Source organism: Setaria viridis, chromosome 3 (assembly GCF_005286985.2).
Source record: "Setaria viridis chromosome 3, Setaria_viridis_v4.0, whole genome shotgun sequence".
Lineage (NCBI taxonomy): Eukaryota > Viridiplantae > Streptophyta > Magnoliopsida > Poales > Poaceae > Setaria > Setaria viridis.
Genome location: NC_048265.2, coordinates 14166611 through 14306145, shown reverse-complemented (window position 1 = coordinate 14306145; position 139535 = coordinate 14166611). Strand labels below are relative to the sequence as shown.

At 46.3% G+C, this 139535-nt stretch overlaps 15 protein-coding genes and 1 pseudogene across 16 annotated transcripts; 10 read left to right on the top strand and 6 right to left on the bottom strand.

Moving 5' to 3' along the window:
• The first annotated feature begins 5287 nt into the window (after positions 1–5287).
• On the top strand, positions 5288–6630 carry LOC117850423 (uncharacterized). The gene is made up of 2 exons (XM_034732251.2): positions 5288–6199; positions 6310–6630. Exons 1-2 carry the CDS (start codon positions 5578–5580, stop codon positions 6357–6359), a joined length of 672 nt encoding a protein of 223 aa, XP_034588142.1. The 5' UTR covers positions 5288–5577; the 3' UTR covers positions 6360–6630.
• A 2973-nt stretch (positions 6631–9603) lies between these two features.
• LOC117850109 (probable sugar phosphate/phosphate translocator At2g25520) lies at positions 9604–11690 on the top strand. Its single transcript, XM_034731898.2, has 2 exons — positions 9604–11016; positions 11350–11690. The coding sequence occupies exon 1, from the start codon at positions 9619–9621 to the stop codon at positions 10981–10983; it is 1365 nt and encodes a 454-aa protein (XP_034587789.2). The 5' UTR covers positions 9604–9618; the 3' UTR covers positions 10984–11016; positions 11350–11690.
• Positions 11691–14405: 2715 nt separating this feature from the next.
• Positions 14406–16835, bottom strand: LOC117848020 (EID1-like F-box protein 3). Its single transcript, XM_034729323.2, has one exon. It carries the CDS (start codon positions 15649–15651, stop codon positions 14761–14763), a length of 891 nt encoding a protein of 296 aa, XP_034585214.1. The 5' UTR covers positions 15652–16835; the 3' UTR covers positions 14406–14760.
• LOC117847647 (uncharacterized) lies at positions 16821–18746 on the top strand. The gene has a single exon (XM_034728888.2). It carries the CDS (start codon positions 17977–17979, stop codon positions 18499–18501), a length of 525 nt encoding a protein of 174 aa, XP_034584779.1. The 5' UTR covers positions 16821–17976; the 3' UTR covers positions 18502–18746.
• A 24396-nt stretch (positions 18747–43142) lies between these two features.
• Positions 43143–51588, top strand: LOC117850790 (transcription elongation factor SPT6-like). Its single transcript, XM_034732657.2, has 18 exons — positions 43143–43364; positions 43546–43596; positions 43687–43782; positions 43983–44100; positions 44179–44263; positions 44367–44505; positions 44606–44741; positions 44837–45098; positions 45173–45361; positions 45436–45546; positions 45630–46016; positions 46157–46267; positions 46371–47165; positions 48082–48223; positions 48295–49460; positions 49561–49770; positions 49947–50391; positions 50784–51588. Exons 2-18 carry the CDS (start codon positions 43566–43568, stop codon positions 51326–51328), a joined length of 4968 nt encoding a protein of 1655 aa, XP_034588548.1. The 5' UTR covers positions 43143–43364; positions 43546–43565; the 3' UTR covers positions 51329–51588.
• A 1402-nt stretch (positions 51589–52990) lies between these two features.
• On the top strand, positions 52991–57379 carry LOC117847516 (protein ABA AND ROS SENSITIVE 1). 2 transcript variants are annotated; one of them, XM_072292717.1, is made up of 7 exons: positions 52991–53228; positions 53805–53904; positions 54934–55090; positions 55819–56242; positions 56624–56699; positions 56813–56859; positions 56962–57379. In XM_072292717.1, the coding sequence occupies exons 1-7, from the start codon at positions 53143–53145 to the stop codon at positions 57143–57145; spliced, it is 1074 nt and encodes a 357-aa protein (XP_072148818.1). In that variant the 5' UTR covers positions 52991–53142; the 3' UTR covers positions 57146–57379. The 2 variants fall into 2 exon arrangements, with proteins under 2 accessions (XP_072148818.1, XP_034584620.1); XM_034728729.2 differs by having other exon boundaries at positions 52998–53228; positions 55804–56242.
• Positions 57380–60314: 2935 nt separating this feature from the next.
• Positions 60315–64253, bottom strand: LOC117847518 (basic leucine zipper 23-like). Its single transcript, XM_072292718.1, has 2 exons — positions 63698–64253; positions 60315–63555 (listed from the first exon to the last, which is right to left on the bottom strand). Exon 2 carries the CDS (start codon positions 61375–61377, stop codon positions 60691–60693), a length of 687 nt encoding a protein of 228 aa, XP_072148819.1. The 5' UTR covers positions 61378–63555; positions 63698–64253; the 3' UTR covers positions 60315–60690.
• Positions 64254–64397: 144 nt separating this feature from the next.
• Positions 64398–75489, bottom strand: LOC140222159 (uncharacterized). Its single transcript, XM_072292362.1, has 2 exons — positions 75111–75489; positions 64398–70063 (listed from the first exon to the last, which is right to left on the bottom strand). The coding sequence occupies exons 1-2, from the start codon at positions 75487–75489 to the stop codon at positions 68940–68942; spliced, it is 1503 nt and encodes a 500-aa protein (XP_072148463.1). The 3' UTR covers positions 64398–68939.
• Positions 75490–80054: 4565 nt separating this feature from the next.
• LOC117850916 (large ribosomal subunit protein eL27x) lies at positions 80055–80698 on the top strand. Its single transcript, XM_034732802.2, has one exon. The coding sequence runs from the start codon at positions 80101–80103 to the stop codon at positions 80512–80514; it is 414 nt and encodes a 137-aa protein (XP_034588693.1). The 5' UTR covers positions 80055–80100; the 3' UTR covers positions 80515–80698.
• Positions 80699–86504: 5806 nt separating this feature from the next.
• On the top strand, positions 86505–92379 carry LOC117849959 (probable calcium-transporting ATPase 6, plasma membrane-type). Its single transcript, XM_034731712.1, has 7 exons — positions 86505–86769; positions 87692–87746; positions 87837–89773; positions 89861–90019; positions 90369–90540; positions 90717–91015; positions 91695–92379. Exons 1-7 carry the CDS (start codon positions 86575–86577, stop codon positions 91998–92000), a joined length of 3123 nt encoding a protein of 1040 aa, XP_034587603.1. The 5' UTR covers positions 86505–86574; the 3' UTR covers positions 92001–92379.
• Positions 92380–93333: 954 nt separating this feature from the next.
• On the top strand, positions 93334–96650 carry LOC117851013 (probable glycerol-3-phosphate dehydrogenase [NAD(+)] 3, cytosolic). Its single transcript, XM_034732914.2, has 5 exons — positions 93334–94375; positions 94994–95215; positions 95682–95929; positions 96043–96182; positions 96280–96650. Exons 1-5 carry the CDS (start codon positions 93733–93735, stop codon positions 96419–96421), a joined length of 1395 nt encoding a protein of 464 aa, XP_034588805.1. The 5' UTR covers positions 93334–93732; the 3' UTR covers positions 96422–96650.
• Positions 96651–107601: 10951 nt separating this feature from the next.
• LOC117850239 (putative glucan endo-1,3-beta-glucosidase GVI) lies at positions 107602–110916 on the top strand. Its single transcript, XM_034732046.2, has 2 exons — positions 107602–107843; positions 109715–110916. Exons 1-2 carry the CDS (start codon positions 107618–107620, stop codon positions 110689–110691), a joined length of 1203 nt encoding a protein of 400 aa, XP_034587937.1. The 5' UTR covers positions 107602–107617; the 3' UTR covers positions 110692–110916.
• Positions 110917–118871: 7955 nt separating this feature from the next.
• On the top strand, positions 118872–120943 carry LOC117847820 (uncharacterized). Its single transcript, XM_034729105.2, has 4 exons — positions 118872–119102; positions 119191–120190; positions 120369–120470; positions 120636–120943. Exons 1-4 carry the CDS (start codon positions 119086–119088, stop codon positions 120708–120710), a joined length of 1194 nt encoding a protein of 397 aa, XP_034584996.1. The 5' UTR covers positions 118872–119085; the 3' UTR covers positions 120711–120943.
• Positions 120944–125307: 4364 nt separating this feature from the next.
• Positions 125308–127912, bottom strand: LOC117849467 (phosphoglycerate kinase, chloroplastic). The gene is made up of 6 exons (XM_034731031.2): positions 127516–127912; positions 126883–126960; positions 126523–126783; positions 126048–126365; positions 125784–125942; positions 125308–125683 (listed from the first exon to the last, which is right to left on the bottom strand). Exons 1-6 carry the CDS (start codon positions 127705–127707, stop codon positions 125477–125479), a joined length of 1215 nt encoding a protein of 404 aa, XP_034586922.2. The 5' UTR covers positions 127708–127912; the 3' UTR covers positions 125308–125476.
• A 552-nt stretch (positions 127913–128464) lies between these two features.
• Positions 128465–131688, bottom strand: LOC117849468 (metacaspase-6). The gene is made up of 2 exons (XM_034731032.2): positions 131095–131688; positions 128465–129594 (listed from the first exon to the last, which is right to left on the bottom strand). Exons 1-2 carry the CDS (start codon positions 131441–131443, stop codon positions 128699–128701), a joined length of 1245 nt encoding a protein of 414 aa, XP_034586923.1. The 5' UTR covers positions 131444–131688; the 3' UTR covers positions 128465–128698.
• A 915-nt stretch (positions 131689–132603) lies between these two features.
• Positions 132604–135577, bottom strand: LOC117849469 (metacaspase-4-like; annotated as a pseudogene).
• Positions 135578–139535: the final 3958 nt, after the last annotated feature.

Genomic DNA, 139535 nt, shown 5'->3' with positions numbered 1-139535 from the left:
GGGGAGCCCGTTGCCTTCCCTCGGCACCGTCGCCATTGGACCCCTCGGAGTGCGCGTCAGCCATGAAGCACTCGCGCGAGGGGCGGGGATCCTCGTTACTGGAGCAAGTGTCGGAGACCATCCTTGCCACACCCACGAGCTCGTTGCTCGCGGGTGACGTGGCGAAGGACCGTGCTAGGAGGCTGCCGTGAGCCTTCGTGGCGTTGTGTAGCCCGAAGAGCCATCCTTCCGGTGAGGCCCTTCCGGCTGGCGTCCGGCCGCTCGTCGCTATCCTGGTGGTAGTGCCGAGGGCAGCGGGACGAGCAGGCAGGACGTGGACAGGGATCAGCTCGATCCCTTTCCCGGTGGCCAGGAAGTCCAGGCTCCCGAAACGGATCAGAGAGCCCGGAGCAAAACTGCTATCGCGATTGGCCATCTGAGACTTGGAGATGTACGCGCAAAGGTCCCCTACCTGGCGCGCCAACTGTCGTGGTCAAGATCAGCGGATCTAGACTTTAGACTAGTAAATTTCTTTTATGCGCGTGAGCCTCAGATGGTTGCGCGGGAGACACGGTTTTAGACTGGTTCGGGCAAGAGAGGCCCTACGTCCAGTGTCGAGGATGCTCGTGTTGCCCACGCGGGGGTTCTGTAGTAGGGGGTTACAGATTGGCGAGAGAGGGACAGGTCCCAAGTCTCTTTTGTTTTGGTGCCCTCCTCCCCAGCGGTAGTGTACAATTGTGTACTAGAGAAGAGGCTGGATGATCGATCTTGGATACCCCTCCTCCGGCTCTAGGTTCCTCCTTTTATACCGCAAGGGGCCGGCCGGAGTTACAATTGGGATCGGGTAAAAGGTCTGTAAGGGTAAAGAGTAAGATGGTAAAAAAGTACGACAGGGAGGAGGGGAGAGGTCTTTAGGCGCCCGATGTCCTGCCGACCCTAAACGCGTGCCGTCGTGCATGCCGGAGGAGACGGTCGCTGGACGCCAAGTGTTGCTGCTCCCGTAGGTAGCTCCTTCGATGTTCGTAGGTGCCAGGTTAGGTCATGATGAGGGGGTTTCGTCGTCACCTTGCCGTCCGTTAGGGAGGACGGTGGATACCGCTGCTCCGGCGATGGCTTGTAGAGAGGGGGAGCTTCACTCCTGTGCCGCCGTTTGCGCGGGGCCCGAGGGCGTGCGGGACCCGAGGACGGGGCTGCTCCCTCCTTTGCTCCGGTCGCCGCAGGTCATGAGTACTCTGCGACGAACAGGAGCCGGCCGCCGGTACTGTAGCTCGCACAGGACGGTCGTGCACGGGTACTTGCGCCGGGTTGCGTGAGGGGCGCGGTCGCCCTGCGCTCTGCCATCTCTGCGGTGCATTTATGGTGAGGCCGATGAGGGGACCCACAGGATTTGTCTTGTCTAGGCGGACCGCATCCGAGAGGGTTCCGGGACTTGTGGGCCCCAGTGCGCCCGACTCCTTTGCTCGGGGTCGGACGAGGCGGAACTTTCGTGGCACAGGGTCGGACGCCCCCGACCCTGGGGTCGTGGTCGGGCGAGGCCGAAAACTTTGCGGAGGGGGGTCGGGCGTCCCCGATCCTGGCGCTTGGGTCGGGCGAGGCGGAGAGTTGATCATGCTTTGGTGGGCCTGGGCCTTCATGTTTGTTTCTTTAAGCAGCGTATTAGGGGGTCGTTAATATTTCCCCCCAACAGTTTTGGAATAGGCTTTGGGTAAGAATAGATGCTAGGTTGTGGGAGAGGATTTCAAGGCTAGAAAACTTGTACGAGAGGCTCAGCTTCGACCCTACAGTAGTAGGAGCTGGTCAAGTTTCCTTATCTTGGGTCGGGGTGGAACTTGAGAGCTTGTACGACAGTTGGTCTATCCTGGTACTAGGGGATAGTACACATGACTATAGACGCAATCGGGCAAGATCAAGTGGAATAGAAGCTGGAGAGCTTGTACAACAAACACCACTTCGACCTGCCCCAATGCTAGGGGGTAGCACACATGGCAATGGGTGGGGCTGGTACAAGATCAGGCAGATGCGTGGTAGTGATAGGGGTTAGCAGCAATAATAGGGTAGCGAGGAACAATCAGCTGAGTGATGTTATAGTCGCGGGTAATAGTGGCTAAAGGCCGTATGGCACACTCGACTTCGACCCGGCCCCGCACCTAGAGGTTAGGGCACGGCGACAGGTGGAAGCGGTGCGGCATTTTTCCTTAAAAAAAAGTTGGGATTCTAAGACCTGAGTGATATTTGGTGTACACCTAATAGGGCTTTTCTATTATATGAGAGAATGGTAATTTGGAAAGGAGGCTATATGGGATGAACTATAGAAAATAAATACATGGATGGGCTTATAATATTTTGTAGTATTTTTGGAGAATTTTGGGGAACTTTTGGAACAGGGAAGTTCTCTAAGTAAAAGTCTGTGTGCACTTACTGGGTGCGCGTAGCATTTTTGAAGAGCCGGAATGGGACGCCAGGCGTACTGTGCCGTGCGCCGGGCCTACGAGCTGGTGGACCCAGCGTCGCGCGGGTCCGTGGTCCACTGGACCAGGACCAAGGAGGGCCAGGCGGGGGTGTGACGGAGGGAGGGGGTAACGCCGTCACCCCCGGGTGGGACCCGCTTGGCGGCATGGGAGGGAGCGGGTGGACGGAGGGACGTCGGGGGCAAACGGCGCCCCGGTCGTCTTCCACCTCTCGCCTACCCGCCATGGGAGGAGCGCGGATGAGCTCGGGAGCTCCCCGATCTTGGAGCTCCGGCCACCCCGAGTCAAGCTGAGGGCATGGGGAGCAAAAGGAGAACGCGGGCGACCGATTCTGATGATTGGGGAGGGACAGGGAGATTGGAGAGGCGCGGCCACCAGGGGATGATGGCGTTGCCCGCCTCGGGGATGTGGAGCTCCGGTGAAGGGGTAGCGCTCTATTTATAGGCGCGGGGAAGAGCGGTGCGGCCCCCACGTCGCATCGGGAGGATGAGGATGACCGGTTGCCGTAGCGACGAAGAAAGGGAGAGGGGGAACGTACGGCTGCCGATGGGGATAAGGATGGCCGGCAGCATCAATGGTGGCCGGGGTGAGGTGGCGGAGAGGATAAGGAGAGGGGGCGGGTTCCTTGGGGGCTAAGGCGACGAGGGGAGGGTGCACTGGCGCAGGCGCAGGGCGTAGCAGCGCGGCAGTGCGGCGGTGTGGCCGTGTGGCGCGGCAGGAGTGGTGAACGTGGGAGAGAGAGGGAGGGAGGGAAGGGAGAGGAGGGGATGTGGCCGGCTAGGCGGCGCCGAGCGCGGTGGCGCAGTAAATCCGGCGTGCGGCAGCACCGGAGGATCCACATGCCGGCGGCGGCGGCGCTACACGGGGGCGACGGGGGATTAGGCGCCGGAGCGGCAGCGGCGCTAGCGCGGTTGGTGAGGTGGCTTGTGGCCAAGGATAAGGCAAAGGGGGTGCGCACCTGGGACGGCGGCGTCGGGCGCGGTGGCGCGGGACGGCGTGCGACGGTGGGGAGGGAGCGGGTGCCGGCAGCGGCGGCGCGCGATGGCAGGGCATAGGGGTGGGCAAGGGGGCCTGTACCGGGCGCGGCGGCACGGTAGCAACATGGTGGTGGCGCGGCGGCGGCGTTCGGCGGCGGAGGGTCGCGGCGGCGCTGCGCGGCAGAGCCGGGGGGGATTGGGTGTGTAGGCGGGCTGGGCCAGCTCAGGCGTGGGAGGAGGTTGAGCGAGATGGGCTAAAAGAGTAGGTGGATCGATTGGGAGGTTGGCGGCCATGGAGATTGAGAGAATATGTGGGATGTTACAAAAGTGGAGCGTCGTCGACCACGGCAAAACAATCTGGCCAAGCATACAAGGGCAAGGTGAGACTTCGGCTGCGGCACATCGATCAGTTGCAAATCAAGCAAAAATCGAACACCGTCACTCAGGGCACGGTGACGATCGGAGAATCACAAGGTGACGGCAGATAGATACAGAAACGGTCAGGCCATGGCCACCCTTGCGCGCTGACTGCTGACCTAAGAAGATTGAGGTCGTCATATATCCCTCGCTAACAACCGGGACAAGATACCGAGCCTCCGGCCGGATAGATCAAAGCAGTTTAGCGAACTAGGGAGGGAGCTAGGTCCAGATTAGCGAAGCTGAGGTGATGGCGTGGTAAACTTTTGTAAGAGGAGCAAGGATAAGAATAGATTTGTGATAAATTGAGCGGAAGTCTCAACAGACAAAAAAAAGTATCCATAGACTTTGGTTTGTTTTCATCTTAAGTACATGAAAATCTACTCGCTCAGCAGGTTGAAAATCTTAAGTATTGATGACATGACAAATACAGACACGTCTTGAAGTGAAGTGCTCCCGTGCTCCACCCGCCAAAAATACGTTAAATAGTGCAAATGCTGGAGTGACATGCCGGCGCACGATTGTTGTCATTCGTGCACAGAAGAATGAGCACGTGTTTGTATATATGGACATGGCGTCCTGTTTGTGGGAGGATAACTAGAAGAAGGGCACAAGTATAGGATCTGGAATGAACAAGACTTTTCACATGTGGTAGTTACTACAATGGAGGTGAGCACCTTTTTTAACTGACCTATAGAAGATTTGCATGTTATATTAATTAGAAGAAAAAAATACTAGACAAATAAAATTACAAATGCAAGCTCAACAGCACAATAACTGCTGTTTTTAAGTTCATTGGTCTGTACCTCCGCAACATGCAAAATGGTGAAGTTATCTGAATTCTTTTAAATTTATACAAAACCCATTGTTTATTATGTTTTAGAAATCTTTTGATTTTTTAATGAGCCAAAAAAATACAAAAAATAGTTAATGTAAAATACTTAATATGCAAATATACACATAAACAGTTTTAAATGTTTACCTATTTAAACATTTAAAATGTAATCTATCCGCGCTATTTGCGCGGCCCCTGCTAGTTTCTTTTACTAGATAAGAGTATTGTAAAACCCAATCTTTGTGGAGTACAAGGCAGAACGGAGTGTCCAGGATGATCCACTAAAACGAGACATATCTCATTACATCAAGCTTCAAGCTTAGACATATCGACGCCAACATCGTTTCAAATCGAGCATCGGGCTCTGAATTTGAGAAACATCGGGCTCCTGCCCTGCAATCTTGCAATGTCTGAACTACTTGCGCAGAAACGTATTTGCGGTTCAGGACTCTACAGTCCGGTACATTTCACCGTACTTTCGAACTCGCGATTAACACGGACAGGCAGTGCTTATCTGGATTAGTTATAGTACAGTAGATCGTTACATCACCTCCAGCTTTATCTGTAACAAAAAAAAAGTTTACATATTTTATGTGCTTCGGATGAACAGGACTGCCGACTCCAAGCAGGCGCTTCATCGTCGTACAGACAAAAGAAACTAGAGACAGAGCCTCACACTCCTCGGCTCGTTTTAATCAATCAATCAGAAGCATAGGTAGAGGATAAGAGTCCAATCTTATTACAGGAAATGTCTGAATGCTTTATCTCGACGCTGTTAGCACTATAAATTGAAGGACAAACCCACATCGTCATCCACAACAATCACGCAAAGCGCCATAGAATCTTCCTAGCTCCCAAGTCCCAACTTCCAAGACCTCCAATTCCATCACCAAGAGAAGAGATGGCGTCGCCCAAGCTCGTCGCCCTGTTCCTCGCCTTCACCGTGGCGGCGGCGGCGCTGCAGCCCTCGGAAGCGGCGAGGGTCCAAGCCCAGCAAGGATCCAAGCCGGCGTCCACAAGCCTCGAAGCAGAGAAGGTGGCCGCCCAAGCTGACGGTGGCGTGCCAAGTGCGCCGACCCTGCCCGGCGTCGCTGCCGGCCAGCTCCCTCCGGGGCTGCTGCCCGCCATCCTCGGCCTGCTCTTCCCGCCGCTGGGCAGCATCATCGGCATGATCCAGCCGCTGCTGCCGCCGCCGGGGTCTCCACCCCAGCAAGGCGGCGTCCTGGGCGGCATCTTGCCAAGGACCTCGCCTTCGCCGCCGGCACCGGCGGAGTGCATGACGCCGCTATCGGCCATGATGCCGTGCACGGACTATCTCACCAACATGACCGTGCTGACGCCCCCCGGCGAGTGCTGCGACGGGCTCAAGACCATCATCAGGGACGCGCCCATCTGCCTCTGCCACGGCATGAACGGCGGCCTGAACCAGTTCCTCCCAAAGCCCGTCGACCCCCTCCGCATGAACGTCCTCCCGCTCGCCTGCGGCACCGTGCTGCCGATCCAAACCCTTTTCATGTGCAACTGTAAGTTACCGTAACATCTTGCATTGTTGTTTAATTTTCAACAGATTCTATATGTCCTTGCAAGGAGATAACGATCGATTGACCTGATGATATGCGTGTGTATTTGACAGCAAACCAGGTGCCGCCGATAATGCCGCCGATGACGCCTGCTACACCGTAGATAGTTTCGTCGAGATTATCTGCTGATACTCCAGCTAGTTTGTCTTCTTAGTTTTAAGATGGTTTAGAAATTGAAGTCATCGTGGATACTAGAGAGTAGATGGTATGAAGTCAAGTTAGTGCAGAGTGCAGTCGTGTAACAGCTCAGTTTCTTGCATCATATGTACATGATGATGCATCAGTGGATTGGATGGTAAAGGAATTTCTGCCTTAACGTTACCTCGATGTCTTGATCGTATGTAATGTAAGTGCATACGGCCGGTTACTATTTCCGTCCAGAGAATCAATACAATAATACCACTGAAAAATGAAAAATCAGCATAGGACAGTGTTTTCATCTTTTCTTCCAGCAGATTCTGAGAACAATCCGTTCTCCTTTGAAATTACTCCTCCTGTTCCAAGACGTAATTCGTTTCATTAGTTTTGACATATATCAAAATCTCTAATTTTAATCAAGTTAACTGAAAAATACACTGGTATGTATCTATAAAATTAAATTAGTCGCATTACATCCGTTAATAAATTTATTTGTAATTGAATATGTTAATGTATTTCTCTAGAAATTTGGTCGGCCATCGCGATGCCTATTTGGCGTTCAGGACTCAGAGAGTCAGAGGAGCATATTCGTTCTCTTCTCCCTGAACACGTGGTGCACCGTACACACAAGATGGGCCTACGAGCACGAACGCTTTACGCTTTAGCCCAACCAAACGCTTCCCCTGCATGCGGGCGGGCCGCACAAGGCACAACTCAAGGCCCAAGCTCCATCCTCCTCGCTGTTAGTGCAGCCCAGCCCAGAAAAATCCGAGACGTTCTTTCGTCGAATTGCGTGCTCCTCGCCCGTGCCCAAAGACGGCTGTCTGTCTGTTTGACGTTTGATGGCCGCAATGCAACAGTGGACTGTCTGTTTGAGTGCCGCGAACGAACGCGCGAGGACAAAAAAATATCGGCTAGAGGACCGCGGTCGCGATCGCGACGCCTCCGTCAGCACCGCGGCGAGGGCCGGTCCACGCTCCCTAGTCCCTCCCATGACCGGGCCACCCCACCGAACCGCACCCAACTACTACTAATCCGCCACTAATCTCCCCGGCCCGCGATGACCTGGAACGATTGTGGGATTTAGTGGCAGGCCCCATTGACTCGTTAAGCGCGCGCGCGCGCGCCGCGACACGGTCGTCGTCTTCGCCGCCCTTGCCGTTGCCGCGCCGGCGGCGGCAAACTTCCACGGCGGGACCGCCACCGGCATCGGTTTCCCACACACCGTTGGGTCGCGGTGCGAGTAGCTGCTGCTGCAACGGTGCCGGTCGGACGGTCCGACCGTAACATCGGCGCGTCGGGCCGCGGCCGCCGGTGACGTGACGACACGGCGAGCAGGTGGTGCTCGCCGCGCGTGGTGTTTAGGTGAGCTAGCTAGCGGCCGGGGTGGACGTTGGCGGGTCGCCCTCCACCAGAACCAGAATATCCGGCGGCGAGTATGCCGCACGGCGCGAGGCCGCGAGCCCTCCCCCGTGCTTTTCCTCGACGGAACCTGTCAAAGCGCTTTGTTTCCTTTCCCCTGTTGCCCGGATGCCCGGGGAGGAGGAGAGGGATGGTCCCGCGGAACATGACGGCTCCACGGAAGGAATCCAGGCCGCCGAGCCGGTGCGCCGCGGGGATATGTTTCCGGTGACGTACCCTTTCTTTTTTTCGAACTAGACGTACCATTTCCTCCCTTCGGTACTCTCTCTCTGCAACGTCATGATGATGTCAGCGTAGTAGCAGTACAAGAGTTCGTACGCACGTCCATCGTACCGGGGCAGTACTGTAGCATGGTCTACTCGGGTAGAGTTACGGGGAGCTTTTCGTACCTGCGGCATGAAGCTTCGTTTCTACGGGCAAAGGAGAAAGGTCTGACCGAGGCTTGACAGTCCAGGACACGCGGGTACGCAGCTTTCGATCTCTTCTAGTTAGGTCAGTTGATACGACTTGTTAGGTTTCTTTTTTCCCCCCAATTATTGATATACACGACTGGTTGCTGTCGTTATTGCGAACGAGTCGCCTAATGCATCCAAGCCGGCGCGATTGGCAGTCCGGGCATTCATGCTCGCCGCTAATCAGAGAGGGGGAAAAAAACAGTTTAAAACTCATCAGAGGGAAAATTGCCCTAGAATAAGCGAATAGATCCACCGACTGACCGACGCGTCGTTGCCCTCTGCAGGGACCCTGTCGTGTGCAAGGAAAATTGCACTAGCAACACGGAGCAAGGAAAATTTCTTTACCATCGTTTTCCTCCTGCGTGACTGGGCCAGACCGGTTCTAACATGTGCGCACGCGACATGGTGGTATGATCCAAGAAGGTGAGCGCATGTGGAAGCCTTTCGAGGCCTGGCCTGTCACGGTCGCTAGACAATAGAGGCGCACAAGCAAGCTACAATCCTGCAGCGAACGGGTAGATGGCACTTGTACTGTTATTTCCATTGCAGTTTACACCACCAGGATTGACTACCAAAAAATGGATTTTTTTGGGACACCCGTCTGAGCAATATGAGCAAAGGTCCTTTTTGGTTCTCCCCTTTGGAAATCCTGAGATGCACGCGAATGCCTCCCTTTACTGAGCATACGTGTAGAATGAAGTCACGCCGTAGGTCGACATGCCAAGATCTTTCCGACTTCTGAGCAATGGATCTACCAAGTTTGGCGATCTTAAGGAAACCTAAGCAAGTTTTTACTCCCTGCAATTTATTTTTGAAAATTTTACTCCCTGCTAATTGCTTCATGAAGCAGTAAGGCGGCCTTTATTTTTTGGCAGAAATTGATATATGCTCAATCACCAATCTATACGATTAACACTCTCCTAATGGTTGTTTGTCGCAAGAATGCACTCGAGTCAGCTGGATCGTTACAAAAAAAAGAACGCACTCGAGTGACTGTTCTAGTAGCATTTTTGAAATTTGCAATAAGCCTCTGGTTTAGAAGTGGTGGCAAATTTACGATTTTTTTTTCAATTTTTTCCCCGGCAAGCAAAACCTAAATCAGCCGAATTTGGAATTGGTCAGCCACCTGTACGAAGCACTTGTGCACTACCTTGAGTAGCTCACGTTGCACGATGTTAACCGATCCACCAGAAAATTATATATTTTTATTACGAGAAAAGAGCGAGAGCAAGCGAAAGACAAGTCAAAGCCCTTGATTAGAATTTGGGCGCAAACCGAGTCCTAAATCGCTCTTTCCCTTGTTAAAAAAGGGCAAAAGAAGTGAACATCCCCCACCGAACATGCTACATGCGAACACGAAGCGATTTTTCCACGTGGCCACCGCGCCCAGTCCACGCTCCCCCACCTAAACCCCCCGGCCCATCCCCCACCTCTTCCCCAAATCCTCAGATCCGCCTCCTCCTCCAGCACCTCCCCACTCCCGGCCCTTCTTCCCCCCTCGCGCCGCGCCTTCACAACCCAACCCTCGCCACCCCCGGATCCAGATCCGCCGCCGCCACCACCACCTCCTCCTCCTCCTCCTGCCTCTCCTCCTCCACCACCGCGTGCGGGGACCAGCAGGGAGGCGGCGGCGGCGGCATGGGGCGGGACGGCGGCGGCGGCGGCGGCGGCGGCATGTCGGAGTCGGTGCTCCGGAAGGTGCTCCTCTCCTACTGCTACGTCGCGGTGTGGATCTTCCTCTCCTTCTCCGTCATCGTCTACAACAAGTACATCCTCGACCCCAAGATGTACAACTGGCCCTTCCCCATCTCGCTCACCATGGTGCACATGGCCTTCTGCTCCTCCCTCGCCGTCGCGCTCGTCCGCGTCCTCCGCGTCGTCGACCTCCCCACCTCCCCCGCCATGACCCCGCAGCTCTACACCTCCTCCGTCGTCCCCATCGGCGCGCTCTACGCCATGTCCCTCTGGTTCTCCAACTCCGCGTACATCTACCTCTCCGTGTCCTTCATCCAGATGCTCAAGGCGCTTATGCCCGTCGCCGTATATTCCATCGGGGTGCTCTTCAAGAAGGAGACCTTCCGGTCCTCCTCCATGCTCAACATGCTGTCCATCTCCTTTGGCGTCGCCATCGCTGCCTACGGCGAGGCGCGCTTCGACCTGCGCGGCGTCGCGCTGCAGCTGGCCGCCGTCGCCTTCGAGGCCACGCGGCTCGTGCTCATCCAGATCCTGCTCACATCCAAGGGCATCTCGCTCAACCCCATCACCTCGCTGTACTACGTCGCGCCGTGCTGCCTCTGCTTCCTCGTCGTGCCCTGGGCTTTCGTCGAGCTGCCCAGGCTGCGCGCCGTGGGAACTTTCCAGCCAGATTTCTTCATCTTCGGGACCAACTCGCTGTGCGCCTTCGCGCTTAACCTTGCCGTCTTCCTGCTCGTTGGCAAGACCTCCGCGCTGACCATGAACGTCGCCGGAGTAGTCAAGGACTGGCTGCTGATTGCCTTCTCATGGTCGGTGATCCGGGACACAGTCACCCCGATCAACCTGTTCGGCTACGGGATCGCTTTCCTTGGGGTGGCCTACTATAACCACGTCAAGCTGCAAGCGCTCAAGGCCAAGGAGGCGCAGAAGAAGGCCGCGCAGGCTGACGAGGAGGCTGGTTCGCTGTTGCAGGAGCGCGATGGGCACGGTGATCGCAAGAGTGACAACCAGGCTTAGAGTGCCAGATCTGATACTGGCTTCCCCATATTGGTTGGTTCTTGATCCATTTGTGTTATCACTGTCTATTGCATGTGAAAGAAGTGTTTGTTCTTGCTTGAATTGTGGTAGAAGAGGTCATTTTGAGAAAGATGTGATTTTTGCAGCAGATTATATGTGTGAGATATATTTTGTTGCAACAAAACTTCAATCTTGCATTGTGGACCTTGTGAAATTAAATGGATGTTTTTGCTGCAACTAATGAAATCAAATGCTGCAAAAATTGTTGCCTGAATATGTTACCGCTAGTTTGAAACTAATATCTCTTTGAAATTTGTTGTTCTGCTCGGTTATCTTGTATTCTGATTATGATGGTATATTGTGCAGGGGATATGGTGCAAGGTGCAAAGGCTGTAGTTTGGTCTACGGTTGCTTTCATGAAGGTGTATGCCAGATTCTTGCACTTCTTTAACTTTAGTTGGATATGAAGAACGAATCAGAAGTATTTATTGGATTAGGAAATATGCACCTGCTTCCTGGAGAGCTTTACCCTGTTATTTATTTAGCTGTTTTTGTTCCACAGAAAGGCATGCCTTGCTACCTCTCTCTTGCCCATTGCCTAAATTTATTTGTTCTAAGTAGCTTAGCGACTAAAGATGTACTGCTGCAGATTGGTAATTTGGTGGTTATTTTCTATATATAATGAGCTTACTGTACTCTACACTTCACATCTTTCTATGTTGAAATTTTGTGATTTGGCGTTTTGTACGGATCATGTTTACTGATGGTAAGTGCCCTTTTTCACAATTAAGGTGCATTATTCTCTATACAATGCAGATGGTTACATTGATAGGATTACTGTATCTATTTTCATATGCATGTTACATCTTAGTATGTTACATTGCCTTTAAGAGTGTTTGCTTTAGGCATGCAACAGTTAGCCTCACCAACTTGCTGCAGCATGCCATTCAGAGTCATGTCATGGGGTTGGGGATTGTTGCCCATTACTTTTGCTTGCTCTTTGATAGAACTAGGTTGGAGATCAAAGCTCATTGATTTCCCTTGCTTGTTGAGATCGAGCATTGTAAAGCATTCATTTTGCATTTTGGCCCACTGATGATAGAGCTAGCTTGATTGGTGAACATGACATGGACATTTTGGTCCCGATTGATTTGTTGTACCCCCTCTTTCCATAGTTTTAGCAGCTTAAGCTTTCAATCCAAGCTGAAATTAGGTGCAGAGTGGTTGGGTCTTCATTACAAATGTTGCCTAGAATCATAGTTGCTTCAAATCCTGTGACAGCAAGGTTGGTAAACATGTGGTCACGTACTCGCATCTTTTATCAGTATGTGTTTAGTTGAGTGTATTTAGTTGCTCGAGTGGCAGCTTATGGCAGGGTTAAGTTGCTAAAGCAATCTGTTGCTTGTTGAGTTGTTTGTCCTGGACACTGACCTTGAGCTGTTGAATATGTTCGTTGGGATTTGCATTAGTACCTCCTTAATTGGTGTGGCAAATCAGTTTGTTGAACCAGAAACAATGAAAACCGTTGAACATTTGCGTTACAACATTTACCTGAAACAAGATTGGGCTCTCTTTTTTTCTGGTTGGGGTCAGGAGCTGTGCTCATGGTGAGTGCCCTGTGTTGATTTCAGAATTTGGGATTACGCGCGAGTGATAGGACATTAAAATAGTTGTTGGAGCGATATCTACGAGCTGCCAGAATAAGATTTTTTTTTATTTTAAACGTTACGTTTTATTAACTCGAACAGATGGTCTTTGAATTTGGGCCATTGTTTGTTGCTTTCAGAGCTCAAACGTTTCTTAGAATCGATCAGATTGCTTTGCTCAGTTGTTGCAACACCACGCAAGTCCTGATGATTTTGCATTTTTGTCGTTCCTCGTTGATGCACATGGAGCAGGACCATGTAGAGCTATAGTGGGTTATGCGAAGCATTATCGCTTCGAACACAAGGCAACGACCAACATGCACCTCTTGGCCGGGTGTTTGGTTAAAGCCTCAAATCTCAAGTGAGCCGGACTCTGGCTACTGTCAGCAACCTTCCTTAGGACCGGTCAGCCTCAAATCTCAAGTGAGCCGGACTCTGGCTACTGTCAGCAACCTTCCTTAGGACCGTTCTAAGACCGTTCGTTGGAAATTATAGGTCGTTTCTATACATAGACATACACGGGTGCTGTGCAATGTCATAAATACACAAGAAAAACGCTCTTACAGCTTGTACTGCATTTGTACCGTCCCTACGTGCTAAAATTTTACCCCCGTCACATCGAATGTTTGGATACTAATTAGGAGTATTAAACCTAGGCTAATTACAAAACCAATTTCATAACTCCTAGGCTAAATCGCGAGACGAATCTATTAAGACTAATTAGTCCATAATTTGACAATATGATGCTACAGTAAACATTCACTAATGATGGATTAATTAGGCTTAATAGATTCATCTCGCGATTTAGCCTAGGGGTTCTGCAATTAGCTCATATTTAGTCCTCCTAATTAGCATCCGAATATCCGACGTGACACGGACTAAACTTTAGCTCCAGGATCCAAACACACCCTAAGGGGCTGTTTGGATCCTGTTTGGATCCTCGAGCTAAAGTTTAGTCCGTGTCACGTCGGATATTCGGATGGTAATTAGGAGGACTAAACGTAAGCTAATTATAAAACTAATTGCAGAATCCCTAGGCTAAATCGCGAGACGAATCCATTAAGCCTAATTAATCCATCATTAGCGAATGTTTACTGTAGCATCATATTGTCAAATCATGGATTAATTAGGCTTAATGGATTCGTCTCGTGATTTAGTCTAGGGGTTGTGAAATTGATTTTGTAATTAGTCTATGTTTAATACTCCTAATTAGTGTCCAAACATTCGATGTGATAGGAACTAAAGATTAGTGTCCAAACATTCGATGCGATAGGAACTAAAGTTTAGCTTGGGATCCAAACACGATCCACACAACCGATGTCTGCAGCCTGCACGATTACAATATTCTCTCAATTTTTTTTAGGAACACAAATGGAAACTGCGAGCTGGTACTGGGCTCATGGTTCTGAAAATCTGGATACGGGATTGCAGCCGCGGCGGGGGGCCTCCGTCCAAGGCCGGGACGGGAGCCTCCCCATCCGTGACCCGTCCGTCAGCGGTCAGTCCGTCGCAGCCACGGGAAAGCATCGTGTGCCACGGCCGGACGGGACCATTCGGAGCAAGGGCTAATGGCGTCGCCGGGATGGGCACGCTCTGGCGAGCAGCTGTCCAGCTGCCAGCAGGAGGACCATCACCGGAACGCTGCGGCGAAGCGCCCATAAACGCATCAATTCGGCTCCGCGGGGGAACGCATCAATTGGGCTCCGCGGAGGAGTCAGATCGGTCGTCTCGAAGAGAAAGGCAACGAGGCATGGCATCAGAAAAAAGAAAGCGGAATTGAGCTTGCACCGCCGCACGCAGACCAAGTCCACTGCCGGTTTAAAGATTCTGCCATGGCCCATGTGACACACCGAAGCAGACCACGGTGTCGAGAGCACGGAGCGCGCCGCCGCTAGCTGCAAGGCTGGCTCGCGACTCGCGTGCCTCGGTGCCTGTCTGACCCGGTGGCATCACATCAGGCAACACAGAGATGCAATGGGCAATGCAACAGCGCCAGGCTGAAACAAGCCACTGCATCTACAAGATGAATGGAAGGGAGTAAATCTCAAAAGGAGAAGCAGAAAAAATTGCTAGGCTGAGGCTAACTATATGTACAGCTCGAATCCGTCGCGGCCGGCGGCCGGCGGGTCAGTCACAGCTTGTCTTCGTCCTCGTCGGCGGACGCGTCGTCGGCGTCGGAGCCGCCGTGCCCGGCGCCGTCGCTGTCGGAGAGGCGCGCGAGCCAGCAGCTGCCGTGGAGGTGGCCGCTGACGCAGACGAAGTACTCGAGCTGGCCCTCGTTGGCGCCGAGCCGCCGCGACGCGCTCCGCGGGGCGAGCCCCGCGGCCGTCATGCTCCAGACGCGCGCGCCGCAGTAGGGGCAGCGTACCCGGGGCTCCAGCGGCGCGCGGTGGCCCACCAGCCACGCCCGCGTCCGGGACCGCATGAACCCGCGGAACACGCCGCGGTAGGCGCCCACGTCGTCGGCGGCGCCGGCCACCGCGTGCTCGCAGGGGTCCGACACGTACAGCAGGTCCCCCGCGCACCGCCGCGACAGGAAGCTCCGCCCGGACGTCTTGGAGAAGCGGGACACGGGCGCGAAGTGGCCGGGAACCGCCGCACCCGCCGCGCCGCAGCAGAAGAGGAGCAGCTTCGCCAGCGCCGGCCACCCGCCGCCGATCCGCCCGGCCGCGGGGGCCGACGCGGGGGCGCCGCCTGTCAGCGCCGCCACCATCCGCGGCGCCCGGGAGACGCAGAGCTCCCGCCACAGCACGCGCTCCGCCACGGCGCGCAGCCGCCGGCTCACCCGCGCCACCACGCACAGCGACTGCGGGTCCCAGTTGAGCGCGCGGAACACCAGCTCCAGCACCTTCTCGTCCATGATCCCCGAGTTGACGCCGCGGATCCGCGCCGCATTGCCGCCGCCCTCCTCCCACTGCCCGGAGGCGGCGGCGCCGGAGCCCCCTCCCGCATTGCCGCCGCCGCCGCTGCCGCCGTTCGACGCCCCGCTCAGCCGCGTCATGGTCGGGCCCCTCTCGCCCATCCCGCCGCGCCCATCAACCCCACACACGATGGCGTGCGCCTCGGCGCTCGCGCCCGCCGCCAGCGACCACCGACCAGCGAGTGCTCCTTTGCCTAACTGGCGCTCGCGCGGTCGGTGCCGTCGGCCGGTAGCCAATTATATCCTGCCGCAGTTTTTCCCAGGGCGGAGGCGGTTATATACTCCCGCCTCCGTTTCCGGCGGTCAGGTGCGCGATTCCCCGGCCCGTGCCGTCGTGTCGCGGCGCCCGCGCGACAAGTGGAGCGGTCCCCGGCGTCTCAAAACGCTGAGTAAATTAGGTGCGCGCCTCGGTGCGGTTTAGAGTTCGTCTGGCCCGCACTTTCCCCGGCTAAATATCTGCGACGCTACGCGCTAATCCCTGCGCGATCGCGCGCCTGACGGTGACCGCCGGCCACTCGTGCCGCTATCCCTGAACTGAGCAAGACGAGGCGAAAAGCTTCCCGAACAGTCTCCCGTCGTCCCGATCCTGAACCGACCAGAGTCCACTCCGCCAAACCACCACCACCCATGAGCCTCGATCGCTCGGCGAGTTCAACGCCTGAGCAGCGGCACGCAACCGGACCTGCCGTCGCAGGAGGCGACGGCCGACGGGAGGTTCCCGGACACGTGTCCCGGCCCCCTCGGGCTACCGCGCTGAGCGCCCGCCACGTGCCGGCGCGGCGCTGGGTGGGGGACGCGTGTCCTGCGCCCCGGCGCTCGGCTTCGGGTTCGCGGGGGCCGCCGCGCCATCGGCCCGCACCCAATTACTACCGGCGGGCATCTTCCGGATCGGCTTCGGGTTGTTTCCCGCGGGGTGGCCGGGCGAGCGGGGGCGACACGTGTGGCGCCGGCGGGCGCGCTGGGAAATATCTGCGGGGTACGTGCCGGGCCGCGATTGGCCGGGGGACACGTGCCGCGACGGCCGGGCCGGGAAGGATTTCGTGGGGCAGGATCGGCCGAGGAGCCGAAACGTGAGGCGATCTCCGCCGCACACGTAGACAGTGGAGGACGCCCAGGGCCACTGGCTTGCCTTTCCTAGTTTCAGCTGATGTCCCCCTTTTTATTTTTCGTCGTACTTTTGAAGATTATTCGGAGATCTCATGAAAAGGGCTTTAGCGTTTTGCGAATGATGGGCGTTTTGTCGCGACAGGGTACTACGTTGGTGCCTGTCAGGCTTGGCTTGTCCGGTGGTGGTTCGGTGAAAGGTGAGGACAAGATGATTGGAAAGTGCTCGTCCGGCGATGGATCGTTGCTGTCAAACTGCAGCTAGTACGTTCACTTCGGGTGTACTGGGGTTTGCAAGGGAGGAAGAACGTGAACTAGTACAAGCACAAGTGCCACGTTTGGTACGAGTATAGGATATGATGATCCATTGTTCGGAGTACATTTGGAGTGTATAACAACAGAAGTCCAATGCATTTGTTGGGGCAACTAGTTTGGCCCAAATCAAGCCTAGTTTAGTTCTTAATCGGCCCGATAAAAAGCCTGGTATTGGGGAAAAAAATTAGTAGCCCGTGTATATGGCCTGGCTTTCTTCAGGTATGATTAGCTATGGAAATCTGGCCCATTAGTCCACTACTCTCTCAATGCAAACCTTAGGTTTTGCTGGGCCGATGCGAACTTCAAGTCACACCCAGTCGACAGTCCAGCAGCAGGCTTCATCATTGATTGAGCCCCCGAATCGGAAACTTGCAACGACCACTGTTCAAGCAGCAAATCAACATGTTCGGCGGCCAAACCTGTGCCTACCTATCTCCGGTGTCTCCGTTCATCACGTTCCACTAGCACAGTCAACTGGAACACTGCCACCAAACCCTGTGCAAGACCACCTCCATCAGATCTTTTTTGTTTCGTAATCACCTCCACGATTGAGTGCTTCGCTATGACGTAAAACAAGTACGCCGCCTTCAAGAAACCAGTGAACCCCTGCGTTGCAGACTTGTTTGGACTTTGCTGCCGCAGGCCCTCTTGGCCTCTTGTGCTAGCTCGCGTCGCCACTCGCAACGCCTCCTCGGCGAGGCCGTGCGGTCTGGACGGCGCCCGCTCGCACGCTGCGGCAGCGCCAACACGCGGTGGGCGAGCGCACGGCGCGTGAGTGCGGGTAGCCGAGCGCGCGAGCGGTAGCTCGCTTGTGCGCGCGTGACGCCAGGCAGCCCCTGCCCCGATCGAGAGGCCATGTGAGCGTGTCACCCATCTGACCGGCCCCCACTCGCCACCCACGCAAGCGAAGCGAGGCGCGCAGATCGGAGTCCCCCCGTCCCGTCCCCGTCCCTTCCACCGGGGTCCCGGAAATCCACCCGATCCGGAGCCGGCCGGGGGCGCTCGCGAATGGCGGCGGAGGCAGCGGACGGGCCCTCGCCCCCGCCTCCGCGGACCGGGGAGGCGGAGGCTCCCGGGGCGCCCGAGAAGCGCGCCCCGCCGGCGGACCGCGACGAGGAGGAGCACGGCGGGGAGGAGCGGCCGGAGCCCAAGCGGCGGCGCGCGCGGGCGCGCATCACGGCGCTCGAGAGCGTGCCCCGCGCGGCGGAAGTCGCGGCCGCTGCGGCTGCTGCCGCGGCAGCGGCGGTGGAGGCCGCGAGTAGGGAGGACGAGCCCGAGCCCGCGGGCGGCTGCGACGGGGGAGGAGAGTCCTTCTCGTTCCACGCGCGGGGCTTCTCCAGCGCGCAGACCACGCCCAAGTTCGGGTCCTTCAACCCCGGCGCCACCGCGGAGCTCGTGGCCTTCCACCTGATGAAGGCCTCCCGGCGCCGCGCGGACCCTCCGGGGACGGAGGACGCGGGGGATCACAGGACGGCTGCCGGCGGCGGCGACGAGGAGGCGGCGGCCGAGGGCAGCGATGGGAATTCACGCTAGAGCGGGGTAGGCAGGCGGCAGTCAAGTGGGCGAGTGTGTGTGACTCGGTTTTGACTTGGGCGAGTAACTGCTGCCCCCCGTGTTCATTTTGTTGAACAGCTCATTTTCTTCTTCTTTTTTGCTATTCCTTTTTCGCTGTTGTGTAGTATCTGTGTAATCTATTGTGATTTCAATCTACTGGGGTCGGTGTTTTTTTTGTACAATTAGCGATTTGTAATGAAAGAAATTAGGTCTTTGTTTCATAATACTCATGTTCATATCAAGGTTGTCCATGGCAAGCTCATCGGCATCGTACATTCAGACCGTAAAGCCCAAGAGTCAATTCAGCTCATTTTCGCGAGCGCCGTGTTGGATACAAATCCTAATCATTCTGCAAGTGTATATTTGTGCATCATGATAACTCGATTGATATAAGAGCATCTCCCCGCACTCATATCCATACCTACAAAAACCTACCATTTAGGAGATGAGAGAGAGCTCCAGCAGACTACTAATCACTTCCCCAGTACCAAAATCTTTTTGGCGTATGCTAAAAACTCACCTCCTCTCCTCTTGATGTAGGGGAGAAGCAGCCCTCTTCACCTCGTGCGGGGCCGGTCGAGCGAGCTCTGCCGTCGAGAGGGGCGAGACGGGTGTGGGGCCGGCCGGGCGAGCGACGACGGTGGAAGGAAGGAGGGGCGACGGATTAAGAGGAGAGAATGGAGGGGAGGTGCGAGAGCGCTGGCCAGCCGACCTCGCGCCGCCGTCAGGAGGGAGGTAGGAGTGCGCCGCCGGTAGAAGAGAGAGATGGGCATTGGATTGAGAGGAGAGGGAGGAAGGAGATGTGCGGGAGCCGGGAGGAAAAGGCAAGGGTGAGGGAGGGAAATGAACTCTGACTTGTGGGTCCCACGTGCTACGGATGTACTGGAGATTTGTTTTTGGTAGTCTGCTATAGTGGTGATTACAAAAATGCAAAAGTAACTATTGGAGAGGGTGTCGGTGTTTAAACCCGGCAACCTACCAAGGGAGTACCCGAGGTACAGTTTTGGTTGGTGGGTGTCAGCGAAATCAGGAGCTCGATGGTGTACGTAGGCATGCGATTTATACAGGTTCGAGCCGCTAGATCGTGAAATACCCTACGTCCTGTATGTTGTTTGCTTGTATTGGATTGAACCTATTTTGAGGGGGTCCTTGCCCGCCCTTATATACCGGGGGAGCAGGGTTACAGGGTAGTTGTTTTTACAAGAGTATTAGTCAGATACGACTGCAGAGTTCTACTCTAACTCGGAAGAGTAGTTTCCTTGTCTATGACTAGTCTCCTAGTAGTCCATGTAGGCTACGCCACCCTATATCGTAGTCTCCATGTCCTGGTATGTCTCGGTGTACTTCTCCTCGTATGGATCCGTACAAGCCTTCTGGTGGGTCCATGGATGTATGCTCGACAAGCCCCCGAGTACTTTGCAGACAAATGTAACAGCCTCATGTACTTTTGTAGATGTTGCTCGACTAGTTAATGGTGCTCTTCGAGTACTTTGGTCGTGGCCAAGTCTTCGGGTACATGAGTGCTATCATGCGGCTGGAAGGTACTCTTAGCCTCATCTGACATTGTTTGTGAGAAGTCTGTCTTAAAATCTTTATATGGAAGTGCGATGAAAATCACACTCCATATGGTGTAGTCCCCGAGCTTTAGGTTGAATCGAAAAATTAGGCTAAGGGTCAATCTGCATTTGTTCCGTTTTTGTCTTGATCTTTGAAGGAAAAGAAATTTTTATCCAACGGGCACAGTATACGCAGCCCCCGAGCCATTACCCGACTAGTTCCGAGAGGTACAAGGGTCTTTCAATCTGTTACCGTGACCTTTCTTCTTCTGCCAATTTGAAAAAATCTGTCTTGCGCGGATAAGGCCGTCATTGCCGCTAATTAGCGAAAACATCATCCCATTACCCACGGAGACTCTGCCGTGGTTATAAGGGATAGGGGAAAGTTATCCCCTCTCCTTTCGCTATCATTTGCATCTGTTAGCCTTTTTCTTAGAAAACCCTAACTTTTCCTCAAGCGCCGCCGCATACCATTTGCGAATCGCCCACGCCGCCTCCCCTCACTTAGCCCTCGAGCGTATACGCATGAAGCGGCTCGTGAAGACCAGGATGGGGAAGAAGCTTGAGGTTTCCAAAAAGGTGTCCAAGGAGGGTTCCAAGAAAGGAACTTCCAGGAAGGGCAAGGAGCTCGAACTGGCGGCGCCGAAGTATGGAGAAACCAACCAGACCTCGCCACCTAATCAGGCGATAGCCTGGAAGCGATCCACCATGAAGGATGCAGAAATCCAAGAGTTGGTAGACGCCAAGCTACTACAGGATCAGACAGTCGTGGGTTGGAGGTCCTCTTATGGCAATGCTTGGATGTTTGAAGCGCACCCTAATGGGATGGTAATATTTGCCCGGTTTGTGGAGCGCGGATTTGCTATTCCGACTTCCGACTTTTTTCGGGGCCTCTTGTAGTACTACTCATTGCAACTCGTCCATCTCAATCCTAACATCATTTTGCATATCTCCATCTTTGTTCACTTGTGCGAATCGTTTCTAGGGATTTCGCCCCATTTCAGTCTGTTCCGCAAGATTTTTCGCCTGAAGCTACAGACTAGTCAGGAGAATATGCAGGTTATTAGAGGTGCCGACTTCCAGATCTGTGAGCAGTACTTGGATCTGTATTTGGAGTATAAGCTGGTGGAATCTCATGTAAGTTGGAAGGAGAAGTGGTTTTATATTGAAGATCATAAGCCATCTTTGCCTAAGATTACTGGACATCATGCAAAGTACAGCAGCCGGTGGCTTGATGAACCAACAACTGCTGAAAGTATTCAAGTACCCCATCTGTTGACCAAGATTGCTGTGTTGAAGAAGCAGGGTTTGACTGGAGTAGTCATAGATGCCAGCTTTCTGAAAAGACGGCAACAACCATTGCAGTTTCGGCAGACTCCAGCATATGAGTACTCTGGGCTCGACGATCCCTCACGGATGTCACCCGATGTCTCTGATGAAGAGGTTGGGGGCCGACTGCGCCGGATGTTCAAAGAACTTGAGGGTGCACTCGGAGCGGTTGAAGAGTTCGACAGCCGAAACAAGCCGAATGAAGTAAGTATTCATCATTATTGTGCTTCGAGTACTTGTATTGTTTTGATCTGTTGTTTTCCGACTTGTTTCATCTTGTGCAGGCAGATGCACTCGTGTTTTATTCGCCTCCTCCTCCTCCCGGTGCGGATGACGCAAAGAACATAATGCCAGTGCATTCACTGCAATTGCTTGGGGATTTCTCAGAAGAGGAAGAGGAGGAGGGGTGAAGAGATCGATCCCATTGATAGGTCTAATTCCGACGATGAGGGTGACTTTGTATTGCAGCCACGCCCCCAAAGAAGGACCAGTCATCTTCTGTCGCGTCGAGACGCCGTGCTGACAACGTCGTATATGCTGATTTGGCGTCGCCGCCAAAGAAGTAGCAAACTGCTGTGCCCAAGAGGCGCACTAGGCGTGATCTTCGCATTCATGATGCGCCCCCGCCGGTAATAACTTTTGCGGAAGGGCAAGGCCTTGAGGGGCGAATACTCTTGTATTTGTTGTGTGTAGTTTTGACTACTTATCTTTAAGTTCTTTCTTCTGTAGGCTACTAGTGAAGTAGTCGAGGCCGTAGAGGCAGCTGCTGTTGAGGTTGTTGGTACCGCGGAGAGGGCTACCAATAATGCCGACGAAGTTGCAGAAATAGCGACCGACGACGGGACTGTTGCAGCAGATATGGCTGCCTGTAATGTGACGATGGCTCCGGAGACAACTACTCTACGCGTGATTGAGGAGGTAGTAGTGACTGCCGGCAGTGTAGCCGGATCAACAGAGACGTACATGAGTGAAGCAGTCAAGACGCCGAAGGTTGTGTCTGATGCTACACTGTCCGAAATTTCCGGAGGCAGAGAGCGCATGGATACCAGTGGCAATCCCGTGGTTGCTGCTGCCCAAGTATTGCTATGGGTATTGGCGACAACCCTAAAGCTCCGCTGCCTACCCCATCAAGTATGCCAAATCCTAGTACCTTGCCAATATTCTTGGTAGGGAAAGCTCCTCTGGTGCCTTATCGGTCTACCAAGTGAGTACCCTGGGACTGTGTTTGAGTACTGAAATTGTATCGAGTAGTTGCTCTCTGGTTCTTATGCTTTGTTGTGTGTAGGGCGTCTTCGAGTGTTGACCTTGGTGCGGCAGGGACAAACCCTGCAGCTGATGATGAAAGCCGCTCAACTACAAACCCAGCCCCCGCGCCTGTCATCGAATTAACGGAGGAGAACTTAGCGCCGGCAGTGGGGGCAAACGCTACGTCCTTGGCGGTTGCGTTGTTGTAGGACGTGATCGGTTCTCTCCAGGACGTAGCGTCGGCAGCCCCCCAGACTGCTGCTCCCGGACCGTTGCCTGAGGCCGCATCAGTTGAAGAACCATCTGCGTTAGATGTCTTGGACATCGTTCCTCTCAACTCTGCGGGTACTGAAGCCCCCGAGCTCGAGGCCGCGTGCACCCTTGGATTCGTTGCAGCGGCCATAGGGACATCGTCGGAGGCAGGGCCGTCATTTAGTCAGGAATTAGACTTGGTGCCCGGTGCAAAGAATGATTCAGCGGCTGAGCATCCGTCGCCGCGGAGGGAAATCGAGGCTTTTGAGAGCCCCCTGTTGGAGTCGCAGGCCATATGCTCCATCTTGGAGATGAACCAGCGTATCGTGGCGTATACTAAGGTGAGTTTAACTTTTGTACTCTTCTTGCTTGATTTGAGTGACTAGTTTTTCGTTGGGAGTATTGATTTTTCTGTACTCAGGATATGTTTAAGAGATCTCACCAAAATGTCCAACTTCTGCGGGAGCAAAGCGAGGTTGCGCATCGCGTCGAGCTTCTAGAGAAGGAAATTAGCGAGGAGTGTCGGCGGACTGCCCAGTTTTTGGAGCAGTATGATAGCGTCGTTGCGTCGTTCCAGGTGGAGCGACGGTAGTTTGAAGGTGAAAAGAGCCGCATTGGTGCGCGCAACGAGTCCTTGCATCATAAAGTTGGGGGCGAGTACTCGTGCATACAATCTTTGAGTTGTCTGTTGTACGTGGTCTGTCCTCTGACTACCCGTTGCTGTTTTGCAGAGTTGAAAAGCTAGGAGACTGTGTTGAAGAACACAATCAATGACTGGAATAATGCCTACTATAGGCTGATGAAGGAGCACGAAGAGCTCAAAGTCCGGTTGGAGAAAGCAGAGTGCGATCTGGAGAAGGAGTCTAAGATGCGCCGAGACGGTGATGTCAGCCTAGTTGGGGCCATGACTACTATCAAGGCGCAACAAGGACTTCTCCAGGAGTGGTCTGATGTGGTGCAACCTCTAGCCGACATGGTGGAGCCTCCTGAAGAAGGAGTAGAGCCTCGTCCCCTGCTGGAGAGGGTCAGGGATGCGCCGACGAAGATTAATAGCCTAGTCCAAGGCATGGCAAAGTAGGTGTCCAAGCAGCTGCTGGGATTCGTCAAATCGTTCTATCCCAAGGCTGACCTGTCTCCAGTGGCAGAGGGTGTTGCTGCGGATTGCTCGGACGAGACTTATCAGCAATACTTGGGAGAATTGAACCCTATAGTCGAGCAAGTAGCCAAGTTCATCAACCTGCAGTAGTCTTCTGGATTTCTTTTGGTTGTAACTGCTCTTGAATTTTTATGTCTTTGAATAATGATCTTTTGGAGGAACTGAAATATTGTATTGCAGTTTCTGACTAGTGCAGCCGTGATGATCCTTAGTACTTTGTTGAGCATTTGTTTTTTGCTGACTTGGCAAGAGTGGTATCTGCGAGCTACTTGTGAGCTCGGCTGATGAGTAGTATATAGTAGTTTACCACTCATAGCCTTGAAGTGGAAGTAGTCATCTATTTTCTTTGCATTATTGCGAGCGTACCCGAGAGGACGCATGAGAACAGTGTGCCTTGTCCTTTGTGCCTGCATTATTGCGAGCGTATCCGAGAGGACACACGAGAGTACTATGCGTACCTTGTCAGTTTTGCAGTCAGGGTGGATCACATGCGTTCGTTTACTTTGGTCGGTTGGCTCTGCACATGGGTATTGTACTTGTGCCAGGTGGTGGGGCAAGCTTAGCACTGTGTAGTCATGGGTGTGTGGTGGCGACTCTTGGATGGTAGCTTGGCTTCTTGGCTTTAAATAGAGCCCCATCTGACTCTGTGAAAGGCATGGCTTGGGTTATAACAGTAGTTGGCCTTAGGCTTCTTCTTTTTGCTGGTGGCGAGCTTCCAATGAGTGCCCTGGCGCTAGAAGATTCCTTGTATTGTGGTTCCACAGTCCCTCTACAAATCCTCGATCCGAGTCCGGTGACTGCGATGCTAGAAGAATCCTCATACAAGGAAGGACCGTGCGCCCCAGCTTTTCCCCTGCTCTCTGGATGAGAGGACGAAGGAGCTCGCCGGTGGAGAAAGATGAGCATCATGGTCTTTATCCAGCTATTTGGTTGAGGACGGTGGTGTGGTTCCATGGGTGTAGCTTTCGTGTGTGCCTTTGTTTCTTTTCATTACCCCTCGAGGCTTCTTGCTCCGAGGTGTATAGTAGTCCTGAGGCTGTCCAGACACGCTTGGTGTGATATTGTAAAAGCTTGGGACTTCTGTTGGAACCGCTAGTAGGTTGTTTCTTGTAGTCGTTGTTGAGCTCTTTTGTTGTACTCTTGACTTTCCGACTTCTTGAGGCGGAAACATTGATTTATCCTGCAAGATTCGTTAATACGAAAAATGCATATATGAGATAAGTAGTCAAAATGAGCAGTCTTGTGTACTCTTCTTGTTAACTTGTTGGCTTCTTGCGTCGTTCATCCGCATTTGCAGATCATTGGATGAGTTGAAATAACTCGCTTAAACTTGTGGATACAAGTCAAGTTAGGGCGTCATGGCCCAGAGAGCTTACTAGCTCATGGTTGCTGCTGACCCGCCTTTGCGAGCCACTAGGTGAGTTGAATAAGTCAAGTAGACTTGTGACTAGAAGTTGAATTGGGGCGCTAAGGCTCGGAGAGCTGAATTGACTGATATTGTAGTCGTAGTATTGAGTTGACTGATGTTACTGTCTTAGGTACCGCCTTAGGTGCAGCTCCTCACGCTGTGAAGAGTACTGAGGGTCCAGTACTCGGGCTTCCGTCTGAATCGGTAATGTTCCTTAGTTCCAAAGGTAACTGGAAGGACGACTTGTCCTAGCGGTATAGCTGTGTTTCCTGGTACGATGCTATAGAAGGGTGAATCTGTTGGAGTGGGCATTTCTGTGACGTCGAGGCACATCTTCCTTAGTGTTTTTGGCAAAAATGATGTTGAGTCCACTTCCGCCGTCGAGGAGTACCTTTGTTAGCTTTGATCCTGCCACAACGGGGTCGAGTACTAGGGGGAACCGGCCTGGTTCTGAGAACTTGGTCCATTGGTCCTTCCTGGTGAAGGTAATGGGTACTTCTGACCACTTTAGCGGTATTGGATCTGTTGGTTCGATGACCATGATCTCCCTGAGTACGAGTTTGCTGGCTCGCTTGGATGCGGTGCCCGGCATTCCGCTAAAAATGACGTTGACTGTCTTGGAGGCGGTCTAGAAGTCGCCTTCTTCTTCGTCGTCGTTGTGGACTTTGTTCTTGCCCTTATTCTTTTTCTTGCTGTATTCTTCAGGGGGTGGTGGTGCGGGTAAGTCTTGCATGACTCGGCGCATGCTGTAGCAATCTATCGCCGAGTGTTTGCTAGTCGGGTGCCCGGGGCACTGCTTTTTGAGTAGTTCGGTGAAGGTCGGTCCTTCATCGTTTTTGCGGGATCCCTTTTCCCCGGAGTTAGTCATGGCAGCAACGGTGTTGTCGGGCTTCCTTTTGCTGTTTTGATTACTCGAAAAGTTGTTTCGAGTATCATTGTGTCAAGTTCTATCCTGGTCATTGTTGTTGTCGCGTCCCCGGTTGCGATGAGAGCCGAACCGTTCTCGCTCTTTGTCCTCTTCATCCGCCCATTGTTGCACCATGACTTTGAGGTCTTTGACGTTAGCTGGTCATCGTCTACCGAAGTCTTGGTATGTTCGTCGATCGTAGAGTCCATTCTGGAAGCACTCGATGACGTCTGTTTCTAAAATGTCAACTATGGTTGCCTTCTTTTCAAAGAACCGTCGCAAGTAGTCGTGTAAGGTTTCGCCTTCTTTCTATTTTATTTGACTTAGGTCGATCTTGTTGCCTGGTCTAGCCATAGAGCCGGCATAGTTGTTGGTGAAAGCCTTTGTCAAATCTGCCCAAGAGTCGATTGATTTGGGCTTGAATGACTCGAGCCATGTCAGCGGTGCAGGTTCCATGAATATGGGAAAGTGGATGACTTTGGTATCATTATTGCCCCCGGCTGCCTGGACTACCAAAGAGTAGCATCGTAGCCATTGAATTGGGTCTTGTTTGCCATCATACTTGGTAATTCCTGTGGGTTTGAACTTCTCGGGTAGTCTTGTCTTCATTACATGATTTGTGAAAGCAGGAAAGTGGTTGTAGTTGTCAACTTCTCGCTCACGCCAACTGTTGATTATTTCTCGGAGATCACTGAAATTTGATACTTCCTGGTTTTTTTCGATTAGGGCGAATACTTTTTACGGAATTAGTGCAGCTGACTTCTCCAACATCCTTCTGGCGCATTGGGGCATTGTGTTTACTCGGACCTTGGCTGTGTTGCCGGGGTTGGTTGACGACTTCATTGTCGTTCCTTTGTACATCGTTGTTGTTGACTGCCGCACCTCTACTGCCTTCTTGATGAGCTGCGATGCGGGGAACAGACGGGATTGGTGATTCTTTGTCGAGTAGCTTGTAAGCTTGTTCTGCGAGTTGTGCGATTAGTCCATTGCCGCACTGTACGAGCTGAGCTGTGGCTTCATTGTCTCTGTCTCGGGGTATTAGCGTTGATATAAGGTTGATAGAGGCAATTGCTGCAAGTGGAGTATTGTGTTCTTGAGCCTGCACTGCGTCGAATGCTCTTTTCAGGTTTGTGATGGGGATATTGGTAGACAGCGTCTGTCGTCACTCAGCCCGAGTAGCATTGCGCATCCTTCTTTGGTTCCTTTGATCGGAAGTTTCGTCTTGTGGGGCGTTAGCTGTTGACTCATCTTCTGAGACGCTGTCGAGTTGTGCTAATCGCTTGGGGGTTCTGTTCTGGCTAGTACCCAGGTTGTTATTTTGAGTAATAACAAAGACTTCTCTATCTGGGTAGTAGCTTCTAGAGCTGGATGTTGCAATTTCTGTGGAACTTTCCTCGCGGCTTGAAGTGACTGGGACGCCCTCTTGATATGGGAGGTTGTCTATGTGAGCGACAAGTCGCGACTCGTAGTCGCGGGTGAGGGATGGTCTCATCCCCGGCCAGTGAACAAATCTGCCTTGCGATGTTGAAGTTATTACCAATCCTTGGGTTGGTCCTGTTAGTAGGATCTCTGGGAGATAGACCGAGTTGGAGTCGTTGTCTTCATCGTTCCCGAGTTTGAGTTGAGTTCGGGAGAGGGAACTTTGGAAGACTTTAGCTGCATTGTGGAGTCCGTATGGGATCCGCTTTGGAGTCGACGTCGATTTGGGATGTAACTGGGACCGACTAGTCCGAACTGAAGTCGAGTCCAACGCATAGTCGAACTCGAGGTTGCTGATCTTGAAATTTTGATTTTTCTTGACCAAATCCTCCGATTTCTTCTCCTAGGCGTTGACGATCTGACGCCGAAACGATCCAGCATCGTCGGCGATGCAGAGCCAGGATCCGAAAATGAAGGTTGCGCCCGCTTCGATGGTGAAGACGGGCTTGATTACGACTGTTGCCATTGAGCTCACGCTGAGAAAACTCGACGAGCTCCACTACCTGGGACGCCAGCTGTCGGTGTTTTAGACCGGTAACCCGCCTAGGGGGTACCCTAGGTGGTCTTTTATACAGCAAGGGCCGTCGAGAATCAAGGAGTCAATGGTGACGCAAGGAACACAATTTAGACAGGTTCGGGCCGCTAGATCGCGTAATACCCTACGTCCTGTGTGTTTGTTTGTATTGATCGTAGATGAACCTGGAGTTGTTCTGTTTGAGGGGGTCCCTGCCCGCCCTTATATACACGGGAGCGCAGGGTTACAAGTCTGAGTCCTAGTCGAGTACAATTACAGAGTCCTACTCGGTATGTCCCGAGTAGTTTCCATATACATGCTTGACTAGTCCGAGTGGGATAAGCCTATCCCCTTGTTTTGATCGTATCCGAGTACGTCCCTTAGTGGGCCGTTCAGGTCTACTCGTGGGCCTGGGGTGCATGCCCGACAGAATAGCTCATGGTTGCAGCTAACCCGCCTTTGCGAGCCTTGTGAGTTGAATAACTCAAGTAGACTTGTGATTACAAGTTATACTGGGGCGCTAAGGCTTAAAGAGCTGAATAGCTCATGTTTGTAGCTGACCCACCTTTGCGAGTTGCTTGGTGAGTTGAATAACTCAGGTAGACTTGTGACTACAAGTCGTACTGGGACGCTAAGGCCCAGAGAGCTGAATAGCTCGTGGTTGCAGCTGACCCACCTTTGCGAGCCGCTTGGTGAGTTGATTGTCGCCGAAAAGTAATTGCATTAGTATAATAAAAAGGTTGAGGCCATTGGCCTGTGTACAATGCCCCGTAGTCTACTAACTAAGGGTAGAAACGATAGAGATGCTCGATGTTCCACGAGTTCTCGACATCTTCGCCAGAAAGGTGTTGTAGCCTGTATGATCCTAGGCATGTGACCTTGGATACGATGTAAGGCCCTTACCATGGCGAATTCAGTTTGTGCAACCCTGTGGTGTCTTGGATGCACATGAGGACCATGTCACCGACATTGAAGGAACGTTCTTTGATGTTGCGATCATGGTAGCGGTGGAGTCCTTCAAGGTACCTTGCTGACTGGACAACTGCCGCACAACGAGCTTCTTCTAGACTGTCTATGTCTAGAAGCCTTATTTCTTCTACCGTGCCTTCATCACATTGTTCGACCATGGGAGATTTGCACATGACGTCTGCTGGGAGTATGGCTTCTAATCCATAAACCAGAAAGTAGGGTGACTGCCCTGTAGGTTTGCACGGTTGAGTACATAGCCCCCAGAGTATGTTGGGTAGTTCTTTGAGCCACTTGCCTCCTTTGGTGTTGCCAATGTCGTGCCGCCTTTTCTTCAGGGCATCAAGGAACATCCCGTTGGCTCTTGGGTGAGCGGCAGAGACATAACGAACGTCGATTCCGTTGTTTTCGTAGTACTCCAAGAATTCGTGGTTGTTGAAATTGGAGCCTAAATCCGTGATGATCCGATTTGAGAATCCATAGCGGTGGATGATCTCGTTGTGGAAGTCGAGTACCTTGTCTGCCTTGGGGCAGGTGACAGGCTTCACTTCAATCCACTTGGTGAACTTGTCAATGGCAACAAGTACTCGATTGAATCCTCCGGGCGCTGTTGGAAGTGGACCAATCATATCGAGTCCCCAGCATGCGAAGGGCCATGTTGGAGGTATCGTGATGAGCTTGTAAGCAGGAACGTGTTGTTGCTTTGCAAAGAACTGACAGCTTTGGCATTGACGGACTACTTCCTCTACATCGGCTACTGTGGTGGGCTAGTAAAACGCTGCTCTGAAGGCTTTGCCTACTATTGTGCATGAGGATGCGTGGTTGCCACAGATCCCTTTGTGTATTTATTCCAATATGTCATTGCCATCTTCTCGTGTGACACACTTCATGAGTACTCCTGAAGATGCGCCTCTTCTATAGAGTTTGTCTCCGATGAATACGTAGCTTTTGCTTCGTCATAAGACTTGCTCTACCTGCATTTTGTCCAAGGGTAGTTTGTGCACCTTAATGTAGTCGATAAAAGGAGTTCTCCAATCCACATCAATCATCATAACCTCTTAGTCTGGTTCTATGGGACCGCGATCAGTGGCTGCTGAGGGTGCCTGCTCCATTATGGACGGCTTGCGAAGCTCGTGGAATAAGATTCATGCTGGGACTTGAGCACGTGTTGAACCCATCTTGGATAGGATGTCTGCAGCGACGTTGTTGTTGCAGACAACGTGGTGGAACTCTAATCCTAAAAATTTATTTTTTGGCCCGCGAACTTCTTTGCAGTATGCGTCCATGTTCTCCTTGATTGATGACTACTAGTAAGTCGCCGTAGACTAGTAATCTCTTGATGCCCAAAGATACTGCTAGGCGCAATCTGTGTAGTAGCGCTTTGTACCCGGCTTCGTTATTGGACACCTCCCAAAGTATCTGGAGAACATATTTGAGTTATTCACTCTTGGGGGATATTAAGAGTACTTTTGCGCCAACACCTTCATGCTTAAGTCACCCATTAAAATACATGACCCAATGGTCTGTGCGTTCTGCTGGCGTTGGTAGTTGATTTTCTCTCCACTCTGCCATGAAATTGACTAGAGTGTGAGACTTGATCGTGGTTCTTGGCCTAAATTCTTGGGATAGCGCTTCGAGTTCTACTGCCCGTTTAGGAATTCTGCCCGTGACATCTTGATTGTGGAGAATTTTGCCTAGGGGAAATCAGTGACCACAGAGATCTTGTCTTACTGGAAATAGTGTCACAATTTCCGCAAGGTGAGTAGTATAGCGTAGAGCAACTTCTGGAACAGTGGGTACTGGGTCTTGGAGTCTTAGAGTACTTCACTAATGAATTAGACTGGTCTCTGGACTTTCTATACGTGACCTGGTTCCGACCTTTCAACTACTATTGCCGTGCTTACGACATGACTAGTAGCAGCGATGTATTACAACAAGTCCTTGTTTGGAGTTGGGGCTGTGAGGATCGGTGGCTTTGATAGAAAGTATTTCATCTGTAGCAAAGCTTTATCCGCCTCCTCGGTACATTGAAACTTGTCTTGCCGCTTGAGTAGTTTGAAGAAGGGGAGGCCTTGTTCTCCAAGCCTTGAAATGAATCTGTTGAGGGCCGCCATGCATCCCGTCAGCTTGTGAACGTTCTTAATGCCAGATGGAGCTTAAATATTGGTGATGGCAGTGATTTTCCCGGGGTTTGCTTCAATGCCTCTATCGCTGATGATGAACTCGAATAGTTTCCCTGACGGTACGCCAAAGACGCACTTTGTAGGGTTGAGTTTCCACCGGAACACTCACAGGCTGGTGAAGGTCTCTTCCAAGTCTGCGATGAGATCATCTGGATTTCTGGTCTTGACTACCACGTCAACCACGTACGCTTCTACATTGCGGTGGAGTTGTTTCTCAAAGCATATCTGGATGGCGCGTTGATACATTGCTCCTGCGTTCTTCAACCCGAAGAACATTATTTTGTAGCAGAAAGCTTCAAAAGGGGTGATAAACGCAGTTTTGACTTGGTCTTGTTCCTTGCAGGCTATTTAATGATATCCTGAGTAGCAATCCAAGAAGTAGAGTAATGCGCATCCAGGCGTAGAATCGACGACTTGATCAATCCTTGGGAGCCTGAAGGAGTCCTTAGGACAGAGCTTGTTGAGGTCTGTGTAGTCCACACACATCCTCCATCCATTGTTGTTCTTCATGCGGACCGGGACTGGGTTGGCGAGCCACTCAGGATAGAAAACTTCTTTTATGAAGCCTGCTGCGAGTAGTTTTACTAGCTCTTTCTTGATGGCTTCTCTTCTATTCTGGGCGAATCTGCGTAGTCGTTGCCTCTTTGGAGTAGCTTTAGAATCTACATTGAGTGAGTGCTCGATCAACTTCTTGAGCACACCTGGCATATTTGCCGGTTTCCATGCAAAAATGTCTCAGTTTGCTCGAAAGAATCTGACAAGCGCGCCTTCCTATTTGGCATCCAGCCCTGTGCCAATCAGGGCTGTCTTGGAGGAGTCACCGGTCTCAAGGTCAATGGCTTTAAAATCCACATCACCTGCCGGCTTGACTTTAGTAGGTCCCGACTTGTTCTCTAGGATTTCAAGTTCTGCCGGGGAGAGCTTTTTTGAAGCGGTGAAGATTTGTTGCATCGAACTGGGTACTTGAGTAGTCGTCGCCAACTTAACAACTTCTGTGTCACATTCATATGACCTTCGCAAGTCTCCACGGAGGGAGAGTACTCCCTTAGGTCCTGGCATCTTCAGGAGCAGGTAAACATAGTGTGGTATTTCCATGAATTTGGCAAGTGCTGGTCTTTCGAGGATAGTGTGATACGAAGTCTCGAAGTCCGCCACCTCGAACTGGATGTATTATGTCCGTTAGTGTTCTTTGGTTCCGAAGGTAACCGGTAGGACTACTTGTCCAAGTGGTATAGCTGCATTGCCTAGGACGATCTCGTAGAATGGAGAGTTTGTTGGGGTAAGCATATCAGTGATGTTGAGGTCCATCTTTTTTAGAGTTGTGGTGAAAATAACAATAAGACCACTTCCACCATCGATGAGTACTTTGGTGAGTCTTGAGCCAGCAACAACCGGGTCCACGACGAGGGGGAACCGTACTGGTCGTGAGAAACTTGTCCATTGATCCTTCCTGGAGAAGGTAATTTGTACCTCAGACCACTTGAGGGGTGTGGGAGTAGAGGGCTCAATGGACATGATCTCTACGAGTACTAGTTTCTAGGACCGCTTAGAGGAAGAGCCTGAGATCTTGCCAAAAATAGCATTGACGGTCTTGGACGGGGTCTGGAACTTGTTTTCGCCGTCTTCGCCTTCATCTACCTTGGCTTTTCCCTTGTCATTGTTATTGTTCAGGGGTTCTGGCAAATCTTCCATTACCCTGCGCAGGCTGTAGCAATCTATCGCGGCGTGTTTGCTGTGTGGGTGCTATGAGCACTACTCCGTTAGCAGCTCGTTGAATGCGGGCCTATCTTCGTTCTTGTTAGACCCTTTCTTACTTGAGTTTGTCATTGCTGCGACGGTATTGTCAGGCTTGCGCTTGCAGTTTTGGTTGCCCGAATAGTTATTTTGGTGGTCGCCGTTGTGGTTTTTGTCTTGCTCTTAGTTGTTGCTGTGATTATTGTTGTTGTTACGGCCACGATTGCGATTTGAGTCAAACCTCTCGCGTTCTTTATCCTCTTCATCTGCCCATGACTGGGCCATAATATTGAGTGCCTTGACATTTGCGGGATGACGTCTACCGAAGTCTTGGAACATGCGGTGATCATAGAGGCTGTTCTGGCAGCATTCTACCATGTGTGGTTCTGAGATGTCCACAATTGTGACCTTTTTGTCAAAAAAATGTCATAGATAGTTGCGTAGTGATTCATCTCGTTGTTGTTTGACTTGTGCCAAGTCTATTCTGTTACCGGGGCGCGGCATTGCCCCTGCGCAGTTGCTGGTGAAGTCTTTCTTCAAGTCTTGCCAAGAGTTGATGGAATTGGGGCTTCAAGGATTCGAGTTAGGTCAATGGCGCAGTTTTCATGCATATTGGAAAGTAAATGACCTTTGTGTCGTCAGTCCTCCTTGCAGCTTGGATCGCTAACGAGTAGCAATGGAGCCACTGAACTGGATCTTGCTTGCCATCGTACTAGGAGATACCCAAAGGTTTGAATTTCTCTGGTAAGATTGTGCTCCTAACCCGTTTGTAAAGGCGGGAAAGTGATCATTGTCATCACCCCTGCAGTCTTCTTCAAGTTCATGCTCTCGTCGCCGGTTGTTGATGATGTTGCATGCATCACGATTGCTGTTGATTTTATTACTGAGATCACCATCGATGAGCGAGGGTTCGGGGTCAGCTCTATGGTGGCGAGTGCCTCCCCTAGAAGCTGTTCTACTACCCTCAGGTGTTCCTCTGTGTTGTCTTGGGCTTTTGAGTATGTCTCTGTTTTGCCTCGGAGCCCCAATTGCGCCCCCGTGTTGTCTGGCGTCTTCGCGTGGTCGAGCTGAAGGTTCTGCGTGGTCTCTGCTGCTACCATGCTGACTACGCCCTGATGGGGTGTGAGATACCGATGGGATTGGAGTCGCTCTGTCGAGTAGTTCAGAGGCGTGTTCTTCCAACTGTGCTATCAAAGTACTGTACTTGTCTTGAGGCATAGCACGAGTAATGAGGTCGATGGAGGCAATAGTGGCGAGTGGCGTATTGTGTTGCCATGTTTGCACTGCTTCGAATGCTCTATCGAGGTTCATAATTGGGAGTTGGACGGCTAATTGAAGACGCCATTCTGCTCTTTGTGTGTTTCTTGCCCTCCACCGAGTCCTTTGGCTTTCAGTTTCTTCAATGTGTTGGCAGATAATTCATCTTGTGAGACATCACCTGGGTGACACTCTCGTCGGGAGGTTCTTGCTTGATGTTATTCACCTTCTTTCCCATTTGTGATTAAAGCGAAGAGTTCTCTTTCTGGAGTATAACTGCCAGAACTTGAGGTGATGACTTCTGTGGAGCTATTTTCTTCGTAGATTGGTGACATGGGTGTTCCTTCTTGGTATGGTAGGATCTCAAGGTTGGCGGTCAGCCGTGACTCGTTATACTGGTCAAGGAAGAATGGCTCATGCCTGGCCAGTAGATGAATCTGCCTTGAGGAGTTGAGGTAATCACCAGGACCTGCTGTGGTCCTGATAAAAGAATTTCTTTGATGGAATCCGAGTAGAAGTCGAGGTTGTGGTCTTCAATCATCTACAATTCAGATTGTGACTTGGATGAAGTTGCTTGATAAACCAAAGCCGCGTTTTGAAGTCCAAACGGGAATTGACTCGGAGTTTGATTCGGTCCGCACGATGGCTTGTTTGCCTGCTCGTGGGAGCTAATCCGAGTTGTTGTATAGTCCGAGTTGTACTCGAGCTTGTTGTTTGTCAGATTGAAAATTTTGTTGAGTTTCTTGACGAAATCCTTCATAGCTTGTCGACGAAGGGTGATGTCGAGTTGCTTTTTCTCCGGCGCCTTTGGGATGTAGCAGTGGAAACCTCCAACACCATCGGCGATGCAGACCCAGGATCCGAAGATGAACGTCGTGCCCGCTTTGAACGTGATCACAGGCTTGATGATGACTTGAGCCATCGAACTCGCCTGGAGAATTTCGACGACTTCCCCTACATGGCGCGCCAGCTGTCGGTGTTTAAACCCGACAACCTACCAAGGGAGTACCCGAGGTAGAGCTTTGGTTAGTGGGTGTCACCGAAATTAGGAGCTCGATGGTGTACGTAGGCACACGATTTAGACAGGTTTGGGCTGCTAGATCGCGTAATACCCTACGTCCTGTATGTTGTTTGCTTGTATTGGATTGAACTTATTTTGAGGGGGTCCCTGCCCGCCCTTATTTACCAGGGGGACAGGGTTATAGAGTAGTTATTTTTACAAGAGTACTAGTCGGATACAACTGCAAAGTTCTACTCTAACTTGAAAGAGTAGTTTTCCTTATCTATGACTAGTCTACTGGTAGTCCATGTAGACCACGCCACCCTATATCGTAGTCTCCATGTCCTGGTATGTCTTGATGTACTTTTCTTCGTATGGATCCATACAAGCCTTCTGGTGGGCCCATGGATGTATGCCCAACAGAGGGAGAGAGAAACTATTTTGATAGTGGGATATGAGCAATCTGATAGAGATGCTCTAAGATTTTGCGTGCTGATCATTCTAGAGGCGCTCACTCTACAAGGGCCTATTGCCTACTATACATATCTCGTGTCAGGAATCAAGCAGGCACTAGCTTGTTAAGACTCAAGCTAGTGAACGATCTAGTTAAAAAAAAGTTTGGCAAACAAATGACCTAGATATAGAACCAATAGTTCAAATAAAATAGTTACTCTCACTAAGTAAAATAAGTCAAATAGTGTTTAAATAGGCAAGATGCAAGTGACATATATCATATCTATGTGCATAGTAAAAACTATGTACTTAGAAAAGCAAAAGCGAATTATAATTTGGGATGGAGGGGTAACTTATAAGCCAAATAATCCGATGCTCAAGCATTCTATACAAAGCATTGGAGATGGAGGGGCAAGTGTTATCTACCAAATAATGCCATGCTCAATGTCTCAACCATACAATGTGTGTGCACAAGATGTATGTGCAAGCGTCATCTAAAGTCTAAATGAAATATGCTACGCTTAAGCATACACTGCATGTATAAATCTATGCAGATTGAAGGATCAATCTTCTATTGACTAGTTGTTGACACAAATTTAGGGCAAACATACGAAAGCACAGAGCGTGCGGGTCACGAACAAACCAAATGGCAGTGTAGCTACGTGGACCGGTCAAACCGGTTGAGCAACCCGGTTGGACTGGTTCCTAGGATTCTGTCTGGATCAATCGTTCGAGGGGATAACTACCATTCTTACATGATAGAGGACGGCTAGGTTTACAGGCAAACCAGCAAAGGGATAACCAACGCACTTACGTGGTGAAGAACAATTAGTTTACGAGCAAACTAGCAAAGGCCATCGAACCTCTCACCTGGGAGGGACCCCGTCAGGGCGTGGACGTCACCAGCGTGCCATAGGTCGACCAGCAAGCCTAGGACACCAACTGTGGTCATGGAGATCAGTAGACGAACAGCATGGAGGTTGGAAAAGGAGTTTAGGAGATAAAAACATAAATTCATAATCGATTAGTTCGACTGGATTGCCTTCAATCAGCCGTGTCCCTTTATATTTATAGGGTGGGGAGGTCTTGACCTAGTAGAGTCGAAAGTTATACAAATCCTGTATCAAATATAACTCCTAACTCCGATTAGGCTAGTCAAACCGGTCAGACCGCCCATCTAAATCGGTCAAACAGGGGTGAATCTTGTGAGAACCATAACTTTCTCATTTGGACTCCAAACTGGACGTTCTACATATGCATTTTGATCGTCTTGATGAGATCTACGCAATGGTGAAGTTCAATCAGAGATTTGACAATATTTGTCAAACCGGTTTGACTGGTTTGTATATCGGCTTGCCCAGATTCAGACAACAAACTTTTATGATGCCACTCGGACACATGCGCCCATTTCTTGGTAAATCTTGTGTACCAAGAAATGTTTATCAAAACCAAAACTGCACAGGAATAATGTAGAGCACAAATGCATCAACCATGTTCCACTTTTAAGGACGATAATGTCTATCAACCATATTACTTGATTCTGCCCAATATGAAGAATTCAGCTTGTTGCTGCTATTTATACATCTTGTGTGAGTAAGACAAGCCTGAGTATACACTGCCTCAGCTGTGGATTCTTAAAATACTAATTCAAAGTCATTCTCACACTTGTAATCTATTATGGATATATAAAGTGACCAAATTGCTATAATGTCAACCTGTCATTGCAATACTTATGAAGAAAAATAGAAAAATTCAATATTGCATCCATAAATTATTTGACCATAAATAAAGTAAGGTGAGTAATCAGCCCAAAAGATGAATATGACACAATTACCTTGGAATTGATGATGGCCAGATTACTCTTGAACCCCTCTTATTCGTTTTCGCTTGGTCTTTCAATGTATCTTGGATTATGCAAATATCCAACAACAAACTTTCTCCAACTAATAACCTCGGTTTCACCAAGTTCTAAAATTTCAATAGCCGAAGTAGTAGCCATACTGGTCAGACCGGTCTCAATGGCGGTCAGACCAGTTTGTCCAAGATGTGCCCTCCGATATTTGCTAAGCACCGGCCTATCTCATGTGAATGTCTTTTTGGACATTACAGCCTGATACTCCTCATTCCAGAGTGCTGATCCTGAATTTTGATGCTTTGCTAAATCTTTCCCCTGAGCATTGAAACCAGCACTAAGATCATAAGTGATCTCTAATCGGGAAGTTATCACTTTAGGACGATGATCAAAGAGATTCATCAGCCATATATGTTGCCAAGGATGATAACAAAGCATCATCCACAATGAATACATCCATAAGAATCTGTATAACCGAAGTAAATTTTAGAGAATGATACATATGAAAGAACTAAAAATCATCTCTAGGATCTACATATTTCGACTTTTGAAAATTAACATCAACATCTATTGCAATTGATCAATATGCACAACAATTTGCTGATAAACCTCCATGATATAAAGACCCATGTGGCATCCAAGGATCAAAATAAGAATACGAAGGATAACCAAATATATCTAAGGATGAATTCCAATACATAGACATATATGACATTTGTAAAGCAAATGGATGATGTAATGACCAATAATTCTAATGATTTGGTGCAAACCTTATATTTGAAGATTGTCTCTCAAACTTTCTCTTCTCCTTCAACTGTATTGCACCCTTTGGTTGAACATCATTCTTGTTTTGAATTTGGATGCTTCCTTTACAAACCCATGCTATGCCCTTCTTTCTCAGCTCTTGAGCACTAAGCTTCTATAGCTTCTTCTTCTGCCAATTTGATAAACCAAGTGGATGACTTGGCTGTATTTCAGTTTTGGACAGCAACGCTCTTTTTTTTATTTTTTTAACTTATTTTGTTCAGATTTAACACTTGGAGAATCAATGGCTGATTTTTCCTTTTCTTGCTATTAATAGCTGAAGTGCTTAACACACTAATCAGCTTTTCATTAATTAAATTTAGATTTGAACTCTTATCTTTGTGACCATCTCTTTTCACTCGATAAACTTGCTTGACAACCTTTTTCTTCTTTTGAACACTAGACCGATCCTTTTGCTCAAAATGGTCATTTTCAACATATGGCTGCCTTGCACATGATGGTTCTCTTGGTGCTGCATACTCTACATGATATGGTCTAAAATATGAAGGAATATGTGCCCATGGATCATTCCACCCCCATGATGACAAAGGATGAAAACTAGTGGGATGTGGAGCATATGGAACTGGCATTGTTGGCCCAAAAGGAGGATATGATGCTGCTGAATGAAACTTTTCTCCTTGCCAATCCAATCCCCAAAATTATGTTTAGGAGGCAATCATGATGGTTTAACATCATTTGACCAATTATCACACTTGGCCTCATTATCTTTATGATTTTTAGCCAGAAGTTCATCGAAACTGAGCTTTGACTTTTTACCATTGTGCTCAACATGGTCTTTACCTCCATTCACCACTGGACGCTCAAGTCTCAACATTTTTAAACTTTTCAGACTTGAACCGGTCCGACCGGTTTGGGAGACCGGTCTGAACTGTTGGTCCAAACTGGTCAGACCTGTTTGCTCAACTGGTCTGACCTGTTCTCCCAGCACAACAGGAGTAACATGTTCTTAATTTGATGGGAAAAAATCCATTTGCACCCGATAACTTCTAGGATTTTGATAGACTCATCATCCTCAATAGTTGCTTGAACTTGCAATTCATGGACGAAGTCCTTCTCATCACTTGGGAGCTTCAAATCTTTCTCTTTGGCTATTAATTTTGGATCTTTAGATGAACCGGTTGATGCTAACCAATTTAATGATCATTTGCCATCAAAACCAATTGTAGTCAACTGATCATCCTCTTGTGTTTGGGAAAATCCCAATCATCCGGTATTAATGGCCGATTTTATAAGTTGGCAAAATATATTGCAATTGCTAGTATTATGATGAGATGAATTATGCCACTTGCAATGCTTTCAATCTTCTAATTCAAGAGGTGATGGAATAACTTTGTGATCGAATAGTTTAATAAAATTATTCTCTAGCAAAATATCAAATAAATCATCACACAAAGTAAAATCAAAAGTATACTTTATTTTCTCTAATCGATGCTTTTGTGGAAAAGGCTTTAAGGCCAAACAAGTAGATGGTTTAGATTTCTCACTAATACATTCAGCTATACCTTTCCTTGTGCTTCTCATACCTGATACTTTAGAGCTTATCACTATATTAACATCGGATTTCACAATGACTCTTGGTTTTAATCTTTTGCTTTTAAATCCAAAATGACCATAAGTAAACCATGTAGAGAAAAACTTTGACAATGATAATGGAGAAAATGTAAATGCCAAAGTATTACTATTATCAGCCTTTCTAATTTTCACAATGCATTGGCTGAGAGAATTTGAAGGTATGCTACTACTAACAAGTAAATTACCATCCTCAATCGATCTCTTAGAATTATTTACGATAGAATCTCTAGTAGATGAATTAACTGATATATGATCTGATTGGGAATTACTTGCAAAGCGTACCTTGTCAAATATGTTGGAGAGGCGAGGAACCTTGATATGGATAATATCGTGCTTCTCCTCTTGATAGCGGCTTGCAGCAACACTCTTTGTAGACTGGTCAGACCAGATTATGGAACCGGTTAGACTGGTGCTTCCAAGATTGATGGAAACACCGTAGAATTGGCTTTTGTATCTGTTTTCTTTTCCTTATTTTTAATCGATAGGCCCATCGGTTTTCTTACTGAAGATTGCATTTCTTGAAAGGAAAATGTTTTATTTGAACCATGCCTTGCTCTGTTTCTGGAAACAAGATAATCTATGTTGTACCTTAAAAAAAACTTCTAAGCCTATCTTGAGATCTCTTATCTTTACTATGCTTCTTAACCAAATCTTCTATAACTTTTTCAAGTTCCATATCTTGATGATGGAAAGGATTTGGTTGTTGCAATATAGTAGGAATGCTATGTGGAATAGCATTTTGTGGTACATCACTAACATTAACTTTAGATACAGAATGAGTAATACCAGATTTTTGTGATGAAGTATGGGACAAAACATATGCTTGATTAGCTCGTGGAGGTATATGTATGGCTGCTGAATTTTCATTATTTCGGCTGTAGTCACTACGAATGTTTGGGGCCAAATCATGATTGTTAGCATTTGTATATGGTGTTGAAAAAGTAGGCACAACCTCCACTCTAGTAGCATGTTGTGCAGTATATGATGATTGAGAATAACTGGTCGGATAGCTAGAATTAGCATGGCCATCTTCCCATTCACTAGCATGTTTTGTAGTGTAATCACATATTGTGAGTTTCCAGTCGATGAATAAACAAATGAAACACCTTGTTGAATATTATTGAAATTTCTAGAATATGATGTCTCATAAAAATTGGCCGAACTCACCATGTTAGTTTGGTTTTCATAATTGCTCACCGGCTCTTGAACTTGTTTTACAGCCGATGTGTGAGAGTAATGTTGTATATTGCTAGTGGCATTAAAATTTAAATCTTGCATATTATTTGACAATGGCTTTTGCATATAACATTCAGAATTATAATTTGCATAAGTTGACAATGACTTTTGCATATAACATTCAAAATTATAATTTGCATAATCTAGCAACATCGATATGAAAATTTATGGTACTTGCAAAATAATTATTAAGCATAGGTAATGTATTTGCAAATTGTACCTTGGGCTCGTTGTAGTTGAACTGATGTGAAGTATATGGATAGCCCGTCATAATAGGTCTTGATGTTTCTAGTCTCGTAGTAAATAAATCTAGATGCTCTTGGTAATCCAAGCAATCAATGACCAACACTTTGCTTCTCTTTTAACCTTCAATATGCAGGAGCAAGTAAAACACAATGCAATCGGCTTGAGCAGTCTAATGCAAAGTCACACGTATAGATGCAATCGGTCCAAAAAGACCAGATGCAACTATAGCGGCGAATCAAAATAGTAGATCAATTAAGTAAATAGCTAGGATCTAGGGTTTGATGGAACGGTTTGAGCAATCAGATCTTTCGTCTCCAGCGGAGTCGCCAAAATGTGTTGACGCAAATTTAGAGCCAACACATGAAAGCACTAGAGCGTGCGGGTCACGAACGAACCGAATGGCAGTGTAGCCGCGTGGACTGGTTAGACCGGTTGAGCAACCCGGTTGGACCGGTTCCTAGGGTTTTGCCTGGATCGATCGTTTGAGGGGATAACTACCACACTTATGTGATGGAGGATGGCTAGGTTTACGGGTAAACCAGCAAAGGAATAACCAACACACTTCTATGGTGAAGAACGACTAGTTTACAAGCAAACTAGCAAAGACCGTCGAAGCTTTTGCCCGAGAGGGACCCCGTCAGGGCGTGAACGTCGCCGACGTGCCCTAGGTCGACCAGCAAGCCTAGGATGACATCTCTGGTCATAGAGATCAGTAGACGAACAACATGGAGGTTGGAAAAGGAGTTTAGGAGATAACAAAATGAATGCATAATAGATTGGTTCGATTGGGTTACCTTCAATCAGCCGTGGCTCTTTAATTTATAGGGTGGGGAGATCTTGCCCCAGTAGAGTCAAAGGTTATACAAATCCCGTATCAAAATACAACTCCTAACTCGGATTAGGCTGGTCAAACCGGTTAGACCGTCCATCCAAAACCGTCTAACCGATCAGCACAGGGTTGAATCTTGCGAGAGCTATAACTCTCTCATCTGGACTCCAAACTACACGTTCTACATATGCATTTTGATCATCTCAACGAGATCTACGCAATGGTGAAATCCAATCAAAGATTTGACAATATTTTGAGAACCAGTCTGACTGGTTTGTAGACCGGCTTGCCCAGATTCGGACAACAAACTTCTATGATGCCAATTTTAATCTTGAACACTAGTCATGTATAAAATGATGTTTATCCAATCATTGTTAATTCACCGTTGTAAATTACTACCTTGTTTTAAACTTCAAAGGTTTTATAACCTTGTCGATCAAAGATTATGCGTTTTCCTTTCGTGAGATGATGAGTTTATAACCTTGTCTTCAACCATCTAAGTCGTTCTAGACTGAACCGGTCTACGAAAAACCCGGAGATGGCGGTTCGTCTTCAGTGGACCAGGGGTAAAACCGGAAACTTGCAAAGTTGAGCCGACTCGAGGGTTTCTTCTCTCTCCCTCCCCCTTCCTCTACCCCTCTATTCTACCGCGGTTCGGCCGCAACCCATTGCTGTGCCTCCTCGCCGCGGGGTTACGGGCCGCAGCAAGGGAGGCCTCCTTCCGCCGAGGTCGTCTCTCGCGGAGAAGAGTCGCCCTCTTCCTCAACCTCCGCCCTCTGCTGGTACCCGACCGGCGTGGTGTGGAGATCCGCCCGCACTCGGCTCGATTTCTTCGTTCGTTTGGTGAGTAACCCTAACTTGATTGGGCGGATTGATCTAGGTTTCCGCCTTGTTCTTGGGGGTTTCTTCTCCTCGCCGTGATTGAGGAATCGAGTCCAGCGTTCTCCCCATTCTGTCGCGGATTTTGCTTGCGGTGCGGTACCCCGCGAACTTAACCTAATTCATTTGTTTGTGGTTCGGTTAGGTTGAGATCTCTCGAGAACAATGGGGCGCACGGTGCTCTCCGACGATGAAGGTACGCGATTTTCCCACTGATTCCTGCAGTTTTGAGGTGGTATGTGCGCGTTTGCTGATGGGGAAAATTGGTGCTTTGTTGAAACCCTAGAGGAAGAGCTCGAGGAGGTCGACGAGGAGGATCAGCGGCCCTCGCGGAGGGACAGGGACGATGGAGAGGATGATGAAGATGAGGAAGATGATGAAGGTCAGATTCTTCTCAGTGATTTCTTCAATTGGGTGGTGTAACTTTCTTCTCGACTGGGAGTAAATTTGTTTGTTTATTGTTCCAATTATTCAGTTCCTTTGCTATCGAGTGGATATTGCAGCAGCCCCATCCTATTTCTATCCAATTATGATTTTGTTTGAAGCAGTGAAGTTACAATTGGATAATTTGTTCATGTGCAGAGGGGCAGGATGAATTCGAGAAGGATGGCTTCATAGTTGATGATGAAGAGGATGAGGATGAGGAAGAGGAGCAGAGGAGTGATGATGAGAGGCGTAAGAAGAAAAGGAAGAAGAGAAAGTACTTACTTTTCATCATACCTGAAATAAATGTGGTCTATTATGTTGCATTGTCCTGAGATGCAAGAGTTGTGCCCAGGGATTCAGAAGACTTCATGCTTGATGAGGATGACTACATGTTGCTGCAGGATAATAATATCACTGGCATCAGTCGGCCAAAGCCTGTATGTTTATGTAGTCAACGCTTGAGCTTTCATGTCTGAGTTTTTTTTTGGGTGTTTCTGAAGAATGCTCATCCTGACCAAAGCTTGGTGTCTTCTTGTGCAGGGAAATAAGTTTAAGCGATTGAAGAAAGCTGGAAGGGAATCTGAAATGGATGAGCGTGGTTTGTCAGATGATGATGGAACTGGGAAAAAACGTACTGGCAAGGATAGAGTTGAGTACAGTTTATTTGGCGACGCTCAAGGTAGCTGCACAAGAATCGATTTCCATCTGCCTTTTCCCCCCTATTGTTCCACAAAGTAGGTCAAGCTATTTTCATATCAACTACAATTCTATTTCCTCAGATGCTGCACCCATTGAGGAGGACTTCATTGAGGACGATCAGCCGGTAGACGATAATGACGTTGATGATGATGATGATGAAATGGCAGATTTCATCGTGGAGGAAGATGAAATTGATGGGAATGGCCAAGTTGTAAGGTGCGGGTCTTTGTGTTCCTATCTCTTACCAACCGCTTCCATGTCTATATGTGACTGTGCCCAGTCCAAGTAACGTACAATGTCATATTTTGTAGAAGGAAGAAGGTTAAAAAGAAGGTACCACGACAAGCTGCTGGTGTATCATCATCTGCTCTGCAAGAGGCCCAAGACATATTTGGTGATGTTGATGACTTGCTAGCGCGAAGGAAGCAAGAGATTGAGAGGGAGGCTGCTAACTCTGGTGAGTTGAGGGGGAAGAGGCTTGAAGATGAGTTTGAGCCATTTATCCTTGCAGAGAAGTATATGACAACAAAAGATGAGCAAATAAAAGAAAATGATGTGCCTGAGAGGATACAGGTACATTTATCTTAATTTGGACTCAATTTTGATTTGGTGTGTAAGATACATCTAACTTGTTGCTCTTTTGGCAGTTATCTGAAGAATTGACTGGCTATCCTCCAACGGATACCACGAGGACAGATGAAGAAAGTTTATGGATACACAACCAACTAATCGGCGATGGGTTTCTGTCCTTCTATGGCAATGAGCACGTGAACAAGGATATTGACCAGAAAGATATTGTTAACGTCCTGAACATGTTGCATATCAACAAATTTGAAGTATGGAGAATTATTTAACTTGCTTCACAATTTGTTATGCTTTCTCATCTGACGTAGTTTTTGTTACTTGTCAGATTCCATTCATTGCTATGTACAGAAAGGAGTTGTGCCCAAGCCTGTTAAGCGATCTTGATTCCAATGAACAGGCTAATGAACATGATAAGCGCACAATGAGGTGGCACAAGGTAAGTATTCTTCACTAAATATTGGCTCCTCTCCCTGAAATTAGTAACCATTTGCACTAACACAATTCTTGTGTTCTATATAGCTGCTATGGGCAGTTCAGACCTTAGACAGAAAGTGGCTACTTCTTCAGAAGCGCAAAGTCGCTTTAGAAATGTATTATGAGAAAAGATTTGATGATGAGAAACGGAGGATTGATGATGTCACAAGGCAGGAACTAAATCAGCAACTGTATGATTCCATCATTGAAGCACTAAAGGATGCTAAATCTGAGAAAGAGGTGGAGGATGTTGATGCAAAATTCAATTTACATTTTCCTCCTGGTGAAGTCGAAGAAGAAGGCCAGTTTAAACGACCAAAAAGGAAATCCTTGTACAGTATCTGTCACAAGGCAGGGTTATGGGAAGTTGCCAGCCAATTTGGACGTAGTGCTGAGCAATTAGGTCACCATCTGACATTAACCAAAATACCTGTATGTGATCTAAGCTGCCATTTCACATTATTATTTTATTTTGGAACAATACTGCGTGTGTTATCCATTGTTTTCATATATTTTATGTACTATAAAAATGATTTAGGGTTTGACGACATATGCGTATGTGTTTCTTTCAGGAAGCAGGTGAGCTTGATAGTGGAAAAGGCTCACCAGAAGAGGTTGCTGCTAATTTCACATGTGCAATGTTTGAAACAGCACAAGATGTTCTTCGTGGCGCTAGACACATGGTATCCAATAGATCCCAGTCTTGACTAATTTTTATAGCCATAAAACTTGCTCTAGTTTTATTTCAGCTGACTCCATTTTCCCTTGGTTTTTCTTTGTTACCAGGCAGCGGTTGAGATAGGTTGTGAGCCAATTATAAGAAAGCATATTCGAGGCATCTTCATGAAGAAAGCAGTTGTGTCAACAAGCCCCACACATGAGGGCAATACGATCATAGATCCATACCATCAACTATCAGGTGTTAAGTGGCTGAGAGAGAAACCGTTGAGCAAGTTTGTAGATGCACAGTGGCTACTTATTCAGAAAGCAGAGGAAGAAAAGCTCCTCAAGGTTACCGTGAAATTGCCTGAAAATGCGAAGAAAGAACTCATGTCTGATGCACGTGAGAATTATCTAAGTGACTGTGTCAGTAAGACTGCACAATTGTGGGATGAGCAACGTAAGATGATACTGGATGATGCCTTCTTTAATTTCCTTCTTCCATCAATGGAAAAGGAGGCTCGATCACTTTTGACAGCAAAAGCTAAAAATTGGCTCCATATGGAATATGGGAAACAGTTATGGAACAAGGTTACTGTTGCTCCTTGGAAAAAGAAGGATGCAGACAAGAAGGATGCTGACATTGATTTGGATGATGAATCGGAGTTGAGAGTCATGGCCTGCTGCTGGGGTCCTGGGAAGCCAGCAACCACCTTTGTAATGTTAGACTCATCAGGAGAATTAGTTGATGTTCTATATGCAGGTTCTATCAGCAACAGGTCTCAAGGTGTTGCTGAGCAGCAGCGGAAGAAGAATGACCAGCAGCGAGTTTTAAAGTTTATGACTGACCATCAACCACACGTTGTATGTGTAGGAGCATCAAACTACAATTGCAGACAACTCAAGGATGATATTTACGAGGTACTCTTTGATCCTCCTTTTGTGTTATGTAAACAAGTTTCTAGTCATGTTAGAACAGTTACAATGTTTATTTTAAGATGCGGTTGCTCCTTTGTAGAATGACATTGTGCTACAGTACGGGATATTGGTTTTAGCTGTAGCAGATCTGGATTTAGATTTTATTATCCCAGTGGCATATAACGAACCTACCATTATATGAACATGGTGTTATTACCAGGAGTATTTTGTTGCAGCTGAGTAGCTAGTTCAGTTATTGCCTTTGCTGCATGCAGCTTTTTTTTCGTTCTTGTTTTTTTGTAGTCACTGTGTCCTTGAGTCCTGGGTTTTACCTTGTAGCCTGTCCCAATATTGTTCCTTCTTAGATTTAGCATGCCAACCTTACAGGTCTGATAAATGTATTGGGCTGGGTACCGACTTGATCTTCAGACCTTGTTCCCATGGTTCTGCTTTCTGCTAGCCTTCCACAATAAACATTAAGTGCTTTTCATCGGAAGTTTACTAAGCTGTCCTATGTTCATTTTTTTTTATCTTGTTGCGTTCTTCTCTTTCCTTTTCTGGCTATAATTGGGGGTTCCAACCTGTATTTGTTTATCCAACTTATTGTATGCTTTGCACAGATTATTAGAAAAATTATAATTGCATATTTCCCAGCATTATTGTTGCTGTTTAGTTTGCCTATACCCCTAGATATTCTATCATGTAACATAACAAATATTGCTAGATGACATGATAGACTGTCATGGCTGTACATGGTGGTCTATATGGTTACGCGGCTTAGCATCTTTAGCATTGAATGCAGTTGCTATAAATGTGCATTTTCCTATGCTTGTGTGTATGTAGCTGGTTGGTGAAATTTTAATTCATGGTGTCTGAATAGCTCCGTGGAAGTTTATTTAAGTTTCTATCCTTGTGTTAGGTTATTTTTAAAATTGTAGAAGACCATCCAAGAGATGTTAACCCACAAATGGAAAATTTTAGCATCGTCTATGGTGACGAGTCTGTGCCTCGCTTGTATGAGAACTCACGAATCTCTTCGGATCAACTTCCTGGCCAGTCAGGTATAGTAGCAACATGGTGATTTACTGTTCTCTTCTAATCACTTCCTTATTGACAGCTGCTCTCCCTTTAGGTATTGTGAAGCGTGCCGTGGCTCTTGGACGTTACCTTCAGAATCCATTGGCAATGATTGCAACACTATGTGGACCTGGAAAAGAGATACTTTCTTGGAAACTGCACGCGCTTGAACAGTTTCTTACTCCTGATGAGAAGTATGATGTTGTTGAGCAAGTAATGGTTGATGCAACAAATCAGATTGGTTTTGACGTTAATCTTGCTGCTAGCCATGAGTGGCATTTCTCGACTTTACAATTTATTGCTGGTATGGGTCCGCGCAAAGCTTCAGCTTTGCAGAAAGATCTGGTAAGAGAGGGATCGATTTTTAGTCGCAAGGAGCTTGTAAAACCTCTAGGCAGGAAAGTGTTCATGAATGCTTCTGGTTTCTTACGTGTCCGACGGAGTGGTGCAGCTGCAGCCAGTGCTCAGATCATTGATCTGCTTGAGGATACAAGGATCCATCCTGAGTCATATGTAATTGCAAAAAATTTGGCTAAGGATGTCTATGCTGAGGCTGCACCACATGACGTGAATGAGATGGATGATGATGAACAAGAGATGGCGATTGAGCATGTTAGAGAAAACCAAGGTTTGCTTAGGGGTCTTGACATTGATGAATATATAAAGAGTATTTCAGAAGAATTCCGTAAAAAGGAAACACTGAAAGACATAAAGTATGAGCTGCTTTCTGGTTTCTCTGACTGGAGGACCCCTTATACCGAGCCTAGCCCAGATGAGGAATTCTGGATGCTTTCTGGTGAAACTGAGGATACCATATCTGAGGGAAGGATTGTTCAAGTAACTGTTCGTAATATACAAGAGAACAAAATCATTTGCACCTTTGATTCTGGTTTGAAGGCCATAGTTATGGCAGACAACTATTCTGATCAGGGCTTTGATCCTGAATCATCGCAGTTACATGAAGGCGATGTATTAACTGGCAAAATTAGGAATGTGAATAAAAATAGGTTCATGGTTTACCTAACATGCAAGGCTAGTGAAATGAGGAGAAGACCATTCTCCAGAGGTGATCAAGACCCTTACTATCATGAACAAGACATGACCTCGCAGACTGTAGAGGATAAGGCTCGGAAACAAAAGGAACTTGCAAAGAAACATTTCAAGCCCAGGATGATTGTTCATCCTCACTTTCAGAACCTGACAGCTGAAGAAGCCATGCAGGTTTGCTGCCTTGTTAATCTAAATGTCTTATGTGTGCTGTACGTCTCTCACTTCTGTTATGCTATGTGTACCGTATCTGATCTCTCTTCTATTGAAACAGTTCTTATCAGATAAAGAACCTGGTGAGAAGGTCATCCGGCCAAGTTCTCGGGGACCATCATTTTTGACTCTTACCCTGAAAATTTTTGACGGTGTTTATGCACATAAGGAGATTACTGAGGGTGGGAAGGATCACAAAGATATCACTAGTTTGCTTCGACTGGGAAAAACACTGACAATTGACAATGAAACTTTTGAGGACCTTGATGAGGTTGGTGCACCCGACAATCCCCTCACCCGCCTGCCTTTTGTCATTTAACTTACATAAGCTTCAGTCGTTCCCATTCATCTTTTGTGACAACGGTTTACTGCAGTTAGATTGGTGTTCTTTCATCGTATACCTAACAGACGATCTTTCCTCTTACAACCCTATTTTTTATATAACAGGTTATAGACAGATATGTGGACCCATTGGTAGGGCACCTGAAAAGCATGCTCTCCTATCGTAAGTTCAGGAAGGGGTTGAAAAATGAGGTTGATGAGTTGTTAAGAGCAGAAAAGGCAGAGAATCCTATGAGAATAGTATATAGCTTTGGCATATCTCATGAACATCCTGGCACCTTTATATTGTCATATATTAGGAGTACAAATCCACATCATGAGTATGTCGGACTATACCCAAAGGGCTTCAGATTCCGGAAAAGAGACTTTGACAGCATTGATCGCCTAGTGTCATATTTCCAGAAGAATATTGACAAACCACCACCAGACGCCGGACCATCAATGCGAAATGTTGCCGCAATGGTGCCTATGAAAAATTCAGCTTGGGGTTCTGGTGGCGGTGCAAACGATGGATGGAGGGGAGATAGTAATAATGATAGGGATAGATCAGGTCAGTGATTATTTGCTTACTATGTTCATCAATATGCATCAATTTCTTTAGCCATTTAAATCTTTTAAGTTGCCTTGCATAGATTAAGATTTGTACATTCATCAGTACTTGGTGCTTTTGTTCTTATGGTTTGCTGGAGTCCATTGAAATTAGCTGTGGCATTCTTTGTTCATTTATCCCATGCTACATTGTTTCACGCGTCTGATGTTTTAGAAACCATTTCTGAAGAGGAATGTGGTACTCATCTGATTACTGTGAAGTTAGCCATCGATATCTGAAATATATTTTTTGACAGTTGCATCTAATTTGACCAACATTTATTAAAAGTTTAGAACACAGTAGGACCTCAGAAATTTATGATCACTCTATATCTCTTGTTCTCTCTAAAACAGGAGGGAGGTTTGATTCGAGGAACAGTTCTGGTGGTCGTGGTCGAGGGCGTGGGCGTGGTCGAGGCAACTTTGGCAATGACAACAATGGTGGAGGCTGGAGTGGTGGTGGCAGCGGCAACGGTGGAGGCTGGACTGATAACATTGGCAGTGGCGGTGGTGGATGGGGCACAGGTGGCAGTGGTGGCTCTTCTTGGGGTGCTGGTGGTACCGGCGGAGGAGATGCTGCTGGATGGGGTGGAGCTGGCGGTGACAGCAACAGTGGTGGTGGCGGTGGAGGCACCTGGGGAGCAGCGGTCGGTGGTACCGACGGTGGTGGAAGTGGAGGGGGGTGGGGAACAGTTGCTGGTGGCTCAAGCGACTCAGGATGGGGCAGCACCAAAAAGGCCGTACCAGCACAGGATGGTGGGAGCGGCTGGGGATCTGGCGGTGGCGGTGGTGGTGGTGGCGGCTCTAACGATTCTGGATGGGGAAGTGCCAAAAAGGCTGTACCAGCACAGGATGGTGGGAACAGTGGTTGGGCCTCCGGCGGTGGCGGTGGCTGGTGATGAGTTTGTCCTGCACGCCTGCTGCGTAGTAGTGCATCAGACGAGAACCATCAGATGAAAACTTTGACCCCTTTTGTCATTTACTTTCCTAATTTACGCTTAACTTCTGTCGACGGAGTAAACTGCCGTATCTCTTGCTAGCGGATCCCGTAGCTGCTGCATTTTTTACGGCCTTATATTTCAATGCATGTACAGTCCTAGTATGTCTGGTCACTATCTTGTTACTCCAAATTTGATGCCAGTATCCCGTCATTCCGATCTATCGTCTCTCTTTTACCACTATTTAAACTCGGAGGTATGTTGCTTAAAAGTTGCGAAGCACATTTTGCTGGTGTTCATGTCCTAGTGTGTAAGTTCAGAGAGAGAGCACTGCTAGGCTTGTTGAGATGCTGTTCAGTCTACATGTTGGTTGCGGACTTGCAGTTCAGGAACAAGTTGCCAGGAGCTGAGGCTGGCCAAATTGCTGTGCCAGTAGTAACGAATGCAGACATTGGTAGCAGGGGGATCATCTTTAGACTGCACTTTGTTTGGGTTTAATGCGCCCTAAACCCCTAACGGCTGCTGATCACAGGCGTTGGCAGTGTAAACAAACAAGAAAGGAATTTGAGCATCATGATTCACGAGGGCGCGGACTCCAATAGTCCAATTCCAGCCTTCCAGGTCGTAGAGCGAAAGCCGGGGATGCGGCATCTTCAACAACTTCAACTTGCTACTTCATCCGTTTCAAATTGTAATCCTTTCGTTTACACCGTTTCAAATTGTAATCCTTTCGTTTCAAATTGTAATGTATCTAGATGTATACTATATTTATAGAAAAAAAGTTAAAACGATCTACAAGACGTAGGGAGTACTGTTTACCTTGCAAATCGTCAATCAAAACAAACTATCTCCCGTGTCTCATCTTCAACCACAGGTATCACGCAGACACACAATGCCATGGCCGCTGCTCCGTGTCCTTCGCTTGTCCTCGTCCTGCTGCTGATCTGCTCCTGCGCCGCCGCTGACGGGGAACTGATCCACCACCTCCACTTCTACTTCCACGAGGTCGACACCGGCACGCGCCACGCCCAACGCCACCTTCATCAACGTCGCCAGCCTGCACCTGCACGGGTGCGCAATACTCCGTATATTGCTGGCACTAGCAAGCAGGCTGGCAGTCTGGCACCGTACTGAACGTAGCGGCGTGAAAAGCAGGAGCGCGTCGACGTTCGGGGACGTGAACGTGTTCGACGACGAGCTGCGGGAGGGTCCGGACCCGGCGTCGCGGCTGATCGGCCGGGCGCGGGGCCTCGCGGCGCACGCGTCGCTGGACGAGTCCGGCGGCCTCTCGGCCGTCGACTTCGATCGTCTTCTCCGACTACCGGCAGCGCTCCGGTTCGCTCGCGGGTACATGCATGACCAGCAGGCTCTCAGCGCCACGGACACCGCCATCGTCGTCGTCTTCGACATACATGTACCAGCCCGCGCGTTCGACCCCAATTAACAGGAACCAAAAAGACCAAACCTCACACACGACCGTACTATTGATTTCTTTTAAAAAATCACAGGCCGGCCTCGGACAGCAGGGCCCACGGCTATCTTGAGCCCATAAATGTTTGACAGTTTCAGCCCGCATTCTCGGCCCGCCCGATCTGTTTAGCCCAACAACCAGCAGATACGGAGCAGACAGAGCTTCCCCCGCTGCGGCGACAGAGCTTCCTTCTTCAGAACCTTCTAGACGAGGACAGAACCCCGCCACCCCAGCTGCCGTATGCCCGTATCCGCCCGCGGGCGAGGGCGAAACCTTCTTGTTTCCGGGGGCGGCCTTGCTCCGCATGGATCAGAGGAAGGCTATCTTCCGCGCCAAGCTCCGCGAGACCAAGGAGAAGCAGCAGCGGCGCATCGACCCTTCGCTCGTCAGGTTCCCTTTCGACTCCCTGTCCTGATCTGTATCTTCGGTTTGGTTCCGGATTAGGCGTTGGAGTCCTGCCGCTGATGTTGGTTCGTGGTTGGGATTCGGGATGGTTGGGTTGGCTGGCGCACTGGTAAGAGACTAAGACTTGTAAACCCTAGGGCATTTTGATGAACAGCCGACGCGAACTGTGAGGGTCTCGGTAGCGGTGCATAAAAATCTTTGGATCCTCTAACCAGTAGAATTGTTGATTCGCTCTAACCTGTAGACAGTAGTTTCCGAGTATGACTCCCTGAACTACTCGGAACTTGGATCAACAAGTAATGCTCATTGCATAGCCATAATGTCATGAAAAAAAATTAGTTAGAGTGGATTCCAGTATCTTGCATCATTTGTTTATTGTACAAAGGCTGTCATAGATCTTGAGAACGTAGGTGTACGATCTGAACTAGTTTTACGTTATAAGTGCAATCTGTAAATGTTTTCCACATTGTAATCCTGAGTGCTGAGGGTGCCAGAATCTTAATTAAATAATGCAAGTATGAACTAAAAATTGACAGCTATAAGTTGTGTAACCTTGTGCAGGTACAATGAATTTGATCAGCCCATATGCAGAGTCTGCAATATTACGCTGAAGTCTGAAGCACTTTGGCCTGCACACCAAGTGTCACGGAAACATCATGAGGTAAAAAAAAAAAACTGTGTCTGTATTGACTGCAAAGTTTTCAAGTTGACAAGTCGAGTCGAATTGCTGGCCACTGAAGAATCGACTAATCGTTTTGGATGACTAATTGTTGACCAGTCGAGGCTACATTTAGTTCCATATACCGACTGGGCGATATATACTAGATATGTCATGTGCATATAATAGGTATGTCGATAAATGTCGACAACTCGTGACTACTTGGATGACTTGAAAACATTGGTTGATCGATTTACTCGTGACTTGTAGCGTGGGGTGTTTTAGGCTATTCACATTCAAAGGATAGCATGAGTGTATCTGTGTATGTTTAAACCCAGTGACACACGATACATTATACTATGCTATATAATATCTTATGTGAAACTTAGTTTTGTCCATCACTTCATTTAGAACAAAGAATAGAGGAATATATCTAACATGAGCAGAAATTCTGGTTCTCTCTGTTTGCATAGCTATAGTTTCAGATGAAAAGTTAACAGTAGTTTATTTGATGCTTATGTTGTTTTGTATATTTTGGTAGCCATTCGATTTGAACCCCTTTGAGAACACCTTTGAACTTTCATAGACCATGGAACAAGTTTCATGCCTATTCCATGTTTGTGGCAGTCCAATGGTTTACCATTTGTCTATTGGCTTATTATATTGATTACTTTGATGTGGTTCTCTTTTCTACAAAAATATTCTGTTTGTTCTGTCGGTGGTAATATGTTGTCTGTATATAACACTAGCCAATAGCATGTTATCTGTGAGTTTCTTGAAAACCATTATCTCCCCTTATTTTTCCATTTTGAAGTGTATAGTTATTGGTTATTGTCGAATAGAATGTGTTCCCATGAGAGCTGCCTGCACATGATTCCGGTGTTGAGATAGATACTAAATACAGTTTGATTGCCCCAAAGAAGGAGCTGATAGTTTATGAAATCACACTCGTACACTGCATTCAAAGTGTATTTGCTATTAGAAGGTGCCGGTCCTTACTGCTTCTGAACTGAGCTTGCATTTTGATAACAGGCGAAAGCTGCTGCGGCTGCTAAGGCTGCACCTGCAGCAGGTGCAGGGCCTCGATTGAGTACCAAGCAGGAACAACCAGTGGAGTCTCACAAACAAAAATCTTCCACACTACCTACCAATTTTTTCGATAATCAGGGAACAAAAAGGCAAAGTGATGGTGAGAATACCAAACAACCTCTCTTTCTCCAAATAGCATAAATTTAACTGGCTCTATAGTATAATCTGCGGGCACTTGCTTCTATCGTTTTACGTGTCATGTTTCTCTGTTTATAAGCCAGATCCATTATCATTATCATGGAAATGAACTTTTTTATTTTTTGCCTAAGCTTACAACTGCTCCAATGTCCTCCTTACATTTTTCTTAAGACATCGATGTAATCTTGCTCAAATGCCATGTTTCTATGGACTATAGAGTCGTGCAATGTAATCTATTTGAATTTTATTTACAAAACAACTGTTTTGACATATTATTTTTACTCACCGTATGCCAGTTCTCATCTTATTTGATTATATACCTAAAAACTGCAATTACATTCCTAGCTCTACCTGATAAATGATCTGCCGGTCTGTAACTATGTTAAGTGAAACATGGTGTAGGGTTTAATACATAATGGAGTTGTTTTAGATATTTAACAATGCCTTAACGAAGCATATTAAGCTTAAAATTATACTATTTTCTGTAGAGCATAAGGTTTATGTACATTTTGATATATGGAACATCTAGCACAGATGTATTCTCTGTAACTCTGTATAGTTTCCTACTTGTCGTATTATGGTACAGTATAATATGATCATTTATTAGGAGTCCTAGTAAACTTAATTGTTTTCGCACATCAATGTCTCCGCTAATTTAACAACTTTGATAACTAGATTCTGGTTCTGAAGGAAGGTCTGTGCGCCGTGAAGTTGCTGTTACTCAACTGAAGGCCAAAGAAGCAAGCACAGATAAACCATCTGTTAGGCTAGATCAAATGGCAAAGAAAGAGAGTCAAGCCAATACCAAAGGAATCCTTCCAGGGAATTTTTTTGACTATGCAGATGAAGAGGAAGCTCCTGCTCCTAACGAGCTTAGTACATCTGGAAACATTGCCAATTCCAATCACATGCAGGTGAAAGGTGTCCCTGATGGCTTCTTTGATAACAACAAAACTGGCAATGGCACGCAATCTAGTGAACCCACTTCATTCTCTAAAGAAGCAAAGAGTTCAGAAACCACTCAAGTAAAAGCCTCATTGCCTGAAGGTTTCTTTGATAACAAAGATGCTGATCTCCGTGCACGTGGTATCCAACCTCAGAAGGTTGACATGAAGTAAGTTTTATGGCCAGCTCTTGCACTTGCATTGCATCTGGAATCTATGGCCCTTTTAACGAGACCTATCCTTAATTAATCATGTATTTCGCTGTCATTTGACAATTTTAAATTCCATAAATAGATAGGCTTGACAGGTTATACTTTACAGATTAGCATTTTATGTTCATGGCTCTTTGCAGTATCTGGTTAGCATATTTAACAGCATAAGTGAGGATTTGTAAACCAAGTCATGGTATTGTTACATCCACACCTTTTTTTTTTTTGCATCAGTCAAGATCAAAACCTGCAGCAGTGTAGACTTAGTAAATTGTTATATGTGGTTCGCATTATGCACACTAGCATGATCTTGCTAATTTCACTAAAAATAAACTTACACAGTGATGCGTACAAAGAATTCGAGAAGGAAATTCAAGAGGACTTGCAGGAAGTTGATGACCGCCTTGAAGAAGAGGAGGTTAGGCTACTTGTATTCTAGTTTCTACATGATAATAGTGAAAACCAATGTGTGCCTATCATTGCAAATATTAACTCCACACTGCTGATATAAACTTTGCATTTATGCTGCAGATTGATGCTGCTGCCGAGAGGGAGGAATACTTGACTCTAGAGCAACAGTAAGATATTTATTCACATCCTGCTATGTTGGAAAAAGAGCACCTGTGCTTAGCAAAGTGAAAAAGTTTTTTCATTGTGGCCATCTTTTCATTTCTACACAGGGAGTACAGGCAGCGAGTAGATATGTTGAAGAAACAGCTCGTAGAGTCAAAAGCCGCCCGGACTGCTAAAGTAAATAGCAAACCTGTTGGTATGGACACAGAGTCCAGCAGCGACTCATCAAGTGAGGAAGAGGATGACAACACAGATTTTGCGGTTGACTGGAGAGCGCAGCATTTGAAATGACAGAAACATTTCGTAACTTGTATCAACCTACCATGGAAATTAGAATCCACCATCATCGAGAATTGTAGCCCAGTTCTTCAGGTTTTCTTACATGAAGAAAACTTTCTGTAGTTTCACATCTTTCCTTCTCTCCCTCAGTAGAACCATTGGCAACTCTGTATACAGTGGAGTTTTGACTACCATGAATTGACTGCAAATCGCTTAAGGTGACTGATTGAACCTTGTTGGAGCGAAGATTAACTTGTTCCGAAACGGACTGGACATTGAATACTATACGTGCTGCTCTTAATTTTATACTTATATGTTAAGCAAACTGGCTCAGCATCACGATCTTGTCGGAGGTTGCCTGTGTGAAGGTAGATATCTTTGGTTGTCGACACGAGGACATCTCTGCTGCTTGATGGTTGGTTGGAGCTCCCCAGGAAGTTGAAAGGGACGCCTGCACCTGTGCGGATTGACTGCCTTGTGCGTGCTTCAATGCCTGCGACCTCCTATAGGGTTTGTGTCTGTCCCATCTGTGACGGACTGACGGTGATGGGCGGAGCCAATCAGTGTTTCTTGATGCCGGGTGCGTTTTCTTTGGCAACAGTTTGCTTATGCCTGATCGCCTCTCTTTGCAAAAGTTTCGTCAAGTTGGTTGCAAGGAAGCCAACTTTGGCAGCTCTACCATGCTATACATTTAAAATATTTGCTTGGGCATGCATCTGCATCGTATGATATTTGACATGTATATGGAAAAGTCCATGCATCAGCATGGCACGATATGAAACATTAGGCTGCAAAATTTCCTCATCTCGAGTAAAGTCATTTCAATTTTTTTCCCCAGAAGAGCAGCCCTGCAGAGTTGCCTCATATCATTTTTTTTTCTTCATTCAATTTTTTACTCATCCAGAGTTGCCTTTTACTGCTCACAGAATCAGACACCACAGGTTAAGCCGTCTAGTAAAACAGTAGAGCACAATGTTGCTTTGCTTTATTCATGGGAAGACTTTCTTCGACGTCTCGTGCTCACCTCCAGGAATTCGAAAAGTGGCAAATGAGAATTTAAAAGATGCCAAGCTCATTACACGTGTTGGAACTTTGAGCTCACATGACGTAGCTGGTAAACTGAAACAGTTCGTGTTTCTTGTCAGATTTGCCATCAGCTTATTCTATCTCAACAGCTGTTGGTTGAATTGTCATTGATGCAACGTTTGATGGAAACACATATGGAGTAAAGAAACATCCTAATTCTGGTCAGTTAATTGGATACGTGCAGTCATGCACCCGTGCAAAATTACGTCATGAGGCGCCAACTGCCTAAACAACCGTAGAGTTTTTCTAGAAAGCAGAGTAAATAATCCACCGATGGTGCTGGAAACAATATCTGCTCATTTCAAAATCATGTAATTGCAAATGAAGATCAGAAGATACAAGGTTACAAACACAAATAAACTAATAGATCGTGACATGTTTGATTGTTTTCAGAGTGTGATTAAGCAGTCAAAGAGGAGTGGTTAGCCAACATGAGTGGGCTATATTTTCTGAAACTGTCAATGAAAGATACGCAGAATGACAGAACTACGAAAGCGACGTCAATTCAGACTCTTATTTCAAGAATCAAGAGCAAGGTTCTTCTTCATTAAACGCTTACATCTAGCGAGTCACCCAGCAAGGTGTTAAGGCGCTTGGATTTATGATTAGAGATAGAGTTACATTTGTTTCAAAATCTATCTATATTATAGCCTGTAACGCCTCTAGTGGATAGTGGATATGTTTGATTAATCAGCAGTTCCGCACCGCTATATTCAGATTTTGTACAGTTAATAGTTTCTTTTGCCTCCCTTCTTCCCATGTAACTCTCTGCAAGGTCCTCCTTGCCCCCTTGGCCCTTGCACATCGTTTTCTTTGAAACAAAAGTTCAGGCAGCCAAATAACTGCCCTAGTTTTCTTTTAAAAGAAGTATAGCCAGGTTTCGTAGTGAACAAGCGGTTTTTTTACGGCTGAAAATTCATACGGCTGATTGGCTGAAAAATGCATCCGATGCAGTGACAGCAGCGATGCTTGTTTAAGCTTCGGTTTCACGAAAGCACTTGAAGGCATGATACATAATGCCTGAACAGATTTTGCGTCAAGATGAGGCCATGGTCGCATGATATTTTGCAGAAACAGTTGATGTGACCTTCCAGTTTCCATCATTTTTAGGTTCACAACAGTACCAGAAGTCAAGCTAAATCATACTTTGTCCTTGCCTTTACAAGGGACTAGGCATGTGTCGGGGAACCATGTCCAACAAAAATCTGTATGGCATATGGTTGACTCAGATGAGGAATCAGGAATCTTCAGTGACCTGTTCTGAGTAAACCGGAATAGCGCCTCTCCCAGATGATACATTACATCACCATCAGGGTAGCATGTAAAGTTAAAGAGGCACTGATGCTAGCCCTCCAATTCGTTCCATGACTGGTCTCAAAAAAAAAAATTCTCCATGATTTAACCAGTTTCTTCCTGCGAATATCTTTTTACTTCGGTTCTCTGCAAAACTCATCTGAACCAGAATTCATTTCTACAGAAACAATATATGATCTTCGGTCTCATTCCTTTCTTTTTATTCTAGTGCTACTCAGGACTTACTTAGTATACCCTCCACGGCTCTAGTACACTTTTTTCAAACCAGGACTGCACACATGATACATTCACTGAGCATGCTGAATCCAGAGTAGCAAGACTGAAGATAAGTATGAATCTCAGACTAGTGATATCGGATAGCTGTCTGAAAAAAAAACCAAGTAGCAGTAATGTCACATCAGTGAAGTGTTATACTACCTGTGCAAAGCCATTTTATTCCTTGGTTCAATGATTAGCAACAGTAGTTCTTTCAAAGCAGATGAGAGCAGAATAAAACACTAAACTTTGTTGACTTGAGCCTAAGATCATATCTTGTTCTTTGCCACAGAATCCTGACACCAGCTAAATTCAAATTTAACTCAAGAAATTACTGATTTGCTCCACACAATATGCACACCACAACCTAGTCCTATTTTCCCACAGCGTTAGCAAATTCAGTGTGCTCAGTAACTTCGATCAGGCCCTTGGTGTTTGAGAAAGACGGTGATGTTCTGAACGAAGGGGCAATTTGGCATCTTTGTGACTAGTAATAACATGAATCAACAAGTCCTGAAGACTAATATAAAAAATAGTAAACACATCTGCACTAAACAATATGCAGTGCAATTTATCAGTAAAATAGTCTAGCAGAGTTTCAGTTGAGTACAAAGAAATTCCAAATCAGAAATCAAGAACACTTCATTGACATGCCTGCAGAGAATTTTGCAGAATACTTTAGGTATTTGCATTTTCGATATTTCCAGTGCTACTATACAAGTACTCTGTACACCATTCACTCTGAACATCAACATAAGAAACATATAACACATCAAAGGTAGTTCTACACTCCTACTCATCGTCAGTTCCTCATTCTCTTATTCCATGAGAATTGATCTCTCAATTAAGATCAAAGAAGCTGGCACTGGCAGAGGTCACAAAACTGCCAATAAGGCAAAAGCTCATTCAGCCAGAGAATCAGAACTCACAAAGCTTGCAACAACGTCCATGGGATGATGCAAACCTTCTGGAACATCAGTTTCTCTTGACATGCCACCACCTTCATCTATCCTGCAATCTGCAGCCGACGGCACAGAGCTCTCCTCCCAGGCCCCTGCTACCTCAGAGTTGCCATTGAAGCACAGAGCTGGATCAGCAGACACCACAGAGCCAACACTGCACGGGTTCTGGAAGGGGAACGCGCCGACCTCGGCGTCGATCTTGCCCCGGACATCGAGCAGGAGGGTCCTGAGCCTCACCACCTCCGCCTCCAGCACGGCATGGTCCTGCACCCTCCTCAGGAGCTGCTGGTTGGCGGCTCGGAGCTTCTTGACCTCCTCCTCCAAGAAGGCAGCGTGCGCCTTCTTCTTCTCCCGGTACTTGCGCACGGCCACCCTGTTCCCCAGCGGCTTCCGTGGCTTGGCCGGGTCATCCTCCCTGGCGTCGTCGTCGTCGGCGCCGCCGGCGAGGACCTGGGTGTGCGTGTGGAGGCACGTGTGGGTGTGCATGGGGGCCGACGGGCCGGGAGGGTTGCAGCTGTGCGTGTGGGTGCAGGTGGTTGTGGCGCTGTTCAGGAGCTCGTCGAAGCTATCGGGCACCTCCGGGTGGGAGAAGAGCAATTGGCAGGGGAGGTCAGCTCCATCGTCCATTGTGACAGAGAATGTGCACGAACCAATTTCCCCCCTCCTGTGGTCAATGGACAAGTTGCACGGGAGAGATGCCCAAAAGTAAAAGAGAAAGATGAAGGAATCAAGAATTCGGTTCTGCGAGGATGCTGTTTGAGGCTGTAAGAACTGGATTACTGATCAGAGATTGAGGAAGCAAACTGATGGATCAAAGATGAAACTAACTCGCAGGGCAGCAGACCTCACCACTGAACACAGTAGAACCCGGCAGTATTAGAGAAAGGGCAACGACCTCCTGCAAGAAACGGCGAGCCCGCCCAAATTGAACTGGAAACAATTCAGCAAGATAGTGGAGGGAAGCCTTGATTGGAAGCAGTGGCCACCCAATTCAGGGAGTGGGGAACTGGAAACCACGCCGGATCAACGTGGTACCCCAGGCGGTAAAATAGCCGGAAAAGCAGAGAGAGATTCCGGCATCAGAACCTCATCTCGACCCGGGGAATGATATGGAATCGAAATCGACGGTAGGGCAGGCGCCGCAGCGCGGAAGGCCTCGCTTGCTTGCCGCCGTGAGCTGCCTCTCCGGGGGGAGAAACTTTCTCCTTCCCCTTTCTCAGTTCCTCCCCTTTCCGCCTTTCACGGCTTCTTTCTTTCTCGTCTCCCCACCGATCTTTTTGGTGACGTCCGATCCACTGCTTTGCTTTCCGTTTTATCGGCGATCGGGGGAGAGGAGAATCCTGGAAAGGGGGCGCCTTGTGGAGGAGGAGGAGATGGAGATGGACGTCGACGTGTTTGGTTGGACGGGTGATGGGGGCGGGGAAGGACACGGACGGAGAGGGGAGAGGGAGAAGAGAGGCCGGAAGCCCGGAAGGACGATCTAGTTGGTGCCGCTGTTGGGAGGTTTTTGGTTGCTCATCGTGATTGGATTGATCTTTCTTGCTTCTTGTGGTGGCATGCCACTTGGCCTGGTCTTGTCTTTTAGTTTGACTTCTTTGCCCCCCTTGAGACGTTAATATATTGTTGCCTAGTTGACTATGTTCATATGCGAGCATTAGCAGTTTAGCACAAAGCAGTATTTGAAGAATTCAACCCTTGGCCTACCGCTCTTGCATAAATCACGTGCTCTACGCTCCTCTTCTCTTCTGCAGTTTTTTAAAAAGTTTATTTGCATCGCAGTCGCAGCGTTATACAGCAGCACAAAAAAATAGCTTCGTGAAATGCTGCTCTTGTCCTTGAATGGAGCTAGCTGGGCCTCCAACCGCGCACATTGTGCAGCACTGCAGCCCGCTCGACTCACAATTTAACCGACATCTCTTTCCCTCGGTACTCTCTCACCTCTTCCTCTCCCAAGCCCTCCCGGCTCCAGTCCCACGACGCCGTGCGCCCCGTCGGCTGCGATCAGGCCTCGCCGGCGATGACACGCCGTAACGGGCACGCGCGGGCAAGCAGTAGCCGACTTGTGAAGCTAGATCAATGAGCAATGTTTCATCGGGGTGTGGTTTAATTGCACGGTTTAAAACACTTGTCTCCGTTTGACAGTTTTTTGCGATCTATGCGTAGGTTTGATAAACTTCTCTAAAAATTTCAGCTGGCGTGGATACATCAGCCTGACAAGTTCCTTCTCGACTCGATTTTCTTGCTTGCTAAAACACGATCATGCCCCAACGTACAGAGCCAGCTTGGAATGCAGGGTTTGCAAATGTAACTGTAGCCTAGGAGGAGCTTCGGGGTGTTTGGTTCCCTTTGCTTATTTTTAGCACGTGTCACATCGAATGTTTAGGTACTAATTAGGATTAAACGTATACTATTTATAAAACCCATTACATAAGTGGAGGCTAAACGGCGAGATGAATCTATTTAAGCCTAATTAGTCCATCATTAGAAAATGTTTACTGTAACAACACATTGTCAAATCATGAACTAATTAGGTTTAATAGATTCGTCTCGCCGTTTAGCCTCCACTTATGTAATGGGTTTTGTAATATGTTTAGTTAAAAATAAGCAAATGTAAACAAACAGGGCCTCGGTCTCCAGTTTTGGTTTAGCTGAATTGTGGCTTCAACAATGAGACAGCAAGTACCTCGAATGTCCTGGACAGCTTTATCCAACATATGCATCGCAAATATCATTGAAAATAATGCCTCCAAGATAAGTTTCTTCTGGACACACCGAAGAGATGCGTTCATCCCTAATGAAACAAACCTGTTCATCACCAGTAAAAGAGTAACCACCAAAACAACAACTGGATCACTTTTGGCAGTTGCCTGTTGTGAAGTCTAGAACACTAGACCCAAAACAAACCAGCATAAAATACCAGCATAAAATGGAACTGAAGGAGACTCACTAATTCAGTTTGCCATGATTTTACACTAGATAGCGCTCTTCGAGCTATGGTCACATAGATAATGCCAATCATGCAACTGAGCCTGTTGCGGTTCCCTCCACATTTTCTCATCCGGGCTTGGGACCGGCAAAGGCAGTGTTAAACCGCAAACAAACAAACAAACCACAAATCAAGACCACTAACAAACACCGAAAAGCTCAAAACACAAACAAATCATGCGCAAGACTAGCACACACCAGAGGAGTATTTTAGAACATCCAGGGCATAGCTTATGAAAACATCACTAGTTAGCCTTGCAGAAAAACAATATGAAAGAGCAGCTATCTTCAAGCATAAACAAGGTACCACATGAAGTACGGACAGTTAAATCTTGCAAAGAAAAAACTACTCAAAAGCCAACATCAAATCCATAATTCTCTCAGATTAGTTCTTTTGCAGGTTATTTGTTGGATATCAGTAGAAGATGATTTGGCACTAAGGTACGTGAACAGAGAAGTTGGTGTTGCTTTAGCCATGGCATCTGGAGCATGAAATAGAAGGTTCCTGAAAGGGCACATCTTATTCAAGAAGGTCGAAAGAGTTCTCCAGGTACCCAACACAGATTCTGTAACTCCACATGAACAAACTCAGTTGACACGAGAACCAGCTCCAGGAAAATCACTCAATGATCAAGAAAGGACTTGCCACAGGAAAGTTCAAGTAGTCCAAATCAATAGCAAAGTTAGTCTATAAGCATGCATACACTCAGCTACATTTATTTGTACAGATTATCCAACAGATCACAGGTGGCAAGCTGGCAACTCAAGTCCAGTAGAAGTACTAGTCCTCCCAGCTTCCAGACTATTTCATAACTAGCAATCCAAAATCAGAAAAAATGTAATTGTTATTGACTAATCACAATTTCATGATGATGGTATTCTTCATTTTAGCATCCTCATTTCTCAGCTCCAATAGGTGCAAATAATGCAATCATAGTAAGAAGTCTGCACACTTTAGTCCTCACCTATGTTGTATTGTTGTTGCTTGGATCATTTGCGCAAGGAGATCCGTTGATCAAATGCAAGCTGGACCATCCTAGTTTGTAGCTAACCTAAGATCACTATTTTACATAGAAGTTGAACACACTAATTTGTCCATGACCAAACAGAAGCAACCCCATCTTTACAAACAATACGTACAACTGACAAATCGAAACCAAGCACAGAATTTAGGTTCACAAGGCAAAGGTGGACAAACCCAGTTGATTACTGAAAAGAGTCAAAGCAAACACTGAAACTTCCGTTTGGCTATAAAGATATCCCACTTCAAACACGGGCAAATCAACACATATAGCTTGAATGATCTCAACCAGATAACTTCAACCCAAATTCTTGAAACTGAAATCCAGGTGGTTAGTTCAATACAGATATTAGAGATCTAATCTGACACTCGTTTTGCCACAGAAATGACCAAACAGCAAGCTAACAGAAAGAAGACTCCAGTTCCAACAATTGTTCAGTGAAACGACATGTCAGTTCAGACGTATTTCTTTGGAGAGAACAAAAGAAGCATCATCTTCTCTTGGTTTTGATCCACAAAATTAGAATGCTGACGGAAGTCCAAAATGAGGGAATTGCATAACAAGGTTCGGGAGGAAGGGCTACTCCCTCAAGTCTGTAGATTGAATCAGATAGCTTCAGCCCAAATTCTTGAAATTGAAATCCAGGTAGCTAATTCAATGCAGATACTAGAGATCTAGTCTGACACTTGCTCTGCCACAGAAATGACCAAACAGCAAGCAAACAGAAAGAAGCTCCAGTTCCAACAATAATTGTTCAGATAAACAACGCAAGTTCAGATTCTCTATTAGCAAGAACAAAAGAAGCACTATCTTTTCCTGGTTTTGATCCAAAAAAAAAGGGAATGCACCAGATGGAAGTCCAAAATGAGGGAGTTGCAGATCAAGGTTCAGGAGGAAGGACTAATCTCTCGAGTCTGCATAAAATAAAGATGAGGGCATAAACGGTGCAGTGAAGAAGCTTAACTCCAGGAGATCAATAGCACGATTACCAACAAAACTAAATAAGAGAATGCAGCTTGGCTATTCACAGAAGCTAGGGTTTGAATAATCGTGATATGATGATTATCTGGATTATAACTGGAATTTGAGACAGAAATAAATCAGTAAGGGGACTAAAGATTATACCAAATCAGGAACCATATTACGTTAGTACAGATCCTAATGAAGGACATTATTAATTAGACTGTAAACAAAGATATGTGCCACTATATTAAATATGCAATTATTTCAAAAATATGAATGAGTTTGCAAGATAAATTAGTCAGGTTGAAAATGTAGATATTAGAAGGTAGTCTGCAAATGTAGCCTGTGCACCTTTAGCTTGAAGTTGCAAAATGAATGGGGCCAACATCTAGCTGAGACCTTACTCAAAATAGATTGAACTTCCACCAACGGATGGGCATGTAGGGTGACTGCCAAATCGAGCTTGTGCAAAGCATTGTATATTACTGGATGGAAGAACCCACAGATGAAATCGGGTAAAACTCAGAATGTACTTAAGATAGAACCAACCAAACAGCCATCAATTTAAATATGGATCCAAAATAGTAGTAGTAATCAGGATATTAGCAAGAGTAAGTGTGAGCTCTTGTTAGGAGGAAAAATCTTACAAGTCACTCCGAACGTCTAAGCATGGTACTCTCCAAATAACTGGAGACCAACCAACCAACCATCAACCAAAATTGAACAAGTGAACTGGAAGTAATGTTGTAGACAATAATAAGAACTAAGGGCAAACTCTGGGAAAAGAGCATCTTCTTGTGGATGTGAATCACGAGACTGCAATGGAGCATCCAAACAGCTTCAGAATGTCCTATGCAGGTCAGTCCAAGTAATTAAGCTGTACATCAGTATCTGCTATCGTAAGTTCTCTGGTCAGCAAGTGAAGGTGCCAGAATTTTGAAGATGTATCAGACTGAACTTATCAAGGTAAATTAAATGGAGAATGGGATAGGGATAGGCCTGGCTTAGGGGAGAGCATGCACATAGGAGCACCAACAATGGTTGGAAATTGTATCTCAGCACAACTGCAAGAACTGTTGTTGATAAGTAGACATAGGAGCACCAACAATGGTTGGAAATTGTATCTCAGCACAACTGCAAGAACTGTTGTTGATAAGTAGACAGCACTAGAAGCCTCCTTATAATTTCAATTGTTGGAGCTCAAAAGATTTCCTAGGCATCCATATATAAATTTAAGTGGCTGGAAAACAGAAGGAACTGATCAGAACAGACGGAGGCAGATATTAAACTGTGCAGACCAAACAAATCAGGAGTCAAATCAGGAGTCAAGAGGCTAAGCATCATAAATTTTTGCAGTCTGCTAATTCCGAAAATATCCACTTGACCACTTCCAATAGCATCCTTATATATTTGAACATTGAATCCAATCAAATCTCGCATCTACCCATAATATCATGAAGGGATTACAATCACGTAAAGGATAATAATGAAACTACTGTCAGCCATAACCAAACCTCTACACTGCTCGATCTCCACAACCAATGCCCATCTGCATTCTTAAGAACACAAACACCACAGCCGAGATTAGCTTATGCAATAAATCCAGGGTCTCAAACCTTGTTCCGCAATCATCATTATCCATTGGTGAGCCAGGACAGCAACCATTCAGATCTGAAACCATTGAAAGTAATGGAACCAGAATAACCAAAATGACCATGCACTAGACTCTAACCTGCCCCCCAATTTCGAGTGCTGGTTCTTGGATACAGGTAAGTCCCAACGCCAAACTAACCCTGCAACAACCACATGACAAACCAAGCACAAAAACATAGACGAAGCCAAATGAAGTGAAGCAAAAAAAAAAATCAAACCACAGATAGAAATCCCAAACCAGACTTTATCACCAGATCAGACGGACAACCAATTAGTTGAGCTAAATGATCTGCGAACATAGGAATGCAAGCAGCACCAGAATTAAAGCTACGCTCAAAGCATATAACAGATAAAAACAGAAACAAGTTAAGTGTTAAAGGTGTAAACGAGTTGTAGTTATAAAATTCCCCACGCTGCTTGAATCTCCCAGGTATGCTCCCAACCTTTTACCACTGCGTAACGGGGTATCCAAGATTTTCAACTCAGTAAAGTTATCATAATTCCATAAACTAGCATGTTGTCTCAAAATTAGGAACAGGTTAGAAGTACTCCCAACACATTCCGCTTCCGCTTCCCACTATCAGTTCTTTCAAATGGAATAGGAGAAGCTGGTGACCTGCAATGATGACTATACTGTGATCATTATCTACTTTGAGGTAGCCACTTCAACAAACTCAAATGGAATAGGAGAAGGTGGTTAGTTTTGAAGAGATGCAGAGATTTCAAATCGGCTTCCTATTGCTCCTGTGCAACACCTAGCGATCTGCAATCAGTGAGAGACCACTCTATTGTAACCATCTATTTGACCCTTAAACAGCAGAAACATTCATCAAACAATGCAGGCACAGGGATAAGATAGGGATAAAGCCTGGTCAATTGGTGACAATTCCAGCTGCAAGTCCTATCTCTGCAGTGATGCCTCCCCAAACTGCACAATTACTAACGAAGCATCAGAGGTAGCCCTTGAGGAAAGTCAAATGTCGAAGTATGTTGGAAGGAGAGAGGCTTATTAGTGAACAAACACACGGAACCCCACACGGTTCCGATTGCTCAAGCAGAATCAAACTCACCCTCCAATCCATCCATCCATATAAAATCCGACTGCTGGAGAAGAACCACCAGCCCGAATATCAGAATTGCAGCGGACAGAAATTTAAGAGTAATGGACCAATAAGAAAGGAGCTGAGAGGTAGAGATATCCAAACGATGGGGTTCTCCCGGCGCTATGAACTCAGTCCAGTCAACGTCTCAATCCACCTCCAAAACACCACCCTGCTGCCTCTGCAGATCCAGCTAACAGGAATGGCCATACTGTCAAGCTTCTAATTAGTCTGGTGGCGATCCTCACACCACCACGATATGATATCAAAAGGACCATAACAACAAATAAAAAAGGACAGATAATCCATAAGCAAACCTCCACCGCTCAACTACTCTCCTTAACCAGCAAGGACCCTTCCTTAAAGTTCTGCATCTAAGAGGGAGATGACAAACACCCACAAGCGTGATCAGCCGTTAAAAGAAATCGACCAAGTATCGAATCCACCTCATCGACCCATGATCCGGCTATCGGAGAAGACCGCTCGATAATACGAGGCCAGAGGGCGAGATCACACCGGGATGATTTGAGCCTGAAACCACCGATTCCGAGTGACAAAACCAATATACCGCCGGATCTGACGAGAGACTGACCTGCCTCGACCTCCTTGGTCCTTGGCACACGACGGCATGACGAACTCCGTCTCCCAAGTCCCAACTCCCAATCGGTACAATCCTGCAACCCACACGCTGAGAAGGCGAAACGAGGATCGAAACGAGAATACTGGAGAAATCGAATCGAATCACAGGAAAAATAAACCGTAAACCGAACAAGTCGACCAAACCGACTCGCTCCCCCGCGCCACACCCACACGGAGGCGCGCACGCGGATCGCCCCCGAGGAATCTGCGAGGACGCAAGGGCAAGAGCGGCGAAACAAATCAACCGGAGGAGAAGAAACGACCCGGCTCGAAATCGAAACGGAGAGAAGCGAAGCGAGAAACGAAAAACGCAAACGCGACGAGGCGACGAAGACGGGGACAGGCAAGGCGCCGAACACCGGACGGAGAGAAGAAGCAAACCAGAGCGCGAGGAGAAGAGGTCCTCCCCGTGGGCGCTATTTATGGGCGGGGGAGAGGCGGTGGAGGGCCCTGGCGCCAGCCGGAGCGGGGGAATCCTTCGCGGACACGGCTCTGCTGCGCTGGCGTGCGCGGGGACGTTGGCCGCCCGGCAAAGCAAGGCTGGGGTCGGTTCGGGGTCGGATGGACGAAACGAGCGGACGGCGGCGAAGGCGGTTGAACTGGTCGTGTCCGGGTTGGTTTTGATTTTTGAACTGGCCGGTCGCGGGCGGCCCGGGTCGGTCGGTTCGTGGGTGGCTGGCGCCTCGGCAACGCGGAGATATTTCCGCGTTTCACGTGGTGGGGGAGCGCGGGCGGGGGGCGGACCGGGAAATTTCCAGGCGCCTCGGGAGGTCCGTGGGTGGTGGTGGTGGTGGGGTACACGTTGGCCTGCCGCAGATTGCCGACCGCTCGCCGTCCTGATCCCGTGCGTGAAAACACGTGCTGGGGCCTTTTTTTTTTGTCTGTTTGCTTTCACTTTGCCACGACCAAATTGGGGCTTGCACCCAAACTCCCACCCCTTGCCCTTGTTTACTTCCCAAGTTGGGAGGTGCTAAATTGGCATTTTGCCATAAATGTGACACGGTAGCGTTTCGTTTGTATTTGTGAATTATTGTTCAAATATTGACTAATTATGCTCAAAAGATTCGTCTCGCAAAGTACAACAAAAATGTGCAATTAGTTTTTGATTTCGTCTACATTTAGTATTCATGCATGGAGTACTAAATGTAGACGAAATATGAATACTAAATGTAGACGAAAGCAAAAACTAATTGTACAGTTTTGTTGTACTTTGCGAGACGAATCTTTTGAGCCTAATTAGTCAATATTTGGACAATAATTCACAAATACAAACGAAACGCTACAGTGTGCTACAGTGCTACAACAGTAATTTTGGACACCGGCAACAAACAAGGCCTGGGCCAATATATGCCTGTGAGGTGAATCATCTCTAGCCTCTTTAGGTCGGCCCACGGTATGGCTTTTGTTTGTTCTTATCCGTCTGTTCAGTGTTCAAGTTCTTCTTTATTTTTTTTCTCTAATCACATATGCAGACGTCCATATGCATGCACGCACAAGTAATGTAGGTTAAATCCTACAATAAACCAAAAAATAATGCGAGCATCCATTTTAAATTGAGCACTCAAATCCAGTTTAGCTACATTCAATTCGCGTTCTCCTTTGTTTTTTCCTTTATAATGAAAAAAATCCAGGATTCTTTATGAATGCCGTGTTTTAGCCATGATGGATCGGCACAAAGGCCAGTAAACTAATAAATAATGTCCATAACGTGTCATAACGTATCATATCTACTTTAAAAAACATATCATAGTAGATTCTCTGGAAACTACTCCGTACCTCAAATAATTAATCAAACATCACCTTCATACTCTTATTTCGTAGCTATCCATAGCTCAAATGTTTTGGTACAATTGAGTATCAAACTATTGTGTTGTAGTTATCCATAGAGGGTGTTTCATTCTGGAGCTAAAGTTTAGTCCGTGTTTCATCCTGAAGCTAAAGTTTAATCCGTGTCACATCGAATATTCGGATGCTAATTAGGAGACTAAACATGAGCTAATTACAAAACTAATTGTAGAAACCGTGGGCTAAATCGCGAGACGAATCTATTAAGCCTAATTAATCCATCATTAACGAATGTTTATTGTAGCGCCATATTGTCAAATCATGGACTAATTAGGCTTGATGGATTCATCTCGCGATTTAGCCTAGGGGTTGTGAAATTGGTTTTGTAATTAGCCTATGTTTAATACTCCTAATTAGTATCCAAACATTCGATGTGACAGGGGCTAAAGTTTAGTTCGGGGATCCAAACACCCCCATAGCTCAAATAATGAAACAATACTCAATTATCCCTCACATCCATCGATAATCTTTTTTCCCTACCACATACCCTCGTCCAATGTAAGTAGTTGTAAGTTGTAAATAATGTCTATTGTATTGATTTTGTTGTTGATATTGTAGAAAATACAGAGGGTAGATGATGGAAGCGCTTAGCAAGATGATAGCCAGGGGCGCCGTACGTATTGATTTATAGCGCTAATGGCACAGCTCATATACAAGGCAACACTCTCCAGTGATTACGGCACGAGAGTCCCATGTTTCTAGGATCCTATACAACAATTTCTATTTCTACAGACTCCATCTTTAGTAACAAACCAACAACCATGGACTCTCATGCCGTCCTGCCCAAGACGAAGCTACAGGATTTGCATTGACACATCAACACGTCACAAATTATTTCTAACAGCCTCCCTCAATCACAACTTAGTCAAGTTTAGATTGATCTTGAAATTCTCAACTAGCCTCGCAGGCAAAGTTTTGGTGAATCCATCAGCTACTTGATCCTTGGAGGAGACAAAGTCAATTTGCAAATGTGTCTGCTTGACTTGATCTCTCACAAAATGGTAGTCCACCTCAATGTGTTTTGTTCTAGCATGAAACATAGGATTGCTTGAAAGGTATGTGGTGCCTAGAATGTCACACCACAATTTGGCAACATTTGGACTCTCCACGCCTATCTCATGTAACAAAGTCTGTATCCACATAACCTCTACCGTAGCATTAGCTATTGCTTTATACTCTGCTTCATTACTGGATCTAGAGACAGTGGGCTGCTTGCGAGCACTCCAAGACACTAAATTAGTTCCTAGAAAAACTGCAAATCCTCCGGTGGATTTCCTGTCATCCACACAGCCTGCCCAGTCAGCATCTGAGAAGGCGCTTATTAGTGTGGAAGCTGACCTGTGAATCTTTAGCCTGAGTCCAGTGCACTGCTTTATATACCTTAATATTCTTTTCACAACCTCCCAATGTACTATAGTTGGAGCATGAAGAAACTGACAAACCTTATTCACAGCAAATGAGATATCAGCCCGTGTTAATGTTAGGTATTGCAATGCTCCTACAATGCTTATGTATCTTGTGGTGTCTTGAGCTCCTAGAGGAGTTCCTTCATACAGAGATAGCTTCTCACTAGTGGATAATGGTGTATTGACTGACTTACAATCTGCCATGCTGACCCTCTTCAGTACATCAGACGCATATTTTTCTTGTGTAAGCAGAATTCCACTGTTTGTTTTATGTACCTCAATGCTAAGAAAATAGTGAAGCTCTCCCAAGTCCTTCAATGCAAACTGTTCTTTAAGATCTCGAAGTAATGCACTTGTTGCTTGCTTGGTGGAACTCGCCACAGTTATGTCATCAACATACACAAGAATAAACATTGTGATGCCTCCCTTACTAAAGAAGAACAAGGATGTATCAGCCTTGGATGTTTTAAACCCCAATTGAATCAACTGTTCACTTAATATGGAGTACCATGCTCGAGGTGCTTGCTTCAACCCATATAAAGCTTTATCAAGTTTGCACACATAGTTAGGCCGGTTTAGATCCTCAAAACCAGGAGGTTGATGCATGTATACATCTTCTTCTAAGAGTCCATGTAAAAAGGCATTCTGCACATCGAGTTGGCGAAGAGACCATCCACAAGACACAGCTAGAGACAATATAACTCGAATAGTTGCAGCCTTAATTACCGGATTGAATGTATCTTCGTAATCAATTCCATACCTTTGCTTGAAGCCCTTGGCAACAAGGCGAGCCTTGTAACGATCTAGACTCCCATCAAGCTTTCTCTTAATTCTATACACCCATTTGCACCCAATAACATTGGTTCCCCTCTGTGGCAGAACTAGGTGCCATGTCTTGTTCCTCATCAGTGTTTCATATTCAAAGTTCATGGCCTGTTTCCAATTTTTATCCTGCAGTGCATTAGCTAGATCAGTCGGTTCACTAGTGCTTGCTAACATCCCGTACCTGACCGTTCCATCAGTATAAATTTTCTTCTTTTGAATATCGCGATGGAGCCTTGTTATCGGCCGCAAAGGAGCTGCGACCTCTTCTGTTGTACCGGCCGCAGCTGCGACCTCTTCTGGTGTACCGGCCGCAGAGGGTCCAACAGTAGAAATCGCCCCCGAGCTCCGTGTCGCAGCATCAGGTGCAGGCGCAGTTCGTGGCGGAGAGGCTTCGGCGATAGGTGAGAGTGGGTGCACAGCTGACTGGCCCCCACACAACATCACCTCGGTGGAAACGGGCGTGGTCGGCTAGCTGCCGGACCCGCCTGGCGACGTGGGCGCGGAGTCCGGCGGAAAAGGCCTAGGCGGCTGGACCGATGCTGATCCGGGCGCAGAAGTTGGCCGGGGGTCGTCTCCGTGATCCGTGCTGCTGCTTCCAATGGTGATATCGTATGTATTTGGCACCTGAGGCAAACTAGAATCTCTGCCAGGATTGTTAAATTCATTAGGCAAATTAACATGTTGATCATCCAAACTACTGTCCCCTTTGGTAGCCACGGAAACAGGAGATAACAGGAGGATCTTGGAGCGTAGATGAGCACCCGCATTGGGATGCATCTTGGCAAAAGGAAAAATTGTTTCATCGAATGTGACGTCTCTAGAGATATAGACACGCCCAGATGCAATGTCCAGACATTTATACCCCTTGTGAAGATTACTATAACCCATAAAGGCACATCTCTTAGAGCGGAACTGGAGTTTATGGGCATTATATGGGCGAAGATTTGGCCAACAGGCATAACCAAATGTCCGTAGGGAGAAGTAATCTGGTTTTTGACCAAAGAGGCGCTCCAAGGGCCTAGTAAAATTGATGACTGCACTAGGAAGGCGATTGATGAGATATGTGGCTGTGAGGAACGCTTCGTCCCAAAATTTCAGAGGCATACTGGCGCATGATACAAGGGCTAGACCAACTTCAATGATGTGCCGATGTTTGCGCTCGGTGGCACCATTTTGTTGGTGCGCATGAGGACATGAAACATGATGCGAGATGCCAATTTTAGTAAAAAAGGAGCTAAGCCTTTGATATTCACCACCCCAATCAGTTTGGATGGCTTTTATTTTTCGATCAAGCAACCTTTCAACTAGGTTCTGAAAATCATGAAATTTCTGAAAGACTTCATACTTATGTTTAATGAGGTAGATCCAGGTAAACTTGTTGTAATCATCGATAAAACTAACATAATACTGTTTTCTGCCAACGGACTCGATAGCTTGACCCCACACAGCAGAGAACACTAGTTCTAAAGGAGCACTAGATTGACTCACTGACTTAGGATAGGGCAACTGGTGTGCCTTTGCTTATTGACAAGCATCGCACACATGCTCATTATTGGACTCTGAAGCAAATGAAAGGCTATTACTGCTGATGATGCGACGAACGATCGGGGAAGATGGATGTCCTAGTCGTTCATGCCACCGAGACAGGGACATGCGAGATGTCGTAAGGACTTGTTTTGGCGGTGAAGGAAGAGGATATAGCCCCCAATGACAATGACCTTTAAGCAGAGTTTTCTTGGTTGCCTGATCCTTAACCAAAAAATAGGTGGGGTGAAATTCCATGTAGGCAGAGTTATCAGAAGTAAATCGATGAACTGAAACAAGATTCTTGGAAGCCTTAGGTACATGCAGAACATTTTTTAACTGGAGATTGCAGCTAGGGGCAACAATAGTAGATTGACCAACATGTTTAATTGCCATACCTGCACCGCTTGCGATGTGGATCTGATCACCACCGTTGTACTTCTCACGCATGGAGAGTTTCTCTAACTCGCTGGTGATGTGGTCAGTGGAGCCGCTGTCGGTGTACCAGTTGGTGTCGGTGTACCAGTTGTATGAACCGATAGCCGCTGCTGTATGAACCGGTTGCCGCTGCTGCATGCCTTTCTTAAGGAACGAAGTCCTCAGCGAAGCAGTACCAACAACGAGCTGCAGTGTGCCCCTCCTTGAGGCACACCTGACAGATCGGTTTTTCCTGCTTCTTGTTGTTGGAGCCACCACCTTGCTGGTTGCTCCTTTGGCCGCGACCACGACCCCCACCATTTGGAGGGCCGCGCCCACATCGACGATAGGAACCACCATGACCACGATTATTACCGCGGCCTCCTCCACGGCTGGCCATGTTGGTCGAGCTCTGGTCGCCGCCTTGGATCACATCCATCCTAGTCTCGAAGTTGAGGAGCTATGAATACAGCTCGTCGACGGTCACCGATTCCACCCTCGTGACAAGAAAGGTAACCAGTGACTCGTATTCCGCGGGCAAGCCGGTGAGTATGTACTCAACCAGCTCGTCATCAGTGATTGGTTGTCCCGCGGCCGCCATCTCATCGCTAAAAATTTTCATCTTGGTGAAATAATCGGTAGCAGATGAGTTACCTTTCTTGGTGTTGGCGAGGGAGATGCACAGATTTACCGCGCGCGCACGGGTTTGTGAGGCAAACATGGCCTCAAGCTTAGCCCATGCATCAGCCGCCGTCTTCGTCTTGGCGATGTGGCTGAGGATGCCCGGAGAGATGGAAGTAAGAAGGAAGCTGAGGATCTGCTGATCCCGTGCCTCCCAGTCTTCGAACGCCGGGTTGGAGACCTTCTTGCCATCCTTGTCCTCAATCTCCTTCACTGGCGGCATAGAAGCACCAGTGAGATGGCCGTACAGGCGAGCACCGCGCACGGTCGAGAGCACCTGGGCTTCCCAGATGGAGTGATTGCTCCTGGTAAGCTTCTCTGTCACAGCGTCGGCCAAGAGAGGGTTGGGAGGGAGGGTCGAAGAAGACATGGTGGGCGGCAGTTAGATCTATTGAGTGTTTGTGGCTCTGTATACCATGTAGAAAATACAGAGGGCAGATGATGGAAGTGCTTAGCAAGATGATAGCCAGGGGCGCCGTATGTGTTGATTTATAGCGCCAATGGCACAGCTCATATACAAGGCAACACTCTCCGGTGATTACGGAATGAGAGTCCCATGTTTCTAGGATCCTATACAACAGTTTATATTTCTACAGACTCTATCTTTAGTAACAAACCTACAACCATGGACTCTTATGCCGTCCTGCCCAAGACGAAGCTACAGGATTTGCATTGACACATCAACACGTCACAAACTATTTCTAACAAACATCATGTCTTACATGAGATCAAGTTTATTTCTCTCTTTCGTCTAATATAGCGCTACATCACCTAAAAGTCATAGATTCATTGCAATTTAGATAGTTTATTTTCATGTTGAGTATTAGCTCCTTGTTGCTATGTTGAATTCTTCTTTGCTTTAAATCATCCATTCAAGTAGAGTTCTTAAAAGAATACTCCTTTGCTCATTTTTTCCGAGTTTGAGATTGTAAATTTTGTAGGAGTGTTTTGGCTTGGAAGCAAAGGTCCACAAATTGATTACAATCTTATTGTTTCTCTCTATTTTCCACAATGGTCCATCTTACTGTTTCTCTCTATTCTCCGCAATGGTTCACAAAATTGATTCATGTCTAGACATTTCCCACACTTTCCCTCCACTCTCGTAACATCCTTGGGGCGTGAGCTCCGATATAAGTAGGCATGGTTGATCTCTTCTTTCCCTGTTTGGTAGTTAGAGAGTTCAATCGGATGTTTTTATAAATGTTGACGCAAAATCTGAACTTCATGCTTCTGCGTTGAACAATACAGAGGACTTGGGGATCTGCTTAACTCCAGTGCAGGTTTCAAATTAGCTCACAAAGGTGCAAAGCGTACGAGTCAATTTGACCTGTAATTGACAAGGAAAACGTTAAATTCATGAGCGGATAGGCAGTTAAGCCTTCGAGCTCATAAACAAATGTTACTTTGAATAAACACCATTAAGATATATGCAATGTAATCATGTGGTGTAAATAAAATAGAAGCATTAATAGCATGTACTATTGGTTGTATGAGCCGACGGGCTAAGATAGAGCAATGTAAAACAACGGTCATAAAAGGAGCCCTTGCTCACCATGCGCATATCAAATAAACTAACATATCTAATTAATGTCATGAGACATATATCGAACGTAATACTGTTGAGAGGGCATTAACATTAATCTATTAATCTAAAAGATTAGAGCATAGTAACAAGAACCTCTTGCCTACCGCTTACAAACCGATTAAGCTAACGTATCTAATTAATATCATGAGTCGTATATTGAACTTGGACAAGGTAATATGCCTGAGAGGACATTAACTTCGACCTACTAACTTAACAGACTAGCTTGTGGCAACAGGACCTCGTATGCATAGCTATCGGCTCAATAGCATCATCACGTTTTTAAGAGATACGGATGAAACCCAGCCGATACATCGGCTCTCAATGGTAGCGTACTGACGTTAAGGATCAGACGGCTAGCAATACGAGGGGCAAGGGTCAAGGTCTATCGGATCTAGCATATATAAAGCAAGTAAAGCATGTAAGATCTAACCAGCTGATACGATCATCAAGGAGTCAATAAAGACAACCTAATCATATCTAGTCATTCAATAACTGTGAGCGCTTGATAAAACTAAAAGATCGATACAATGCAACTTAATAAAACCAAACAACTCGATAACTGTGAGCAACGTTGAAGACAAATAGAATATTGAACAAAGCCTATAAAGTTCTACTTGCAATCTAAGCTAACTCGATAACGAGCCACACAATAAGAGATCAGAATATTGGACAATACCTAGAAAGTTTTGATATTGTTGGCGCTAGAAATCGGCCGATCGAATCTCCAGCGTCGGACACACGACCCGGGAGAATCTGCTTAACTCCTGTTCGGGTGATCGCCCTGGTGCGGTTCGCGCGGCGTGCCAGCCAATCTGACCTATTGATTGGCAAGGAAAGAAACGTGTCAGATCCCAGAGGTTGCGATCGGCTAAGGTTCCGATCTCGAGAAAGCTTATCAGTGAATTGGCCGATTTGCTGTAATAAAGAAATCGGCTATAATGCAGCTGATTACTGGGCAGCGTTAGTAAAGAAAACTGCTAGAATAATCTAAACAACGCTACAGTAACAACACTAGGAATAGATCTGAATCGGCTATGCAGAAAACAATAGATTAAGTAATGAAGTACAAGAGAGCCGAAAGTTCCAATTCCTAGCTGGATAACCGGTGATAAAACTAGAACAACAGGCAAAACCTAGAATTCTAGTAAATATCGATAACTAGTGAACAGATCTAAATGAAACGACAGCGATGTGCTCGAAGTTAAAGCTTAGATATTATTCGATAAACGGAACTTACAGAATCGGCTGGAGGTCAAGCTGATGCAGCCCCGCCAACCCGTACGAACTCGTGAAAAGAAGAAAAGTATTGGCGAAGTTGCCTGCTCGAAAGTAAGTGCGAGGAAATAGTAGTTTGTTGTATTGATTTTTTTTGTTGATTATAGATCTATGAAGGTGGCTATTTATAGCCTGTTACAACCAATTTCTTAACCGACTAGGACTCTATCTCTAATTTTAAACGAAAACAAATATTTACAAGTATGATTCGTACGGAGTTGATCATCGCGCTCTCATGGGCTGACTCCCTTTTCATCTTCATAATTCACTTTAAGCCCATACCGGCCCAATCGCTCCAGCCTCCTAATCGGCTGATTTCCACCAACTCTATCCGCGGAAACACTGCAGCACCAATCGGCCGATCCTCAACTGTAGCACCAATCGGCTGATTTCCAATTGTGTTTTGCCGCATCTCCTGATTTCTTCCTTTCTTGTCGCTGATTTCACACGTGTCAAAATCTGGCGTCAACAGATACAGATAACGTAACGATCGAGTGACAGCACTTACAAGCTCGCCTGAGATCGAAACCGATGCAGCCCTGAGCGCAAGAAGAAACTCGTCGGTTTCTACTTTACTCCTACTCCTAGGGTTTTGGCAGCGTGGCGCCGAAATGTTATATTGATTGATTGTTTCATTCATTACAAGGCTCATGTGTTTATATTTATACCCTAAAATAAACTAAAACCTAGTCGATTATGACATGAACAGGTACAAATGAATGTAAAACTACTAAAGATAGATATCCACAATTTCCCTTATTTGGTGGAGTTAATTCTGATTCGGATCAGATTCTCCTCTATCTTCTATCGGCTTTTGGAATTCGGTCGCCTGTGGCTGTCTTTGGTCAACGCAAACTTATCAATAGACTTTTTTCTGTAAATCAATTGCCTGTCAGAACCTTATCCTTGTTGGTTGACTCTAGCAAAGAACTGGTGTCAACAATAAAAAACCTTATCCTTGTTGGTTGACTCTAGCGAAGAACCGGTGTCAACAATAAAAAAATCGAATGTTCCATCTAGCTAGCACAGAAGGAAATGAAGAAACAACATTCAGTTGGGCCACTTTCTAAAAAAAATATAAAGGCCCAGTAGATTAAAACCCGACTTTGATGAAAAACATTACGGGCTGATTTCTGATTCGTGTGGCCTGTGAAGAAGCTTTTGGACTACCAACTACAAGTGTCTACAACTGAGAGCTCTGGGCTGCGCGAGCCTGGCCCATCCGTGCCTAGCACCAGAACAACCCCTCAAGGCCCAGCGCGGAAACACCGTCCGATCTCGAATCCAACAGCCGAAACCCGCTCACCCTCGTCGAAACCCTAGCGCCGCCACCCTATTTAACTCTTGCCCCTTCGTCGCGCACCCATTTCCCCCACCACCCAAACCCTCCCCACCCTCCCACCCCGGCGGCGGCGCAGCAGCAGCTCAAGATGGTGAAGTTCCTCAAGCCAGGTAAGGCCGTGATCCTCCTCCAGGGCCGGTTCGCCGGCCGGAAGGCGGTGATCGTGCGCGTGTTCGAGGAGGGCACCCGCGACCGCCCCTACGGCCACTGCCTCGTCGCCGGCCTCGCCAAGTACCCCAAGAAGGTGATCCGCAAGGATTCCGCCAAGAAGACGGCCAAGAAGTCCCGTGTCAAGTGCTTCATCAAGCTCGTCAACTTCACCCACATCATGCCCACCCGCTACACCCTCGACGTCGACTTCAAGGACGTCGCCTCGGGCGGGCCCGACGCGCTCTCCACCCGGGACAAGAAGGTCGCCGCCTGCAAGGCCGCCAAAGCGCGCCTCGAGGAGAGGTTCAAGACAGGCAAGAACAGGTGGTTCTTTACCAAGCTCCGCTTCTAGATGCCGGGCGTCCAGCATAGTCCTGCTTTAGTTGTCAATTTCTTGTATCGGACACCCTTTATGCTATCTCTGTTTTGGTGTTGCCATGAAGACTTTGTGCTTACTATTATGGATCTTGGAGAAGATGACATGTCGATGATGTGTTAAATGATGTCAATCATAGGTCTTGTCCAAATTTTGTTCAGAGTCATTGCTTGTTATGTGTTCTCAAATTGTTTTATCTTGCTGGTGTTATTTGAGATGCATGGTGCAACTTTTTGGCTTGATGGCTTCCTCATCTTATTCCTATCACAAATTCATTACTTCATGGTCCTTGTATTACATGTGAGTTCGGTATATTTTCTTCGTTTCTGCATTTCTGTTATTTTGACTTTTACTAGCAGGCAACTGTGCGATTAGCCTTGGAGTCAAAATAAATTGTTGAATTGTCAATTCAAGCGTTTAGGATTTAACTGTTTGGTCCTGAACTTCTTATTGGTAAGAACTTATATGGTTAACGATCATATATTTCTTCTTTGTTAGCCTGTCAGTCAAATATGATCGCTGAATTTGTAGCTTCTGGGGTCAAGATCACATTGCTTGTTCCTACGCTAGATGGTGATATTTACCCACAAAAACACTCACTCTTTTCAGCTGCATTGGAATTTTCTCTGGTTGCCCTAGAGGATATACTCTTTATAGCTTTCAAAATCCTTGAAACCATTTGAAGGAAATTGTTCCATAATGTTTGTATTGTCTGGTGTTCAGAAACTTTGCAGATGCTGGCAATTATGCGGTCCTCTGACTGTCAGAAGTGCTGACCTTATGGATAATTTGACCCCTGTTCTGCTGTTCAAATTGTAATGTTATTACTGTCTTGTATAAAAATAATATTGCTTGAGCAGTACTTTAGTTCAATTGCCATTCATACGTTGAAAATAGTATTGGTTGGCACCTGGCAGTACTTAATTCTGTTTATTTAACCAGCAAAGTTTAGTTGGCCCATTAGTACATTCTTGAGTTGGGTTTGTCTGGTCTTATATCTGTTGGTTCTACTTGTTATCCATGGTGTTATTTGATTTACCTTGGTTATTAATCATACTATTCAGGTTGGTGTAACTGTTGGTTTACAATGTTGTATGTTAATCTGCCTGTGTATGTATGCCATAATGGCAATCTACAGGGGGTAACCCCTAAAGCATTTTTATTAACAGAATTGATTTTGAGTAGAACGTGGAGTTGAGATGCTTGATCACAGCAGATAGATACGATTGATCTTGATCTATTTTTCTTATAGATAGATGTAATTTTTTTTTTCTTTCAATGAGATTGGGTTTATTGGTTTATCTCATTTGCATCCTTGTATGATGTATGATTTATTTAGGGTATTGCTTAATCATCTCGTTTGGATACTGCGTATATTAGAAAGAAGTACCTATTTGCTGCTAATTGTATTTCTTCCTTTTGCATCTCGTAATTCTGTGGAATTTCCTACATGTGAAAATGCATTGAAGTTCCTTCTTCTGCACGTGTCCTTATGCAAACTCTGCGGTTGTATTCGTAGCCATCGATCGCTTGTCCATAGCTATGTTTTGCGTCCATTCCCGTTTCGAGGCGAACGTTGACGAGTGCCCCATTCCGTCGTTCCCCATGTGCTCGCTTCGCTGCTTCTCCGTGAATCCCCTCAGCGGCTTCCATTCCCCGCTTCCATAGTGCCTTGCATCGCGGCCACAGCTTTACTTTGTCTGGTGATGTCGTGATGAGCTTCCTTTATTGCAGCAACTAGCAATCGAGATTCGAGAGGCAACACTACCTGCCCGTGACGTTGCACGAAAGATAACAGAAATTGCAGGAACGGGAAGACACAGCTCGGCCGCGAGCTTCTGATTGCGAGCGTCCCGGTCCATGGGCCGATGAGCAAGCAGCAGCAGCCCACTGTACTACACTGGCCTGCCGCGGCGCTCGACAGCCAAGAAAAACTCTCCAATACATTGCAAACCGCTCGCCGTCCGGCGGCGACGAGCACTCCGCCGCGGCCTTGCGCTGCCTCCCAGCTCTTTCCACACTACACCCTTGTATGTACTGTACGAGGCTCCACAACGGCGTGGTTGAGGGCGGAGTCGCATGGGGATGGTCCTAGGTGTGTTTGGTTGGTTGTATCGTTTGATTCATGTATGAAATGATTCAAAATAATAATGATCCTTTTGTTTGATTGGGTGAATTGGACCAACTCATCCAGGATGAGGCCATCCCACTTAATACATTATTCTACTAATTAGAGTGAACCATATGGTACAAGTAAATTGGTTGAACCATCCCATCCAGGATCATGCATGCATCATGTGGTGCATGCAACCAAACACACCCCTAGTCGACGGGACCGTCCCCGCCGGCCGCCGAACTTTCTTCCGTGCCGCCAGTGTCCTTACGAAGATTTTGGTAACCAGAGATAGGTAACATTACCAACCAGGTGCTTGACCACTGAATTCGGATTTTGGTACCACTGATGTGTTGGATGTTTGGGGTTACCATTTCGTCGCGAATGTTTTATTGGAGCAGTATACTTCAGGACAATATAAACGATATTGTCCTGGAAGATTCGTTTAACCATGTTCTGTCTAAACTCCATGATCAAATACAAACGATATGCTTGGCTGCGTCCTAGTGAGACAACATGACTCAAATCAGATTTCTTGTTGCACATTACTGTTCAATTTACACACTATCTTAACTTTCTTTCTTCTTACGAAACCACTATCTTAATTCTGTTGCCGACCACTGCTGATTTTTAGGTTCCCATGATATAGGGAGTTCCATGCGGCGTGTCTACCATATAAGCCAGGATTCAGGGTCACGCCAGAGAGCTGGGATGACGTTTTGCCTGATGAAAGACATGATTTTGCATGTGGTAGTCGCTCGCGGTTCGACTTTTTGAAAGAGTTAGCTTAGGTTTGATGAACGCATTTTGAGATGCATTTCTACAATTTCAGCCAATTAGCTGTTTTTTCAAGTACACAATGAAAAGATTTCATCCAATATTTTCTACAACCTTTTCCTGACTTTTACTTGGCACATGTTTTGAGCTCTTGTTGCGGACCATTAGTTTTGTGATTGCATAAGGTGGTGAAATAGCATTAATTTGCTTATGCATTTATAGCAGAATGTTAATGGTTGGCAGTCTTATTTGAAAACTTTTTTTTTTGACAGTCAACCAGGGGTTAATGGGCGGCTTAAGTGCCAGTGCAATGCTACATTTTTTGACCTGAAAGCTAAATGAAAAGGGCAAATATGATATGAGCAAAATTTGCTGGATTAATATCATTGCCAGGCTATTGTCAGGTTGTTTTCTGACACAGTATGATTATATTAAAAGCATTTGAAGTTTCTGAATGTCAAAGTTCTTATTGCGTTTATAAGAAATGCAACATAATATCAGACCCACATTACCTGTTGTTTGGCTATTGAAAGTTGGAAGAGCCACTTGATTTGCCTCTGCCCATACGAGTCATCTGCCAAAACACAAGCCCCTTCTTCAGTGAATCCTTCTTTGTCTTTCATTTTTTTTGGTTGAACATTGTGCTACCATTCCAAATTGTGACTAGATTTGGCAGCTGCATAGTCTTCAAACAATATATTCTTAGTTCAGTTAGAACTCCTGACTATGCTTGTGTTTATCGTAGTCTCTTAAATTGCATATGTTTGTGGTTGTATGCTTTGCACTTAGCATATGCTGTGTTGTTTTGAATGAATTATAAATAGTAGAGCTCTGTAGCACACTAATTTACACACTAATCATGAAATAGGGCTTGATCTCCACGTCCTTATATCACCACTAAACGGAATATTTGAGTCCAGGTGGCAGGAGAGTCTAGGTGGTACATACACAACAGATCAATTGTGACATACATGTGTTTTTACCTCCAACTTCTTGCGGTCAATTGTTAACTTTCTTCAGACAATGTTACAGGCAAGCAAAAACTTGAAGCGGATCTGTTCCTTGTGTCTCTTTTGTAGTGTTTGCGGTGTGTTCGATGAATTCCTTTTCACTTCTAACAATATTTGTATCCTACTCCTTGGTTGCAGGCTCTTGATCAACCAAATAATATCCATTCCGTTCCTGCTTTACGATGACCATGGTTTTGTTATTGGCAAGCAACACATGGTGGAGCTCCCACTGGATGAACATGATGCACCACTGGTAGTAGGGAGCCAGGGAGATCTCAATACATATGAAGGCTATCTCTAGGGTGTTGTCTGAGATGATTTTTTTTACTATTAAGGTTAGATATCTAATCATGCATTTCCGTTAAGTATCGTACCAATCTCACATGATTTTATTTTCTATATGGTTTTGTTGTTTATAATTTTTGTGTTGTAGGAAAAACTCCATGTGAAGATGCTACTTGCCTGGGGCAGAATGGTCCAATTCGGGTGTGTTTGGTTGCTTGTATGATTTGGTTCGCGTATGAAATGGATCAAAATAATAATAATTCTTTTGTTTGGTTAGGTGAATTGTATCAATTCATTCATGATGAAGTCATCCCACTTAATTTATTATTCTACTAGTAGGAGTGAACCATATGGTACAAGCAAATTAGTTGAACCCCACCATCCAGGATCATCCATATCTGCATCATGTGGTGCATGCAACCAAACACACCCGAAGGCGCTGGGACCCTCCCAAATGTTTGGGTAAGGGGGTGTTTGGATCTTTAGTCCGGACTAAAATCATGTCACATCGAATATTCTAAGGCTAATTAGGAGGACTAAACATGAGCTAATTATAAAACTAATTACACAGATGGAGGTTAAACCTAATTAATCCATCATTAGTACATGTTTACTGTAGCATCACATTGTCAAATCATGGACTAATTAGGTTTAATAGATTCGTCTCGCAAATTAGTCTCCATCTATGCAATTGGTTTTGCAATTAGTCTATGTTTAATACTCCTAATTAGTATCTAAACATTCGATGTGACATGAATTTTAGGAGGGACTAAAGAAACAAACAACCCCTAGTTAAATTAAAAACTAGTCTCGGTTGACTGGTACAGAACTACAGATAGCAGCCTGGTGCGTGCTGCTGAGTGACCCAGCTAGATCTATATCAATCAGATCTACAAGGAGCCGAATGGATCTCCTTTTGGTACCATCATTGACTTTATTGGCACCATTCGACGTGCTGAAGCCAAAGGAAATAGCAGTTGCATTGAGGAAGTCATGTACTTATGAACTATCCATACCCGGAAAAAGTCTGGAGATTTCATCGGCATCAGCGTCGTCCCTTGTATTATACTAACCTGGTCTTTCATTTTAACTGTCTGTCAACAGCAGCTACTCCTACTTGAATCTGATAGAGAGTCTGTTCTTTGCCAAACAACCCATTTGAAGAGTGGCATATATCTCTTTTTTGAGGTGAAGGAGCCCCGGGAACCTTTGATTGCCGATTTCTTGTGCTGATCACATTTGAAAACTATCAACCAATGGGTGAAGATCTGAAGGTGTTACTGGCACGAAGCATATGATTAGTAAATTTTCATGCGTCTCATGCACATATGCCCCCAACTATGCAAACTCCTCAACTTATTCAACGGGAACTTGTACAACTCTAAGTTGCAACTTATGGCAGCAGTCATTTATTTCTGTGGTACTTGTTTTTCCTATAAAATGCTCTACTTGCACTATTGCATTTTGTTACAATATTCAATGCTTGAAAGATAAGATTCTGAGTTTTCAAGCAAAGGGAGAAGAAATTGTCAGATGTTTGACATTAAGCCATATCTGAAAACTCTTTTGACCATGTTTTTTAGACTTTCCTGGCAACAGATTCTAATGATTGAAAGGAAATACAGAATTTTGACATTTACCATTTGCAGCCATATTTTAAATCTTTCATTGGGGGTGTTTTCACAATTTATCATCACAAATAGGCCCTTTCCATAATTTTGCTGTCGACCCTCGTCCCTCGACATATTTATTCCCTTCGGCCCTGTGCTTTGAGCCTTTGACGAAAACGAAAGCTGAACACACGCAGCGGGAGGCGAAGCGCGCGGGAGGGCGAGAGCAAGAGCGATCAGCATGGAGGCGGGCCGGAGCTGGAGCATCGACAGCTTCCTCAACGAGCACTTCGACATCCCCGCCAAGAACCCGCCCGGCGAGGCCCGCCTCCGATGGCGCCGCGCCGTCGGCCTCGTCGTCCGCAACCGCCGCCGCCGCTTCCGCATGTTCTCCAGCCTCCACCCCGTCGACGACGCCCAGCGCCGCAAGATCCTGGTACGTGTACAAGCAAAGGCCGGCACCGGCGCAGCCGTACAGGCCGTAGAATAGAACCCTTCTTGCGTTGCGTCGCTTTCGTTGAATTGCACTGTCCAAAACTGTGGGGGTGCATTTCGGGCTTGGGAAATTGCCAGGAAACTTCCTCTACTACGGATCAGCCTTTGCATTGCTATGTCGTCTGCCTCCGCTGGCCACTGCTTTGTGCCTCCTATCGGCGGCCATGACATTGACATGCCTCCCTCAAGTCTCAATCCGAGCAGGTTCCCATAAGGACAACTTGCATTGGTCAAATCTCGGATGTCTCCTCTCGTCTGAACTGCAGCAAAGTCGTGAGACGGGGGGCTTAAGATTCCGGAGGCGTCCTTGCGCGGCTAACGTAGAAATCAGGAATCTTCTTTACGGCATGTTCAGTTAGAAAGTTTTCACATGTGATGCGACCACAGCCGGCTTGACACGACTAACTCTAGAGGAACAGTTGTTAACTGAATGACCACATGATTTGTTCATGAACTGAAATTATTACAACGCGTGAATCGATCTGTATCGTAAAATTTAGAGTTCACGTGGTATTGCATAACGTGGGGGTGAGGGCTGGGAGGCACGACCCCTACCACTTGGATCTTTTCTTATGCCACTGGGGCACTCATTGGAGGAGTATATTATCATAGAACTGAACATCGTCTGAACTTGCCATTGTTTCATGCTCCAGTTCTTGTCCAATGTCCATATGGTGGTTATGACTTATGAGGACTGAGTAGCACTGGTGCATGGCTAATATACAATGATTAATAGCGCATAATTGCAGGAGAAACTGAATTACTGAAAATTAGTTCACAAAATCCTGCGTTGAAATTCTCTGTTTGGTAACAGAGTACAAATTTATTTCTTTGTCTTAGAGATGTTTGCTTTTCTTACCCAGGGAAAAGTTCAGGTTGTAATTAATGTGCACAGAGCAGCGCTTCAATTCATCGATGGTGTGGCCTCATCATCCAACTCTATGTGGTTTTTTTTATCTTGTTAGTACTACCATTTAGCATTTCACCTTTGACCACTGAACTGTGCAGGTGTAAGACGGTACCCCCTATCCAACGAGCTTATCAAAGAGGGATTTTGTATCAGCCCAGATGAACTGGCAGCAATTACCGGCATGCGTGAGGATCCTGCAATCTTCAAGACGCATGGTGGAATGAATGGAATATGTAGGAAAATCAAAGCCTCATTGGAAGATGGTATCAACGAAACTGAAATAGAAACCAGGCAAAAACTGTACGGCACTAACAAGCATGCTGAGAAGCCTCCAAGAAGCTTCTGGATGTTTGTCTGGGATGCATTGCATGACTTGACGCTGATTATTCTAATGGTTTGTGCTGTTGTTTCTCTAGTGGTTGGCCTTGCCACCGAGGGGTGGCCAATGGGTATCTATGATGGCCTTGGCATAATACTCAGTATTTTGTTGGTGGTACTGGTTACAGCATCCAGTGACTACAAGCAGTCACGGAAGTTCATGGAGCTGGACCGTGAGAAACAGAAGATATATGCCCGTGTCACCAGAGATAGGCAAACCAAGAAGGTATTGATTCATGATTTGGTTGTTGGTGACATCTTGCATCTTTCAATAGGTGATGTTGTTCCTGCAGATGGCTTGTTCGTCTCTGGATACTGCTTAGTGGTAGATGAATCTAGCTTGTCAGGTGAGAGTGAACCAGTCCATGTTTCTGAAGAAAAGCCGTTTCTTCATGCTGGGAGTAAAGTGCAAGATGGAACAGCCAAGATGCTTGTTACTGCCGTTGGTATGCGTACTGAATGGGGCAAAATCATGGATACTCTTAATGACGATGGGGTTGATGAAACTCCTTTGCAAGTTAAGCTTAATGGTGTGGCCACAATAATAGGACAGATCGGGCTGGTGTTTGCTATTCTCACATTTCTGGTACTTCTAGTGAGGTTACTGATTGACAAGGGAATGCATGTTGGATTATTGAATTGGTCAGCAAATGATGCACTGACAATAGTTAACTACTTTGCTATTGCAGTGACAATCATTGTGGTCGCAGTTCCTGAGGGTCTACCACTGGCTGTGACTCTTAGTCTAGCGTTTGCCATGAAAAAGCTGATGAATGACAAAGCACTAGTGAGGCATCTTGCAGCATGTGAAACCATGGGTTCAGCAACTTGTATTTGCACTGATAAGACAGGAACTCTGACGACCAACCACATGATTGTTGATAAGGTTTGGATCAGTGAGGTATCTAAGTCTGTCAATGGTGCTACAAATATTAATAAGCTAAAGGCTGCAATTTCAGAAAGTGTTATGGAAATACTTATACAAGGACTATTTGTGAACACTGGTTCTGAGGTGGTGAAGGGAGATGATGGCAAAAGAAATATCCTGGGCACACCAACTGAAGCAGCATTGTTGGAGTTTGGCTTGAGCTTGCAAGGAGATCTATACGATGAGTACAACAAGTTGGCAAGAGTAAGAGTAGAACCTTTCAATTCAGTTAAAAAAAAGATGTCTGTTTTAATACAGTTACCTAACGGTGGCCTCCGGTCCTTCTGTAAAGGCGCATCAGAAATTATTTTAGAGCAGTGTGATACTGTCTTCAATAGTGAAGGAAATATAATACCGCTATCAGAAATACAGAAGCAAAATGTTTTAGATATAATCAATTCATTTGCTTCTGAGGCATTAAGAACACTTTGCATCGCGTTTAAGGATCTGAATGAAATTTCTGACGATCAAACTATACCAGAGGAGGGCTACACACTAATAGCACTTTTTGGTATAAAGGATCCAGTCCGTCCTGGTGTCAGGGATGCAGTAATGACCTGCATGGCTGCTGGTATTAAAGTAAGAATGGTGACTGGAGACAACGTCAACACTGCTAAAGCTATTGCCAAGGAATGTGGAATACTAACTGAGGATGGAATTGCGATAGAAGGACGAGAGCTTCACGATAAGAGCACAGATGAGCTGAAGGAGCTCCTGCCTAAAATTCAGGTTTGGTTTGCTATAATTATTTTACCTTTTATTCATTGCTTTGCTAATTCAATTTCAACATCACCCATGTATATTTCATAAGTTTAGGTAATGGCCCGCTCCTTACCAATGGACAAATATAAATTGGTAACAAGCTTAAAAAGTATGTATCAAGAGGTGGTAGCAGTTACTGGTGATGGAACCAATGATGCCCCTGCATTGTGTGAGTCAGACATTGGTCTGGCCATGGGCATTGCCGGCACTGAGGTACGTCTTAGGATTTTCACTGCATTCTGTTGTTCTTATTTGCCATCAGCTGATGACCATTCATATATTCAGTTTTAATGTCTGTTGCAGTAAGAAATTCTAAGTACTCTTATTCACTTTTACGTTTCCTGAATTAGTAATGCCCATGTTATTTTTACAGACATTTCCCTATATATTGTATTGCATTGCATTTTGTGAATTTTGACCTCCCTATTATTGGTAGTACAATACATTAACTTAATTTTGCTTCCCTTAGCTGGAATTGTGTTATTGCTCAATTTCATCTGAATTCTGTGTATGAGAAATGTTGAAGTGTGGGCTTGTAATGCAAGTGTATGACTGGATGCAGGTTGCAAAAGAGAATGCCGATGTTATAATTATGGATGACAACTTCAGTACCATTGTAAATGTTGCTAGATGGGGTCGAGCGGTTTACTTGAACATTCAGAAGTTTGTGCAGTTCCAGCTTACGGTTAATGTAGTGGCTCTGATAGTGAATTTCGTCTCAGCGTGTATCATAGGTGCGCATACATACCACCAAGATACTATTATTTATATAATCATTATTGATTCGGAGTTTCTCTGCATTAGTTTAGGAATAACAGTGATGCACACCAGCTTGCTTATTATCTTTCTCCTTTTTTCTGCACCCTTTTAGAATGATTTCATATACTGTATACTTTGAACTAACTTGTAGGTACTGCACCACTTACTGCCGTCCAGTTGCTATGGGTGAACATGATCATGGATACATTAGGCGCCTTGGCCTTAGCCACAGAGCCACCTAATGATGAAATGATGAAGAGACCACCTGTGAGACGGGGACATAGTTTTATCACTCGGGTCATGTGGAGGAATATTCTTGGGCAAGCTTTATATCAGCTCCTTGTACTTGGTACTCTCATGTTTGCTGGAAAGAGGCTTCTTAACATTGAAGGCCCGCATGCTGATAGAACCACCAATACCCTCGTATTCAACTCTTTCGTATTTTGTCAGGTATGAGCAATCTAGCTTCTGATACCTTATTTCAATTTGTAAAGCTTTGAGATTTACTTATGTAGTAGCTAGTAGAAAACATCAATGGCTTGAAACTTGATTAACTTTGCCACTGATTTTGAGAATCAATGGTCTAAATGTGACATGCAATATAATGCAATGTTTATTTTTTTCTTTCGAACAAGTAATGGCAAGTGCTCTGCCGATTCATTCAGCAAGGCACGGAGTCTAATTTACAGAATTCCCCTGGCTGAAGGTGTCAGGGAAAAAAAAACTAAAGCAAAGTTCAGAGAAAAAAGAAAGAACCAAAGAGCAGGGCAGCTATTACTACAGATGTAAATCTCATGTCCTGCTTTATCATGATTCATGAACGTAAGCTGCTGCACGGTTCCAACCTCGTCGTCGAGAACTTAACGACAGTGTTCCTTCTGTCCATATGTTCGATGGCGTGTATATTCCGATCGATGGGTTCAGCTTGGTTGCAAATCACTTTTTGTCTTTTCCCTTTTCATCACACAGTTTATCCAGAAAAACTTGAAAGATTCACAATATTTGAAATCAACCATATATAATATAAAAGTGCACATTGCTCCTGCATGCAAGGACACAATACATGAACATGCAGTAGGTACTTCATTGTTTTTATGACGTAACTGCATTTAACTTGCCACTCTTTCAGGTCTTCAACGAAATAAACAGTAGGGAAATGGAAAAGATCAACGTGTTCAGAGGGATATTCAAAAACTGGATATTTATCGGTGTATTATCAGCCACTGTCTTATTCCAAGTGATCATAGTAGAGTTTCTTGGCACTTTTGCAAACACCGTGCCTCTGAGTTGGGAGCTCTGGTTGCTCAGTGCAATTCTTGGCTCAGTTAGCATGATCGTCGCGGTGATTCTCAAGTGCATCCCTGTGGAATCTAGGGAAACAGGCAATAAGCCCCATGGTTACGAGTTGATTCCTGAAGAACCAGAAACTGTGTAGTTGTTGCTTTTCACCCTGTTGCTCCCATGTTCACCAACCAAATCTTTGGCAGTGGCTGGAAACAGATGCCTTGTCAGGATTTCTTTCACAGTGATTTTTGTTATGGTAACCAGAAGATTTGTAATGGGATTCAGCGTCGATGGAGGAAGGGGACTGAAACGGCAGCGCGCATATTGCGAACAGGGAAATCTTGATTCCTCGGTGCGTTCTAGAAGTTTTCAAGGTTTCCTGCGAGTGTCTGCTGTTCTGGTCCGCTGCATTTTTTGTTCAGCTGTAAATCGAGTTGTAACTTATTCTCATGTTGAGATGAAATGTTAACAAGAGAGGTTTTGTTTGATACGAACATAATTGTTCTGTCCATCTAGTGCCATTTTCTGCATTTTCATTGTGTGACGTCTGATTAAATTCTCACAAGTGGTGCACTCGCGGTACACTCAAATACCCAAAGCCACACTCACATTTGAATTCCACAGCTATGGCAATTCTATGAATTTGGAAAACGAGTGACATGACCGGAGGCCCGTAGCCTGAAAAACGAGGATCAGAATAGCGGCACTGGTGCCTGAATCGAGCGCCCTGACCTGACTGAATCGGCAATTCACGACGGGCGGTTGGGTGTGGACGCAGGTCGCATTTTTCTCCAAAGCAGTAGGATTTGTTTGCGACCGGGCTCGGTTGTGAGTTTGCGACTGGCAGTGAGACTCCGAGAGAGGAGGAATGGAAAGCGAAAGGAAACGGATACGTTGGAAGGCTCGGCCCGACACGGGATCGCTTTCACCCGCGGCGACCCACGAGCTGACCACTTCTTTGAGTACAAGCTTTCAAAGCTTCCCTCACCCAAGCCGCCGGCCGAATTGATGGTGGCAGCGGGCCACGGCCACCTTGCGTGCGTGCGCTGTGCTTGACGGAGTGGACTCCTCTGGTCGGCTCGGGACTCCGACTCCGACCAGCTCCGCCAACTAAAACGGCCTCTCCAGGCAATCAATCAAAGCTCACGACTTGATCACCGATTCGCGGCTTGCTCGGCTGGTGGCTCCGCGGATCACGCCGCCGGTGGTCGGCCGTGTCGGGATCGGAATCGGACGGCGCGACGGCGGGCAGGGACGGAGACCCCTCCTCGTTCGCCAAACGCGACCGGTCCTGCCCGCCGTCCCGTCATCAATGTCGTCAGGCTCAGAAGACCATCGCCGTCTCGCCCCCACGCCGTGCGCCCGTCCATTTCCGGTTTCGGACGCGTCTGGCCGCCTGGCCGCCTCGTTCTCCTCGTGCAGCACGGACACGCCTCCGATTCAGTTCCCTCCCTGACCGTGCCTGCCTCCGTGGAGGCCTCCTTATTTAAACCAGAAAGAAGAAATCGCAAAAGGGAACGAAAAACACGATTCGATTTTCTCGTGCCCGCCCCCGCTCGTCTGCTTGCTTTACCGGATTGGATTGCGCCAAGGAGTTGGTGCTGGTTGCTGAGCCGAGACCCGGGCGGGCGCCGCCACCAACCCACCCGGGGAGAAGCAGAGTTCAAAGGGGCCTGCGCGGCCTCTGCTCGCCGATCGACAGCAAGTTCGCGCTGGGATTTGGTAGTTCTGGTCGCCCAACCCCACAAAACCCCGCATTTCCTTTCCTCCTCCGTGCTCGCCAACAAAACCCCCCCATCTTCATCGGTCGGCCGGAGCCTGCCTGCCTGTGGAGTCCCGGTTGAGCTCGGCGAGGCTGTGTGAACTGCGAAGCGGGAGCGGCGATGGTGGGGAGCTACGCGAACGGCGGCGGGGCTGATGCGGCGGCGGCGCTGGCGGCGGAGGAGAAGCTGGACGAGCTGCGGCGGCTGCTGGGCAAGTCCGACGGCGACCCGCTGCGGGTCGTCGGGGTGGGCGCGGGGGCGTGGGGGAGCGTGTTCTGCGCGCTGCTGCAGGACGCGTACGGCCGGCACCGGGACCGGGTGCAGGTGCGGGTGTGGCGCCGGGCGGGGCGCGCCGTCGACCGCGCCGACGCCGAGCGCCTCTTCGAGGTCATCAACGCCCGCGAGGGCGTGCTGCGACGCCTCATCCGCCGCTGCGCCTACCTCAAGTACGTCGAGGCGCGCCTCGGGGACCGCACGCTCACCGCCGACGAGATCCTCCGCGACGGATTCTGCCTCAACATGCTCGACACGCCGCTCTGCCCGCTCAAGGTCGTCACCAACCTGCAGGAGGCCGTCTGGGACGCCGACATCGTCGTCAACGGCCTGCCATCCACGGAGACCAGGGAGGTGTTCGGGGAGATCGGGAGGTACTGGAAGGAGCGGATCACCCAGCCGCTCATCATCTCGCTGGCAAAGGGGATCGAGGCGTCGCTCGACCCTGTGCCCCGGATCATAACACCCACGCAGATGATCAGCAATGCAAGTGAGTTCTTTGCTCAACTCTCGTTGTGATCTACTAGTACTATGTTTCTCATGGTTGAGTTATTACTACTTTCGTTAATCTCGTAGTTGTCATATTTGTGGAAGTAGGGCTAACAGATTTAATTGAAGATTTAAATGCTGCTCAGCTGGATCAGCAGACACAGCAGCCCCGGAATGTTCCTGATGAAATTTTCTGGATAATCATGATCTGTACCTATGGTCCTTCATATTTATTGCATGTTTGATTGATGATTATATGCTGGTACTATATTCTTTGCCTGCTGTTGAGCATTTGAAGTTGAAGAGCTAGTTAGGCTCCTTGCTGAATGGTGCATCTTGCAGTTAAGTGAGTGCCCATGTGCTATGTTTGCTCTGCAGTTGGCTCCCTTCTGAACATGTAATACAGTTTAGCAGGGTTTATCTGAACTATTACTGAACATCGCATGATCTGGTTTCGACCCACCACCACATGTGATGTTTTCCTGGATTTATTTTACAGAACTGAAATTGACAACCTGAACATTTTAACTTAAGCAGTATGTATGTTACATGCATTTAAGTTTCCCCCGTGTGCTGTTAGATTTTGCTTGCGGTTGTTGATCATGGATTCTTATTGCAGCTGGAGTGCCTTTGGAGAATATTCTATATCTTGGAGGCCCAAACATTGCTTCTGAGATTTATAACAAAGAATATGCTAATGCTCGCATATGTGGAGCTGAAAAGTGGAGGAAACCTCTTGCAAAATTTTTGAGGCAGCCCCATTTTATTGTATGGGACAATAGTGATCTCATTACTCATGAAGTCATGGGTGGCTTAAAAAACGTATATGCCATTGGTGCTGGTAAGTATTCATTTGCTGTCCTATCTTTAAAGTGACTTGAAAAGTTTTGATCTGGAAAATGGAACCTCCATTTGGGGTCCACCGTTTATTAGTTCACATGAGACACTTGATCAAATCATTGCATTTTTCGGCATTGAACAAATAGAATTTCTATTCTGGCATCTTATATTCAGTATTGTCTGTCCTGTTTCATGAAGTACGGTATTTGCATTCACTGAATGCTGCAATGCTGTTGTCTCTGCCAAATGCAATGTCTCTTAGATTTGTCAGACATGACATAATCATGCTGTCGTTAATACAGTGCACACAACTCACATGCCATGGACTAAGAAAATTTGATTCCAGTAATTAACAAAAAAACTCGACCTGGGAGAGTGTTCCAAATTCTTTGTCCACTCCTACCTAATTACTGTATTCTGGAGCCTAATATATCTGTCATGTTCCTGAACATCATCTTATCATGCAGGTATGGTGGCAGCACTTACCAAAGAGAGTGCAACCAGCAAATCAGTGTACTTTTCACTTTGCACTTCTGAAATGATATACATCACCCATCTTCTAGCGCGAGAGCCTGAGAAACTTGCAGGACCCTTGTTAGCTGATACATACGTCACACTGCTGAAAGGTCGTAATGCATGGTACGGGCAGAAGTTGGCTAACGGAGAGCTGACTCTAGAAATGGGGGACAGCATCAAAGGCAAAGGGACTATCCAGGTTTGTGTTGCCAGCCTGATATCTTGATGATAATGTAAAGTTTGCTTGATTTCTGTGTGCCCTTTTTGTATGGGATAGATATGTGCTGATCATTATTTGCTTCTGCGATTTAGGGTGTTTCCGCAGTCAATGCATTCTATGAGCTCCTGAGCCAGGGAAGCCTATGTGTGATGCATCCAGAAACCAAGAAGCCTGTTGCTCCTGTTGAGCTGTGTCCAATACTCAAAACACTTTACAAAATTTTAATCAAGAGGTTGGAATCTTGGAAACCTCTTGGACTAAATGCGTTTTTTTGGGGTACAATTCTACTGTCAGGTCAGGCGCCTAATAATTTCGTTTTTCACCTGCAGGGAGCTTGGGACCGATTCTATTCTTCAGGCAATACGAGATGAATCAATGTATGATCCACGGGAAAGAATTGAGATGGCACAGCGTCAGTCCCTCTACCGGCCATCTCTTCTTGGCCTACCTAAAGGAGACGCCAAGGCTTAGATATGCAGTACGCATTTGCTGTGAGCTTGCAGGAGGTGTTTGCTGGTCTCAAGATCCTTCTTGGCGTGCCCTCCAGAACGTGTGTTGTGTGTACACTATAGAGTTCGACGGTGGTATATTTAGCATGCCAGGATAAAGTTTATTGGCCAAGTCTGTACATACAACCAGTTGTGATTAAAATTTATTTGTTATTTAGACTGGAATAAAGATATGTTTTCCTTTTCTTTTATGATCGCTTTCGAGTCTCATATTGGCTGTAACTCATAAGCAGTAAGATATGTAAGCAGTATGAATGAAGCAAAAAGGCATTCTATTAATTTACTATATGGCATTTTCACTTGCGGGCTAAGTAGGCTCATTTGAACCACAAATGTGGACTCTTCAAGGCCCATACAGACTTGTCATCTGTGGGCTACAGCCTGTTGTAATAAAATCTCAAAATGAATGTTAGACCCATTAACAAAAGTAGGCCCACTTACAGCCATAAAAAATGGTTTACATCGTCGTCGAATGATCAAGCACAAAGCGCCACTGTTTTCTCGGATTTTCTCCACGAAAAGAAAAAGCTCTGTGCGGCAGACTGCACTGCTGTACCCACCCCTGCATATATTTTCTTCCCTCCTTCACATAGCCGTGAGATTCCTAGAGTTGAGACAGACAAGGAAACACGCCTACTCCGTATATGAGATTGGGATGATAAAAGCTGGAGCAGTAAGATGACCTGAATTGGCAGCAGGATTACATGCCAATGCCATGGACGAGTTCTTGCAAGATACAATCCAAATGGTACTGGCACTGATACAATCACCCAATCTCTCTCGGATAACAAGTAAGGAGGAAGGCCGAAGGCGACGTGCTGCCAATCAAGAACCGCGTCGCACGTACGCATCGTTTTCACAGGGGGGCCTACTCGCCTTCTGTTTCGCGGGACAAGCGGGGGATGCCTGGATGAGGTGCGACGCCGAACGCTGCTTGATCCGGAGAGAGGTTTAGCGACTCTATCTAGCGCAACGCGTTGGCCATATTAATACCTTGCATCGGCTTAGCGTCTGGGCGCATCCTCGATCGCGTTGCTGCTGTTCAGTGGTCATGCTATCTTTGCGCATCGTCCATTCGGTTTCTCCATCAATGCACCGACCATTTCTGCGTGTTCGAGAAGTGGCCATTTGCCTGCAACCGTACGAGATACTGAGATCTGAGAAGTGAGCAGTTCTTTGCAGGTGTAAGTTTATTTCTGTTCAATAGGAGTATCTCACTCGAGCACCTCAGTTCAAGGGAATGGTTGTCCTGACCCACTTGAAAATACTAGTTTGTCATCCTATTATGCCGCAGAAACAAGACAAGTTTTTTTCGACGAACAGAAACAAGAGAAGCGAGTTACCAAAAATTTAAATATTCGTAAATTCAGTTGTATAATAAACAAGTAAAATAGGCATTGGTGATTCACATACTATAGTATTTTGCAAAATCCGCCTAGCAAGCAGACAAGGGCGGGCCGAGGACTGAGGAGGACACTTGCTTTCTCTTTCTCTCTCTCTCGATGATTACATGCAATGGTGATTGACGCGTACGCGCACGCCACTCCACGCGCAAATGGCACCCTCACGCCTTGGCCCCGACAGGGAAAGGTGAGCTCATGCCATCTCGGGGTGGGGATGAGACGTGCGATCTCCGTTCAGGCGGAACAACATGCATGATGAGCATAAAGCCCTGCAGCATCCATCCACTTTTATAGTAGCCAAAACAGATGAGAGATTCCTACGCCCAAACGGCCAAACCTATCGTTATATTCGTGGCCATCGTAGTAAAAAAGTAGCTAAGACAAAACTGGCAGTCCACCTCACATCACTCTCTCTCTCTCTCTCTCTCTCTCTCTCTCTCTCTCTCTCTCTCTCTCGGTTGACCGGTACTTGTAAAGTTGTGTAATAGAACAAGTCGTTCCTCCCCTGTTGGATCACCTCTGTTGGATCAATTAGGTTAGACCATTTATTTCAATTAATCAAATAAGAATTAAAAGGTTCATGATAAATGCTAGGAGTTACTAATTGATCAATTTTGAATATGAAGTTAAGGAGAGGTGATTATTGCTGTTTATAAAAATTGATTCACTCAATTAACATAACCAATAAAATAATGAGAGTTACTAGTGCTTGATGACCATTATTCATCAATTACTAGTAACTTCCATCATATTATGATGTCCAGGTTCGATGAACCTCATCTCTTGGAGCCTATATAAGAGAGGCACCTCCTCTTGCTCTCATACGTGCAAAACACCAAAACACTCTAAGTTACTCCTGTTCATGAGACCTCTCTCTTTCTTCCTCACTGTTTTCTGCTGCTACCGTGCATTCCTATCGCTAGCACTGCATGCACAGTTTTGGCGAGAGCAGTCTCCGGAACCACGATTGCCGCTGAAGATCCTGCTCAGGATAGGCAGGCGATAAGGTTTTTGGGGAGCGTTTGACGCGACTGCTCACTCACTCTTCGGCTACTTCCTGATGGCCAAAAGACAGCTTCCTCTACATCTAGCTGAACGACTACCTCCTATTACTTCAAGAAAGTCGTTCGAGGGATTGCATTGCGTACATCTTCCTGCATCAACTTGTACGACTACATCAACTGAGGACATCCCACGATTAGTATGACTAATCCAAATGGTAACGGCACATCCAGTGCCTTCGGCACTGGCCCCGCCCTGGGGTACATCCTGAATCTCTTTTGGTTCTGTTTGTTCTTATTTATTAGGAGATTAAACTTGAACAGTTGCACATATCATGCTGTCATCGAGTCACTCAATATATTCATGATAATATTTTACATGATTAATTTTGAAATTAAAATGTACTGAAATATGCTTAAATTTCTAACAATCCAAAAATCTTATAATGTTGATAGGCTTTCGGTAACTAGTTTTGCTGTATCTATCAAACTGGGTGTGTTCGATGGTTTAAACTACAAGCGTTGGCGTGAGAAGGTTACGTTGTAGTTGACAGTGATGAACATTATGTATCTCAAACATTGAAAGCCCGAACAGGTCTCGCAAGAGGCGTCCGAGGAGGCCGATAACTTGTTTCGAGGCACCATCATAACTGTTCTTCCTGAAAACTTTGTGGACACGTACCTCTCGCTGACGAGTGGCAAGGAACTGTGGGAGACTCTTGATGCTAAGTTTGGGGTTGCTGATGCCAGCAGTGAGCTGTATGTCATGGAACAGTTCTATGACTATAGGATGGTTGAAGACCATTTTGTAGTAGAACAGGCCCATGAGATCCATGCGTTGGCAAAAGACCTTGAGAACTCTAGCAAAGATGTTCCATGTGTGTTGCCTGATAAGTTTGTGGCTGGAGGTATTATCTCAAAGCTGCCACCTTCTTGGAAGGATTTTGCTACTTCTCTTAAGCACAAGAGATAGGAGTTCAGTGTAGCTGGTCTCATTGGAACTCTTGATGTTGAAGAGAAGGTGAGAGCAAAAGATACACATAGAAAACAAATTGTTGGATCATCCAGTGCCAACTTGGTGTAGAAGAACAATTTCTCCCACAAGAAGAAGAAGTTCAAGCCGCCACAAAACCCGACAAAGACTAATCAAATAACCACTTTCATGAAGAAGAAGAAGAAGAAGAAGAAGAAGAAGGGAGTTTGCTATGTGTGCGACAGTCCGGATCACTTTGCTTCTAAGTGTCCAAATCGCAATGGTGGCAAGAAATCTGCCAACATGGTCATTAGCGAGGCTGAAGGAACATCGGGGTATGGTAATTTATTACCTACAATTCTTTTAGTTTGTCAATCACCTGAATGGTGGGTTGATACGAGGGCTAATATTCATGTATGCGCTGATGTTTCCTTATTTTCTTCTTATCAGGTCAGGTCGGAGGGACTTGCTCCTTGTTGATGGGGAATGGCTCACATGCGCGTGTACTTGGTGTTGGTACAGTCGATCTGAAGCTTACTTCGGGAAAGATCGTGCAGCATGTGCCTACTATTCATAAGAATCTTGCTAGTGGCTCTCTACTATGTAGAGATGGTTTTAAGTTAGTCTTTGAGTCCAATAAATGTGTAATATTCAAGTTTGGTACTTTTATTGGAAAAGGTTATAATTGTAGAGGTTTATTTCGTTTGTCTTTGTCGGATGAATGTAATAATGTAGTGAACAATGTGGTTAATATTGATGAACCAAATGTTTGGCATTCGAGAGTTTATCACATTAATTTTGGTTGTATGATGCGGCTTGCTGGTTTAAGTTTAATTCCAAAATTTACCTTAGTCAAAAATTCTAAGTGCCATGTATGTGTTGAATCAAAACAAACGTGCAAGAGTCACAAGGCTGCAGAGGCGAGAAACTTGGCACCGTTAGAATTAATTCATTCCGATTTGTGCGAAATGAATGGCGTGTTAACAAAAGGTGCTAAATAATATTTCATGCCTCTAATTGATGATTGCACTAGATTTTGTTACATCTATTTGTTGAAGTCAAAAGATGAAGGATTGCATTCTTTAAAATCTATAAAGCTAAAGTAGAAAACCAACTTGAGAGAAAGATCAAACGTGTTAGGTCAGATCGTGGTGGCGAGTATTTCTCAAATATTTTTACTTTATTTTGCAAGAAACATGGTATAAGTCATGAGAGGACGCCTTCCTATTCACCTCAGTCAAATGAGGTTGCGGAAAGAAAGAACCGTACTCTAACTGATTTGGTTAATGCCGTGTTAGATACAATTGGTCTTTTTCTAAGGAACGGTAGGATGCTGCATGTCATGTCTAAACCGTGTTCCTACAAAGAATAAAGAGATAACACCATTCGAGGAATGGGAGAAGAAAAGGCTTACCCTTTCTTACTTACGGACTTGGGGTTGTTTGGCAAAGGTGAGTGTGCCAATAACCAAGAAACGTAAGCTTGGACCTAAAATAGTGGATTGTGTCTTTCTTAGTTATGTTATACACAATGTTGGTTATAGATTTTTGGTAATTAAATCTGGAGTACTAGACCTGCATGCTGGTACAATTATGGAGTCTAGAGATGCTACATTCTTTGAAAATATTTTTCCAATGAGAGATGAAACAAGTTCATCTAGGCAAGAGTTTATTGAGGATGATAGCTCTACCATGCCGATAGAACATAATGAACATACACTTGTGGAAAATCCTGAGTAGGATAACAATGAACCGTTCAAAAAGAGCAAGAGACGAAGGACTGCAAAGTCTTTTGGGGATGAGTTCATTGTATATCTTGTGGATGACACACATAAAACCATTGAAGAGGCATATTCATCTCCTGATGCTGACTATTGGAAGGAAGCAATGAGGAGTGAGATGGATTCAATTATGTCTAATGGTACTTGGGAAGTTGTCGATCGTCCTTATGGGTGCAAACATGTAGGATGTAAGTGGGTGTTCAAGAAGAAGCTTAGGCCTGATGGTATTATTGAAAAGTATAAGGCAATGCTTGTGACCAAGGGTTATACCCAGAAAGAAAGAGAAGATTTATTTGACACTTATTCACCAATTGCTCGATTGACCACTATTCGAGTGTTACTTTCCCTGGCAGTCTCTCATGGTCTTCTCATTCATCAAATGGACGTTAAGATAGCTTTCCTGAATGGAGAGTTGGAATAGGAGATCTATATGGATCAGCCAGATGAGTTTGTAGCAGAGGGTCAAGAAGGAATGGTGTGTAAGTTATTGAAATTTTTGTATAGTATCAAGCAAGCACCTAAGCAATGGCTTTGTTGTGAACGAAGCTGACAAGTGTGTATCCTATCGCTATGGTGGGGATGAAGGAGTGATTCTGCGCTTGTATGTTGATAACATACTGATCTTTGGGACATGCCTTAAGGTGATTAAGAAAGTCAAAGATTTATTATCTCAAAATTTTGAGATGAAGGATTTGGGAGAAGCTGATGTTATCCTAAATATTAAACTAGTAAGAGAAGGTGATGGTTGGGTTACGCTTTTGCAATCCCACTATGTGGAAAAGATCTTGAGTCATTTTGGTTATAATGACTGCAAGCCTGCTGCTACACCTTATGATGCTAGTAAAGTATTAAGAAAGAACAAAATAATTATGAGAGATTAACTGAGATACTCCCAGATCATTGGTTCACTTATGTACTTAGCTAGCGCTACGAGACCTAATATCTCGTTTGCTGTGAGCAAACTAAGCCGGTTTGTTTCAAATCTGGGAGAAGATCATTGGAATGCTCTTGAAAGAGTAATGTGCTATCTAAAAGGTACTATGGACTATGGGATTCATTATACCAGGTACCCAAGGGTACTAGAGGGTTATAGTGATTCAAATTGGATTTATGATGCTGATGAGATAAAATCCACAAGTCGATATGTGTTTACACTTGGAGGTGTCGCTGTTTCTTGAAAGTCTTACAAGTAGACCGTCTTAATGAGGTCAACAATGGAAGCAGAACTCACATCATTATATACCACCACTGTTGAGGCTGAGTGGCTTCATGATCTCCTTATGGATTTACCGATAGTTGAAAAATTGATACCAGCTATCCTAATGAACTGTGATAATCAAATTGTGATTGTCAAGGTGAACAGTTCAAACGACAATATGAAGTCATCAAGGCACGTAAAGAGTGGTTGAAGTCTATCAGGAAATTGAGAAACTCCGGAGTGCTAGTTTTGGATTATATCCAAACAGCTAAGAACTTGGCAGATCAATTCACAAAGGGTCTTTCACGGAATGTAAATGACAATGCATCAATGGAATTGGGCTTGAGACCCATGTGAGCCTATCTATAGTGGTAACCTGTTCTATGTGATCGGAGATCCCGTGAAGTAGAGTGGTGAAACAAGCTATAGTTTGATTGAGAGGAGAGATCCTTAGTAAAAGGCTCATTTTGTGAAGATGCATATCTCTTCTAATCTATATGGATGGCTTATACCTTAATGTATTTCAAGTGGCTTTTTAAAAATCAGAGTGTTGTTTATTTTGAAGCAAAGATGCTGACTTACAAAACGTATTTTAAAAAATACACCTATATGAGTCTGACTACTAGTCATAGTCTATGAGAGTGGGTGATCTCTAGAAACTCATGAAAGATCTGGAGTATGACTTATAAGCTCCAAACCGCGGGGATGCTTTCGCAGCCTAGTATCAGTGAAGGGCTCTGGCCAAGCTTGTTTGCACAAGACTGACAATTCAAGACATAGTCCATTGTTCAGTTATGAATAAGTGTAATCTTAGTTCTAGGTGGATGTTCAACTTAACAGTCTCCACTGAAATACTGGTATATCAAAGATTATAGTGGAACTGAGAGTATTTTTGTATACCTTGAAATTCTTGGTGGGGATTGTTGGATTAATCGGATTAGACCCATTTATTTTAATTAATCAAATAAGAATTAAAAGATCCATGATAAATGCTAGGAGTTACTAATTGGTCAATTTTGAATAGGAAGTTGAGGAGAGGTGATTATTGTTGTTTATGAGAATTGATTCACTCAATTAACACAGCTAATAAAATACTGAGAGTTACTGGTGCGTGGTGACCATTATTCCCATCAATTATTAGTAACTTCCATCGCATTATGATGTCACCTCTTGGAACCTATACAAGAGAGGCACCTCCTTTTGCTCTCATACGTGCAAAACACCAAAACACTCTAAGGTACTCCTATTCATGAGATCTCTCTCTTTCTCCCTCACTATTTTCTGCTGCTACCATGCATTCCTTTCGCTAGCACTGCGCGCACGGTTCTGGCGAGAGCAGAGCCTCCGAAACCACGACTGCCGCTGAAGATCCTGCTCAAGATAGGCAGACGATAAGGTTTTTGGGGAGTGTTTGACGCGACTGCTCGCTCCATGTTCGACTACTTCCTTGTGGCCAAATGACTGCTTCCTCTACGTCCAGTTGGACAACTACCTCCTGCTGCTTCAAGAAGACCGTTCGAGGGATTGCACTGCGTACATCTCCCTGCATCAACTTGTACAACTACATCGACTGAGGCCATACCACGATTAGTATGACTAATCCAGATGGTAACGGCGCATTCGGTGCCTCCAGCACTGATCCTGCCCTAGGGTACATCCTGAATCTCTTTTGGTTCTATTTGTTCTTATTTATTAGGAGATTAAAATTGAACACTTGCACATATTGTCATCGAGTCACTCAACATATTCATGATAATATTTTACATGATTAATTTTGGAATTAAAATGTACCGAAATATACCTAAATTTCTAACATCCTCCATATTGCTTAAAATTTAAATGTGTTCATACACACAATTTGGAAGAAAAAGTATGCGTTTCTCAATTTATCTGCCGACTTAGCCTGGCTTTGTACGTGCTCGATCACACCAGGCTAGGTTTGCCGTGCATGGTGCATAATTGAGTGCAGAAATTCTCAACCACCACAGCAGAAAAACATATCTTACGATCAAGCGCATTGCACGCTTTGCAAGTTAAGCTGCCAAAAACCGTCACGGAACCGACGTGCAGCTCCTGCGCTGGACAGGCTGCTGGTTGATTAGTCAGTGGCAACCAAATCCTGCCAAGAAACACAACACAAGAAAGCGCAGGCACAAGAGCGTGCCCCAGCTGCTAGCTAGCTCACCATTGTTTGCAAACGGCGCCGCTTTCCCATGCCCCATCTACTTTCTAGTTTTCTACTACTAGTGGTCTTTTACCAAACCGCCATTATATTCTTTCCACTGTGAAACAGTAAAAGCGGATGCAAATTAAAGGGGACACACTTTTTTGCCACGGACTCGTCGTTGAAGTTGAACTAGAACTGAGAACTTGGGTGGTTGATTTTTTTTACCGTCTCCCACTGTAACTCACGCATTTCCATGGACTCAGTGTTGAAGTTGAACTAGAACTTGGGGTCGCTTCAACACAGCTGAGCTTAGATCATCATGATCCTTTTGGAGGTTGCGGTGTTGTACAGCAGTGTTATTCTTGTTTTTCACCAGCTCAGATCAGAAGCTTCCTGACGACGATCCTATTTGTTTTTTTTTTATCTTTAACGTGAGAGCAGCTGAATTATTGCTTGCGTCGCGTGGACTGGCATACTTGTTCAATTCGGTTACAGTTTTGTTTTGCAGGCGTGATGAGAATGGCAAGCGACGAGACAAGCTTCGCGGGAGGTTTAATTTACCGTGAAGGAATGAAACGTTCACCGCGCGCCACCAGGTCGGTAGATTGCGTTGGGGCACCTAATCTCTCCAGACCAGGGCAATGCATGCGTGGTACTGTGCAGATGGGACACCGGTAGGTTCTGTACCCGCGTGTTGACATTTTTGTTTCCACATCGCCATCCTGCGATGGAGCCATCACCATTTTTGCTTGCGGATCGTTCCTCTCAAATACAGTACAGGCCATCTTTGATTTGGCGACCTAATCTTCTGCTGCTCGACGACTTGGATTGCATACACAAATCTGTCAGATTTTTTTTCCCGTCTTGATTAGAGTAGATACGGCTCACTTTTTTTTTTAACGCATTTCTGCATTTTTATAGGATTTCTTGCGGCACGATTGAGAGCATCCAAGGGCCTCAAGGGGAAACGAAGAGTTTTTTCAGGGAGTCACGTACGTGAATTCTTTGCGTACAGATTACTCGATTATTAGGGGGCTAAAATAATCGATTTGTATCATCAGGGAGTCACCCCTATTGAACTTGACTTGGTATGTTCACGCGTGGGGTCACACGGGCGATGGTGTTTTTTGAAGAGGTGACAGAGACTACCACGGTGCCACCAGCAGTCTATGAGCTAAAATCGAAAGAAGAAACTACTGCCGGGCTACTGCTACGCAACGACTACACATGTGCAAGCGAGACTTGGGCGTCATGGCACGAAACAGACAGCCGAGACTTTTGATATGGATTCTGTTCGTAGAATCAGTTCAACTCCTCTGCTTCTGTAGAGAATGGTAAGTGTTGTTTTCATTTCACTAGAAAATCGTTTTAGGTTCATCCACGTCGTAGGTATCACTTGATTACCTCGAAAAAAAAGAAAGGAACAAAGAAAAAAAAAAGAGTGTTTGCCCGTTACGTGCTAGCCGGGGGGGAAGAACGAGCACGCTTAAAATAGATGCTAAAACATCGACGAGAAATTTCACCACGCTTGTTTCTCTTTTCCTCTGGAACCTCCTTTGCAATGATGCGCAGGGGCGGATCCAGAGCCCGGGCTGCTCGGGCTGCAGCCCGGGGCGAGACCATGGAGTCCCTTTAACCTATGTGATGTTTAGCCTAACAAAATGAGGCTTAGGAGATAAAATTAGACTATTTTAGGTGTGATTCAACAGCTCAGCCCGGGGCGCAGCCCCGTTCTGGATCCGCCCCTGATGATGCGGCTTCACTTGCTAGACAGGGTTTGGATCCCGCCAAACCGTCGAAACACGTCACTTGTTCATGATTAGAGGAAGTGCCTTCTGAATAATCTTTGCAAAAGAATCTTAGCAATTTCTCTTGACGCGATGCCAGCAGTGTAAACTCATCAGCAATTTTCCTTTTTAAAAAAAAAACAATATCAGCAATTGCAGTCTAAAACTATCAGACTATCACTGAGAACGTCCAATTGTCTTCTCAATAATGTTGCAAAAGAATCTTAGCAATTTATCTTGACGAAAAATGCTGCCGGTCTAAATTTATCAGCAAATTTGCGTTCCTAAAGGACAGTGATCAGCAATCTTAGTCTAACCCTATCGCCGAGACGTTGACCGTCAAACTGCATGCACTTACAACTTTACAAGGGCTACTAATCACGTAGAGATTCCTGACGGCTTGTCGACAACGCGCCTCGAAACGCAAATATCTCCTCACTTGATTCCCCGATATAAACGCCCAGATTACGTGAATCCCAGTTTCAAAAAAAAAAAAAGATTACGTGAATCCCCGCCACGTACTCATCCGCCTTCAAATCGCCATGGAGGACGCGGTCAGAGCACCCCCCCCCCCCCCCCAACCCCAACACCCAACTGCCCATTCGCTCCGGGCCGTCGATTCGGTGGTCATCTGAACGCATCTAACCGCAGCTCGGCCCGGCCCAGCAGCACGCCTCGCACCGCATCCATCATCCACCCATCCACCCTCCTTGCAGTTCTCCTGCCGTTTGATGATGATAGTGGGGGGCCCACCCCTGGCGCGCACGTAACCGAGCGGTTGTGCGCTCTCCTGCCGTCCTGCGATTGCCCGTCGTTGCCTTATATAAACGGAGCACAGGCGCCACAACAATGGAGGAAAGGAAACAGAGGTGCAGAGTTCGGGCTCAGTTCAGGCATCAGAGTTCAGGAAGAGGAGAGTTTCAGAAGGGAGAGAAGAGAGAGAGACAGAGGTTTCTGATCGCTCTGGCTTGCGGTGGTGCAGCGAGGATGATGGCTGCTGCCGCCGGTGTGAAGAAGACGGCTGCGCCATGGGTTCTAGCTTGCGGCTTCTTGCTCTGCTTGGCAGGCTTTCTTGGTGAGTCCAGCGGACGGTTCAGTTAACCTGCACTTCAAATTTCCTCCGTTTCGTTCCGCCTGCACTTTCTTCTGTTTATTTGTAGTGCTTCTGTTGCTTGCACTATCCTACTGTGTGACATCGATGAACAGTTCGCCTACACTTTTTCGTCTGCTTTATTGGTTCGGTTAGGATGCAATGGCTCCTTTTCAGAGATGGAGAGGGATTTCTGATCCTACTATGTACTATGTTCAGTCTGATCAACACGCAGCACCTGTTCAGTGCTCACGCTCTTCCATCCGGTTTCTTTAGATCATGGCGAGTTCTGTCAGTAGCCTTCCTAGACAAATTTCAAGATCTGTTCTTGATACCTCCCTTTCTCTGCACTGCAATTTTGCGTATCAGATTGATGTTTTTCTCTCTCCTCGTTCGTTTCATGTTTCTTGGTTGGATCTTGCACTTGCACCCACATTAGGATAACACTTTCCGCTACGGGATACCTTAGGAAAAAAGATGTCCCCAAATGGTGGCTCAGATTATTTATTGCCTGCTAGTAGAGACGTAGAGGTGGTTGACAGGTTTATCCTTTGTGTTCTTGGTTGGGTCTCTTAGGAAATTATAATCAAATCAGAATCAGGGGCAGAGCAGGGATAGATTGATTGCATGATTGGTTTTCATAATTCTGTTGTCTACACCACTTCTACGTTGATATTTGTTTATTGATTTTCGTATACATTTTTACTTCTTCATTTTTTTAATGAACAAGATATTTACCTCTTTATCAAATTACTGACCAACTTGCAGTTTGCTGTATATACTACTATATATGTCAATTCTGTTCTTTTTCACTAATACGGCATGTCGGCAAGTACAGAAGAGTGAAAAGTTTGTCCAAGCCTACCTAAGATATCAAGATAAACTTATTTTTTCTCATTAGTTATTAGATGCTAGTACATCTCACCTGATTTAGTAATCTGCCGAGCACACTTTTGCGTGACGAAATACAAAGGCAAGGGCAAGTTTTCAACTGGTGTTTATGTCTGTTTGTCAGATGTCGGTACTGGTATCATCTGAATATGACGGCGAAACACCGTAGCAGAGTTTTTATTCCGGAATCTTCCTTGTATAGGCTTTGCCCAATGCATCAGACAACCTGAAAGATCACTTGAGATGAAAAGACTGTCGTACTGATTACTGATGAAGACCATTCTAGTCGAATGAAAAACATTGGAATCGAGAGACTTATTTTCTTTGAAAACTGCTTCTTGGGTGCACCAATTTTGCGTTTTCCTTGCGCTGTCATTGTATACCGACGAATCTAGACTAATTAGGGCATCTTATTAGTTGGATATGAGCCTAACTATACGAGACTTCTGGGAATAGAATCCATATCCTAAGCTACACAATTTAGTAAACTAATTTGAGTTTTATTTTAATCTCTTAATTGAAAGTGATGTGTTCAGACCTTGACACCAAGTTGTATGTTCTTCTTTTCACAAGCATATCTTTGACTATTGTTTGGACCTTGACATCAAGTTGAAAAAGTATTATCCATTGCCAACTTTTGTCAAGTTGTATGAATGATGGAGTTGGACGTTGCAAGTCCTAGGTAGAAAAACGTAAAGAGATGTGGAGTTGTGCACGGAATTAGCTCTGAAATTTTGTGGATCCAGTTCTTCCCCTGTAGATTTGTTGGCTGTCCCCAACTACTCCCTTCACTGTTCAGGGATAAGCTAGTTGGTAACAGTTTGGAGGTTGCAAGTTTGCTCCAACTGATCTGATGAATGAATTAGTGGAAAGGGACATTCATGATTAATATCGAATTCAATTACGTTTTGACTTTTGATGATTCGACCTAGTAGTAATTCTTACTCCTGGATGTGTGAATGCAGGAGCTGAGGGTGCCATTGGCGTGAACTACGGCATGGTCGCCAACAACCTGCCGGCGCCGGAGCAGGTGATCTCCATGTACGTGGCCAAGAACATCAGCTACGTGCGGCTGTTCCACCCGGACACGTCCGTGCTCACCGCGCTCCGGGGCTCCGGCATCGGCGTCGTCCTGGGCACGCTGAACGAGGACCTCCAGCGCCTGGCGTCCGACCAGTCCTTCGCCGCGTCGTGGGTCGCCACCAACGTCCAGCCCTTCGCCGGCGCCGTCCAGTTCCGGTACATCAACGCCGGCAACGAGGTCATCCCGGGCGAGTCCGCCGCGCACGTGCTCCCGGCCATGCAGAACCTCGAGTCCGCGCTCCGGTCCGCCGGGGTGAGCGGCGTCGCCGTCACGACGGCCGTGGCGACGGCCGTGCTGGGCGCGTCGTACCCGCCGTCCCAGGGCGCGTTCTCCGAGGCGGCGGCGCCGGTGATGGCCCCGATCGTCTCGTACCTGTCGTCCAAGAACGCGCCGCTGCTGGTGAACGTGTACCCGTACTTCGCCTACTCGAACAGCGGCGGGCAGGTGGCGCTCGGGTACGCGCTGCTGTCGGCGGCCGGCTCCGGCGCTGCGTCGTCGTCGTCGGTGGCAGACGGCGGGGTGGTGTACACCAACATGTTCGACGCGATCGTGGACGCGACGCACGCGGCGGTGGAGAAGGCCGGGGTGCAGGGCCTGGAGCTGGTGGTGTCGGAGACCGGATGGCCGTCCGGCGGCGGCGAGGGCGCCAGCGTGGAGAACGCGGCAGCGTACAACAACAACGTGGTCCGGCACGTCGGCGGCGGCACGCCGCGGCGGCCCGGGAAGCCCGTGGAGACGTACCTGTTCGCCATGTTCAACGAGAACCAGAAGACCGAGGGCGTGGAGCAGCACTTCGGGCTCTTCCAGCCGGACATGAGCGAGGTCTACCACGTCGACTTCACGGCGGGATCATCCTAGGCTTAGCTAGGGCACTGCTCATTGTTCAGAGCTCAGACACGATTCCTTCGAGCTGCTCGATGCTAGAGCACTGTGGCTAGGCTTTCTTACGGAGTAGTTCTTACTGCGCACCCTGTCCGTGCGTGTGTACAGTGCATGTCGGTACACGGCGTTATCCCCTTGGATTTGTCTTCGTTGTTGAGCACATTGCTGTCGTGATTAGTGATGCACTTATTCAGAACTTCAGTATGCTTGCTCGCCTCTTCTCTTCCGGTGCTTCTCGTGCTCCGTTGCCTTTTCTTTCCTTTTTTTTCCTTTTGCGTTCATGGATCAGCATACAAATTGAGTTCAATAAATCAGTCTCCTAAATGTAGCCTAAAAACACGAGAAATCAATTTTGTACTTTGCATCAATAACGATAATAAGGCAAAAACGTCTCAAAAATCGATATATTTTTTTCTGAAGGTAGAAAAAATTAGTAAAGTTACGACGCTGCTCTAGCCTGTTCTTCCTCAGAAGTCAGAACAGGTCCTTTGGCCCAATAACAACATCTAAGCGAAATGGAGCCGTGGTCCAGCCCACTGGCCCCATTGGGCTCAACGGTGGCACAGAGCCACGTACCGACTTTCCGCAGCACACGTGGCGATCCAGCCCATGAGGAGGTGTAGTAGAACATCCTGGTGACTGATGAATGAAGAGAGAGAACTGCACAACGATTCCACGCCGAAGCGTAGAGCGCAGCAGAGGACGCGAGAAGGGGCGGCGAGTTCTTGAATCCTCTCTCTCCGCTGCTGAGCCTGCTCATCAACCCGGTGAGTGCGACGATGCCTTGGTATCGGCTAATTTCCTCGCGTACTTCTGGTTGCTTACCTTACCCTAGCGATTCCTGAAGACTTGGGGTGTCAGTGCCGTGCTGATTGGTCGCACGAGACTATTCTTCTTGCAAATTAGGAGTACCGGATGAGGTCGGCGTGCGTTGATTTTGTAGCTGTGGTGGGGAATCGAGATAAGGAGGTGGCCGGTGTGGGTTGGGGCGCGCTGGGAATTTCTCGTTGTCCTTGGCTGAGAGGGGGAAAAGCTGGGATTGTTTGGACAGAAAACGGCCCATCTGTTCTGATTGAAGTACAAAGTTTTGGCGATTGGTGGGGTTTGTTGAGGGCATTGGATTTCCAGCATTTTTTCTTGTGGTGATTGTAACAGCTTTACGCTTGGTTAGAACTGACACACGGTTGACTGAACTTCGTGGTTGCAATTGCCTTGTACTGAATAAGGTCACTGACTAGTTGTCTATGTAAACTAGATGCATAATGTCCACCTCAATAATCTGGCTGGAAATTTCTCGCTTTTTAGGTTTAAGTGGCAGAAGGTAATGAGTTAGGATCATGTTATTCCAAAGAATTTATCAGATAAGCTGGTACAATCACAGGTGATTTCTCAGTACAGTTTTCCTGATTAAGGTCTGGGGGTAACTTTTTTTTTTCACGATTGACCTCAATGAGTAGTGGAAGATGGTCGTGCTTTGATTCACCACAAGCTATGACTTCCCTGTTGCACTTAAAACTGGTCAAAATTTTGTTCAGTTTGTGTATAATAAAAAAAAAGTTTGCTTGAAGATAACCTTACTCTAGTGGACATTTAGGAGAATTAGCAGGAAGCTAAAATGGTACTAGTAGTACTTGTCCTGGTGTGGAGAGTAAGAGTATTAGTTTTATTGTTCTAGCAGTCAACTAGTTTTATCTGTGTGACACTTTCCTTGGCACCTGTGATATACATAACATTACCTAGCCATAGGATGATCCTCTTTCACATTTCTGAGATGCCCTGGTGTGATTAACCTCATCCTCCAAATTTGGCCAAGAATTGTAATCGATGTGTTTATAGCTGTGTATTATGTCATATTCTTGCCTAGAAATCTCACCATCTGCTAGTTCATCCCAGGCATGGATGCAAAGAACGTAGGCAATGAACAAGAAGCTCAACAAAAGCCTGATGCGGTGACAGGCAGTGTTCCAAGACCTAATCAAGAGACCTTGAAACAGTTCGCAGATTCAGACGCTGGAAACATCAGTCCAGCAAATGGCCAGGAAGCTGACGTGAACATGGAAGCTGCCATCTCTACCGAGGACGTCATGCGAGCTGGCGGGTTTGGAGCAAAAGATGACATTGGCAGCCTCCTCCCAACAGCTATTGATTCGACAGATTTCGAGGCCTCGCTGCGGGACGCCCGCGACTTCGAAGGTGAGAAAGAGGCACCATCACATCCTGGACTGGGCTGGAAGGGGGAGAAAGCTGATGATGGTAGCAAACCATCAGATGTGCCGCAGCAGTTACCATGATATCTTACCTTGTAGGCTAGTCCAGCTTCAGCTTCAGAAAACATTTGCTGATCACGTTTATGTACGTTGTTCCCAAGAGCTGCTGTACGTTTGAACTTTTTGCCACAATGTTATGTGTGTAGCATTCTGCTGTTTCAGACTATCAGTGCTGTGTGATCATGAGGATAACGGTTCTTGTCTGTTGTCAATCTCTGTTGGAGGCCTGCTAACGTATAGTTCGGCCTAGTTTCGCCTGCTGATAAGTGGCTACATAGTTGCATTTGCACTTTTGTAGTGTGCGGCTGGCAGCTGCCACGGTTTGAACCGAACATGTAGTTGTCAGTGGGACCGGTAATAGAAGAGCACTCGGATTGCACGTTCAGGGTACTATAAGAGATTTTTTAATCAACACCTCCGTCCCATAAAAATCATGAAGATAAAACGACGTCTCACGGTAAATATCATGTATCTAGAAAATACAATTTAGCAACCTACAATTTAGCACGGATGGACTGCACAATTTAGCACGGATGGACGGATGGAGTAACCTACAATTTAGCACGGATGGACAGACGGAGTAACATACTAGTATAGATGGACGGATGGAGTAACCTACAATTTAGCACGGATGGACGGACAGAGTAACATACTAGTATAGAGTTCTCCAGTATAGAGTTCTCCGTTACTTTGCAATTATTGTTCAGGGTTGGAGAGTTTTACTTATGTAACAACATGAGGAGATCACACGATTGTTTTGTTGGCTCTAGGTTTGTTTCATGAGCTAAATTAACAAGCTAAAGCTATCAGTATGCAACTAAATTTACTGAGACTAGCCTAAGAAAAAGCTCAACCTAAGCATAAAGAGCCTAGCCTAAAAAAGCCCAACCTAGCCGAGCTTTAGCCAGCCCAGCTCAGCCCATGCACAAGTGTAATATCAATAGTTATATACCTTTCACACTTAGGCCAACTAAATGAGAAATGCGACCAGACAAAGCTAAATAAGAAATGTGGTTAGACAAAATTCTAAAAGTTCAACCTAGCCGAGCTTTAGTCAGCCCAGCTCGGCCCATGCAAAAGTCTAATATCAATAGTTATATACCTTTCACACTTAGACCAACTAAATGAGAAATGCGGCCAGCCAAAGTCAAATAAGGAATGTAAGTAGCATGATTGATTACTTTTTAACCCTTGGATCTAGCACTCATGTTTACACCATCCTCGCCCTCCTTATAAATCAACCCACCTAGCGCACCTCTCTCTTCTAAACCTAACCGCGCCGTCAATCCCCTCCAAATCGCGGTGCCGTCACCCCCCGCCCCCTCCAAATCGCAGCGCTGCCACATTATTTGTACTCCCTTTTGCTACCGCACGCACCATTTCATCGTGTACCTTGAGACGACGTATTGTTACCTCACCATCTGGTTTGCAAGCTCGGCGTTGCTCTCTTCTGCAACTCTCATGTTGCCACATCTTGTGCCAAGTATGTCACCTTTGGCGTGATGAGAGAGGGAGGCATTTGGTGAATAGTTCAACTGCGTCTGCATTGATTCAATCTCACTAGTGCAAGTGAGGACTACGGTATGGGAAAAAAAATTTATCAATTTTTATTCTTTGTCTCTCTCCTTTTTTTTTTACAAATACACTTGTGAAGGGATGGACACTGGGGTTAGGTTTGAGTCGGGAGCTAGCCGATTGAGCCACTGGTGTTAGCTCTACTAAACGTCGGTGTCAGCTCCATGGATGGATAATGTCTAACAGTGATTTCCTATTGATTTTGAAAAAAAACCATTGGTGTCCTAGCTCCGCCTCCATTAGGTGTGGGGTATATGAACTGGGATGAAAGGGATTGGGATTTTAAAAGTCAAATTGGATTACTAGAGAGGGAGGCAAGACTTTACTCACCGCCTAAAATGGAAAGGGAGGCATAGTGGCTAACACATCACGGAAGACCATGCGGATGATGACTATGATGGCTTGTTATACGATAGGGTGGGGCCGAGGGAGGATGGGGACGGTGCTGGTAAAGAAAGTAGATGGATACGCATGCTCTCGCCAAATACGTGGCAGCTGGCCTAGCATAGCCAAGCCTCTTTTAACTTAAAAAAGGGGATTTGCAAACATTCCATAAAATATGGAGAGAAGTTTTGATAACCCACGTCGTTTTTATTTGTTTCTTTGTTATGCATGTCTTTATTTCTAGGATCGGGTTTATGAATTTTTTTATCCTCTATTAATTATCATTTGTGTAACCTCTTCTCTCATGGAAATGGACAGGCGCTGCCATACACCAAACCACCAGTCACCGTGGGAAGTCTCTGTTGAGCCTGTGTACAACACACAAGTGGCAAACCTTCTTGCACCGGCACCGCCATACCCTTAGTGCAAGCCAAAATGAGTGCCCGAAACTTCCAGAGTCCAGAGCTTGGGAGTAGCACCAGTGTCACCAGTTCAACACCAAGGACCGGCAATGAATCCTCAGATGCGAACGATAACAAGAAAACTGTGTGTCCTCTGCAGCAAGCACACCAACATGGTACGTGTATAAACTTCCTCACAAATGTCCGATACACTTTTGCTTATTGTCCGATTCACATTTTTAACGATCGAAAGGCAGGCGTTTTATACACTTTTGCTTTTACATCTTCCAGCTGCCATCTGTCTAATAAATAATCTCTTCTTCTATGGATGTGCACGGACAGGAGTGGAGAGGACCTGCCAAACCAGCACTCATCTAGGAAAGCGTGAACGAGATGCCCAAGCCTGCCGTGTCCTCGAGCCTATTGAGCAAAGACTAAGCAGGCTGGTTGCCATTGCAGCAGCCCGATCAACTTCTCAGGCCGCAAGATCAGCAGCTGCAAGGTCTAGCAGCCAAGTGTTAGGAACCGGCGGTGGGACAAATGAAACCCAGTGTCCTTCGAGACAGGCTCAAGAAGGTATAGTACATTACACTGATCTATCTGCTGCAACATTTCACATTACTCGTTTCATGCCTACTGTAAATCCATATATGCAGATCTGTACGCCGATTGCTGTTTTACGATAGTCAAACTCACTTTGTGACAGATCTTATCTACCGGGAGCGTGTTCGCCCCAGGATTCATGACGGAAATGAAACTTCACATCGGTGGATTCTTGGAGGTATGCGAATTAATCGATTTTTGGTTCATAGTCATATAAACTACATACCTGTTCTCGCATATGTTGTGTTCTCATGCGCTTCTTCACTCCTGCAGCTGTCGCGGAGCTGCTGGACAATGCGGTAGATGAGGTGAAAATTTCTTGTCCATCGCCTAGCCTTGATGGAGCACAGAACAGCTACTTTCTTGACAAGTTCATCCTCATGTGTCATACATATTTTGGTTGGTTTCTTGCTGAATTCCATCTTCTTGAAACACAGGTACCACATGGTGCTACCAAAGTGTTGATTGACAGTGTTATCAATCCACACAACGGATCTCCGTCGTTGCTCGTGCAAGGTTGTGATCCTAGCTATGATACCAACCCATATTTTTTCTTAGGAACTCCACATGATCCAACATATATGCTTGTTATGACAATGTGTTTAAAGGTTCTCTGAATTCATTCGCATGTATTTGTTGTGCATGAAGACGACGGTGGAGGCATGAATCCTATTTCCCTGTGGAAGTGTATGACCGCTGCATGTCCAAATAGGAAGCCACCTGATTCAATTGGGCAGAGTATGTTATCAACACTAACCTTCTCATTCTTAACATGTTTAGTGCTACAGCTAACGTCTTTTGAAATTTCTGATCAGATGGGACAGGATTCAAGGCTGCCATAAGCTGCCTTGGCGCGGGTGCTATCGTTTTCACCCGTCACGTGCACACCAGGTCAGAATTTCGCTAGATGCTATTAAGTTTTGTAGAATCACATGAAATAGATCGGTTTGTACAGGAATAGGGAGAAATTTCTGAGCTAGGGGCCTTACTTTTCTACCGTTTGCTGCAATTTTGTGTTAGGGATGCAAAAGCGGTGATCTTTATTTCAGGCGTACCAAGTACAGTTGTGTTTTGTATCTCCCTTTTTTCATCTAATTAACACATTATTCTCTTGTTTGGTTCCAGTACGCCTACTCAATCCATCGGGCTACGTTTTCTTCCCGGAGAGGAAACAGATCAAAAACACATCTTAATACCTATGGTATGTCTGTGACATTGCTCATTTGGCACTGACCATGATGTCTGATGACTAAATATTCTTTTGGGGCCATTGACAATGAAGAGAAACGCTAACAAATTTCATAATACTTCTTGCTTTAGGTGAATTACAAATATGACCCGGTGACAGCTGAAATCATAAGATGTGAACGCAAACCAGGGCGGTTCCGTATCAATATGTCAATGTTGCTGAGATTGTCACCCTACAATTCAGAAGAAGAGCTGCTACAAAATGTATGTTTGGGATGCTTGTTCAGTCTCATGATGGAGCCTTAATTACGTTACTGAATTTGTATTAGAAACCATATTGTATTACTGACATGCTGCAAAGATGAACTTGAAAAGGCTAGGCACTGAAATGTTTGTTGATGTGTCTGCTGCTAAACAGTTTAACGACATCGGTCCACATGGAACAAAAATCATTGTGTTCAACCTGTCACGCAACAGCAAAGGCGACTTGGATCTTGACTTCAACACTGACACAAAGGTAACAAATACATACCGATTAAAGAGTGTAGGATAGGTGTTTTGTATTGTTATTATCATAATAATTCTAGTTTACTGTTTTACGACATGTCATTTTTATTTCAATGTTAAGCTATGACATCTAAAAAGGACTCTACTACTGTGCCAAGTCTACTGTTATCATGGAGGTCATATCATGGGTTAAATTTTTTTTCTTCTTTTTTACCACTTGGAGGACCATTTTGTTCATAAACTCTTGTACAGATTTCTCTTATTGTACAGTTCATCACTTCCTTCTGCTTGCTTATTTCAGGATATCAGAATTAGTGCTGCAACAACGAATGCAGAAAACAAAGCTGTAGGGGATCAGAGTCATTTGGTATACAAATACAGAACATCTCTCAGGGCAAGTGTTACACACACACAATCATTTCTGCCAATACCTTTTTTACAGAAATCCATTTGTGCAAATCATTTATTTATGTGTTCCGAATTGCCATTTTCTGCAGGCCTATGTTTCCATCTTGTATATGGGACTACCTAAGCACTTTAGAGTCATCCTTCGGGGAGAAGAGATTAAGCGCCGTAACCTTGTGACTGAGCTCAAGCATAGTCAGTACATCAGATACAGGCGCAGCGGGGCAGAAAGGGAAGATGAAGTGGTATGTCAAATTTTTTTCAAATTGAATTTCTCAATAGCTGACCATGTTCATCGCATTAAAAGGAGACATGCATATGCATGTCAACAAAGGTGGCCTACGTCACTCTAGAGAGAACTATTTTTGCAAATTTTCCGGATGAAGATATTACGTTGATTCTATCCGAATAGCTCAAATGGAAAATTTTCAAATAATAAGTTTGATGATCGTTAATTATGGCTTCAGCTTCAATGTTTTTAATGTGGGAAACACCCCTAAGTGTGGTGGTAGAGTCAGTGGGAGACACACTCATGTGTGCTAGTGTTGTGTCTCATATGTGTGCATCAGTGCATGTGTGCCCCCCATGCTAATGAAAGAAAAGTTAAGTGTGAAACTGTGAACCATACACATTATCCTCCATTTAACATCGATGCTTAGATTTATAGCAACTCCATATTCATCCCTGTCCATTTTCAATTCAGGTGCTGGGATTCTTAGATGATGCACCAGATATTGACGCGGATCGATTCTGTTTCTACTATAAACAGCGCCTCATCTTGGTGAGCTTCAGATCTTCTTTTGCTTTTGAAAGCCAAAACCGTCAGAAAATCTATACAAGTTGATTTCTGGTATAGATCCTAATGTTGATACCGATTCAATTCCAAAATATTCCAGCCCTTCGTGCCCGCCTATGGATTCTCGGACAGAAACCGGAGCATCGTGGGAGTTCTGCAGCCCAATCACCTGAAGCCAGCGAGGAACAAGCAGGATTTTCAGTGGTCGTCAGAGCTTGAAGCACTGCAAAAGATCTTGAAGGAAATGGGAACGGAATTCTGGTAACTACTTGTTAGCACCTCATTCTGAATGCTAGCATAGCATCCATATATCATGAGATAACAATTGGAATGTTTCATTTGTTGCCAGGAAACACCTGAGAGGAAAGGAGCTTAAAGGTGCGGCATCCCAGCTAAGTTTGGCGCCTCCTGGTTCTCACAATGAAGAAAATTTGACAGCGAGCAACACCACCGGGATGCTCTCTCAATCTCAGATGACTCCATCTGCACCAGCTCATCTTGCAGTGCCAATTCTTGAGTCAAGCTATGGCAGCATGCCCTCTCCAAGAGCTCCTGAGCCATGTCTTCCGTTATTCCCCATCACACAAACCGGAGATGGACAGAAGAGAGTGATGGACATGACAGATGCTTGGGACCAAGGCAATAACTCCAATGGCATTCCTGCTTGTCATCCTACAACGCTGTCATTAGGGTGGAACAACGGTGGTACGTCCTCACATGGCATCCAGAGAGTTATTGCGCCTCATCTTCCAACATCTGCCATGTCATCGATGGCTGGGGACGGACGCCACCCAACAATGGCAGCCGTGGCGAGCACCAACAACTATGGCATGAACATCAACGGAATGTCAGCGTCCACTGCCTCTTGGCTAGCTTACCTTGCGTGGCGCTTTACCCAGCCGAACAACAGTGGTATGGGGCCGAACGGCTTCATGAGAGCTCAAGCTCCTCACCTAGCTGCATTTTATATGCCAGCAACTCCTGGAGTCAGACGCCAGTCAGCACCGGCAAGCTCAGTGACAGGTACTGCTCCGCGTCTCCCTGTGATGCAGTCCGCCACGGTGAACACCATACTCAGCCTGGCGCCCCCACATTCAGTCCCAGCTGGTGCTATAGTTGCTCTAGATGATCTCCAAATCAAGATGGAGCACGATGGGACTTATGATGATACTGCTATTCCTCTAGCTGTTGGCATGCCGGCTGCCGCAGCAGGAGCCGCAGCTACTTATGCAACTTCCATTCCTGCGCCAGCCATGATGGACACTAGAGACGGCAGAGCATCTGCATTCAACCCGTGGCGTCCTCATGGTTTCAACCCAGTCGACGGCCCGTCAAGCTCTTCAAGACAGGTTTGTTTTCGAAACTGCATTTGTCAACATTTATGAACGGGCTTTGATTCAACGAACCTATCTTGCTCTTCTGGTCCAGTCTTTTCCATTTCTCCTGATAATAATTAATAATTTTGTAAATTTGAACTTCAGATATGTTGTGCTAACTGCATTCTTCCATTCACTGAAAACTGAACAGGCACAGGAGTTGCAGGGTGGCAGCAATCAATATAGAGCATCTGCATTCTACCCATGGTGTCCTGGTTTCAAGCCGGTCGACGGCTCGTCAAGCTCCAGACAGGTTTGTTTTAGAAACTTCATTGGTCAACATTCACGAATGAGCATTGATCTGATGAACTTATCTCGCTCTTCTGATCGAATCTTCTCCATTTCTCCTGATAATAATTTTGCAAATTTGCACTTCAAACATGTGCTAACTGCATTCCGATCATTGAAAACTGAACAGGCACAGGAGTTGCAGGGTGGCAGCAATCAAGGGGAGCAAGGTGCCAAGCCACTGCTGGATCTGTTCAAGCCTTAGGTTTCAGTCAATATAGACAGGGAATAGGGTCCATTTGTTGGTGCCAGCTTTCTTGTCAGCTGCTGCAACTTCATGATGCTAGTTTCAGATAGGATCACTAGCAATTGCTAGGAATCGGACGGATACCATTTTTAGCGTGATACCATTCTGTTACTTCTATGTACTGGTACTGCTTTGCTACAGACAATATGTTTCTGCATCAGTGAGAAGTAACATCCATTTGGTTTTATCAATCTGGCATTTCGGAGGTTAAAAGTATGTTTGCTCCCCAGCAAATTCGGTTACAGTTTCAAGAAAATGGAATACGGCGCTATCTGTTACGGTTTAAAGAAATTTTGGTTTCCTTCGACAACAGTTTCTATTTCCCTTGTGGAGGAGTAGAAAGACGAACGAGCAGCCGGCACCAATACCCCTCCTCCTCCTCCCAGGACTGATTAATGAGGATCTTCTGGTCCCCAAGCGTCTCTTGGCAGAGATCGCCGTCCACCCCACGAATCCCCTCCAAATCTGGAAGAACTTGGAAGATTTTGGTGGAGAGGAAGGGTTAGAGGGGAAAGGAGAGGCAGGCGGGGGATCCTCACCGTCACGGGGGCTGATGCAGTGGAAGCAGCAAGTCGCTCACCGGCGGCGAAGCTCGTGCGGTGAGCCAGCGACGGTGATCGATGCACGATGCGGCCGTCGCGTGCGACCACGCGAACAGACGATAATCAGGTCAAACCGGAAGGTTTATATCAAGATAGAGAGGGAATAAGCTGCATCTGCTGATGCCTGCTTTCTTGTCAGCCGCTGCGACTTTGTAATGCTAATTTCAGATAGGAGCAGTAGCTAGCGGACCAGCACGTTTATATGTACTGGAACTGCTTTTGCAGAAGCAACATTCACTTTGATTTCATTAAGCTGGCACTTGTGAGGTTAAAAATATGTTTGATTCCCCGCAAATCGGCTGCTGATGCTGAGCGAAGGCTAGATTTTCTACGATATATACTTTTAATATAAATGCTCTTTTAGCACATTATTTGCTTCTTCTTACTTGAAAATTTTGCCCTACCAGGTTGTCTACTTGTCTAGCATAAATACACAATTAAAATACATTTACGCTATTTTCTCTGTTTCACTATACATTTGCATTGACCAAGAAAGTATTGAGTTTTATGAAAATAAATGTGACTTGGTATTCATATATTATTAAATATCATGGTATAACTAACTTTCTTATATCAAAGTATTTAATTAGGGGTATACAGTGGATTTGTCGTCCTACAACACATTATTTATGTTTAGTGGACTTCCCATCTAGGAAAAGCTCTGCTAGACAGTCTTTTGCAGTGAAATATTTCTAGACTAATACCGTGAGGTGGTTCTCTAAAATAAACTAAAAGATTGGAAGCTGGAAAAAGTAACTTATCACAATTAACTTCCCGTTTAGGATCACTTTATACTTAAATTTAACCTAGAGAACCATAGATAATTTAACTTAGAGAATCACTTCTCGACACAGAGTCACTTCTCGACAAAGACTCACCTCCCGCATTGAACCGGAAATAGTAGGATCTCTATCAAACATACCTATATATTCTCTAAAAGTCAACAATATATAGCGAAACGGAGCAACTATAATCCATCAAGAGCATATATTCATATGTGAGCTCAAAGAAACAAACCTTGTAAGTCGTAACTTCAAGCGATGTTAGTAGCCCTTTTTTCTATTTTGACATTTAAATTATTTTGAGATACAAAAAAATATAAAATTGGCTTGTGCTTCCGGTCGGCACCTTGGCCATGTTCGAGTCCCCTTTAGCATCTTTTAATGCATGCCGATTCCTCGTGCTCACCGTCTCACCGATGCATGCCTACATGTCCAATAGTCGTGGCCTCTCATGTGCTTCTTCCTTCCCTGCATTACCTCCTCTTCTCAATCAAAGCAGAGCAAGAGTATGTGGGGCGTCCATTAGTCTGTCATCCAAACTCAACCAAGCAAGAGCATCCAGGTGAAGCCACCTGCCAGAGCCAAGAGGCAAAGCTCGTACATCTATTTGCCTTTTTCAACATGGTTTGCTTTATCACCAACCCTGTCAAGAGTTGCATCTTGTTTTCCACCCGTCTCCATATGCCCATGGTGCTGCTTCACTCCTGTGCATAGCGCTCACCAAGCTTTCTCATCATGAACAGGTTTAATTGAGATAACTTCATTAGTTGATTTGCGAGCCTTCTTTGTTTTGGACATATCCAACCCCGTGACCATGCGTCTTGAAGTTCTAGCTTCATTGCTTGGAGCTTGGAGAGAGTCGATAGAGAACTTATTTGTTATTTAGATTTTTTGGGAACTCAAAATCAACTCCTTTTTTCCTCTTCTAGCATCTGTTGCAGGTCGTCGCTACCAACAGCTTGAATCTCATGTCTCTTCTTCTCTCCTTGATCGCAGGTCGGCCATTGCTCTTCTCTACTCCTAACCATGCATTGTCGTCACTCTGTATATTGTCTCCAAAGATAGGGTCTCATTACCACTTCACCATAGCCATGCACCGTGCCGCTGCTCTTTTCTCCTCACCAACTCCATGATTGTGTTGTTGCTCTTCTGCAACGCGGTCACGGTTGCTGCTTTGCCATGGCAGCACCATCACACATCGTGATTCATGTTCACGCCGCTGCTTCGGCCTCTAGGCTGTCATTGTGATTTTGTTTGGGCGTCATTGTTGATTTGAGCATGGAGATTCAACCGGAAGCAAACACTAAATGCTTATTGAGGATCTACGACTTGAGTTGATTATATATAAAACTCAGTAAACATTCTTTTGCGGGTAAAATTGCAATAAATATTATTTATAAAGGGATAAAAGAAGCAGATGTTGCCCCGAACCTAGATGACATTTTTGTCCGAACTGAAAGGGTCCAAAGAGTAATATGTTACATCGTATATATCTATGAATATAATTTAGGCTTACATTATCGTTTAGAATCATTTTTAAAAAAATGTGAATTAGTTAAGATTAAGTGTATTAGATATGCATGGAGGGTGCCGATTGTTTTTTCTTTTGTTGTTCGTTGTCCAAAAAATCTCAAATTGTTTTCTTAAATACTAATACTAATACACATAGTTGTCATCATTGGTACATCCCCTAATGCTAACGCGAGAGCGCGAGATGTCTTGACTTAGCACATTTATCTTCCATGTAGTTCCATATCTGTTTTTTAGTTCCGAAATTATAGCTATTTATTAGCCGTATTTGATATGGACTCTTTAGGTTAGGGTTAGTTTAAATTGTTAGATCTTCATAAAATCCAATGGTATATATCATTTTCTTTTTTCAATTAATGTGGGTATTTTTAGATCCTGAACGAACGTGGTGGCTTTTTTAATAGATGGTATAACACTATACTGATTTGGCGAAGTCTAAAAAATGAATGTGTTTGCGACCATATATAGATAGCATTGTGGCACATTTATCTTCCATGTAGTTCCATATCTATTTTTTAGTTCCGAAATTATAGCTATTTATTAGCCATATTTGATATGGACTCTTTAGGTTATTTTAAATTGTTAGATCTTCATAAAATTCAATGGTATATATCATTTTATTTTTTCAATTAATGTGGGTATTTTTAGATCCTGGACGAACGTGGTGGCTTTTTTAATGGATGGTATAACACTATACTGATTTTGGCGAAAAATGAATGTGTTTGCGACCATATATAGATAGCATTGTGGCACATTGTAAATTGCGTGTGGACATGAGCTACACCGGCACAACAGCATGTTTGGTAGGCTCTTGAGTACCACGTGCTTGCCAAATTAGGTCTTAGAGATATATGGTTAACTAATAGCTGAATATAGATGGCATATATCAGTGATTTGGATCCAATCCATATAGAAATCAGGTTCTATTTTTTTATTCCGAATTTAGGCATATTTATTATTTTTATTTAGTATGGACTCTTTGAGCTAGTCTAGGCTGTTAAATCTCCATAAAATCTAACAGTATATACTCTTCTCTTTTTCCGATTAACGTGGTAATTTCTAGATCCTCTCGACGAACGTAGTGTCTTCTTTTAACACTATTGTATTAAGATAATAGATGAGCAGTCCGTGACCTGTAGTTTTTTTTTTCTGGATTCCTTCTGCATTTTCGTCTTGTAAAGACATGTGTGACATCTTAGAGCAAAGCTCATCAAAAAGTAGAGAGTGAATAAGTTTCCTGATTCCAGACTGAGATCCACGAGAATTTTGAGTAGCAGACCTCCATAATGTACATCTACCTTCCAAGGGGTAGCGCCCTAAAGTTTGCTTCTCTGGCAAAGAGAAAGAAAACAAAATTCACACCCTTGCTCAGTAAAGCAGGTCCTGCTGGTACAAAAGCTCCCAAGTAAAGGGCGTATCCAGTGCGAAAGCTCCCACACAAGGTGGGGTCAGGGGAAGGGAATTTCTAGACAACCTTACCCTTGCAAAATTCTTTTAAAATTCTGCAACTAGAGAGCCTTACCCTTGCAAAATTGTTTAAAATTCTGCAAAGAGGTTGGTTGGAACTAGGACCTCCGAGCCACAAGTGGAGAGTTTTACCGCTGCGCCAGGTCCGGACATAGGCTCTAGTGCCCTTTAGGGTTTAGTTTATGACCCAGGTAATTATTTGTGTAGTTATTCAAACAATTTCCAGTAGCTCTATAAAGCATTGATCTCTTACATGTCGAACGGCTGACGAGGAGCAAGCAAGAATGTACCAAGTTCACATTGGTCCACGAAGATGAAGGTGAAACAAAATGAAAACTTAGCTTCATACAGTCACAACGGCTTCATCCAACGCAATAACTCCAGGAAGCTCCTTTCCTTCCAACAATTCCAAACTGGCACCTCCTCCCGTTGAGATGTGGCTCATAACATCAGCTACTCCCACCTTCTCGACAGCTGCAACAGAGTCTCCGCCTCCAATGATGGTTGTGACACCCTTGCCGCTAAGCTCTGCCAACTTCTTCGCAACAGCCTACGAAAGGGATATCAGGGTTAAGTTTCTTTCATTGTAACCTTTCCCCAGTTAGATAGTAATCGTAAAGCTGCATCAGCATATTTAAGCAGGGCTTTACCTCAGTTCCTACAGCGAACTTGTCGAATTCAAAAACACCCATGGGCCCATTCCAGATGACTGTCTGGGTTGTATCCAGGGCTGCATTGAACGAAGCAACAGAATCTGGACCAATGTCCAGCCCCATCCAACCATCAGGAATCGCAGATGCTGGAACAATCTGTAGAAAAAATTTATGGTCAAGTTTCTCCCTATGCAGAATTAAGAGATGCTTCACTTCAATACAAAAAGTCTGCTGAATAGGAATGGACAAGATGCAACAAACCTGGCTGTTAGCATCAGGGGCAAACTTATCAGCAATGACAACATCGGTTGGCAACATAAGGGAGACACCCTTTTCCTTTGCCTTTGCAAGGAGAGATGTCGCGAGCTCAAGTTTGTCTTCCTCAACCAATGAAGCACCAACAGAGAGTCCTTGTGCCTTGTAAAATGTGAAGATCATACCACCGCCCAAAAGTAGGATATCACACTTTTCCAATAGGGACTCAATAACCCCGATCTTGGATGACACCTTTGAGCCACCCACGATGGCAGCAAATGGACGTTTAGGGCTCGAAACAGCTCCAACAAGGTAGTCAAGCTCCTGTGAATACATTTTGTAAAGGTTCAGATTGAGCTTGAGGAGGAGAAGAAAAAATATTTTAAAATTTATACTTTAGATAGCATTTTTCTTTTAATACCGCCTTTCATAGTGTCTGTGAGTTCAAGAATGGAATATAAACATAGAAAAGAAAGTTAACCTTCTGCAAAAGGAACCCTGCAACAGAAGGCTTCAAGAACTTGGTAACTCCCTCAGTTGATGCATGTGCCCTGTGGGCTGTTCCGAATGCATCATTAACATAAAGATCTGCTAGGGAGGCAAGCTTCTGAGCAAACTCTGGGTCATTCTTTTCCTCTTCCTTGTAAAATCTTACGTTCTCAAGGAGCAAAACACCGCCGTTGGGCAAGGCAGACACCAATTTCTCAACTTCAGGGCCAATAACATCGTCAGCTTTTTGCACCTATTTGCGAGTGCAGACATGGTTTAATGAGTACAATCAATTAGCAAATACTACATCTGAGTCAGTTTGAAGTACCAATGATGTAGAAGAAATGAATACCTGAATGCCAAGAAGCTCAGACAGCCGTGGCACAATGGGAGCTAAGCTAAACTTGGGAGTAACACCCTTAGGGCGACCCTGCACATCCAAAAGAAAAGGGGGATGCGATCAAAATTGGATGAATTAAGCAATATAAGCAGCTGTCTCTGAACTAATATCTTAGTCCAGCAATCTTTCAGAGAAACTCAATCAACACAAAAGGCAAATTTGCAACTAATAGCCAGTGTGCATAAACAATTCACATAATTGAACAATATCATTCTACAAGTCCTTGGCTCCTACATTGTGTGTGTACCCGAAGAGCAGCAGTCAGATACCAAATTTCTAAGATTAAAGTTACAAGCAGGCGCTGAATTAAAATATCATACTTTTTCCTTTTGTAACTAAACTCTTGTTTCTAAAACATCTCTTCCACCTTTGTAGCAATGCCCAATTTGTGCCCAGAAACGGTATAGTATAACACAGGAAGCAAAATCACGACTAATAGCCAGTGTCCATATATTACTTGACCAAAGCAAATCACATGATCACAAACGCCCGGATTCCACGAGTCCTGAGTTCCTGCATTGTCTGTGCGTGCCAAGAGCACGGCTTCACCAAATCAGATGTGAGACGGGAAGGCCGGAGACTCACCAAGTGGCTGGAGAGGATGACCTTGGCGCCCTTGCCGATGAGGTACTGGATGGTGGGGACGGCGGCGCGGACGCGGGTGTCGTCGGTGATGTTCTGGTTCTCGTCGAGCGGCACGTTGAGGTCGGCGCGCACGAAGACGCGCTTCCCCTCGAGGTCGGCCTCCGTGAGGTCCCCGACGCTCTTCTTGGCCATGGTGGCCACGGCGCGGGTCCCCCGCGCGGACGACGCCTGCCGGCACCTCGACGCGACGTGGACCGCGAGCCGCGCGTCGCCCGCCGCGAACGCCAGCGACCGCGCCGGCTGGCACCCCGCCGCGAGCCCACCCCTGCGCAGCGGGGTGGCAGCGGCGGCGGCGGCGGCCCTGGTGGCCGCGCGGGCCGCGAGGGAGAGCGAGGTCGGGGGCGCGGCCGCGGACGCCATCTGGATCCTGGAAGGCGGCGGCGGCGGCGGCAGCGGCGGGTGGGACGGAGCGGAGAGACGGAGTGACGCGGGTGGGCGGGAGGAGGGGAGGGCAGGGGCTTTGGGGTCGTAAAGAAAGAGGGCTTTGTGGACGAGAGGACGGGGAGAGGATTTGCTTATCGCTGGCGAGAGGTCGGGAGTCGGGACGATGGTTCCGGTGGGTGAGTGGGGGAGGAAAACGGCGGTGATCGATCACGGCGATGGCGACGTGTGGGGGCTCCGTGGCTTCGATTTCCCCTGGTCCTGTGTCACTATGTGTGATTTGGGATCGCCGTCGCTTCCCAGTCCCGGGCTTCGGAAAGTTCAGATCACTGGTGGTGCCCGTGAGCTGGGGCAAAACGCAGATCGCTCCAAGCCTCCAACGCCACCCACTGGATTTCTCCCAACTCCCAAGCATATTCTGCCAAGGAACTGCTAGATCTCAGTTCATTGCCATTTTTTTACTGTCGATTCTCTGTTTCTGGTAGGGAATTCACTGCGGGCGTGGACGTGGCCAACTGCAAGCTTGGCAAGTAGAACTGCCAAGGTCAACGTCTTCTGGTAACATCACACAATGACACGACACCACGGTGCAAATAGAAATGTCAATTCTGTAACACAACGTAGCCTCCGCAAGCGATAAATTAGCCTGAGAACAACAAAAGAAGAAGAAGAATTCGTGGACAAAGGCACAAAGCTATAGTACACCACTCGACAGTCGACACGGCGCAGGTGTTGGTTCGTTTCAGCAGATGAAGGGCAGCTTGGCGTGCTCGTCGCTGCAGTAGAGCCCGGGCTGCTGCGTGTACCCCTGCTTGGCCAGCAGCTCCCGCGCCCTGACCACCAGCTCCCGGTTCGTCACCGCCGCCCCGCGCTTCCCCTCGGCGAGGACGGCCTGGATCGCGTTGCTCAGCGCGCCGTACGACACGCCGTCGGGCGTCGTCGCGTCCGCCGAGGTCTCGTCCGTCTGGCACCCGCTGACCAGGACGCCGTTCCGGGGCACCCTGCCGGCCGCCGCCGCAGCAGCCGGCCCGGCGTACACCTCCTCGACGCTGTGCACGTCCTGCTCCAGGGCCGCCCTGAGAGCGTGCGATTGCTCGACCTCCTTGCCGTCGTGCCGGAGCTTGGCGACCATGACCTTCACGAACCTCTTGATTTTGGGGCTGGCGTCGTGGCCGAAGTGGTGGAACAGCGTGGTCCGGATCGACCCCACGCCGACGTCGTGCCTCCCGGTTTTGTCCCTGAGCATCTCGATGAACGTCGGCAGCGGCAGGGACCGGCTGGTGCTGGCGGTGACGCCGGCGGCGTCTGCGGGCGGCTCCGCCTCCGCCTTCGCGTCCGGCTCCTTGCCGCCATTTTGGGTGCTCTGCTTGTGTCCATGGCAGGGGAGGTGGATGCCCAGAGATTTGAGCGCGCCATGGATGATCCGCAGGAGGGAGGTGCAGGTGCAGGCCCCGGCCCCGGAGGCGGGAGGGGGCTTCATGTCTCGGTCACGAAGCTGCTGGGCTTTGCTCTGCTTGGTGCTGTTCCCGATCTGCTCCTTGGTCTTGTCGATCAGGCCGCCGCTGTGGCACGAGTCCGAGACCATGGTGAAGAGGCAGCCGTCGGGGACCTTCGCCACGAGCTCCGTGAAGTCTTGGTCTGCAGCGCGTGCACGGAAATTAGGATGATCGTGACGAATGAGCTCAATTACGAGCTGATGTGCGAATGGCCGAAGCAGATTATTGCAAAGAGAATAAAATCACGGTCACGGATCAGGCAGGCTGTGGATTGGCAGATTATAACGTGGTCTGGTTGTTGAACACCCTTTCTTGGCTCGACCTTTTTTGTTTCGGCTTCTGATTCTGGAGCAAGAGGCTGACACAACACAAACTGTCAAACATAAGCCCTTTACAGGGCACCCGCCCTTTACAGGGCACCCGAATCTCGTGCCCGTTAGACTGGCATCCAATTATGAACAACCTTTGTTCTGTATCCACTCGCTTCTTCCAAAACAGTCTCTTTGCTACCGCCTCCCACTACTGTCATCGTAGTTCTCGTCGCCCTTACCTCCTCCCTACCGCGTCTGTCTGTACCGTTGGACTTATAAACCGGCTGAAAAGCTGAAATGGTTGATTTGTTATGAGACAAAAACACTGTTCGGTGGCTGATAAGCCGACTGATAAGCTGAAGCAAACAGGTCGCATGCCGCCACGACCCTCCATTTAGCCACGTTGAACTCTTATGACAAGAACCCACATCCTATACCTTAAACTCTAACAAGAGGCATCGAGGCAAGAAAAAAAAACAAAAGTTCATATGTGGGAGAAGAAAAGGACCTCGGATATGTAATAGCAATAAAAAAAGTAAAACAAGTATGACTTTTAGGCTAGATTGGTCTAAGTGATTCTACCTCAATTGATTGGTCTAAGATAACTTGTTTAACATGGTAAAGCTTCGAAAGACATTTCTACATCCGAAAATTTGCAATATGCATGCTTCGTTATTCACCAACAATTTGTAAGCAGTACTCTCAACAATTAAATATATCAACACTAATAAGAATACTTATAAGCCATTCTCAGTGGAAGTTTTATGGACAATAAATAAGCTGCCATGTAGTCAATTTTGATGACATGGCACACTATTTATGAAGTAAGAGGGGAAACTAGTTTCATAGGATGAAACCATGTATACAGTGTTTCCAACACAACTTGTGCCTTGCATGTAGTTTTGAAAACAACAAAAGATGAAATAATACTTTGTGTGACCTATGATCCATGAAAATTAAATGTTTTCTTGCTTACGTGGCATTCTTGGAAACACAAATATGAAACTTGCATTGAGAATGGCTCGTACAGGATGAAACCCTTCAAGCTACCTGTGTTGATATATTTGCTTCCTGCTTCAGTCAACAATTCAGCCCCTCCATTTCAAGAATATTTCAAGTCCCTAAGGTTCGATTCGCCGAACGCACATCTCATAGATTTGTCTTTGAATCTACGTATCAAATCCATAACCTTATCATACGCCCAACCGAAATTTCATACCCCAAAACGTAGCGATCAGGTACAAGCAGAGTGCCTCTGAACGATAGCTACTGTCCATTTCAAACAGAACCGGCAACAGAGTGCTCAGCACCAAGAAGCAGGAAGAGCGCACCTTTGATCAGGTTGAGGTCGCAGGGCACGATGCACTCGTCGTAGCCGGTGTCGTCGTCCTCCCCGGTCTCGGCGGGGAGCTGCAGGCCGTGGCCACTGTAGTGGAAGAAGAGCGTGTCCCCGGCGCGCGCGCCCGCCACGAGCCGCTCGAGCTCCAGCCGGATGTTGGCCCCCGTGGGCGGTGGCGTGGACGGGTCGGCGTCGGCGAGCACGCGGATGCCGGCCTCGTCGAACCCGAAGCGTTCGACGAGGCACCGTCGCATGCGAGACACGTCGTTGAGGCAGCCCTTGAGCTCCCCGTCCGTGCCCGGGTAGTTGATGCCCACCAGCACCGCGCGCTTCTGCCCCATCGTCGCGTCGTCTGCCTGGGGGACGACGAGGCGACGCCGCCGCCGGCTGGCCTGGCCACGCGTGTGCTTCGTTTGGCGCGTTCGACGGAGGAGGCGGTGGCTGGAAGGAAAGGTTTGGTTGGTACGGCGACGAGCTGCCCAATTGGCGTTCTTGCCTGGCACCTCGGTGCTGGGCTGGTGCCTGGTGGAGCTGCTGAGTGCTGTCGCGCGAGGTGCTCATTGCCTCCTCCCCTCCACCCCCCGCCATTTTTGTATTGGCTGGTGACGCGGGTCAGCGTCGGCTAAAGTGGCCGTGCACTGGGGAATGAAACAATTAGGTCGGATTTGGCTGATCCAAAAGTCATTGCTCGTCTTTTCTTTTTGCTAAAATTGGAGTATAATTTGTGATGAAATTTGAAGTGAATTCCCAGTTGGGTGGAATGGTTTTTCGAGACAATGTTGTAGCTGAAGGTAGTTATGTTTGGGAGGTTCAAATGGACTGGTATTTCCATCAACAACTACATTAGCATCGACACGTTGATCAAGTAAGTGATCAATCATATGAGTAGACTGGACTGGACACATCTACTTGGTGAACCATCATGATATGACAGTTCCATAGCGGTAGTCTTAATATATGTCATCGTGCGCACTAGCAATGGAAATAGAATTATATAAGTTATCTAAAGTGAAAACAACTTTTGCCATTTTGTAGAAAGCTTGAAACAAACGTACCGATTACATGAATAAATACACACTCAAAGAATGTAACTTTTTTTTTCAAAATAGGCGTGTTGGTCCCTCAACTTTACTCCGGGGTCAAATTCGTCCCTCAACTTTTAGATTGTCTCTCAACTTTCATTTTGGATCAAATTCATTTTGATGTGGTGCTCCATATTTGTAGAAGATGAATGGGAGAAGTCATTTTTGCCCTTACCTCCTTCCCGTGCTGTCTAAGCTTTCGTCGATGGGAAAAGTTGGGTGGATCTGCGTCGCCGGCGAGTCAAAGAGAGTTCGTAGCTTGAGTCAACATCAGCTGTCAGCTCAGGAGCTCATTCGGGTTGACTGGAGAGCTGGGAATTGAAAGAGAGTTAGCTTCGTTATCTCTGGAGCAACATATCGGAGGCACGTTTCAATTTCAATGGATGCTCCATGCGCCAAGATAACTAAGTTTAAAGGGTGTGTGGCAGCCTGGCAGGGTCGATGGCAGTGGCGAAGAAGAATGGGATTCGGCAATTCGTAGCTAAGTGGACCGGAGACCGAAACTGCGCCGCCGCTTTCAGGCTCTAGCGCCGGAGGGTGTCAGTAACGCAGATTTGTTTACACGACATGGCGGCCGCCGGTTGCTCGGCGCTCCCAAGCCGTGCGCAACAGGTCCATGACGTCCTTTGTGAGGCCCAGCTCGGAGGTAAGCAGAGTGGCGAGGACCAGGTCATCGAACGCGGCCACAAGGAGCTTGGATCGCCTCATGAGGAGGGGAAGAAGAAGGTAAGGGTAAATATGACTTTTCCCATTAATCTCATGCTACTATAGAGCACCGCATTAGCAAAAGGATAGGTACGATAAAAATGAAAGTTGAGGAACTAAATTGGCTAATCTGGAAGTTGAGAGATGAACTTCCATTGTACACAGATTGTTGCGGTCCAAACCCCACGCATGACGCAACACAACAACTGCTTCAGCATGAGGCTTCAGCATACGAAAGGCACACTGGCATGCTCATCGCTGCAGTAAAGGCCGGGCTGCTGCGTAGTGACCCCCTGCTTGGCCAGCAGCTCCCGCGCCCTGAGCACCAGCTCCCTGCTCGTCACCGCCCCGTACTTCTTCGTTGTTGAGCAAGCATAGGACACGCCCTCCGCCGTGGTCGCGTCCCCGGAGGTCTGGTCCGTCTGGCACCCGCTGATCAGGACGCCGTTCCGAGGCAGGGGCACGCTCGCCGCCGTGCCGGCGTAGACCTCCTTGACCTTGACGCTGCTGCGAACCTCCTGTCCCGAGGCGGCGGCCCGGCTGCGCGTTTCCGCCTGCCCCAATTCGTCTCCCTCCAGCAGCTCGCCGTCCTGCCGGAGCTTGCCTGCCGCCATGACCTGCGCGAACTTCTTCAACTTGGCGCTCACGTCGTCGCCGAAGTGGAGGAACAGCGTCGTCCGGATCGTGCCCACGCCGACGCCGTCCTCCCCGGTGCTCTCCCTGAGCATCTCGATGAACGCCGGGAGAGGCAGCGATCGACTTTTGACGCTGGCGTGTGTGGTTACCTTTACCTCAGCCTTCGTGTCCAGCTCGGCTCCGTTGCTCTGGCTGCGGCTGCTCTGCTGGAAGCCACGGCGGTGGAGGTGGATGCTTAGGGACTCGAACGCGCCATGGACGATGCCTAGGAGGGACGCGTAGAAAGGTGGCCGCGTTTCTCGCTGATCCGGGTGCTGGTTTTTGTTCTGACGAGTGCTGTTACCAATCTGCTTCTTGGCCTTGTCGATCAGGCCGCCACTGTGGCATGAGTCTGATACTATGGTTAGAGGCATCCATCAGGCACTTTCGCCACGAGCTCCTTGAAATCTTGGTCTGCAGTGGATACAAGAAAATTAGTGTCAACTGACAAGTGTGTAACTCATCATAGACACAAATGGCACAAGCAGACTATGGGGGCATTTTCTTCCACTGTCTTATTTTTAGCACGTGTCACATCGAATGTTTAGATACTAATTAGGAGTATTAAACGTAGACTATTTACAAAACCAATTACATAAGTGGAGGCTAAACGGCGAGACGAATCTATTAAGCCTAATTAAGCCTAATTAATCCATCATTAGCAAATATTTACTGTAGCAACACATTGTCAAATCATGGACTAACTAGGCTTAATAGATTCGTCTCGCCGTTTAGATTCGTCTTATGTAATGGGTTTTGTAAATAGTCTATGTTTAATACTCCTAATTAGTATCTAAACATTTGATGTGACGGGTGCTAAAAATAAGTCAGTGGAAGAAAACGGGGCCTATGGCACGATAAAATGGTTCGCTGGGATTTGGGCAGGTTTCTCTAACGTTGAAGTCCCGACTGACATGCAGATTCTAGCATGTTTACCTGATCAAGCCTTTACTTGGCTAAACCTAGCTTGATCTAAGGGATGCAGCCACTATTACATATAACCAGAAATCTATGGTCCAAACCCGTTTGGTTCACTCTGCTTATTTTTAGTACCCATCACATCGAATCGAATATTTAGATACTAATTAGGAGTATTAAACGTAGACTATTTATAAAACCCATTACATAGATGGAGGCTAAACGGCGAGACGAATCTATTAAGCCTAATTAATCCATCATTAGCAAATGTTTACTGTAGCAACACATTGTCAAATCATGGACTAATTAGGTTTAATAGATTCGTCTTGCCGTTTAGCCTCCACTTATATAATGGGTTTTGTAAATAGTCTACGTTTAATACTCCTAATTAGTATCTAAATATTCGATGTGACACATGCTAAAAATAAGCAAAGGGAACCAAACACCCCCTATGTGTACTTCATTAATAAACATTGTGACTTTGTAATGCAATAACAAAATATTGCTCCCTTCCTTCTCAATAGGTGTTTACTGAAATGTGCATTCAAACTTTAGAAACTTTAACCACTATCATTCAAGTAAGTGTCAAAAATTGTCACGTGAAAATGATGCAGATAGTATATTTTGTCATGAAAAATACTGTCAAATAACTGCATTTTACTAGATGCAGATAGTTTTTAAGCTTGGGTAAACCTCAAATCGTATTTTTATTTATCAGATGCAAAAACAAAGTGCACCAACTACCGTTTGATTCCCAGCTAATGAGTTGAGACAGAGCTAACAACAAATGAAAAGGCACACCAGCGCGCAAAGGAGAGCCGGACCTTTGATGAGGTTGCCGTCGCCGGGCACGATGCACTCGTCGTACCCGGTGTCGTCGTCCTCCCCGGTCTCGGCGGGGAGCTGCAACCCGTGTCCGCTGTAGTGGAAGAAGAGCGTGTCCCCGGGGCGGGCGTCCCCGACGAGCCGCCGGATGTTGGCCCCCGTGGGCGGCGGCGTGGACGTGTCGGCGTCGGCGAGCACGCGGATGTCTGCGGCGTCGAAGCCGAAGCGGTCGACGAGGCACCGCCGCATCCGGGACACGTCGTTGAGGCAGCCCCTGTATTTTTCTTATTTTAACCCTTTCAAAACTAATTTTTTAAAAATAACTCACGTCAATCTATATTTTTAAAAACTAATCCTTTTGATAACCCTTTAGTGCGACTAATACTTCAATCACCTCCTTCAATCACGCCACGTGATTTGACATGACTAAATTACCACTATAATATGTGTGCTGATATGAAATGGGATTAGTCACGTCTCTATAGAATTAGTCATGCCACGTGCAATAGTAGGACTGTAGTCACGTCAAAATGCATGGCGCGATCGAGCCACACGGATGGCGCAGCAAAAGCTAGCACGGGCGACGAGACTTGGGGCTGCTGACTGCTGACTGCTCTCCGTCTTCTCTAGCACGGGCACCGAGGCTTGGGAGCTGCTGTGTTCTCCATCTTCTGTCTCCGCATGCTGCAGGCGGCCTCTCTTTTCTTACCAGGGTGCATGCATGCACGGCCTCTCTCTCTCTTCTTTCTCTCTCTGAACTGAGTACATACATCATACGTGTGCATCATTTTCTTATAGGAACTGATGGTACTCACGTATCAATTAAAACCTTTTTCTTATAGAAAGAAGTATTGGTGACTGGTGTGATGCATTGGACCGTTAACTCTTTTTACCAAAATAACGAACAGCCCGTTCGCTTCAGCTTATCAGCCGACTTATCAGCCATCAAAGAGTATTTTTCTCTCACAACAAATCAGTCATTTCAACCGGCTTATAAGTTCAGCCGAACAGGTCGAAAATGTATTTTCCAATTATACGTGCCTTTGTATATATACTATTTGCATAATAACTACTTATCGATAGAGTTGCTATGGTGTTGATATTTAAAACTGGCACCACAATCACATTTAGGCCCAATTATATGGGACCAAGGCCGATTGGATCATCCACAATCCATCAAATACAATTTTTTTTTATCTTTTTTACTTTTTCCCTGTTCTAACTTTTTCGTTAGAGGACGTCGTAATTGGCCTGTCGAGACTACTAGGGCAAACCGTTGGGATTTTTAACCAGTGTTTGCACACAAGGTGCTCAAGTGCGTGAGGCGCCGGGAATTAACATCACTGCTTGTTTGCCGGCCATCGTTGTATTTTCTAATTATATGTGTCTTTGTATGTACACTGTATTTTTTCATATATGATCCGTGAAAAAAAGGAAATATTTTTTGACCTTGCCCATTGTTGACGCAAAATCCTGGCGGTGGTGGACCCTGCATCAGCACATGAGGACCTGGGAGATCTGCTTAACTCCAGTGCAGAATTCAAATCGGCGCGCGTGGTGTGCGCGGGCGTGCCAGTCAGTTTGATCATTCAACTGACAAAGAGATGATAGTCGTTGTGAAGTCCGAGGCAACCGGCCGATCGGGCCGATATAATCCTGGCACAGTAGCGATAATGGTGCAACAAAATAAATCATGACAAATATATTAGCTGTGAAGCCGATTCCAGTGCCTTGATGAATGTGAGTGATTCATCAGCCATCCAGCCGATTTAATATAATTTACAATAACCATAAGCCAGACGGCTGATAGAAAATAGGATGCTGTTGAGTTGTTGCCCCACCATAGCTAGAGCCACAAACCGATGAGATCAAAACTAAACTCTCCACCAATATCTCTAGATGAAACCACAGCGATGCGCCCGGTAGTTGCAGTCTAGAAATATTTAGCAGGATGTTAATCTGAATCCCACCAGCCGATGAATCCAATCATAACGAAACTTAATCCCAACAGCACTCGAAGGGGTAACCAAGATTAAGATGCAACAGGCTATTAAGCGATCTGTCATCTATAATGAACCGATCTAAAGCTAATTAAAGCAAACTGAACGGCAAGACGATAGAACAGATAAATATCAGCTGATGCAGACTTAATCAAGGCAGGATAACTGGTGAATACCGTAGATCAAGACAGAAGCGATGCGCCGTAAGTCAAAGATCCAAGATACTCGATAACTGGTAGATGAAACTAGACGAAACCACAGCGATGCGCCCGGTGGTTAAAGCCTAGAACACCTGATGACGGAAGTTGCAGCTTGCTGGAGGTCGAGGTCGATGCAGCCCAGCTTGCTAGAAGGAATTCGTCGAGAAGCTACATTACTCCTACTCCTAATGCAATGGCGTGAAGCCGAAAAGGTAAATAAAAGATAAATGTGTTGTATATTGATCGTGTGATGATTCTTTACAATGGCCACGTCCCTTTATATTTATAGGGCGGACGTTACATAATTGGCATCTAACCACGCACAAGGCAAGTCACGTACACAATCTTTTCTAATAAAAAACTCTATCTCTAACTAACCCAACTCTATCTCTAAAATATTTTATTCTATGAAACAACCTCCCGTACATGCACAAATCGGCCGCATGCATAATTATTCTGGAAGCCTCCCACGCATGGCATGCAAAGTGCACCAGAATCCATGTTGTATATTCTAATTATTTTTATCCATACGTGCTGGTCTTTCCTTTATATCATCCTTGCCTCTCCTTGCCGATCAATCCAATGAAGCCGATTTGGACTCCGTGCCCATATGCACGCATGCTAGCTTCTTATTGTTGTACGTGACTCCAATTATCTTGTACTCCGAATTTATAGGATTGGTCAAAATCCGGTGTCAACACCCATACTTGCATGTCCAAGTGTCCAACCAAATTCAACGTTATGAGATTAGGGATTATAGTAAGAGATCTTAGAGTTGGCGCAACTAAAAATATAAAAGCGTTTAACATCACAAATGCATATAGTCATGGGAAAAAAGAATCAACTTCAAAATGATTTAGATGGATATGCAGAAGCATATGATTTCCTTGTGCATATATACAAAGTGGTAGAGGCTGCCAAACAAAAAAAAATGAGGCGACCCGCAACACCACACTGTCATGCATGCATACACTATGGAAAGAAAAGAGAGGCAAGCCTGCGGAGAGAGAAACGGAGAGCAGGCAGCAGCTCTCATGCCTCGGCGCCCGTGCCATTTTTTTTCTGCGCCAGCAGGTGGCTCGGTCGCGCCAAGCGTGGGGGCGTGACTGCGGTCCCGCCATTCCTACTCCATATAACAATGGTAGCACACGTGCTATCCTAGCAATTTGATCATGTCAAATCATGTGACGTGATTGAAGTATTAGTCACGAATTATGTAGTGTGATTGAAGTATTAGTCACGTCAAAGGGCTTGGCATGACTAAAAAGATTAGTTTTTGAAAATATAGATTGGCATGAGTTATTTTAAAAAAAAATAGTTTTAAAAGGCTTAAAATAAAAAAAATCCAGCCCCTCAGCTCGTCGTCCCTGCCGACGTAGTTGATGCCCACCGGCACCGCGCGCTTCCGCCCCATGGCGGCCTGCCCCATCGTCTGCGTGCTGCGTGCATGCGACGCTGGGGGTTACGCGCTTGGCTGTTACTCCCAGGCATGGGGCAGGCACCACCATTCCGGAGTATTATGGTGGTGGCAGCTGGAATGGGGCTTGATCGGGTCGGTGTTGCGACGAGCGGATCGTTGTCTTGTCTCGTCCGTTGCCGTTTCTCGTCGGTGTCGATCTGGCAGCTCGTGCGTGGGTTGGTGGAGCTCTGAGCGCGAGTTGCAGGTGCTCGTTGCATTCCCCCGGCATTTGGAATTCGCTGGTGACGCGGTTCAGCGTGAGCTCAGATGCAAGTTGGGCTAGCGTAGGTTACATGCAGAGCGCGAGTAGAGTAAAATATACTCCTATAACACAACAAGCTAAACATGTCATTATTTGGAGGCCTCCTATGCATCGGCTGTCAGCCCATAAGGTGTTCAGCATTTTGTATTCTGCCTATTCAACGTCGTGTTTTAAAAACGGAGGGAACGTGTGGTTTCTTGAGAGTGTATAAATTAGAGACCATACCATCCCACCCCCTCTATCCTGAAAAGAATGCAATTCTAACTTTATCCTAAATCAAACTATCCTAAGTTTGACCAAGTTTATA

Bases quoted from the DNA above. Each gene is read 5' to 3' on its own strand.
- LOC117850423 (XM_034732251.2), top strand. From the start codon at position 5,578: ATGGCGTCGCCCAAGCTCGTCGCCCTGTTCCTCGCCTTCACCGTGGCG. The intron at 6,200-6,309 runs GTAAGTTACCGT...TGTATTTGACAG, and splicing joins AACCCTTTTCATGTGCAACT to CAAACCAGGTGCCGCCGATA.
- LOC117850109 (XM_034731898.2), top strand. From the start codon at position 9,619: ATGCGAACACGAAGCGATTTTTCCACGTGGCCACCGCGCCCAGTCCAC.
- LOC117848020 (XM_034729323.2), bottom strand. From the start codon at position 15,651: ATGGGCGAGAGGGGCCCGACCATGACGCGGCTGAGCGGGGCGTCGAAC.
- LOC117847647 (XM_034728888.2), top strand. From the start codon at position 17,977: ATGGCGGCGGAGGCAGCGGACGGGCCCTCGCCCCCGCCTCCGCGGACC.
- LOC117850790 (XM_034732657.2), top strand. From the start codon at position 43,566: ATGGGGCGCACGGTGCTCTCCGACGATGAAG. The intron at 43,783-43,982 runs GTCAGATTCTTC...GTTCATGTGCAG, and splicing joins AGATGAGGAAGATGATGAAG to AGGGGCAGGATGAATTCGAG. The intron at 44,101-44,178 runs GTACTTACTTTT...AGTTGTGCCCAG, and splicing joins AAGAAAAGGAAGAAGAGAAA to GGATTCAGAAGACTTCATGC.
- LOC117847516 (XM_034728729.2), top strand. From the start codon at position 53,143: ATGGATCAGAGGAAGGCTATCTTCCGCGCCAAGCTCCGCGAGACCAAG. The intron at 55,091-55,803 runs GTGAGAATACCA...TTTGATAACTAG, and splicing joins AACAAAAAGGCAAAGTGATG to ATTCTGGTTCTGAAGGAAGG. The intron at 56,860-56,961 runs GTAAGATATTTA...ATTTCTACACAG, and splicing joins TACTTGACTCTAGAGCAACA to GGAGTACAGGCAGCGAGTAG.
- LOC117847518 (XM_072292718.1), bottom strand. From the start codon at position 61,377: ATGGACGATGGAGCTGACCTCCCCTGCCAATTGCTCTTCTCCCACCCG.
- LOC140222159 (XM_072292362.1), bottom strand. From the start codon at position 75,489: ATGGTGGTTCCTATCGTCGATGTGGGCGCGGCCCTCCAAATGGTGGGG. The intron at 70,064-75,110 runs GTATGGCAATTA...CAACTTGGGAAG, and splicing joins CCACATCGCAAGCGGTGCAG to TAAACAAGGGCAAGGGGTGG.
- LOC117850916 (XM_034732802.2), top strand. From the start codon at position 80,101: ATGGTGAAGTTCCTCAAGCCAGGTAAGGCCGTGATCCTCCTCCAGGGC.
- LOC117849959 (XM_034731712.1), top strand. From the start codon at position 86,575: ATGGAGGCGGGCCGGAGCTGGAGCATCGACAGCTTCCTCAACGAGCAC. The intron at 87,747-87,836 runs GTGTGGCCTCAT...TGAACTGTGCAG, and splicing joins AGCGCTTCAATTCATCGATG to GTGTAAGACGGTACCCCCTA. The intron at 90,541-90,716 runs GTGCGCATACAT...ACTAACTTGTAG, and splicing joins CGTCTCAGCGTGTATCATAG to GTACTGCACCACTTACTGCC.
- LOC117851013 (XM_034732914.2), top strand. From the start codon at position 93,733: ATGGTGGGGAGCTACGCGAACGGCGGCGGGGCTGATGCGGCGGCGGCG. The intron at 95,216-95,681 runs GTAAGTATTCAT...CTTATCATGCAG, and splicing joins CGTATATGCCATTGGTGCTG to GTATGGTGGCAGCACTTACC. The intron at 95,930-96,042 runs GTTTGTGTTGCC...TCTGCGATTTAG, and splicing joins AAGGCAAAGGGACTATCCAG to GGTGTTTCCGCAGTCAATGC.
- LOC117850239 (XM_034732046.2), top strand. From the start codon at position 107,618: ATGGAGGAAAGGAAACAGAGGTGCAGAGTTCGGGCTCAGTTCAGGCAT. The intron at 107,844-109,714 runs GTGAGTCCAGCG...GTGTGAATGCAG, and splicing joins CTGCTTGGCAGGCTTTCTTG to GAGCTGAGGGTGCCATTGGC.
- LOC117847820 (XM_034729105.2), top strand. The intron at 120,191-120,368 runs GTTTGTTTTCGA...AAAACTGAACAG, and splicing joins CGTCAAGCTCTTCAAGACAG to GCACAGGAGTTGCAGGGTGG. The intron at 120,471-120,635 runs GTTTGTTTTAGA...AAAACTGAACAG, and splicing joins GCTCGTCAAGCTCCAGACAG to GCACAGGAGTTGCAGGGTGG.
- LOC117849467 (XM_034731031.2), bottom strand. From the start codon at position 127,707: ATGGCCAAGAAGAGCGTCGGGGACCTCACGGAGGCCGACCTCGAGGGG. The intron at 126,961-127,515 runs GTGAGTCTCCGG...TTGGATGTGCAG, and splicing joins TCATCCTCTCCAGCCACTTG to GGTCGCCCTAAGGGTGTTAC. The intron at 126,366-126,522 runs GTTAACTTTCTT...ATGTATTCACAG, and splicing joins CAGGGTTCCTTTTGCAGAAG to GAGCTTGACTACCTTGTTGG.
- LOC117849468 (XM_034731032.2), bottom strand. From the start codon at position 131,443: ATGGGGCAGAAGCGCGCGGTGCTGGTGGGCATCAACTACCCGGGCACG. The intron at 129,595-131,094 runs GTGCGCTCTTCC...CACGCGCTGCAG, and splicing joins CGACCTCAACCTGATCAAAG to ACCAAGACTTCACGGAGCTC.